The following is a 102,106-nucleotide window of genomic DNA, read 5'->3' as shown; positions in this document are numbered from 1 at the left end:
CTCCCCCTCCAACCCCACCCTAACCCTCACCCTTCACCCTACACCCTACCCCTACCCTACACACCTACCCTAACCCTAACCCCCCTAACCCTCACCCTCACCCCCCCACACCCTAACCCTAACCCTAACCCTAACCCACCCCTAACCCTAACCCTAACCCTAACCCTAACCCCTACCCCTAACCCTAACCCTAACCCTAACCCTAACCCTAACCCTAACCCTAACCCTAACCCTAAACCCTAACCCTAACCCTAACCCTAACCCCTAACCCTAACCCTAACCCTAACCCTAACCCTAACCTAACCCTAACCCTAACCCTAACCCTAACCCTAACTACCCTAACCTACCTAACCCTAACCCTAACCCTAACCCCTAACCCTAACCCCTAACCCTAACCCTAACCCTAACCCTAACCCTAACCCTAACCCTAACCCTAACCCCTAACCCTAACCCTAACCCTAACCCTAACCCTAACCCTAACCCTAACCCTAACCCTAACCCTAACCCTAACCCTAACCCTAACCCTAACCCTAACCCTAACCCTAACCCTAACCCTAACCCTAACCCTAACCCTAACCCTAACCCTAACCCTAACCCTAACCCTAACCCTAACCCTAACCCTAACCCTAACCCTAACCCTAACCCTAACCCTAACCCTAACCCTAACCCTAACCCTAACCCTAACCCCTAACCCTAACCCTAACCCTAACCCTAACCCTAACCCTAACCCTAACCCTAACCCTAACCCCTAACCCTAACCCTAACCAAACCCCTAACCCAACCCCTAACCCTAACCCTAACCCTAACCCTACCCACCCTAACCCTAACCCTAACCCTAACCCTAACCCTAACCCTAACCCTAACCCTAACCAACCCTAACCCTAACCCTAACCCTAACCCTAACCCTTTTAGGAACAGTTAACTTTAAGAAGATATCTCTATTCAAATTCATTCTACATCTGTTTGAAGATTGAAGTCAAAGGCAATTTTCATACTCTGTACTTAGAAATATTTTTAAATAACCCAAACCCAAACACTAACACTAACACTAACCCTAACCTAAACGCTAACCCTAACCCTAACCCTTCTCACGCATGCGCAGTCACAGAAAAGGGCAGACATGCGCAGAAGTGAAAAAGGGCACCTCACAAATCTCGTCAAAGTATACTACCATGTCCCTGACCTTGACCCTTACTCAAAACCTAACCCTAACCCTGACCCAAACCCTAACCCAAACCCTTAATTAGGGTTAACCCTAACCCTAACCCTAACCCTAACCCTAACCCTAACCCAAACCCTAACCCTAACCCAAACCCTAACCCAAACCCTTAAATAGGGTTTAGGTTAGGGTTAGGGTTTAGGTTAGGGTTAGTGTTAGTGTTTGGGTTAGGGTTTGGGTTAGGGTTAGGGTTAGGGTTAGGGTTAGGGTTAGGGTTAACCCTAATTAGGGTTAGGGTTAGGGTTAGGGTTAGTGTTAGGGTTTGGGTTAGTGTTTAGGTTAGGGTTAGGGTTAGGGTTTGGGTTAGGGTTTGGGTTAGTGTTAAGGTTAGGGTTAGTGTTAGTGTTTGGGTTAGGGTTTGGGTTAGTGTTTAGGTTAGGGTTAGTGTTAGGGTTTGGGTTAGTGTTAAGGTTAGGGTTAGGGTTAGTGTTTGGGTTAGGGTTTGGGTCAAACACTTACCCTAACCCAAATCCCAAATGTGTTAAAATTGTTGATTTGGAGGCCTTACTTTATCTCGGAACGGGTAAGTGTAGAAGGATAACCTATTGCAGTTTCGTGTTAAGTTTTTCACGAACTTCTTAAAAGAAAGAGTTGTGTATGGATGGGGGTCCGGTTATGATGTTTGAAAAAAAAAAAAAAAAAATAATCTTTCAATTATCATGCAGTGAGGTCGGAGAGTGCGGCCGTACACTTCAGTGATACCAATACGTTTTCATCCTCTAGATCGCCTTTCCATCTTTTAGGAACAGTTAACTTTAAGAAGATATCTCTATTCAAATTCATTCTACATCTGTTTGAAGATTGAAGTCAAAGGCAATTTTCATACTCTGTACTTAGAAATATTTTTAAATAACCCAAACCCAAACACTAACACTAACACTAACCCTAACCTAAACGCTAACCCTAACCCTAACCCTTCTCACGCATGCGCAGTCACAGAAAAGGGCAGACATGCGCAGAAGTGAAAAAGGGCACCTCACAAATCTCGTCAAAGTATACTACCATGTCCCTGACCTTGACCCTTACTCAAAACCTAACCCTAACCCTGACCCAAACCCTAACCCAAACCCTTAATTAGGGTTAACCCTAACCCTAACCCTAACCCTAACCCTAACCCTAACCCAAACCCTAACCCTAACCCAAACCCTAACCCAAACCCTTAAATAGGGTTTAGGTTAGGGTTAGGGTTTAGGTTAGGGTTAGTGTTAGTGTTTGGGTTAGGGTTTGGGTTAGGGTTAGGGTTAGGGTTAGGGTTAGGGTTAGGGTTAACCCTAATTAGGGTTAGGGTTAGGGTTAGGGTTAGTGTTAGGGTTTGGGTTAGTGTTTAGGTTAGGGTTAGGGTTAGGGTTTGGGTTAGGGTTTGGGTTAGTGTTAAGGTTAGGGTTAGTGTTAGTGTTTGGGTTAGGGTTTGGGTTAGTGTTTAGGTTAGGGTTAGTGTTAGGGTTTGGGTTAGTGTTAAGGTTAGGGTTAGGGTTAGTGTTTGGGTTAGGGTTTGGGTCAAACACTTACCCTAACCCAAATCCCAAATGTGTTAAAATTGTTGATTTGGAGGCCTTACTTTATCTCGGAACGGGTAAGTGTAGAAGGATAACCTATTGCAGTTTCGTGTTAAGTTTTTCACGAACTTCTTAAAAGAAAGAGTTGTGTATGGATGGGGGTCCGGTTATGATGTTTGAAAAAAAAAAAAAAAAAATAATCTTTCAATTATCATGCAGTGAGGTCGGAGAGTGCGGCCGTACACTTCAGTGATACCAATACGTTTTCATCCTCTAGATCGCCTTTCCATCTTTTAGGAACAGTTAACTTTAAGAAGATATCTCTATTCAAATTCATTCTACATCTGTTTGAAGATTGAAGTCAAAGGCAATTTTCATACTCTGTACTTAGAAATATTTTTAAATAACCCAAACCCAAACACTAACACTAACACTAACCCTAACCTAAACGCTAACCCTAACCCTAACCCTTCTCACGCATGCGCAGTCACAGAAAAGGGCAGACATGCGCAGAAGTGAAAAAGGGCACCTCACAAATCTCGTCAAAGTATACTACCATGTCCCTGACCTTGACCCTTACTCAAAACCTAACCCTAACCCTGACCCAAACCCTAACCCAAACCCTTAATTAGGGTTAACCCTAACCCTAACCCTAACCCTAACCCTAACCCTAACCCAAACCCTAACCCTAACCCAAACCCTAACCCAAACCCTTAAATAGGGTTTAGGTTAGGGTTAGGGTTTAGGTTAGGGTTAGTGTTAGTGTTTGGGTTAGGGTTTGGGTTAGGGTTAGGGTTAGGGTTAGGGTTAGGGTTAGGGTTAACCCTAATTAGGGTTAGGGTTAGGGTTAGGGTTAGTGTTAGGGTTTGGGTTAGTGTTTAGGTTAGGGTTAGGGTTAGGGTTTGGGTTAGGGTTTGGGTTAGTGTTAAGGTTAGGGTTAGTGTTAGTGTTTGGGTTAGGGTTTGGGTTAGTGTTTAGGTTAGGGTTAGTGTTAGGGTTTGGGTTAGTGTTAAGGTTAGGGTTAGGGTTAGTGTTTGGGTTAGGGTTTGGGTCAAACACTTACCCTAACCCAAATCCCAAATGTGTTAAAATTGTTGATTTGGAGGCCTTACTTTATCTCGGAACGGGTAAGTGTAGAAGGATAACCTATTGCAGTTTCGTGTTAAGTTTTTCACGAACTTCTTAAAAGAAAGAGTTGTGTATGGATGGGGGTCCGGTTATGATGTTTGAAAAAAAAAAAAAAAAAATAATCTTTCAATTATCATGCAGTGAGGTCGGAGAGTGCGGCCGTACACTTCAGTGATACCAATACGTTTTCATCCTCTAGATCGCCTTTCCATCTTTTAGGAACAGTTAACTTTAAGAAGATATCTCTATTCAAATTCATTCTACATCTGTTTGAAGATTGAAGTCAAAGGCAATTTTCATACTCTGTACTTAGAAATATTTTTAAATAACCCAAACCCAAACACTAACACTAACACTAACCCTAACCTAAACGCTAACCCTAACCCTAACCCTTCTCACGCATGCGCAGTCACAGAAAAGGGCAGACATGCGCAGAAGTGAAAAAGGGCACCTCACAAATCTCGTCAAAGTATACTACCATGTCCCTGACCTTGACCCTTACTCAAAACCTAACCCTAACCCTGACCCAAACCCTAACCCAAACCCTTAATTAGGGTTAACCCTAACCCTAACCCTAACCCTAACCCTAACCCTAACCCAAACCCTAACCCTAACCCAAACCCTAACCCAAACCCTTAAATAGGGTTTAGGTTAGGGTTAGGGTTTAGGTTAGGGTTAGTGTTAGTGTTTGGGTTAGGGTTTGGGTTAGGGTTAGGGTTAGGGTTAGGGTTAGGGTTAGGGTTAACCCTAATTAGGGTTAGGGTTAGGGTTAGGGTTAGTGTTAGGGTTTGGGTTAGTGTTTAGGTTAGGGTTAGGGTTAGGGTTTGGGTTAGGGTTTGGGTTAGTGTTAAGGTTAGGGTTAGTGTTAGTGTTTGGGTTAGGGTTTGGGTTAGTGTTTAGGTTAGGGTTAGTGTTAGGGTTTGGGTTAGTGTTAAGGTTAGGGTTAGGGTTAGTGTTTGGGTTAGGGTTTGGGTCAAACACTTACCCTAACCCAAATCCCAAATGTGTTAAAATTGTTGATTTGGAGGCCTTACTTTATCTCGGAACGGGTAAGTGTAGAAGGATAACCTATTGCAGTTTCGTGTTAAGTTTTTCACGAACTTCTTAAAAGAAAGAGTTGTGTATGGATGGGGGTCCGGTTATGATGTTTGAAAAAAAAAAAAAAAAAATAATCTTTCAATTATCATGCAGTGAGGTCGGAGAGTGCGGCCGTACACTTCAGTGATACCAATACGTTTTCATCCTCTAGATCGCCTTTCCATCTTTTAGGAACAGTTAACTTTAAGAAGATATCTCTATTCAAATTCATTCTACATCTGTTTGAAGATTGAAGTCAAAGGCAATTTTCATACTCTGTACTTAGAAATATTTTTAAATAACCCAAACCCAAACACTAACACTAACACTAACCCTAACCTAAACGCTAACCCTAACCCTAACCCTTCTCACGCATGCGCAGTCACAGAAAAGGGCAGACATGCGCAGAAGTGAAAAAGGGCACCTCACAAATCTCGTCAAAGTATACTACCATGTCCCTGACCTTGACCCTTACTCAAAACCTAACCCTAACCCTGACCCAAACCCTAACCCAAACCCTTAATTAGGGTTAACCCTAACCCTAACCCTAACCCTAACCCTAACCCTAACCCAAACCCTAACCCTAACCCAAACCCTAACCCAAACCCTTAAATAGGGTTTAGGTTAGGGTTAGGGTTTAGGTTAGGGTTAGTGTTAGTGTTTGGGTTAGGGTTTGGGTTAGGGTTAGGGTTAGGGTTAGGGTTAGGGTTAGGGTTAACCCTAATTAGGGTTAGGGTTAGGGTTAGGGTTAGTGTTAGGGTTTGGGTTAGTGTTTAGGTTAGGGTTAGGGTTAGGGTTTGGGTTAGGGTTTGGGTTAGTGTTAAGGTTAGGGTTAGTGTTAGTGTTTGGGTTAGGGTTTGGGTTAGTGTTTAGGTTAGGGTTAGTGTTAGGGTTTGGGTTAGTGTTAAGGTTAGGGTTAGGGTTAGTGTTTGGGTTAGGGTTTGGGTCAAACACTTACCCTAACCCAAATCCCAAATGTGTTAAAATTGTTGATTTGGAGGCCTTACTTTATCTCGGAACGGGTAAGTGTAGAAGGATAACCTATTGCAGTTTCGTGTTAAGTTTTTCACGAACTTCTTAAAAGAAAGAGTTGTGTATGGATGGGGGTCCGGTTATGATGTTTGAAAAAAAAAAAAAAAAAATAATCTTTCAATTATCATGCAGTGAGGTCGGAGAGTGCGGCCGTACACTTCAGTGATACCAATACGTTTTCATCCTCTAGATCGCCTTTCCATCTTTTAGGAACAGTTAACTTTAAGAAGATATCTCTATTCAAATTCATTCTACATCTGTTTGAAGATTGAAGTCAAAGGCAATTTTCATACTCTGTACTTAGAAATATTTTTAAATAACCCAAACCCAAACACTAACACTAACACTAACCCTAACCTAAACGCTAACCCTAACCCTAACCCTTCTCACGCATGCGCAGTCACAGAAAAGGGCAGACATGCGCAGAAGTGAAAAAGGGCACCTCACAAATCTCGTCAAAGTATACTACCATGTCCCTGACCTTGACCCTTACTCAAAACCTAACCCTAACCCTGACCCAAACCCTAACCCAAACCCTTAATTAGGGTTAACCCTAACCCTAACCCTAACCCTAACCCTAACCCTAACCCAAACCCTAACCCTAACCCAAACCCTAACCCAAACCCTTAAATAGGGTTTAGGTTAGGGTTAGGGTTTAGGTTAGGGTTAGTGTTAGTGTTTGGGTTAGGGTTTGGGTTAGGGTTAGGGTTAGGGTTAGGGTTAGGGTTAGGGTTAACCCTAATTAGGGTTAGGGTTAGGGTTAGGGTTAGTGTTAGGGTTTGGGTTAGTGTTTAGGTTAGGGTTAGGGTTAGGGTTTGGGTTAGGGTTTGGGTTAGTGTTAAGGTTAGGGTTAGTGTTAGTGTTTGGGTTAGGGTTTGGGTTAGTGTTTAGGTTAGGGTTAGTGTTAGGGTTTGGGTTAGTGTTAAGGTTAGGGTTAGGGTTAGTGTTTGGGTTAGGGTTTGGGTCAAACACTTACCCTAACCCAAATCCCAAATGTGTTAAAATTGTTGATTTGGAGGCCTTACTTTATCTCGGAACGGGTAAGTGTAGAAGGATAACCTATTGCAGTTTCGTGTTAAGTTTTTCACGAACTTCTTAAAAGAAAGAGTTGTGTATGGATGGGGGTCCGGTTATGATGTTTGAAAAAAAAAAAAAAAAAATAATCTTTCAATTATCATGCAGTGAGGTCGGAGAGTGCGGCCGTACACTTCAGTGATACCAATACGTTTTCATCCTCTAGATCGCCTTTCCATCTTTTAGGAACAGTTAACTTTAAGAAGATATCTCTATTCAAATTCATTCTACATCTGTTTGAAGATTGAAGTCAAAGGCAATTTTCATACTCTGTACTTAGAAATATTTTTAAATAACCCAAACCCAAACACTAACACTAACACTAACCCTAACCTAAACGCTAACCCTAACCCTAACCCTTCTCACGCATGCGCAGTCACAGAAAAGGGCAGACATGCGCAGAAGTGAAAAAGGGCACCTCACAAATCTCGTCAAAGTATACTACCATGTCCCTGACCTTGACCCTTACTCAAAACCTAACCCTAACCCTGACCCAAACCCTAACCCAAACCCTTAATTAGGGTTAACCCTAACCCTAACCCTAACCCTAACCCTAACCCTAACCCAAACCCTAACCCTAACCCAAACCCTAACCCAAACCCTTAAATAGGGTTTAGGTTAGGGTTAGGGTTTAGGTTAGGGTTAGTGTTAGTGTTTGGGTTAGGGTTTGGGTTAGGGTTAGGGTTAGGGTTAGGGTTAGGGTTAGGGTTAGGGTTAACCCTAATTAGGGTTAGGGTTAGGGTTAGGGTTAGTGTTAGGGTTTGGGTTAGTGTTTAGGTTAGGGTTAGGGTTAGGGTTTGGGTTAGGGTTTGGGTTAGTGTTAAGGTTAGGGTTAGTGTTAGTGTTTGGGTTAGGGTTTGGGTTAGTGTTTAGGTTAGGGTTAGTGTTAGGGTTTGGGTTAGTGTTAAGGTTAGGGTTAGGGTTAGTGTTTGGGTTAGGGTTTGGGTCAAACACTTACCCTAACCCAAATCCCAAATGTGTTAAAATTGTTGATTTGGAGGCCTTACTTTATCTCGGAACGGGTAAGTGTAGAAGGATAACCTATTGCAGTTTCGTGTTAAGTTTTTCACGAACTTCTTAAAAGAAAGAGTTGTGTATGGATGGGGGTCCGGTTATGATGTTTGAAAAAAAAAAAAAAAAAATAATCTTTCAATTATCATGCAGTGAGGTCGGAGAGTGCGGCCGTACACTTCAGTGATACCAATACGTTTTCATCCTCTAGATCGCCTTTCCATCTTTTAGGAACAGTTAACTTTAAGAAGATATCTCTATTCAAATTCATTCTACATCTGTTTGAAGATTGAAGTCAAAGGCAATTTTCATACTCTGTACTTAGAAATATTTTTAAATAACCCAAACCCAAACACTAACACTAACACTAACCCTAACCTAAACGCTAACCCTAACCCTAACCCTTCTCACGCATGCGCAGTCACAGAAAAGGGCAGACATGCGCAGAAGTGAAAAAGGGCACCTCACAAATCTCGTCAAAGTATACTACCATGTCCCTGACCTTGACCCTTACTCAAAACCTAACCCTAACCCTGACCCAAACCCTAACCCAAACCCTTAATTAGGGTTAACCCTAACCCTAACCCTAACCCTAACCCTAACCCTAACCCAAACCCTAACCCTAACCCAAACCCTAACCCAAACCCTTAAATAGGGTTTAGGTTAGGGTTAGGGTTTAGGTTAGGGTTATTGTTAGTGTTTGGGTTAGGGTTTGGGTTAGGGTTAGGGTTAGGGTTAGGGTTAGGGTTAGGGTTAACCCTAATTAGGGTTAGGGTTAGGGTTAGGGTTAGTGTTAGGGTTTGGGTTAGTGTTTAGGTTAGGGTTAGGGTTAGGGTTTGGGTTAGGGTTTGGGTTAGTGTTAAGGTTAGGGTTAGTGTTAGTGTTTGGGTTAGGGTTTGGGTTAGTGTTTAGGTTAGGGTTAGTGTTAGGGTTTGGGTTAGTGTTAAGGTTAGGGTTAGGGTTAGTGTTTGGGTTAGGGTTTGGGTCAAACACTTACCCTAACCCAAATCCCAAATGTGTTAAAATTGTTGATTTGGAGGCCTTACTTTATCTCGGAACGGGTAAGTGTAGAAGGATAACCTATTGCAGTTTCGTGTTAAGTTTTTCACGAACTTCTTAAAAGAAAGAGTTGTGTATGGATGGGGGTCCGGTTATGATGTTTGAAAAAAAAAAAAAAAAAATAATCTTTCAATTATCATGCAGTGAGGTCGGAGAGTGCGGCCGTACACTTCAGTGATACCAATACGTTTTCATCCTCTAGATCGCCTTTCCATCTTTTAGGAACAGTTAACTTTAAGAAGATATCTCTATTCAAATTCATTCTACATCTGTTTGAAGATTGAAGTCAAAGGCAATTTTCATACTCTGTACTTAGAAATATTTTTAAATAACCCAAACCCAAACACTAACACTAACACTAACCCTAACCTAAACGCTAACCCTAACCCTAACCCTTCTCACGCATGCGCAGTCACAGAAAAGGGCAGACATGCGCAGAAGTGAAAAAGGGCACCTCACAAATCTCGTCAAAGTATACTACCATGTCCCTGACCTTGACCCTTACTCAAAACCTAACCCTAACCCTGACCCAAACCCTAACCCAAACCCTTAATTAGGGTTAACCCTAACCCTAACCCTAACCCTAACCCTAACCCTAACCCAAACCCTAACCCTAACCCAAACCCTAACCCAAACCCTTAAATAGGGTTTAGGTTAGGGTTAGGGTTTAGGTTAGGGTTAGTGTTAGTGTTTGGGTTAGGGTTTGGGTTAGGGTTAGGGTTAGGGTTAGGGTTAGGGTTAGGGTTAACCCTAATTAGGGTTAGGGTTAGGGTTAGGGTTAGTGTTAGGGTTTGGGTTAGTGTTTAGGTTAGGGTTAGGGTTAGGGTTTGGGTTAGGGTTTGGGTTAGTGTTAAGGTTAGGGTTAGTGTTAGTGTTTGGGTTAGGGTTTGGGTTAGTGTTTAGGTTAGGGTTAGTGTTAGGGTTTGGGTTAGTGTTAAGGTTAGGGTTAGGGTTAGTGTTTGGGTTAGGGTTTGGGTCAAACACTTACCCTAACCCAAATCCCAAATGTGTTAAAATTGTTGATTTGGAGGCCTTACTTTATCTCGGAACGGGTAAGTGTAGAAGGATAACCTATTGCAGTTTCGTGTTAAGTTTTTCACGAACTTCTTAAAAGAAAGAGTTGTGTATGGATGGGGGTCCGGTTATGATGTTTGAAAAAAAAAAAAAAAAAATAATCTTTCAATTATCATGCAGTGAGGTCGGAGAGTGCGGCCGTACACTTCAGTGATACCAATACGTTTTCATCCTCTAGATCGCCTTTCCATCTTTTAGGAACAGTTAACTTTAAGAAGATATCTCTATTCAAATTCATTCTACATCTGTTTGAAGATTGAAGTCAAAGGCAATTTTCATACTCTGTACTTAGAAATATTTTTAAATAACCCAAACCCAAACACTAACACTAACACTAACCCTAACCTAAACGCTAACCCTAACCCTAACCCTTCTCACGCATGCGCAGTCACAGAAAAGGGCAGACATGCGCAGAAGTGAAAAAGGGCACCTCACAAATCTCGTCAAAGTATACTACCATGTCCCTGACCTTGACCCTTACTCAAAACCTAACCCTAACCCTGACCCAAACCCTAACCCAAACCCTTAATTAGGGTTAACCCTAACCCTAACCCTAACCCTAACCCTAACCCTAACCCAAACCCTAACCCTAACCCAAACCCTAACCCAAACCCTTAAATAGGGTTTAGGTTAGGGTTAGGGTTTAGGTTAGGGTTAGTGTTAGTGTTTGGGTTAGGGTTTGGGTTAGGGTTAGGGTTAGGGTTAGGGTTAGGGTTAGGGTTAACCCTAATTAGGGTTAGGGTTAGGGTTAGGGTTAGTGTTAGGGTTTGGGTTAGTGTTTAGGTTAGGGTTAGGGTTAGGGTTTGGGTTAGGGTTTGGGTTAGTGTTAAGGTTAGGGTTAGTGTTAGTGTTTGGGTTAGGGTTTGGGTTAGTGTTTAGGTTAGGGTTAGTGTTAGGGTTTGGGTTAGTGTTAAGGTTAGGGTTAGGGTTAGTGTTTGGGTTAGGGTTTGGGTCAAACACTTACCCTAACCCAAATCCCAAATGTGTTAAAATTGTTGATTTGGAGGCCTTACTTTATCTCGGAACGGGTAAGTGTAGAAGGATAACCTATTGCAGTTTCGTGTTAAGTTTTTCACGAACTTCTTAAAAGAAAGAGTTGTGTATGGATGGGGGTCCGGTTATGATGTTTGAAAAAAAAAAAAAAAAAATAATCTTTCAATTATCATGCAGTGAGGTCGGAGAGTGCGGCCGTACACTTCAGTGATACCAATACGTTTTCATCCTCTAGATCGCCTTTCCATCTTTTAGGAACAGTTAACTTTAAGAAGATATCTCTATTCAAATTCATTCTACATCTGTTTGAAGATTGAAGTCAAAGGCAATTTTCATACTCTGTACTTAGAAATATTTTTAAATAACCCAAACCCAAACACTAACACTAACACTAACCCTAACCTAAACGCTAACCCTAACCCTAACCCTTCTCACGCATGCGCAGTCACAGAAAAGGGCAGACATGCGCAGAAGTGAAAAAGGGCACCTCACAAATCTCGTCAAAGTATACTACCATGTCCCTGACCTTGACCCTTACTCAAAACCTAACCCTAACCCTGACCCAAACCCTAACCCAAACCCTTAATTAGGGTTAACCCTAACCCTAACCCTAACCCTAACCCTAACCCTAACCCAAACCCTAACCCTAACCCAAACCCTAACCCAAACCCTTAAATAGGGTTTAGGTTAGGGTTAGGGTTTAGGTTAGGGTTAGTGTTAGTGTTTGGGTTAGGGTTTGGGTTAGGGTTAGGGTTAGGGTTAGGGTTAGGGTTAGGGTTAACCCTAATTAGGGTTAGGGTTAGGGTTAGGGTTAGTGTTAGGGTTTGGGTTAGTGTTTAGGTTAGGGTTAGGGTTAGGGTTTGGGTTAGGGTTTGGGTTAGTGTTAAGGTTAGGGTTAGTGTTAGTGTTTGGGTTAGGGTTTGGGTTAGTGTTTAGGTTAGGGTTAGTGTTAGGGTTTGGGTTAGTGTTAAGGTTAGGGTTAGGGTTAGTGTTTGGGTTAGGGTTTGGGTCAAACACTTACCCTAACCCAAATCCCAAATGTGTTAAAATTGTTGATTTGGAGGCCTTACTTTATCTCGGAACGGGTAAGTGTAGAAGGATAACCTATTGCAGTTTCGTGTTAAGTTTTTCACGAACTTCTTAAAAGAAAGAGTTGTGTATGGATGGGGGTCCGGTTATGATGTTTGAAAAAAAAAAAAAAAAAATAATCTTTCAATTATCATGCAGTGAGGTCGGAGAGTGCGGCCGTACACTTCAGTGATACCAATACGTTTTCATCCTCTAGATCGCCTTTCCATCTTTTAGGAACAGTTAACTTTAAGAAGATATCTCTATTCAAATTCATTCTACATCTGTTTGAAGATTGAAGTCAAAGGCAATTTTCATACTCTGTACTTAGAAATATTTTTAAATAACCCAAACCCAAACACTAACACTAACACTAACCCTAACCTAAACGCTAACCCTAACCCTAACCCTTCTCACGCATGCGCAGTCACAGAAAAGGGCAGACATGCGCAGAAGTGAAAAAGGGCACCTCACAAATCTCGTCAAAGTATACTACCATGTCCCTGACCTTGACCCTTACTCAAAACCTAACCCTAACCCTGACCCAAACCCTAACCCAAACCCTTAATTAGGGTTAACCCTAACCCTAACCCTAACCCTAACCCTAACCCTAACCCAAACCCTAACCCTAACCCAAACCCTAACCCAAACCCTTAAATAGGGTTTAGGTTAGGGTTAGGGTTTAGGTTAGGGTTAGTGTTAGTGTTTGGGTTAGGGTTTGGGTTAGGGTTAGGGTTAGGGTTAGGGTTAGGGTTAGGGTTAACCCTAATTAGGGTTAGGGTTAGGGTTAGGGTTAGTGTTAGGGTTTGGGTTAGTGTTTAGGTTAGGGTTAGGGTTAGGGTTAGGGTTTGGGTTAGGGTTTGGGTTAGTGTTAAGGTTAGGGTTAGTGTTAGTGTTTGGGTTAGGGTTTGGGTTAGTGTTTAGGTTAGGGTTAGTGTTAGGGTTTGGGTTAGTGTTAAGGTTAGGGTTAGGGTTAGTGTTTGGGTTAGGGTTTGGGTCAAACACTTACCCTAACCCAAATCCCAAATGTGTTAAAATTGTTGATTTGGAGGCCTTACTTTATCTCGGAACGGGTAAGTGTAGAAGGATAACCTATTGCAGTTTCGTGTTAAGTTTTTCACGAACTTCTTAAAAGAAAGAGTTGTGTATGGATGGGGGTCCGGTTATGATGTTTGAAAAAAAAAAAAAAAAAATAATCTTTCAATTATCATGCAGTGAGGTCGGAGAGTGCGGCCGTACACTTCAGTGATACCAATACGTTTTCATCCTCTAGATCGCCTTTCCATCTTTTAGGAACAGTTAACTTTAAGAAGATATCTCTATTCAAATTCATTCTACATCTGTTTGAAGATTGAAGTCAAAGGCAATTTTCATACTCTGTACTTAGAAATATTTTTAAATAACCCAAACCCAAACACTAACACTAACACTAACCCTAACCTAAACGCTAACCCTAACCCTAACCCTTCTCACGCATGCGCAGTCACAGAAAAGGGCAGACATGCGCAGAAGTGAAAAAGGGCACCTCACAAATCTCCTAACCCTAACCCTAACCCTAACCCTAACCCTAACCCTAACCCTAACCCTAACCCTAACCCTAACCCTAACCCTAACCCTAACCCTAACCCTAACCCTAACCCTAACCCTAACCCTAACCCTAACCCTAACCCTAACCCTAACCCTAACCCTAACCCTAACCCTAACCCTAACCCTAACCCTAACCCTAACCCTAACCCTAACCCTAACCCTAACCCTAACCCTAACCCTAACCCTAACCCTAACCCTAACCCTAACCCTAACCCTACTTACAATCCTTCACTGAAATGTCCAACATTCAATCTTGAGAAAAAAAGAGTTCTTAATTACTAAGCCGGTACAAGAAAATTAATCAAAAGAAAGAAATTCTGTCGCCTTTTTTTGTTATCGACACAAATAAAAGTAACCGTACACTTATACAGGTCTCATTTTGTGTCAAATTATCCATCATAAGAAGAAAATGTTCATGCCAGCACAGAAGTATCACTAAAAAGGATAGATTTTGGCACCATTTATAGATACAGCCAACAAATACAGCAACCTCAAACCTTCATTTCTTCACTTTTGTGTCTGAGAATCCATATAAACTCATAAATATTACTTTATTGTCAGAATATCATAAAACATATGAAATGGTGTCGCTTTTAATTGTTTGGCGACATAAATATAAGTAACCGTAGACTTATAAACCTCAAATTATGCATTCTGATAAGGTTATATAAGATATAAGTCCATGTATGTATATAATTGATAATGTAGGTCTGTCAGTTTTTGAGTCTGTGTGTCTGTCTGTATATATTTAATCATTATGTACGGTGTTAGGGTTAGGGTGATAGCTGTCTCGCTGGCAATCATACCACATCTTCTTTTTTATATGTATGTATGTATGTATGCATGTATGTATTTATGTATTTATGTATGCATGTATTTGTCATTTTTTATATTTTTTTTACGTCCAATGACGTCATGTAGCTCACAAATCGTATCGCCATTTTACACTAAAATGTATGCACATGCGCAAATACAACAAAGTCACTTGAATTATTTTTTCTGGGTTCATTTCATATCAGCCAGGTTTGTATTGAAAACAAATTATCTCCCTTAGTGCAACTCAGTTGCAGTCTAGTAAAAATCCCCTAACCCTAACCCTAACCCTAACCCTAACCCTAACCCTACTTACAATCCTTCACTGAAATGTCCAACATTCAATCTTGAGAAACAAAGAGTTCTTAATTACCAAGCCGGTTCAAGAAAATTAATCAAAAGAAAGAAATTCTGTCGCCTTTTTTTGTTATCGACACAAATAAAAGTAACCGTACACTTATACAGGTCTCATTTCGTGACAAATTATCCATCATAAGAAGAAAATGTTCATGCCAGCACAGAAGTATCACTAAAAAGGATAGATTTTGGTACCATTTATAGATACAGCCAACAAATACAGCAACCTCAAACCTTCATTTCTTCACTTTTGTGTCTGAGAATCCATATAAACTCATAAATATTACTTTATTGTCAGAATATCATAAAACATATGAAATGGTGTCGCTTTCAATTGTTTTGCGACATAAATATAAGTAACCGTAGACTTATAAACCTCAAATTATGCATTCTTATAAGGTTATATAAGATATAAGTCCATGTATGTATATAATAGATAATGTAGGTCTGTCAGTTTTTGAGTCTGTGTGTCTGTCTGTATATATTTAATCATTATGTACGGTGACCTATAGTTGTTAATGTCTGTTTCATTTTGGTCTTTTGGTGATAGCTGTCTCGCTGGCAATCATACCACATCTTCTTTTTTATATGTATGTATGTATGTATGCATGTATGTATTTATGTATTTATGTATGCATGTATTTATGTCATTTTTTATATTTTACACTAAAATGTATGCACATGCGCAAATACAACAAAGATACTTGAATTATTTTTTCTGGGTTCATTTCATATCAGCCAGGTTTGTACTTAAAACAAATTATCTCCCTTAGTGCAACTCAGTTGCAGTCTAGTAAAAATCCCCTAATCCTAACCCTAACCCTAACCCTAACCCTAACCCTAACCCTTAACCTTAACCTTAACCTTAACCTTAACCTTAACGTTTAACCGGTTAAACACAAAATTAACCTTAACCTTAACCTTATGCTTAAACTCAATCCTAATCTTCAATAAGAGCCAACATATGCTGAAATAAAGATTATGGTTGAGTAAAAGTCAACCTTAACCTTAACTTTAACCTTAAACTTAAAAAATAGCCTACAAATGCTTAAGAAATAATTAAGGTTAAATGGAAAGTTAACTTTAACCTTAACCTTAACCTTTAACCAGTAACCGGTTAAACGAAAAATTAACCTTATGCTTAACCTCAATCCTTACCCTAACCCTAACCCTAACCCTAACACTTAAATGTATGCACATCCGCAAATACAACAAAGTCAGTTGAATTTTATTTTCTGAGTTCATTTCATATCAGCAAGGTTTGTACTTAAAACAAATTATCTCCCTTAGTGCAACTCAGTTGCAGTCTAGTAAAAACCCCCTAACCCTAACCCTAACCCTTACCCTAACCCTAACCTTAACCCTAACCCTAACCCTAACGAAAAAGTAACCTTAACCTTAACCTTAAGACTAACCTCAATCCTAATCTTCAATAAGAGCCAACATATGCTGAAATAAAGATTAAGGTTGAGTAAAAGTCAACCTTAACCTTAACTTTAACCTAAAACTTACAAAATAGCCTACAAATGCTTAAGAAATGATTACGGTTAAATGGAAAGTTAACCTTAACCTTAACCTTTAACCAGTAACCGGTTAAACGAAAAATTAACCTTAACCTTAACCTTAAGCTTAACCTCAATCCTAATCGTCAATAAGAGCCAACATATGCTGAAATAAAGATTAAGGTTGAGTAAAAGTCAACCTTAACCTTAACTTTAACCTAAAACTTAAAAAATAGCCTACAAATGCTTAAGAAATGATTAAGGTTAAATGGAAAGTTAACCTTAACCTTTAACCAGTAACCGGTTAAACGAAAAATTAACCTTAACCTTAACCTTAAGCTTAACCTCAATCCTAATCTTCAATAAGAGCCAAGATATGCTGAAATAAAGATTAAGGTTGAGTAAAAGTCAACCTTAACCTTAACTTTAACCTAAAACTTAAAAAATAGCCTACAAATACTTAAGAAATGATTAAGGTTAAATGGAAAGTTAACCTTAACCTTTAACCAGTAACCGGTTAAACGAAAAATTAACCTTAACCTTAACCTTAAGCTTAACCTCAATCCTAATCTTCAATAAGAGCCAAGATATGCTGAAATAAAGATTAAGGTTGAGTAAAAGTCAACCTTAACCTTAACTTTAACCTAAAACTTAAAAAATAGCCTACAAATACTTAAGAAATGATTAAGGTTAAATGGAAAGTTAACCTTAACCTTAACCTTTAACCAGTAACCGGTTAAACGAAAAATTAACCTTAACCTTAACCTTAAGCTTAACCTCAATCCTAATCTTCAATAAGAGCCAAGATATGCTGAAATAAAGATTAAGGTTGAGTAAAAGTCAACCTTAACCTTAACTTTAACCTTAAACTTAAAAAATAGCCTACAAATGCTTAAGAAATGATTAAGGTTAAATGGAAAGTAAACCTTAACCTTTACCATAACCTTAACCTTTAACCGGTTAAACGAAAAATTAACCTTAACCTTAACCTTAAGCTTAACCTCAATCATAATCTTCAATAAGAGCCAACATATACTGAAATAAAGAGTATGGGTAATATCAATGCTCATACAATGTTTTGGGTCCATGCTGCACGCCTGTTACCTTAGTTATCGTTTGTTGTACAATGACAAGGCAAACTATTTTTTTTTTTATTCTTCCTACCCGTCTGTCACAAGAAGAACAAAATAAAAAAGAGTTGGTTTCTGGTGCCTGTTGCAAAAAAGAACTAAGCACATACACGATTGCGAAAACGAGTTACTTTACGAAATGTATATTTAAGATGAGCACTAGTTGCAAAGATGTTTTTAGGCCGAACGAAATCATCTTTGTAGAGGAGTGAAACTCAATAACCGGAAGTCAATGTCCTTGCAAATTTTGGTGATATGATCTCCTACGACCTTTCCTGCTTCACAAATGTTCATATTGAAGCCATCGCAACATTAACGCCGATATTCAGTCCGCAAGCTCATGTGCGGTATGAAGGATAAGAGATCACTTTTTTTTAAAGGGATAATTGATTTATAATTACGCATAATATAACTACTAGCATTATGTACAATAAAAACATTAGGCAATGATCATAAGCAAGATAGAGATGACAGTATCAAAATTTTAATTTTGATGACATCATGAGATCAGACTTGATGTTGCGTCTCGCATGGTTTTGACGAATTCCTGACTGTGTGTATGTTTGTGTATATGTTTGTACGTTTGTATGTTTCTTTGTTTGTATGGTTTTTTTTATATGTGTATGCATTTATTTGTAGGTGTGCATTTTACACGCATGTATGTATGTTTATCATATACTTATAGAAAATAATGGTATAAGTGTACCCCATGATAAAACTAATTTGTTCATATATTTATTCATCAAATTTGAAGAATTACCTTACCCGTGTGATATGACTTTTGTTATCAACTGCCTACTGTTTAGATCAATTGCTTCGGCTTATTATCGCATGTGTTGCTGTAACGTATCGCATGACATTTTGATGTCATTCAGTAAATTCCGGAAAATATACCTAAATGGAACATTGGTATGTGTAAAACATAACAAAGTTTAACAAAAAGAAATCATTAGGTATCAAGAAATTATACTATTAAAAAATGCAAAACATATATTACAACAAAAGCATTTGAAGAATAGTCTTTGTTAGTATGTATTCTGTTGACGTTTATGATAAAAAGAACAACATTATATTTTTTCATATCAGACCCTCTATCAGTCCATCCGGCTCTTAGGCTGAAGTCATGACCTAAGGCTGATAAGAGGTCTGATATGAAAAATGCCAAGTTATAATGTATATTTATATGCGTATATGTGAGTTTGTGTGTAGGTTCCAAAACCTTTTTTACGTCGTTCAATGTCATGCAGCTAACAAATTTGGTTTCATTCTGGTTTTCACAGACACATGAACACATCAATAATAAAAGTAAAAAATTCGATCCAATGTTCATACCTGACTCGGATCGTTTAAAGTATATATACACATCATATTAACCAAATGACATGAATGCGCATAAGCAGTGACTCTGAGTAACTCTATCAGTACACAATGTCACTCAGACCTGAAGAATATACAATATGAAAAGATATCATTAACGTTTTCAAAATGGTGACTCTGTTCATCCCATGAGCCGCTGTATGAGCCGCTTGCCTTGCACGTACCACCTGCCCACCTTTTGTCCTCCAGACCTCAGACATGTATAATGTACATACATCTTATAAACCATTGTTTAATGTAGCTCTGCTCTTTGATAACATATGTTTATAACATATATTATGCAAATACCATGAGTGCGCATGATAATCTCCTCTTTATATGCGTGGGTCGCTCTGCTTATGTCGTCTGCAGATATAAGTCCATGTACATATGTCTGTATATAATTGTTAATGTATGTCTGTCAGTTTTTGAGTCTGTGTGTCTGTCTGTATATATGTAATTATTATGTACGGTGACCTATAGTTGTTAATGTCTGTTTCATTTTTGTCTTTTGGTGATAGTTGTCTCGCTGGCAATCATACCACATCTTCTTTTTTATATGTATGTATGTATGTATATATTTATGTATTTATGTATGTATGTATTTATGTTATTTCTTATATTTTTGTTACGTCCTATGACGTCATGTAGCTCACAAATCGTATTGCCATTTACACTTAAATGTATGCACATGCGCAAATACAACAAAGTCACTTGAATTTTATTTTCTGAGTTCATTTCATATCAGCAAGGTTTGTACTTAAAACAAATTATCTCCCTTAGTGCAACTCAGTTGCAGTCTAGTTAAAACCCTCTAACCCTAACACTAACCCTAACCCTAACCCAACTCAGTTGCAGTCTAGTAAAAAAACCCTAACCCTAACCCTAACCCTAACCCTTGACGTGGCTATATACTAATACATCTTGTCATGATATGGTCAACTTTTGTATTCTTGTCTTTCATTTTTGATTATGTTCTTTGGTATATGCCTTTTTGTATTTCTTTTTTACCTCTGCTATGTATGGTGTGGCTCTGTACTTATGCATCCCGTTATTGTCTTATGCTATTTTGTTTCTATAGTGATCAAGATTATCACACAAAGTTCACTGCTGTACCCAAATTTTTGACATTTTTACCTATTGCGTTTGTTTTGATCACACATCGTTTTCAATTTTATTGGAATATTACAAAAATGTATGCGACGACCATACAAGTGAGAACTTTAGCTAGCTATGGAACCAGGGTTTATCCAGCCTTTTCTACATAAGAAAATGCATGTACTAAGTCAGAAATAAGACAGTTGTTAGGCATTATTTTGATGTGTTTGATTTTTAATTTTAGTTTCTTGTGAATATTTCGGAGTTTAGTATGACGTCCATTATCACTGAACTATTAAACAATTTTAATTTGTTTAGGGCAAGCTGAAAATGAAAATAGGGAATGTTTCAAAGACACAACGACGTCCATTATCACTGAACTATTAAACAATTTTGTTTAGGGCAAGCTGAAAATGAAAATAGGGAATGTTTCAAAGAAACAACAACCTGACCAAAGCACAAAACAGCTGACGGATACCAATAGGTCTTCAACAGTGATACAATCCTGCACCCGGAGGCGAGATTCAGCTTGCCCTTGACAAAAATGTATAATAGTTCAGTGAAAATGGTCGTCATACATTACTCCAGGCCTAATAAAGTACGAAATTGAATAGCATTGAGGACTAAAAATTCCTAGAAGTTTTACAAAATACAGCGAAGGTTATCATTCCTGAGGTTGAAAACGCTTAGTATTTCAGAGATTCAAAGTTATTTATCATGACAATATCAATCATAATTCATGTCAATACAGAAGTGCTGACCACTGGGCTTGTGATACCCTCGGGGATTAAAAACTCCACCAGAATAAAACTCATCATAGATACCAGGATTGAAATTGGATATTGACGCCAGACGCGCGTTTCCTCTACAAATTACTCATCAGTGACGCGCGTTTGTTTCGAATAGTTTGTGATATAGTCAACTCTGATTGTATAATTTTCTGTCATGAAATTCAGACAAATTGAAATATACAAATATCACAAGATGGTGACAAGAGAAGGTTAAAATCTAAAATTGGATAAATAACAATAAGAAATGAAATATATATTTGTTACTGACTAGGTATAACCATAGATGCTATCGAATGTTTGATAAAACACAAACTATCACATGCGCAAGATTACATACACTAGGAGCTCAACTCACTAAGGTTTGCGAAGCAATCCAAGGATAAAACAATGTTATTTCAGGGAAAAAATAAACTACCTACCTTTACACGATCATTCTAATTCATAGAATAAGCACATAATGGGTTGAGGAAAGGTTTATAGGAAAATGTTCTGAATCGTTTTCGAAGTATGCACCACTATAAAAATATATCATAAAAATGTAACCGTTTATGTTATGTATGTAGGTATTTTATTTGCAGTATATATACACGTGGAAAAAAGTATTGCAACACCGAATTGAAATTCAAATTAAAAAAACACTCTTTATTTTTTGTGATATAATATGCTGAAATAGTACTAGTTAAACATTATTTAAATCTCACCGGAGTATATTTTTTTCTATTTCTTGTATAACTTTTTGACTTTTTATCCTTTAAAGTAAATAACCAAGCTGTTCCGGTTCATCAGATTTAGAAGATTTAGTTAACAAGGAAGGGTTGAAAAAGATGTATGGGGAAGTGTAGGAATCTTTTTCTAATTAGTTATCAAAGGTACCAGGATAATAATATTATACTCCAGACGCGCGTTTCGTCTACATAAGACTAATCAGTGATGCTCAGATCAAAATAGTTATAGAACCAAAACAAGTACATTGTATAAAGTTGAAGAGCATTGAGGACCCAAATTTCTAAAAAAAAAATTGGCCAAACTGTTTAAACATATTTATTTATAGGCGATTGGGAGACTGCCAATACGGCTTAGGTAATCTATTTCTGGGGGGGGAAAAAATCTAAAGTTTTTCCAAAAAATTAATCTAAGATCGATAGTGTATCTTAATAAAAATTACTTGTTTAAATAGATCTAGGTTTTTTTTGTTTTTGTTTTTTTTACAATAAATGTTTTTCTTCTATCCTCTTTGTACAGGTAGAAACCAATTAACTATGAAACAATAATGTGTCCAAAGTACACGGATGCCCCACTCGCACTATCATTTTCTATGTTTAGTGGACCGTGAAAATGAGGTAAAAATCTAATTTGGCATTTAAATTAGAAAGATCATATCATAGGGAATACGTGTACTAAACTCCGGTTGATTGGACTTCGACTTCATCAAAAACTACCTCGACCAGAAACTTTAACCTGAGTCGGGACAGACGGACGAACGGATGAACAGAAGAACGGACCTACAGACCAGAAAACATAATGATCCTCTACTATCGAAATTGGGGCTTAAAAATCAAAACATAAGAAACTTATCAAGTAGACAACGTTAGTTTCAGATTTAATGGAATAGACGTTTTCATTTTTTATTAGTTTATAAGTTTATACTTATTGCTTTATTCGTGTAAAAAAGTATATAACAAAACTTTCACATTCAAATTGATTCCGATTATTAAGCAACGGTAAAAAGGGCTCTTCGAAAACCGGTTCTAAATCCATTTCTAACCGCATGCACCAACACAAAAATTCCATCTAAAATTAAACTCTAAATGAAACAAATACATATTATAAAATGATTAGTACGAACAAAACATATAAAGTGTATCTTCAAGTGTTACAAAGAAGAACACAAGACTGTTTTTTACATTGTATCAGGTTACAATAACAAATATCACGAAAATTACATTTTGTATAGTAAATAAAGACAACAGTAGTATATTGGTGTTCAAAAGTCAAAAATCGGTTTTGAGAAAAAAACAACAAATCAGGGTTACAAACCAAAACCGACGGAAACACGTCAACTTTGAGAGGATAACCAGGAAACAACAGGCCCATCGAAATGCAAAAAAGACAAAAGACGCCATCACACTTAGAAACGACCTTTTTATAACAAGTGCCATATTTCTCACTTGGTAGAAAGATGTGAAGGACAGGCAAAACCTTTTCAAGGTGTATTTATTCCATTAACAATCTTAGCAGCATTTGTGCACTATACAGGTTACAAGTTCAATATCTAATTATGACTGACATTAGTATTATAATATTGTAGGCTTTAACAATACTCAATCATTTAAGTTTTTACTGCTGTCAGAATGCTACAGGTTGCTAACTTTCAGTGAATGAAATTTCGGGGATATCTTTGTAACGAACAAAATAAAGACATATGATATGCATGCAAATAACATTACAGAGTCCAAATGTATGAGGATTTATGCATCTATATGTCACCATATTGCCTTTAATCGTGATCAAAAGTATAACCATATCGTTACCTCTAAAAGAACTCAATATGACAAAATCTAAAACTGATGTATCAAAAAAATTTGAATTTCTGACGATTCATTTAAAGAAAAACAAATGGACGAAATATGACAACATTTAATTGGTAGATGAACAAGGTTTTACATATTTACATTGCATCCAAACTCTGTACATTTTTAACTGTTTTCCTCTGTTTACTTGTAAACGTCGGTCAATTAAATTCTGTTTTTCTACTAGTCCTGCTTTTTCAAAAATTTGTTTTAATTCATCTGCAATAAATCAAATAATATACTTATTTATCAAAATGAATATGATTTTGTATTTACATAGTGTCATAAATTCGTTCAGTGTATAATCACTTGTATATGTTAAAATGTCTTTTGATTAAGTAAGCAATTTTTAATTGATATTTCAATGTGGCTTTTTATGTTGTGGTGTTACAGTATTGTTTCATGTAATGGTGAAGGTTGGTACATATCAAATAATTAAACCAGCTGCGTTTGTTTGCACCTGTCTTAAGTCAGGCATATGATGATTAGTGGTTGGCGTTTGGTTTATTAATGTTTCTCATTTCTCATTTTTTTTTGTATAGATACTTAAAAATTCCAAAGATCTTTTTTTTAGAGTACATGGTACGGTGACCTATAGTTGTTAATGTCTGTCATCTTGGTCTTTTGTGGATAGTTGTCTCATCAGCAATCATACCACATCTTCTTTTTATATATACAATACCAACTCTTTCATTTTGCAATAGTACTAAAACTTTTGACTTTTCTACACTTTACACAAGTATTCCACATTCCAAACTAAAAGACAAATTGAAAGAGTTGGTATTGCTTTGTTTCATAAAAAAGAATGGCCAATGTAGATACAAGTATCTTGTATTAGGGAGGGATAAATCCTACTTTGTAGGGCATCGCTCTGATTCACACAAAATAATCTCTGAAACTGAAACTATCAAGATGCTTGATTGTTTAATTGACAACATATTTGTTACGTTCGGAGGACATGTTTTTAAACGGACTGTCAGCATTCCAATGGGAACATATTGTGACCCTCTTCTTCCCGACTTATTTCTTTATTATTATGAGGCTGACTTCATACATGAACTTCTTAGGAAGAAAGATAAGAAGTTAGCAATATCCTTTAACACTACTTTCCGCGATACAGATGATGTTTTCACTAAATAATTCAAAATTTTGTGACTATGTTGAACGCATCTATCCCATCCAATGAGAGATCAAGGATACAACAGATACAGTTAAGTCGGCCTCATATCTTGACTTACATCTAGAAATTCACAATGAGGATCGGTTGAAAACAAAACTTTACGACAAAAGAGATGATTTCAGCTTTCCAATTGTGAACTTTCCATTTCTAAGTAGCAACATTCTAGCAGTACCTGCATATGGGGTATATATCTCCCAATAGATAGGATATTCCCGTGCTTGCATTTCCTTTCATGATTTTCTTGATAGAGGATTGCTGCTCACAAGGAAGCTATTAAAACAATAGTTCCAAATGGTGAAAGTGAAATCATCCCTTCAAAATATACGGACGTCATCATGAGTTGGTTGACCGTTATGTATTAACTGTTTCACAAATGATATCGGATATGTTCCTTACGTCGTAACTACAATCCCCTTCCCTTTCATGAATGTGACCTACAGAATTAGACTATTTACCGGATTTGTTATAACATAAGTATCAGGACGGGTGACACATGTGAAGCAGGATCTGCTTACCCCTCTGGAACACCTGAGATCACCCCTAGTTTTAGGTGGAGTTCATGTTGCTTATTCTTAGGTTTTCTATGTTGTGTCATGTGTTCTTTTGTTTGTCTGCTTGTCTTCTTTCGTTTTTAGCCAGGCGTTGTCCGTTTATTTTCGATATATGAGTTTAACTGTCCCGCTGGTATCTTTCGTCCTCCTTTTAGGCCGTTGGTTTTCCAGTTTGAATGGTTTACACTAGTCCTTTTTGATGCTCTTTAAAGCTTGCAGTTGGGTGTGAGCCAAGGCTCTGTGTTGGAGATCATATTTTGACCTATACTGGTTTACGTTTACAAATTGTGACTTGAATTGAGAGTTATTGTCACTCATACTACATCTTTTTATATGAACATAACCTGATAACTTATTAAGAAACTGAATGGGTCCATCAATGCCCATGCTACGTCAATCTTTAAAGACCCAAATGTTGCAAAACACCTATCCGACCTCCATGACAAATATGTTGTTGTCCCCGCAGATAAAGCCCCAAATAACATCGTTTTTGTGTGTAAAAGTCACTACATCAACTGCTTGATAAACGAATTAGGTATTGACAATTCACTTGGAAACTCAACATATACCCTCACGACACTTACCAAAGAGGAAATCCTGGATAATCATAGGTCTGTTCTATGTTCCTTTGGAATTTCAACCAAAGATGAAGAACTGGATCTTCCATCACTGTATTGGATACCTAAACTACATAAGTGTCCTTACAAACAACGGTATATTGCTGGGTCTTCCAAGTGCTCCACGAAACCTCTTTCTAAATTATTAACATCTATTTTATCAGCAATCAAAGACGGGCTTCAACGTTATTGTGAAACTGCCTATTCTAGAGGTGGCGTGAATCAGATGTGGATACTTAAAAATTCAAAAGATCTTTTAGAGTACATACAATCTAACTCTCTTTCATCTTGTAACAGTATTAAAACATTTGACTTTTCTACTCTGTACACAAGTATTCCACATTCCAAACTAAAAGACAAATTGAAAGAGTTGGTATTACTTTGCTTCATAAAAAAGAATGGCCAACGTAGATACAAGTATCTTGTCTTAGGGAGGGATAAATCCTACTTTGTAAAGAATCACTCTGATTCAAACAAAAAATTTTCTGAAACTGATATTATCAAGATGCTTGATTTCTTGATTGACAACATATTTGTTACGTTCGGAGGACGTGTTTTTCAACAGACTGTCGGCATTCCAATGGGAACAAACTGCGCCCCTCTACTCGCCGACTTGTTTCTTTATTATTATGAGGCTGACTTCATACAGGAACTTCTTAGGAAGAAAGATAAGAAGTTAGCAATATCCTTTAACTCTACTTTCCGCTATATAGATGATGTTCTTTCACTAAACAATTCAAAATTTGGTGACTATGTGGAACGCATCTATCCAATCGAACTAGAGATAAAGGATACTACAGATACAGTTAAGTCGGCTTCATATCTTGACTTACATCTAGAAATTGACAATGAGGGTCGGTTGAAAACAAAACTTTACGACAAAAGAGATGATTTCAGCTTTCCAATTGTGAACTTTCCATTTCTAAGTAGCAACATTCCAGCAGCACCTGCATACGGGGTATATATCTCCCAATTGATACGATATTCCCGTGCTTGCATTTCCTATCATGATTTTCTTGATAGAGGTTTGCTGCTCACAAGGAAGCCATTAAACCAAGAGTTATAAATGGTGAAGTTGAAATCATCCCTTCGTAAATTTTACGGACGCCATCACGAGTTGGTTGACCGTTATGGAATAACCGTTTCACAAATGATATCAGTACAACACTGTCGCATTTCAAAATGTGAGACCAAAGGCTGCAAAACTTGTGCTATTTTAATTACAGATACTGAATTCACTAGCAATTTGACCAAGAAGTCATATTTTACCAGAAGTTACGATGATCTGAATTGTAAATCGATAAATGTCGTCTACGGATTAGAGTGCAACCTTTGCGGATTGGTATACGTCGGTGAAACGAAAGGAAGGCTTAACAAACGTATGTGCGGTCATAGATCAGACATTAACCTTAATGCTAACGACATTCTATACCAGCATTTCAATCAGCCCGATCATTCCATCGTTTCTATGACAGTTCGCATTATCGAAAAGATATACCATAGCTCTAATAATCCTAATCTTTCAACGACTCTCCGTAGACAAAAAGATAGCATCCCATTTTGCGTAAAAAAAAATAACTGTATTTTTTTTAATGTCATTTGTCGCGTCGCGTTGATGCTCTATTTCCTTTATATGTTTTAGTTTATATTGTTCAATTCATAACTGAGAATACAATTAAACTATAACAACAAAAACAGTTGTTTCAGTTTATGTTTTCTTTATTTATTTATAGTTACAGAATAATTTTTTTCCTCTTGTGCCAAATAAAAATAAATATGTGCTTTCAGTTACCCAACACATTTAAGTCAAATGAATGAATGGTTCATTATAGTGCAACCTGTATATATACAAAACTAAATATCTATTACACAAAATTAACTATTTTTTATAATATATTAAGTAAAGATAAAGTAGCAAAAAAAATATCAATTTAAAAACTTTTTTTTATCATGTTTATGAAATTCATTGTTTCATGGCACTCAATGAATTAGGCCCTGTTGTTTCTTATCTTTACATCAAAATGATATGTATGTTTAACAAAGTTATCTAACAAATAGTCTATTAATGCATAGTTTTCTCTATTGGTATATTTTTTCTGTCTACTTTCCGTCTGTTGTCATTAAAGTGAAAATGCGGATTTTTGTCATATCTGGTCCGGTTCCGATCCGTAGTACGAAAATGAGTCCGAGAATAAACATTGTTTGACAAGAGATTGTGAATGAATAAGACGCTTTCAATGCATTAAATGCATTAAACATAAACTTAAGCCAATTATGATCACTTTTTAAAGAAGTATAAAACTTATTTTAGCTCAAAACCAAAATTCTCGCTCTCGTATTACCGGAAGAGAAAGAAAGTATTTTTTGGAGAGTTGCACAAATAAACGACCTTTTAAAAAAAAAATCGTTTTAATCTTTGAAATTTCGTAATACAAAACATAGATTTCGAATTGTTTTTGTGATTGCATTTTTCCATGTCGAAATTGGTGATTGCAGACACGTGGTATTAGTCATGTCACGAGTGTCAGCTTGGGATATTCGCATCCAAACAGTTATCACCCTGAGGGCAATTAACACCTGGCTATTTAATCTCTTAATTGCCTTTAGTGTCCGACTTAAAGGGATTACAATTAAAGGTGATATAATTTTTATGATCATAATCGATAATAGATGAAAGTTCAAAATTGAGGACAAGTAAAATAGCATCTTCAAAATAATTATAGCGTCGCGGGAATAATTATAGCGTCGGGGGAATTATTATAGCATCACGGTGAAAAAATATAGCGTCGCGGTACCGCGACGCTAAAACGGCCTGGGGAGAACACTGGTATCATTATACTCTTGGGAAGTAAAATGAAATTCATAGAGGATTCTCAAAATATTCTCCAAGTATACAGCCGGGCATGATAGTATTGGTCAGGTTTTATAATTATGAAACAGGTTGAATGTACAGAAATGAACTCAAAACAGATACAAGGATTTAAATTTGTATTTACTCCAGACGCGCTTTTTGTCTTCAAAAGACTCATCAGTAATGTTCAATTCCAAAAAAGATATGAAGACCAAATAAAGTAATAAGTTGAAGAGCATTGAGGACCAGTGCAAAGTACTTTACATAGTATTATGTTTTTATCAAATTTCATTGATATTAATTATTTCGAATTTCTAAAACAAATCAACCTAGTCTGAAGGAGGAAGATAAAATAAGATTTTCTGAAAATAGTTAAATCATCATTTATTATCAAACTATTTAAACAAGTATATTTGCAGGGTAACATACCTTGAGTAAATAAATAAGCTCTATTAAAACAAGTATATTTGCAGGGTATTACTTGATTTATTTCACTTGACTGGGCGGAGTTTAAGAAGTTAAGCTCATTTAAGACCAGTCCTTCTATAAACAGGAGTTTTGGGATAAGCTCATCAATGAAGTGTCCATTTATTCGCCCAATATCATACACTCCGTTCTTTTGCATATGCTTTATATGCATTATAATGGCAATCATCCTTATCACACACATCTTCAAATAGACTGTTCTTATGTAAATTAAAATATAAGCTTTGCCCGATCAGCTGAAATAACATTGGTAATAACATACATAAGTTAAGAAATAAGCTCTATCAAAACAAGTATATTTGCAGGGTAACATACCTTGAGTAAAGAAATAAGCTCTCGTTCCATCTCCCCTAACATAAAAATTCTCTGACAAACATCTACCTGTACACAAAATATATCAATATATTATATCACATCCAATAGTTAACATATGAACAACTATGATATAACCTGATCATTTAAAAAATGAATTGTCATAATATCACATCAACATAAAAGAATTGAATTACCTTTTATCACTTTTTTTACAAAATTATGGTTATCAATAAAATTAACATTGTCATAGGAAAAATAGAGATATACAGATTATCATTGGTCAACTCAACTCAATTGCTTTTCTCACTATTGCTGTAGCGGCTCAAGCGAGAAAATCAATGACAAATGATCATCTATAAATATTACATCAACATTAAAGAAATGAATCACTGTGATATCACATCAACATGAAAGAAATAACATATTTTGATATCACATTAACATGAAGAAATGAATTACTGTGATATAATATTAACATTAAAAAAATTAGTTACATGTACCATGATATCACATCAATATTTATTGTATGAATTAACCTTCTATCAACATAAAGAAAGGAAATATCACAATCTGATACTAACATGAAGAAATGAATTACTATAATATAATATTAACATTAAATAAATTAGTTACCATGATATCACATCAACATTTATTGTATGAGTTAAATATAACCTGCTATAACATCAACATAAAGCAATGATATATCACAATCTGATACTAACATGACGAAATGAATTACTATGATATCATATCAACATTAAATAAATTAATTACTACGATATCAAATCAACATTTACCGTATGAACATGATGAATAAACCTTCTATCACATCAACGTAAAGCAATGACATAGCTTGATATCCTATTAAATCTAAAAATTCATAGAAAGACAAAATTTAAATAATAGTTGATAGTTGTTGTCTGAATTTCATCTGCTGAAGTATATGATAAAAAGATCATTACATGTCATTTTTCATATCAGACCCTTAATAGACCCTCATTCATGATATCAGCCATCCAGCCTGCGGCTCACGGGCGGATATCATGACCTAGGGCCCATAAAGGGATGAAAAATGTCATGTAATAATCTATAAATATCTATATATCACAATATCAATAAACATTTCAATAATAGAAGTAGCATTTTTAAGTTCTGATCTTAAGATGTTGGGAATTATATATCCAATACATTAATTACCTTTTTTAAACCTTAACTGAGCCAAATCATATCTTCCATAATCCCTGAGGAGAATAGTCCCTCCTGGTTTTAAATATCTAGTTAATCTGTTCACCACATATTGCATTCTGTAAATTAAAAAAAAAAACTTTAAATGCTTTTTAACATAAATTTAGAGGTCAACAATTAAGCTACGACATGTTAAATATACACAATACACAACTAACTGAAATATTTTTTTATGAAAATTTATGTTTGATTTTATTAGAATACAAATCACTTTGGAGTGTAATTTCATTGCCTCATGATCATAAATGATATATTTTCTAGCAGATGAGCCATATATCATGTACATATTTCACTTTCCTAACAAATAAAGTACAAACCTAACAACCCTTAATCTTAGGCACAGTAGCTGTACTTTTTCTATCATGATGAAATTTGTTGCTAGTTCTTTGCATTACTTGATATCATTGGAGCTTATTAATGCAAACATAGAGTGGAAAAGGAGTAAACTCTCTAAATCTACAACAGTAATCTGGGATCAATACTCATCAATTTGCTACCAAAATACAGTGTAAACATAATGAAAAAATACAGTCATGTGAGAAGTTGTTCAAACTGAAAGGATGTAGTAAACATTTTAGGATTGAAGGAATTGAAAGAAATACAATTTTCTGTTGGGTTACAGGGTGGTGCACTGATATACAGATTTCTTTTCCATTTAACAGCTGTCTTTTTGTATTAAATATGTATTGTTAGGTTACTGATCTATGGACAAATTTGATAAAGGAGAATAACAAACATTCTACCTAATTACGAAAATTGAACATTGACCAATGACCATGAAAGAGATGTCCAGATCATATAAGCCATGGCAGACAATCTAAACACTATATAGGTATTCCATAAACTAAATATAGTTGACCTATTGCTTTCAGTCTCTAACCAGACGCTCCGCAGGGCGCAGCTTTATACGACCGGAGAGTTTGAACCCTGAACAGTTGGGGAAAGTATGGACACAACATTCAAGCTTGATATAGCTCTGAATTTGGATTGTGATTAAACAATTGACACAACATAGGTTTCTGACACAGAATGAATGTGGTCTAAGAACTTAAACTTAAAAACTTAAAAATTCTAAATTGGACATTTACCTATTATGGTCCAATATCCAAAATTTAAATACATGGTTAGATTCAGCATATGAAAAAACCCCAAGAATTCGTTTTTTGATGATATCAAATAAAGTTCAATTTTGGACCCTTTAGACCTCAATGTGGACCAATTTGATAACCAGGCCCAAATATCAAAAATCTAAATACATGTACATGGTTAGATTCAGCATATATCAAAGAACCCCAAGGATTCAATTTTTGTTGAAATCAAACAAAGTTTAATTTTGGACCCCGATTTGGACCAACTTGAGAACTGGCCCCATAAACAAAAATCTAAGTACATGTTTAGATTCAGCATATCAAAAAACCCCAAGAATTCATTTTTTGTTAAATCAAACTAAGTTTACTTTTGGACCCTTTGGACCTTAATGTAGACCAATTTGAAAACGGGACCAAAAATTAAGAATCTACATACACAGTTAGAATTGGCATATCAAAGAACCCCAATTATCTAATTTTTGATGAAATCAAACAAAGTTTAATTTTGGACCCTTTGGGCCCCTAATTCCTAAACTCCCAAAATCAATCCAAACCTTCCTTTTTAGGTCATAAACCTTGTGTTTAAATTTCATAGATTTCTATTTAGTTATACTTAAAGTTATGGTGCGAAAACCAAGAAAAATGCTTATTTAGGCCTCTCTTTGGCCCCTTATTCCTAAACTGTTGGGACCAAAACTCCCAAAATCAATCACAACCTTCCTTTTCTGTTCATAAACCTTGTGTATAAATTTCATAGATTTCTATTTACTTAAACTAAAGTTATAGTGCGAAAACCAATGTATCAACAGACGACGACGACGCCAACGTCATACCAATATACACAACCTACCAGTCAATCTTGTATAAATAACAATCACTCAATACACCAAATAAACTTGACTTATTGCTAGATAAAGACTTGGCCATGTGAACTAACCTGGATCAATGATCTGTGAAATGAGGTCCAGGGAAAATGAACCATGTGTGGAGGACATTTAGACCTTGCAAGGAACCATATGTCAAATATAAAAGTTCTATTTCTTATGATATTTAGGAATTTCAGAAGATAAGACAGCTTAAAAATAAAAATTCAGACCAAATATTTACATAAAAGTCATAATATTTAATCACAACTTGTGTATACAAATACTTAGATTATTATCAAATTATTACCAATTTGTATATATTTTTGTCGATCATGCATTTAAAACAACATGATTGCTTCATGCAGAAGCCTTGCTGACCAAAGCTTAGGAAGAAAAAAGGAAAAAACACTTTTTCCAAACAGTAGCTTAACCACCAAAAAGAGGCAATGCCAATGGACATATGACAGACACAAATTTCGTAGCATATGGCATCTGCATACAATATATTAATCATCCAGGGGATGAATTCAGTCCATTGTTTATAGAAAGTGCATCATACACTTTTAATTCATGACATCTGCTCATTATGTTATGGTTTTTACACTCATGGCTATATGAATGATGACATTTTATTTGTTGAAAATGCAAAGAATATATATGGAGAGGATCACATATATAATGATATAATAAATTGCTTCACCGAGCACAGCTGGATACGACCGCAAAGGTCCAATCCTTAACATTTGGGACAATATCCCTAATGCGCCTTGAAATGAGGAATCAAAAGTCACGTGTAAACAAAAAATCTCTGTGTATTGATATTTGACACATTTCTATGATAAACAAATGACTGAGCTGAACCATTTGTGTTAATTTAAAAAGTAAGGGAACACAGAATAAATGTGTTAAAACTATGGAGCTATTAAATGTGTTCAAAGTATTAAATTTTCAAAGAACTTATTGTGGTAAAAATGGGATTTTTTACCATGAGGAGCCACATCGCAAAAGGATACTCGGGGTTTGCTAATTTACGGAAAAATGAATCACACTTCATACCCCGAAAATTTAACCACATATGTAAAAATGTCTCAGCTTCGAAACAAGCCATCATACATATACAAGTTTATGATATGGGCTGAGCAACAGAAATAAACGTTACTATTACCGCCTATGGAGAAACAATTACGCATATTGCCCCATTTTGGACAAAATTGGACACAATATTCAAGCCTGATACAGGTCTGAATTTGGATTGTAATTAAATATTTGACACATAATAGGTTTAGGACACAGAATAACTGTAGTCAAAGAACTTAGAATAGGTTATATGATTTGAATTTATATATTTTTTGCTTTTGTGCAATCCACTATGCTGTTGTTGTCTGGAAACTACAAAAATGCTTATTTGGGCCCCTTTTATGCCCCCTAATTCCTAAACTGTTCGGACAATAACCTCCCCCCTTCCTGTCTTCAGACCATGACGCAGACGCACGACATGATAGTATTATTCGACACAAATTGTTTTTTGTGGTCGTATAAAAACTGGTGAACTCAGTTAATTGAAACTGAAATCGACCACATATTGAGCAAGGCTAGCAATTGCTGTCTATAAACATTTGGGATCACTCTACCACGAGGTGGAGATAGTAGCTATTTGTTTGGTCGAGAAATACATTAGTATAGTTCCTACTTTTCCCCTCTACCATGAGGTGGAGACAGTAGCTATATGTATGGGTGAGAAATGCAACAGTATTTTACTTACTTTTCCACTCTACCATGAGGTGGAGATAGTAGCTATTTGTTTGGTCGAGAAATACATTAGTATAGTTCCTACTTTTCCCCTCTACCATGAGGTGGAGACAGTAGCTATGTGTATGCCTGAGAAATGCAACAGTATTGTACTTACATTTAGACTTTACAATGAAGTGGAAATAGTAGCTATTTGTATGGGTGAGAAATGCTACAGTATTGTACTTACATTTAGACTTTACCATGAGGTGGAGAAAGTAGCTATTTGTTTGGGTGAGAAATGAAAAGGTATTGTACTTACTTTTCTGGTGAAATGGAAGACAAAACAAATATTATAGTGATTATATCCAAAGAATTATCAGAAATTGGAATAGTCGACATCTCATCTGATATATCACATACAAATGCATGACAGCGGTCTTGGTTGTAGTCTGGGTGATTCTAAAATATATTCAATAAAATATTTTACTTACAAATGTATCACAATCATTTAGGTGTCTGGGTAACCCTTGACAATATTGAATTAAAATATTGTCAGTTAAAAATAAATCAAAACAGTGTGGATAACAAAGACATTAATTACTGATGAAATTGATCAAAAGAAGTTCTGGATCAAAAGGACATTGATTACCGATAATATTTATCCAGAGAAAATCTGTGTCCCAAGGACAGTATCTTTTCCAGAGAAAATCTGGGCCCTGAGGACAGTATCCAATGATTTCGTTGATCAATTAAAGTTCTAGGTCACAAGGACATTATTAACCAATGGTATTTATCCAGAGAATATCTAGGCCCCAAGAACATAATCTACTATTTATGTTGATCAACTAACATTCTGGGTCACAAGGACATTATTGAGCAATGGTATTTATCCAGAGAATATGTAGGCCCCAAGAACATAATCTACTATTCACGTTGATCAACTAAAGTTCTGGGTCACAAGGACATTATTAACCAATGTTATTTATCCAGAGAATATCTAGGCCCCAAGAACATAATCTACTATTTACGTTGATCAACTAACGTTCTGGGTCACAAGGACATTATTAAGCAATGGTATTTATCCAGAGAATATCTAGGCCTCAAGAACATAATCTACTATTTACGTTGATCAACTACAGTTCTTGGCCATAAGGACAATTATTAACCAATGGTATTTATACAGAGAATATCTAGGCCCCAAGAACATAATCTACTATTTACATTGATCAGCTAAAGTTCTTGGTCATAAGGACATTTATTAACCAATGGTATTTATCCAGAGAAAATCTAGGCCCCAAGAACATTACCTACTGATTACGTTGATCAACTTAAGTTCTGGGTCACAAGGACATTATTAACCAATGATATTTATCAAGAGTAAATCTAGGCCCCAAGGACATTATCTACTGATTACGTTGATCAACTAAAGTTCTTGGTAACAAGGACATTTTTTGCTGATGACATTGATCATGAGAAGTTCTGAGTAACAAGGACATTATTTACTGATGACATTGATCATGAAAAGTTCTGAGTAACAAGGACATTATTTACTGATGACATTAATCAAGAGAAGTTCTGAGTAACAATGACAGTATTTACTGATGACATTGATCAAGAGAAGTTCTGAGTAACAATGACATTATTTACTGATGACATTGATCATGAGAAGTTCTGAGTAACAAGGACATTATTTACTGATGACATTAATCAAGAGAAGTTCTGAGTAACAATGACATTATTTACTGATGACATTGATCATGAGAAGTTCTGAGTAACAAAGACATTATTTACTGATGACATTGATCAAGAGAAGTTCTGAGTAACAATGACATTATTTACTGATGACATTGATCATGAGAAGTTCTGAGTAGCAAGGACATTATTTACTCATGACATTAATCAAGAGAAGTTCTGAGTAACAAGGACATTATTTACTGTTGACATTGATCAAGAGAAGTTCTGAGTAACAAGGACATTATTTACTGATGACATTGATCAAGAGAAGTTCTGAGTAACAAGGACATTATTTACTGATGACATTGATCAAAAGAAGTTCTGAGTAACAATGACATTATTTACTGATGACATTGATCATGAGAAGTTCTGGGTAACAAGGACATTTTATTTACTGTTGACACTGATCAAGAGAAGATAAGGGTAACAAGGACATTATTTACTGATGACATTGATCAAGAGAAGTTCTGGGTAACAAGGACATTATTTACTGATGACATTGATCAAAAGAAGTTCTGGGTAACAAGATCATTATTTACTGTTGACATTGATCAAGAGAAATTCTGAGTAACAAGGACATTATTTACTGTTGACATTGATCATGAGAAGTTCTGGGTAACAATGCCATTATTTACTGTTGACACTGATCAAGAGAAGATAAGGGTAACAAGGACATTATTTATTGATGACACTGACCAAAAGAAGTTCTGGGTAACAAGGACATTATTTACTGATAACATTGATCAAAAGAAGTTCTGGGTAACAAGGACATTATTTACTGATGACATTGATCAAGAGAAATTCTGAGTAACAAGGACATTAATTACTGATGACATTGATCAAGAGAAGATAAGGGTAACAAGGACATTATTTACTGATGACACTGACCAAAAGAAGTTCTGGGTAACAAGATCATTATTTACTGTTGACATTGATCAAGAGAAGTTCTGAGTAACAAGGACATTATTTACTGATGACATTGATCATGAGAAGTTCTGAGTAACAATGACATTACTTACTGATGACATTGATCAAAAGAAGTTCTGGGTAACAAGATCATTATTTACTGTTGACATTGATCAAGAGAAGTTCTGAGTAACAAGGACATTATTTACTGTTGACATTGATCATGAGAAGTTCTTGGTAACAATGACATTATTTACTGTTGACACTGATCAAGAGAAGTTCTGAGTAACAAATGACATTATTTACTGATGACATTGATCAAGAGAAGTTCTGAGTAACAAGGACATTATTTACTGATGACATTGATCGTGAGAAGTTCTGGGTATCAAGGACATTATTTACTGATGACATTGATCAAGAGAAGTTTAGGGTAACAAGGACATTATTTCCTGATGACATTGATCAAGAGAAGTTTAGGGTAATATTGGCATTTTTTACTGTATCTGTCAGGTACACTATTTTAGAAATTATCAGCAATACACATCAAATCTTGTACGTGTATTTCTTTCTTCTAATTTGACTTTCATAGCATATAAAACTATGAAAAATTTATATCTGTTGGGTCAACAGAATTTTCATTTGGATTACACTGGTAAAACATGTACATCAGAGACAATTTGAATTACCTTAACTATTTCTATAGCTGTAGGTGAAAAATCACAACAGTATATCTTTAGATTTGGATTCCTGAAAATATAATAAAAGATTCTATTTGAAGAAAAAGGTTAATGAATGTGCATTCCTTTGATTTTGGTAAAATGCCAACACATCATTATATGAATTTTGCATAGAGTGAGCCACACAAATATTGGTTAGCATTGTTTCAGTTAACAAATGTACACACACTTCAATATCAGGCTTTATTTATCTTCTGTTTAATTTTTTATGTTGAAATCTTTAAGATAAAAAAATTTATAAAGGAATACATCCTAAAATTAAAACTATCAATAAACTATGAAATTTTAAATTACATTGGTCTGAGTAATAAACGAGACAAGCTCTCATTTAGTTATCTATGGCATGAACTTCATTTTTTTATCAAAATATTTACAGATTGACAATAAATAAACAAAAGGTTGACCTTCCCTATCAATATTTTTTTTATTTTCAACCAGAAAAGCTCAACAGGAAGTGCCATTAAACTCTTTTCTCATTTAATCATTGGGTTAGGATTTGATGGTTTACAAGGCATTTTTATAAGTGTGTTCATTTAAATAATGATTACAAATATAGCTGACTTGATTGAAGATTTGAAACTATTGTGTTCTGCTATTTTAAAACCAAACCTGTTCACTACAGTTCTCCTCAAATTTGAAAAAGGTCTTAGTTTTTTTTATTTTTTGGACAAAAAAAGAAAAGACAGCAATTTGGAAAGATAAAAAGGAAGAAAAGTTTAAAATTAGTATCAACAAAAAAAGAAAACTAGAGGCTCTCAAGAGCCTGTGTCGCTCACCTTGGTCTATGTGCATATTAAACAATAGACACAGATAAATTCATGACATAATTGTGTTTTGGTGATGGTGATGTGTTCTTTACTGAAAATTCTTGTTGCTACAATTATCCTTATCTATAATGAACTTGGCCCAGTAGTTTTAGTGGAAAATGTTAGTAAAAATTTACAAATTTTATGAAAATTGTTAAAAATTGACTATAAAGGACAATAACTCCTTAGCGTTAGGGGGTCAATTGACCATGTTGGTCATGTTAACTTATTTTTAGGTCTTACTTTGCTGTACATTATTGCTGTTTACAGTTTATCTCTAAAGAGCCAGTGTCACTCAATGTCTTATGTCTATGTGCATATTAAACAAAAGAAGCAGATGGATTCATGACAAAATTGTGTTTTAATGATGGTGATGTGTTTGTAGATCTTACTTTACCAAACATTCTTGCTGCTTACAATTATCCTTATCTATAATGAACTTGGCCCAGTAGTTTAAGTGGAAAATGTTAGTAAAAATTTACAAATTTTATGAAAATTGTTAAAAATTGACTATAAAGGACAATAACTCCTTAGCGTTAGGGGGTCAATTGACCATGTTGGTCATGTTAACTTATTTTTAGGTCTTACTTTGCTGTACATTATTGCTGTTTACAGTTTATCTCTAAAGAGCCAGTGTCACTCAATGTCTTATGTCTATGTGCATATTAAACAAAAGAAGCAGATGGATTCATGACAAAATTGTGTTTTAATGATGGTGATGTGTTTGTAGATCTTACTTTACCAAACATTCTTGCTGCTTACAATTATCCTTATCTATAATGAACTTGGCCCAGTAGTTTCAGTGGAAAATGTTAGTAAAAATTTACAAATTTTATGAAAATTGTTAATAAACAGCTGCGCCATGAGCGCATGATACGCCAGACATCTTGTGTGGAAGTTTTATGCAATAATCATAAATAGTTTCTGAGGAAGTTTTAAGCAATAACCATTTATTGTTTTCTAGACACGACGGGACATGTGAAACCCCCCCAACCCTGTTTTTTTTTTACCAGTATCACTTAAATAAAATTTTGAATCAAACCAAAAAAGTATACAGATCTTTAGATTAATATAACAAAGAAGTGTGTAAAGTTTAAAGCAATAATCATAAATCGTTTTTGAGATACGGCACGACATGTAAAAAAACCCTCCCCCTTTTTTACAAAATACTCAATAACTCAAAAATGAAATTTTGAATCATCACCAAAAAGTATACAGATCTTTAGATTAATATAACAAAGAAGTGTGTAAAGTTTTAAGCAATAATCATAAATCGTTTTTGAGATACGGCGCGACATGTAAAAAAAACCCTCCCCCTTTTTTACAAAATACTCAAAAACTCAAAAATGAAATTTTGAATCATCACCAAAAAGTATACAGATATTAAGATTAATATAACTAAGAAGTGTGTAAAGTTTTAAGCAATAATCAAGAAACGTTTTTAGATACGGTGCGACATGTGAAAAAAAAACACCCCTGTTTTAGTTACAAAGTGCCGTAACTCAAAAAGTTTAAATCTTATTTTCACCAAAAAGTATACAGATCATTTGACCATCATAAGAAACAACTATATGAAGTTTCATGAAATTTGGATAAGTCGTTCTCAAGTTACAGTGCGACATGTTTACGCCAGACAGACGGACGGACAGACGGACGGACAGACGGACGGACGGACGGACACCGGACATTTGTATACCATAATACGTCCCGTCAAAATTTTGACGGGCGTATAAAAATTGACTATAAAGGACAATAACTCCTTAGGGGGGTCAATTGACCATTTTGGTAATTTTGACTTACTTTTAGGTCTTACTTTGCTGTATACAGTTTATCTCTATCTATAATAATATTCAAGATAATAACCAAAAACAGCAAAATTTCCTTAAAATTACAAATTCAGGGGCAGCAACCCAACAACAGGTTGTCAGATTCTCTGTCTTTAATAATATTCAAGATAATAACAAACTAGCGGCTCTAAAGAGCCTGTGTCGCTCACCTTGGTCTATGTGAATATTAAACAAAGGAAGCAGATGGATTCATGACAAAATTGTGTTTTGGTGATGGTGATGTGTTTGCACATCTTACTTTACTGAACATTCTTGCTACTTACAATTATCTCTATCTATAATGAACTTGGCCCAGTAGTTTCAGTGGAAAATGTTAGTTAAAATTTACAAATTTTATGAAAATTGTTAAAAATTGACTATAAAAGACAATAACTCCTTAGGGGTCAATTGACCATTTCCATCATGTTGACTTATTTGTAAATCTTACTTTCCTTAACATTATTGATGTTTACAGTTTATCTCTATCTATAATAATATTCAAGATAATAACCAACAAGAGTGCACACACTGAAATGTCTCGCCTTCTTTACTAATCATTGATATTATGTTGATAGTCCTAAGTATAAAGCTTTATTACAGCTGTCACATAAACGTTACATTAACCAAGATAACTAAACAAAGACCAATGAACCAGGAAAATGAGGTCAAGGTCAGATGAACCATGTCAGGCTGACATGTACAGCTAACAATGCTTCCATAAACAAATATAGTTGACCTAATACTTATAGTTTAAGAAAAATAGACCAAAACACAAAAACCTAAGACTGAGCAATGAACGGTGAAAATGAGGTCACGGTCAAATAAAACCTGCGCGACTAATATATAAATCATAAAATATTTCCATACACTAAATATTGTTGACCTATGGCGTATAGTATCAGATAAAAAGACCAAAACTCAAAAAACTTAACTTTGACCACTGAACCATGAAAATGAGGTCAAGGTCAGATGACAATTATTCCATACAACAAATATAGTAGACCTATTGCATAAAGTATGAGAAAAACAGACCAAAACACAAAAACTTAACTATAACCACTGAACCATGAAAATGAGGTCAAGGTAAGATGACACCTGCCAGTTGGACATGTACACCTTACAGTCCTTCCATACACCGAATATACTAGCCCTATTGCTTATAGTATCTGAGATATGGACTTGACCACCAAAACTTAACCTTGTTCACTGATCCATGAAATGAGGTCGAGGTCAAGTGAAAACTGTCTGATGGGCATTAGGACCTTGCAAGGTACGCACATACCAAATATAGTTATCCTATTACTTATAATAAGAGAGAATTCAACATTACAAAAAATCTGAACTTTTTTTTCAAGTGGTCACTGAACCATGAAAATGAGGTCAAGGACATTGGACATGTGACTGACGGAAACTTCGTAACATGAGGCATCTATATACAAAGTATGAAGCATCAAGGTCTTCCATCTTCTAAAATATAAAGCTTTTAAGAAGTGAGCTAACACCGCCGCCGCCGCCGCCGGATCACTATCCCTATGTGGAGCTTTCTGCAACAACAGTTGCAGGCTCGACAAAAACAGCAAAATTTCCTTAAAATTACCAATTCAGGGGCAGCAACCCAACAACAGGTTGTCAGATTCATCTGAAAATTTCAGGGCAGATACATCTTGACCTGATAAACAGTTTAACCCGATGTCAGATTTGCTCTAAATGCTTTGGTTTTTGAGTGATAAGCCAAAAACTGCATTTTACCCCTATGTTCTATTTTAAGCCATGGCAGCCATCTTGGTTGGTTGGCCAGGTCACGGGACACAATTTTAATACTAGATACCCCAATGATGATTGTGGTCAAGTTTGGTTTAATTTGGCCCAGTAGTTTCAGAGAAGATTTTTGTAAAAGATGACTAAGATTTACGAAAAATGGTTAAAAAATGACTATAAAGGGCAATAACTCATACAGGGGTCAACAGACCATTTTGGTCCTGTTGACTTATTTGTAGATCTTACTTTACTGAACATTTTTGCTGTTTACAGTTTATCTCTATCTATGATAATATTCAAGATAATAACCAAAAACAGCAAAATTTCCTTAAAATTACCAATTCAGGGGCAGCAACCTATCAACGGGTTGTCCGATTCATCTGAAAATTTCAGGGCAGATAGATTTTGACCTGATAAACAACTTTACTCCAGATTTGCTCTAAATGCTTTGGTTTTTGAGTTATCAGCCAAAAACTGCATTTTACCCCTATGTTCTATTTTTAGTGGCAGCCATCTTGGTTGGTTGGTCAGGTCGTCAGACACATTTTTTAAACTAGATACCCAAATGATGATTGTGGCCAAGTTAGGTTTAATTTGGCCCAGTAGTTTCAGAGGAGAAGATTTTTGTAGAGGTTAACGACGACGGACGACGACAGATGACGGACGCAAAGTGATGAGAAAAGCTCACCTGGCCCGAAGGCTAAAAACTAGAGAAAGTGATGCCCTCACACTCCACTTTGAAGTTTAGATCGTGGTGAGCATGTTTTGATCATGGTCTAGTCTGACAGGGACATACGAAAATCTCAAAGTCAATGAACCATGGCTGAGGGGCAGTGTCATGTTATCTTCATGGTAATGAGATGTGCAAATCTAATACAACAGCATACCAATATCATTGACCTACCACTAGGGGTTCACCATAAATCGACCTAATCACAAACTAATACATAAAACTAAGCAAACGTTTAAAAGTCAATAGACCATGACTGGGGAAGCAGGGTCCATGGAAATCAGATGTACCAATGCTTATACAACTGCATACTGTAAACAGGGAAATTTTCGCGGTAGTTTTATTTTCGCTATTTTCGCGGTAAGGAGTGAAACGCGAACATAAAACGACCACGAAAATTTCAGGGAAATTCTATTCATAAGATGAATGCCATACATGTACATATATAATAGGATTTGAAGAGGACCACAATCTAATTAAAAACCGATCTCTCATCGCTCCTGTTTCTGATATGTCGCGTGGGAGATCTAACAAAACCCGCTTTGAGGTCACATGTGAGTGACCTCGTAGGTGTGTCTTTTTCGACCAATGAAATTGAGTCTTCCACGATCTTGGAAGTTTAACGTAAGGCAAAGGGATGTAACTCATTTTATTTACGACGAAATCGTCAGTCATAATAATTCATAAACTTTTTTGATTGGCTTATTAATAGGTCGTCAACTCATTTGCATATCTTTATAAATTCATGACTTTTAGTTCACTCACATGTGACCTCAAAGCCGGTTTCGTTAGATCTCCCATGTGACATATCAGAAACAGGAGAGATGAGAGATCGGTTTTTTAATTAGATTTCATTTGTTTAACCCTTAAACAAGGCACTTATTGGATTGTTTTTGGTATTAGAAAACAATACTTTATTAATGCCACATCCCACTTGTTTAACCCTTAAACAAAATACTTACTGGTTTGTTTTAAGAACTGGAAACACTGTATTACCAACACCACAGCCCACCTGAAATTAAGTAAGGCTGTTGTAATAATTTGTTCACAAAACGAACATGAAAAAAGAAACCTCAAAGGTGGAGCTAACAATTGGGAACTTCAGTAAAATACTATTAAAATAATTCCAACCCCCAAACCCCCCCTGGATCCGCCACTGGATCGGAGACCATGTATATTCCATATCAGGTTAGAAGGAAGGCAGGGCTTATTTCAATACATGGTTAGTAGTGGTGTTACATTACTTTATAAAAGAGCAAAGTCAAAATAAATGGTTCCTTGCATATAAAGCAATGTTTATCAGTCATGCTGATCATTTGATTGGATAAATTGATTTCAAATGATGTGGCTCGATGTGAAAAATATATTCCTGCAAAACATTTTTGCAAAATCTCAAGTATTAAAAAAATCATGTTAAAAAAGATGTAAAAATTATCAGGAGTGCAACACTTTTTTGTGACATTTCGAAAAAGTACTTTCTTTTCAAAACACAGCAAATTGTTGTATGGAGGAATATACCTTAAATTCTTATTTGTTTTACAACTTATATATATTGGTGATGAATTCAGCTCAGAATGAAGCTTTTCCATTGAATCGTTTTGGTTCTGTAAAACAAATATGTTCTTTCTAGATAAATAGTTCATTTACATTATTATTGATTGTAAGGGAGAGCTCAAAATACGACAATTTCAGAAGAAACAGAAGGGAAATGTGTGAAAAAGTGTTTAAATTCAATGTATTCATTTCTGTGTCTCCTTCTAATTAATCTCAGTAAGATTTTTTGGGGGGTTTTCCAAACTATCAAAACAAAATAATTGACGAAAGGGCTTGTCACTCCGGCCAACCACAAAAATAACGACTCTCAAACATGTGATCTCTCGCAAAAACCACTGGATCATATGTGTCGTAGATCGGCGGCAATTTCAAACAAGAGTGCACACGCTGAAATATCTCGCCTTATATACTAATCATTGATATTATGTTGATAGTCCTAAGTATAAACCTAAGCTTTATTACAACTGTCATAAACTTAACATTAACCAAGATAACTAAACAAAGACCAATAAACCTTGAAAAAGAGGTCCAGGTCAGATGAACCATGCCAGGCAGACAGGTACAACTAACAATGCTTCTATACAACATATATAGTTGACACATTACTTATAGTTTAAGAAAAATAGACCAAAACACAAAAACTTAACACTGTGCAATGAACCGTGAAAATGAGGTCACGGTTAAATAAAACCTGCTCGACTGACATAAAGATCATAAAATATTTCCATACACCAAATATAGTTGACCTATGGCATATAGCATTAGATAACCAGATGCTCCGCAGGGCGTAGCTTTATACGACCGCAGAGGTTGAACCCTGAACGGTTGGGGCAAGTATGGACACAACATTCAAGCTGGATTCAGCTCTAAATTTGGATTGTGATTAAATAGTTGACACAGCATAGGTTTCTGACACAGAATGAATGTGTTCTAATGAACTTCAAATTTTTGTTTTCTCTTAGAGCAATTCACTATGCTGTTGAATATTAATCCTCTCAAAAAAATGTTTGAAGAAATTTTCTTTTTTATTTATGAAATTTCAAATGAGACCAGGTGCTCCGCAGGGCGCAGCTTTATACGACCGCAGAGGTCGAACCCTGAACAGTTGGGGCAAGTATGGACAAAACATTCTAGCGTGATACAGCTCTGAATTTGGATTGTGATCAAATTTTTGACATTACATGGTTTTTTTTTACACAAAACAAATGTCAAGATTTTACAAATTTTACAATTAAAAATTTCTTCTTCAAACTTTTTAAATCTAAAATTAAATAGTTGACACAGCATAGGTTTCTGACACAGAATGAATGTGGTCTAATGAACTTAAAAGTTTGTTTTTGCCTTTAAGCAATTCACTATGCTGTTGAATATAAAATCCTCTCAAAAAAATGTTTGAAGAAATTTTCTTTTTATTAATGAAATCTGAAATGAGAAAAATTTAACCCCCCCCCCCTTTTTTTCACATCCCCGTTTCCCTTTTTCCAAAACTGATATCAATTCAAATTTCTAATGGAGTTTGCAACAATAACTACTCTTTTAAATACATCATAAAATATTAAAATGTAAAATAAAGTGCTTGTTATCACTGAATGGTAAAGATTGGTTGGTAGTAAAAGTGAATATACATTGTTTATTGTATAAAACAATAAAAAAAAACTTCATCAGCAACATTTTATATTGGCAAATTTCCAATGAAGTTATTAACATAAAGTTATTGGCAAATAAAAATAGAAAATGACATCATAGTCATGCTGGCAAATGTCCAACATACATTATCTAAAAACATTTTAGATAAGATAAGGAAATAAGATGTAAAAAAACTGCTTGTTATCACTGAATGGTAAAGATTATTTTAATTTATCAGTTGGTAGTAAAAAGTGAATATACATTGTATATTGTATATAACAAAGATTTAAGTTGATTCTGGACAAAGAAAGATAACTCCAATTAAAAAAAAATCTTGCTATTGCACAATATTTTGCAATTAGATATTTCTTGCTTACTATTCTGGACAAAGAAAGATAACTCTAATTAAAAAAAAATTTGCTATTTCACAATATTGTGCAATTAGATATTTCTTGCCATTGCGCAATACTGTGCAATTGAAAAGACTTGCTATTGCACAATACTTAATATAATAATTTTAGATCCTGATTTGGACCAACTTGAAAACTGGGCCCATAATAAAAAATCTAAGTACATTTTTGGATTCAGCATATTAAAGAACCCCAAGATTTCAATTTTTGTTAAAATCAGACTAAGTTTAATTTTGGACCCTTTGGACTTTAGTGTAGACCAATTTGAAAACAGGACCAAAAATGAAGAATCTACATACACAGTTAGATTTGGTATATCAAAGAACCCCATTTATTCAATTTTTGATGAAATCAAACAAAGTTTAATTTTGGACCCCGATTTGGACCAACTTGAAAACTGGGCCAATAATCAAGAATCTAAGTACATTTTTAGATTCAGCATATCAAAGAACCTAACTGATTCATTTTTTGTCAAAATCAAACTAAGTTTAATTTTGGACCCTTTGGACCTTAATGTAGACCAATTTGAAAACGGGACCAAAAGTTAAGAATCTACATACACAGTCATGACAGTTAGATTCGGCATATCAAAGAACCCCAATTATTCAATTTTGATGAAATCAAACAAAGTTTAATTTTGGACCCTTTGGGCCCCTTATTCTGTTGGGACCAAAACTCCCAAAATCAACACCAACCTTCCTTTTGTAGTCATTATACGTTAGTGCAAAAACCAAGAAAAATGCTTATTTGGGTCCCTTTTTGGCCCCTAATTCCTAAACTGTTGGGACCTAAACTCCCAAAATCAATACCAACCTTCCTTTTGTAGTCATTAACATTGTGTTTAAATTTCATTGATTTCTATTTACTTAAACTAAAGTTATTGTGCGAAAACCAAGAATAATGCTTATTTGGGCCCTTTTTTGGCACCTAATTCTTAAACTGTTGAAACCAAAACTCCCAAAATCAATCCCAACCGTTCTTTTGTGGTCATAAACCTTGTGTCAAAATTTCATAGATTTCTATTAACTTAAACTAAAGTTATAGTGCCAAAACCAAGAAAATGCTTATTTGGGCCCTTTTTGGCCCTTAATTTCTAAAATGTTGGGACCAAAACTCCTAAAATCAATACCAACCTTCCTTTTGTGGTCATAAACCTTGTGTTAAAATTTCATAGATTTCCATTCACTTTTACTAAAGTTAGAGTGCGAAAACTAAAAGTATTCGGACGACGACGACGACGACGACGCCAACGTGATAGCAATATACGACGAAAAAATTTTCAAATTTTGCGGTCGTATAAAAAATTGAACCCAATTTTTTTAATCACATCCCCCTTTCCCTTATTCCAAAACTAATCTCAATTAAAATATCTAATGGAGTTTGCAACAATAACTACTCATTTAAATACATCATAAAATATTAAGATGTAAAAAAACTGCTTGTTATCACTGAATGGTAAAGATTATTTTAATTTATCAGTTGGTAGTAAAAAGTGAATATACATTGTATATTGTATATAACAAAGATTTAAGTTGATTCTGGACAAAGAAAGATGACTCCAATTAAAAAAAAATCTTGCTATTGCACAATATTTTGCAATTAGATATTTCTGGACAAAGAAAGATAACTCTAATTAAAAAAAAATTTGCTATTTCACAATATTGTGCAATAAGATATTTCTTGCCATTGCGCAATACTGTGCAATTGAAAAGACTTGCTATTGCACAATACTTAATATAATAATTTTAGATTCTGATTTAGACCAACTTGAAAACTGGGCCCATAATAAAAAATCTAAGTACATTTTTGGATTCAGCATATCAAAGAACCCCAAGATTTCAATTTTTGTTAAAATCAGACTAAGTTTAATTTTGGACCCTTTGGACTTTAGTGTAGACCAATTTGAAAACAGGACCAAAAATGAAGAATCTACATACACAGTTAGATTTGGTATATCAAAGAACCCCATTTATTCAATTTTTGATGAAATCAAACAAAGTTTAATTTTGGACCCTGATTTGGACCAACTTGAAAACTGGGCCAATAATCAAGAATCTAAGTACATTTTTAGATTCAGCATATCAAAGAACCTAACTGATTCATTTTTTGTCAAAATCAAACTAAGTTTAATTTTGGACCCTTTGGACCTTAATGTAGACCAATTTGAAAACGGGACCAAAAGCTAAGAATCTACATACACAGTCATGACAGTTAGATTCGGCATATCAAACAACCCAAATTATTCAATTTTGATGAAATCAAATAAAGTTTAATTTTCGACCCTTTGGGCCCCTTATTCTGTTGGGACCAAAACTCCCAAAATCAATACCAACCTTCCTTTTATGGTCATAAACCTTGTGTTTAAATTTCATAGATTTCTATTTACTTATACTAACGTTATGGTGCGAAAACCAAGAAAAATGCTTATTTGGGTCCCTTTTTGGCCCCTAATTCCTAAACTGGTGGGACCTAAACTCCCAAAATCAATACCAACCTTCCTTTTGTAGTCATTAACATTGTGTTTAAATTTCATTGATTTCTATTTACTTAAACTAAAGTTATTGTGCGAAAACCAAGAATAATGCTTATTTGGGCCCTTTTTTGGCCCCTAATTCCTAAACTGTTGAAACCAAAACTCCCAAAATCAATCCCAACCGTTCTTTTGTGGTCATAAACCTTGTGTCAAAATTTCATAGATTTCTATTAACTTAAACTAAAGTTATAGTGCGAAAACCAAGAAAATGCTAATTTGGGCCCTTTTTGGCCCCTAATTCCTAAAATGTTGGGACCAAAACTCCCAAAATCAATACCAACCTTCCTTTTGTGGTCATTAACCTTGTGTTGAAATTTCATAGATTTCCATTCACTTTTACTAAAGTTAGAGTGCGAAAACTAAAAGTATTCGGACGACGACGACAACGACGCAGACGACGACGCCAACGTGATAGCAATATACAACGAAAATTTTTTCAAATTTTGCGGTCGTATAAAAAGACCAAAACTCAAAAACTGAACTTTGACCACTGAACCATGAAAATGAGGTCAAGGTCACATGACATCTGCCCGCTAGACATGTACACTTAACAATCATTCCATACAACAAATATAGTAGACCTATTGCATATGGTATGAGAAAAACAGACCAAAACACAAAAAATTAACTATAACCACTGAACCATGAAAATGAGGTCAAGGTCAGATGACACCTGCCAGTTGGATATGTACACCTTACAGTCCTTCCATACACCGAATATACTAGCCCTATTGCTTATAGTATCTGAGATATAGACTTGACCACCAAAACTTAACCTTGTTCACTGATCCATGAAATGAGGTCGAGGTCAAGTGAAAACTGTCTGACAGACACGAGGACCTTGCAAGGTACGCACATATCAAATATAGTTCTCCTATTACTTATAATAAGAGAGAACTCAACATTACAAAAAATTTGAACTTTTTTTTCAAGTGGTTACTGAACCATGAAAATGAGGTCATGGACATTGGACATGTGACTGACGGAAACTTCGTAACATGAAGCATCTATATACAAAGTATGAAGCATCCAGGTCTTCCACCTTCTAAAATATAAAGCTTTTAAGAAGTGAGCTAACGCTGCCACCGTAGCCGCCGCCGTAGCCACCGCCGCCAGATCACTATCCCTATGTCGAGCTTTCTGCAACAAAAGTTGCAGGCTCGACAAAAAACTACGCAAAACAAAATTTGACTCGTACAGGTCAGAACTTCAAAACACTTTTGACTTGAAGAAGTCATTTTATTCTGACTTGTTTATATCTCCCTAATTTTCTACATTTACAACCCCTCTAATTCTCAAAGTAGAGGCTCTAAAAAGCTTGTGTCTCTCACCTCGGCCTATGTGTATTTTCAACAATATGAACAAAGGACACACTCTAACATTGTAGGCAAGAAAAGAATTCATGACAAATTTGATTTGTTGATCTTGTATTGTTGATCATTAAGCCTACTTATTTTCTCTCTATCTACATGTTTATCTTTAGTTTTTGCTCAAAACACAAAAATAGATAAACATGATAAACACAATTGTCATTTAAATTCATAGAATCACAGTCTATTCAACTATTTTGGCAGAATTTGACTTATTAGCAGATCTTAACTTGCTGATCATTTTTGTGATTGAAAGTGTTTCTTTATCTATCATAATTTTTTAAACATATCTATATATATATATGTAGGAGACTCAAATCTATGGCGGGTTCCAAATCTATGGCGGATTCCTAATCTATGGTAAATATGACGTAATGCCGTCTCAAATCTATGACAGGTTTTGTTTTCTCCAAATCTATGGCAGATTTTAAAATCGCCTATTTTTTTGGGAAAAAGAGTTATTTATAACGTCACAATCAAAAAACGCCATATGACGTCGCTAACGCCGCCGATTTTGAAAATGGCGGAATCCATGAATACCATTCCAGATGAAGGTTTTCAATTAGCAAAGGACAAGAAGAAGCTGGTTTCAAAGGACCCTAATCCAGAAGCGTTTTGGAGGGACTATGGCAAGGTAGTGTCAATTTGCAAATTAAAAGCAGAACATCCGAAATTGGGGTCAGCAAAAATAATTAAGTTTTGCAAGGAACAGTTGAACGACAGAATGGTTAGAAAATATTTGGAAAATTATTTCTATGATTTGACTTCAAATCATTTGTATAAAAAAAGTGTTGACCTGGCTACTCCTCATAGGAAATGTCTTTTAAAGGAGGATTTAATTAACTTAGTTAAAAAGAATCATGCATTAGATCACAGAAAATCTCACAGCATTTATGAATCTATAAGATGATTTGTTTTCCCAGTTGTAAGGGAAAACGTGAAGCTTTTATTCGATCTTTATGTGGATTGTGATCAATGTAAAAGTGCTATATCTTTACCCAAAACAGAAAGAACAAGACGCCCTATACCAGCAACTTATCCAAATTCAAGATGGCAAATTGATCTAAAGAAGATGCCACCTCATAAAGGATTTCAATACATATGTAACATTGTTGATTGTTTTTCAAGATTTGCATTTGGTCAAGCATGTAAAACTTTATATCTTTAAAATTTATGCATTTGATAGAAATCTTTAATCAAAGAGCAGATTGCTCTGAGGGATACGATTGCCATTGTTTTCATTGACACATGTAGCTGGATAATATTATTTTCAAAACTAATTCAACTGCACATGTAAAATGTAATTTACGTAATCTGAATAGTTATATAATAGCCAATCCCTGTTAAAAGTGTATGAACAATGTACTTAGGCCTATTGTGTTTTATTTTTGTACTATCAATTTCAAGTTTACTTTCCACATCAGTCACTGAGACTCAGAGTGAGAGAAGTATTTCACTTCGTATCTTACCACCTATTTTCCTACGTTAGTTCTAGGAGGAACCCCATTCCTAACTCCTTAAATATTTAATTTCCTTTGGGTCAGTGATCATGACTCCTTTCCGTACACATTCCTCAGTTTAAATTGCGATGGTTTTTAATATAATACGACGTTTATCGGCAGAACGAGTTAACTTTTCTCAACGTAATGTCAGAATTCCACGGAAGTGCTTTACGGAAGGGAGACAACTCGAAACGATAATATGGAAGACTCCATTTCGCCTGAAGGGGTGTTGAAAATAAACCTTAACGATGAGGACATTTATTTTCATTTAAATGATGCATATGATTTCAAGTTATGCAACAACAATAACCCTCAATAGCAGACATACATAGAAAGGATCCCATGAGTTATAAATTAATCAATCGAGTGGGGAATCCAGAGCAACCATTTAACCTAGTCATAAAGAGACCACATTAACAACTATAGGTCACGCAGAAAAATCATGAAAAAAAGACCAATATTGTTTTTTAAACAACTATAGGTGATCACCATTTCGCCTTCAACAAAGAACAATGCCCATACTGAAAAGTTAGACTAAACATACAAAAAAGGAAGAAGTGGTATGATTGCCAATGAGACAACTCTCCCCCAGAGACCAACATTACACAGAAATGAGTAGCTATAGGTAACTGTACGGCCTTAAACAATGAGCAAAGCCAATACCGCATAGTCCGCTATTAAAGGCCCAGAAATAACAATGTAAAACAATTTAAACAAAAAAACTCAAGGCCTTGTTTATATAAAAAAAAAGACAAAGAAATATGTAACACATAAACAAACGATAAACACCGAACTACAGGCTCCTAACTTGGGACAGTCACGTACATACATAATGTGGCGGGGTTAAACTTGTTAGCGAGATCCCAACCTTACACTACAGTATGATATAAAAACTAACTATGAAAATAAAGGCTTAACTTATCAGATGGACAAAAATACAAGTACGTTCATTTATACACTCTCTTTTGTGTAATCTATTTACAAGTCATTAGTCGTGTAAAGGTACTGCATTATTTTCCGTTTGCACAACATTTGCAATAGATCTTATATTAACAAAATCCACCATAGATTTGGAATTTACAAAATTTACCATAGATTTGGGATGGCATGACGTCATGATTAGAAAATTTAAAAACAACTTGCCATAGAGTAGGAGTGTAAAATTTCGCCATAGATTTGGGATGGCATTACATCATATTTACCATAGATTAGGAGTCTGCCATAGATTTGAGTCTTACATATATATGACAAAAAGCAAAATAAAAAGATGAAAATCATCAACAAGGAGTCATCTGACATTTCCTCCTTATTGTCTTTATTGTAGATTTTCTTTTGCCTATCATTTTTGCCTAGCTATTAAAGTTTGTATCTGTCTGTTTTAGTTTTAACAAAATAAGGCAAAAAAGCAAAAAAATGGTCAAAATTATAAAAGGGCAATAACTCTATTAATGAGTTGATTTTGACCATGATGACCTATTTGTTGAACTTGTCTTTATGATCATCTTTAAGTTTCTCTGTATCTATTATAATTTCAAGATAGTAGGAAAAAAGAAAAAAATGATTAAAATTTGTCATCTGAGGGAAATAATCCTATAAGTCAGCTGACGGTTTTGAAAATGGAAAATTAGAAGAGCTCAACATCCTAAACTTTTTGCTTTATTCAAAAATTTACGATCAATTTTAAAAATTGTCTATAAAGGGCAATACCTCGTTCAGGGGCCAATTGACAGTTTTGGTCATGTTGACTCATTTGTAGATCTTAGGCCAGGGTTTTTTTTATTTTTGCTTTACAGATCCACCCACCCTATTTTTCCAGATTTGCAAAATAAAAATAAAATTTACATTTGATACTATTTTATTCCTGCCAACCATTACAAATAAGTTATCACTGAAATGTAAATTAAAGTATTATTTTTTAAGAAATTAAATGCAATAAAGATTGAAGGGGCACTACTTGTCAAAATAATGTTCACTCAATGTTTGACTAAAAATCTCATATTTGATTTAAAAGATACATATATCCAAATTATAATAAGTCTTTAAATAATAAACAGTTAAACATTTACTAGCTTATATAGATCATAATATGGTGTGTGTTTTGTTCTAAATGCCATCTTATTAACTATCGAGATGACCTCCAAAAACTATGGCTACAGACAGCCACGATAACACAATATAAATGTAAACAGAAATATAAATAGATAGCTACTTCATACAATTGGATTTTTCTATGTCTGTTTGATTTCATGTTATAGGTTAAAAAAATAAGTTTGTTTTTTTAACCTGTATAAGAATGATTTCTTTGTGATAAAATCAATTAATCAAATGATTTACCTTTGTATCACATTGGGCCAGGTGAGCAAAAAATGAATCATAAGGTATCTGTATACAAAGTTAGGGTTAGGTTGTTACAACTTTTTGCCATTTAAAATTTATTTAGGCCTAAAACTCATCTACTTGTAAAACCATTTCCATCTTTATCATGATATTTTGCTAAGACCAATTTTGAAAGTTGTTGGTCTTTAAAAACTTGTTAAGTGGTTCAATTTGAAAGAGAAATCTTAAAATAAATAAATGTTTAGTTATCTAGCACTATTTCATTTTCCAATTTTAAGATTTTGATTTAACATAAACTATACCTCTAATAAGTTAAAACTGGAACCATTAACAGCACTGTCACAAGTCTCTTCAGGTTTATTGCCACCAGCCTCATCAGAAGGGGGCAACAACTCAGGGAATTCAGTAAACAACCAATTTCTATCTTTAAAGAATCTGTTCTGGTGAATTCCATAGAATGTATCCCAGTGTGAACCTGCCTCATCTTCATATTCATCTATAAACAAATTATCACAATTTATAATACATTTATAACATGCAATATTAAGTGGTTCACCTGCTCATTTAATAATTTGCAAAGAAAGAAGTAGTGAACAGACCTTTTCCTGATAATATTCCTACGTATACTCAACTTGTTCCAATGACGTATGAAAAATATATACAAATTACTTTAAACACATTTCATATTTATTTCATTATTGATTCTTTTATTTTTCTGTTATATAAAATACATAATTTCAGAATGATAACATTCTTTCTTACCATTTAAAAATGACAAAATGATATCACGTGAAATCTGTAGCCTTTTCATTCATGTCAGTAATTACATATCTTAAGCCACTAGATGAATTAGTTTTTATCAAATGTAATGATACTTCAACATGTTAAAGCTTTGTTTGCATTGATCATGAGTGTAATTACTTCTTAATTTGAATTAAAATCATATCCTGTCATTGGTTATAAATAGTACTTTTTAGACATCAGTTTATACGTCATTGGTTATAAATATAGTACTTTTTGGACATCAGTTTACATGTCATTGGTTTTAAATAGTACTTTTTAGACATCAGTTTATATGTCATTGGTTATAAATAGTACTTTTTGGACATCAGTGTATATGTCATTGGTTATAAATAGTACTTTTTAGACATCAGTTTATATGTCATTGGTTATAAATAGTACTTTTTAGACATCAGTTTATATCTCATTGGTTATAAATAGTACTTTTTAGACAACAGTTTATATGTCATTGGTTATAAATAGTACTTTTTAGACATCAGTTTATATGTCATTGGTTATAAATAGTACTTTTTGGACATCAGTTTATACGTCATTGGTTATAAATAGTACTTTTTGGACATCAGTTTATACGTCATTGGTTATAAATAGTACTTTTTAGACATCAGTTTATACGTCATTGGCTATAAATAGTACTTTTTGGACATCAGTTTATATGTCATTGGTTATAAATAGTACTTTTTAGACATCAGTTTATATGTCATTGGTTATAAATAGTACTTTTTAGACATCAGTTTATATGTCATTGGTTATAAATAGTACTTTTTGGACATCAGTTTTTACGTCATTGGTTATAAATAGTACTTTTTGGACATCAGTTTATACGTCATTGGTTATAAATAGTACTTTTTAGACATCAGTTTATATGTCATTGGTTATAAATAGTACTTTTTAGACATCAGTTTATACGTCATTGGTTATAAATAGTACTTTTTGGACATCAGTTTATACGTCATTGGTTATAAATAGTACTTTTTGGACATCAGTTTATATGTCATTGGTTATAAATAGTACTTTTTGGACATCAGTTTATATGTCATTGGTTATAAATAGTACTTTTTGGACATCAGTTTATATGTCATTGGTTATAAATAGTATTTTTTGGACATTAGTTTATATGAGTTTTTCATCAAAAATTTAAATATTCTTATATATTAAACATGTATATAACCTATTTTCTCCTGAGAGAGTTTTGACTTCCACTGATTTTCTGTTATTTCTTTAGCAGATCGTTCTTGTTCAGCATCCCATTCCACATTGTCCCTGAATTAAACAAACATTATTTAACAGAAAATTCAACATCATTTATCAATATCTTTACCAAAGCATATGTGTCATATGAAATGCATTTCCTAGTTTTATTGTGCTTTATAAGTAATAACATTGGCATACCCATGTTTATTCAAAACTTAACATATACATTGATAGACTTGCTAATAAATACTTATAGTAATCATCAATCCAGGCATGAGACCACAATTATTTCGTAGTGCATTTCCTTTGGACAATAAATGAAAATTAAAAAAATCCCATTGTGCTTTCTGAATAATGTTTTTACAGTGTGTTGTTATATCAAAATTATAGAAAACTTCATCAGCTCTAACTCAAATATGGACAATTTTATTTTAAGGGGGTCTAGAAATCTTTTGACAGCTTCCCAAATGCTGTAGATGTTTATCATGTTTATCGTAGTATGTCATTGTTAGATAGGTCTGTAGATGTTTATTGTAGTATGTCATTGTTAGATAGGTCTGTGGATGTTTATCGTAGTATGTCATTGTTAGATAGGTCTGTAGATGTTTATTGTAGTATGTCATCGTTAGATAGGTCTGTAGATGTTTATTGTAGTATGTCATTGTTAGATAGGTCTGTGGATGTTTATTGTAGTATGTCATTGTTAGATAGGTCTGTAGATGTTTATTGTAGTATGTCATCGTTAGATAGGTCTGTGGATGTTTATTGTGGTATGTCATTGTTAGATAGGTCTGTAGATGTTTATTGTAGTATGTCATTGTTAGATAGGTCTGTAGATGTTTATTGTAGTAAGTCATTGTTAGATAGGTCTGTAGATGTTTATTGTAGTATGTCATTGTTAGATAGGTCTGTAGATGTTTATTGTAGTATGTCATTGTTAGATAGGTCTGTAGATGTTTATCGTAGTAGGTCATCGTTAGATAGGTCTGTAGATGTTTATTGTGGTAGGTCATTGTTAGATAGGTCTGTAGATGTTTATTGTAGTATGTCATTGTTAGATAGGTCTGTAGATGTTTATTGTAGTATGTCATTGTTAGATAGATCTGTGGATGTTTATTGTAGTATGTCATTGTTAGATAGGTCTGTAGATGTTTATTGTAGTATGTCATTGTGAGATAGATCTGTAGATGTTTATTGTAGTATGTCATTGTTAGATAGATCTGTAGATGTTTATTGTAGTTTGTCATTGTGAGATAGGTCTGTAGATGTTTATTGTAGTATGTCATTGTTAGATAGGTCTGTAGATGTTTATTGTAGTATGTCATTGTTAGATAGGTCTGTAGATGTTTATTGTAGTATGTCATTGTTAGATAGGTCTGTAGATGTTTATTGTAGTATGTCATTGTTAGATAGATCTGTGGATGTTTATTGTAGTATGTCATTGTGAGATAGGTCTGTAGATGTTTATTGTAGTATGTCATTGTAAGATAGATCTGTAGATGTTTATTGTAGTATGTCATTGTGAGATAGATCTGTAGATGTTTATTGTAGTTTGTCATTGTGAGATAGGTCTGTAGATGTTTATTGTAGTATGTCATTGTTAGATAGGTCTGTAGATGTTTATTGTAGTATGTCATTGTTAGATAGATCTGTAGATGTTTATTGTAGTATGTCATTGTTAGATAGATTTGTAGATGTTTATTGTAGTATGTCATTGTTAGATAGATCTGCACATGTTTATTGTAGTATGTCATTGTTAGATAGATTTGTAGATGTTTATTGTAGTATGTCATTGTTAGATAGGTTTGTAGTATGTCATTGTTAGATAGGTCTGTGGATGTTTATTGTAGTATGCCATTGTTAGATAGGTCTGTAGATGTTTATTGTAGTATGTCATCGTTAGATAGGTCTGTAGATGTTTATTGTAGTATGTCATTGTTAGATAGGTCTGTATATGTTTATTGTAGTATGTCATTGTTAGATAGGTCTGTAGATGTTTATTGTGGTATGTCATTGTTAGATAGATCTGTAGATGTTTATTGTAGTATGTCATTGTTAGATAGGTCTGTATATGTTTATTGTAGTATGTCATTGTTAGATAGGTCTGTAGATGTTTATTGTGGTATGTCATTGTTAGATAGATCTGTGGATGTTTATTGTAGTATGTCATTGTTAGATAGGTCTGTAGATGTTTATTGTAGTATGTCATTGTGAGATAGATCTGTAGATGTTTATTGTAGTATGTCATTGTTAGATAGATCTGTAGATGTTTATTGTAGTATGTCATTGTTAGATAGATTTGTAGATGTTTATTGTAGTATGTCATTGTTAGATAGGTTTGTAGTATGTCATTGTTAGATAGGTCTGTGGATGTTTATTGTAGTATGCCATTGTTAGATAGGTCTGTAGATGTTTATTGTAGTATGTCATTGTTAGATAGGTCTGTAGATGTTTATTGCAGTATGCCATTGTTAGATAGGTCTGTAGATGTTTATTGTAGTATGCCATTGTTAGATAGGTCTGTAGATGTGTATTGTAGTATGTCATTGTTAGATAGGTCTGTAGATGTTTATTGTACTATGTCATTGTTAGATAGGTCTGTGGACGTTTATTGAAGTATGCCATTGTTAGATAGGTCTGTAGATGTTTATTGCAGTATGTCATTGTTAGATAGATCTGTAGATGTTTATTGCAGTATGTCATTGTTAGATAGGTCTGTAGATGTTTATTGTAGTATGTCATTGTTAGATAGGTCTGTGGATGTTTATTGTAGTATGTCATTGTTAGATAGGTCTGTAGATGTTTATTGTGGTATGTCATTGTTAGATAGGTCTGTAGATGTTTATTGCAGTATGTCATTGTTAGATAGGTCTGTGGATGTTTATTGTAGTATGTCATTGTTAGATAGATCTGTAGATGTTTATTGCAGTATGTCATTGTTAGATAGATCTGTAGATGTTTATTGCAGTATGTCATTGTTAGATAGGTCTGTAGATGTTTATTGTAGTATGTCATTGTTAGATAGGTCTGTGGATGTTTATTGTAGTATGTCATTGTTAGATAGGTCTGTGGATGTTTATTGTGGTATGTCATTTTTAAATAGGTCTGTAGATGTTTATTGTGGTATGTCATTGTTGGATAGGTCTGTAGATGTTTATTGTAGTATGTCATTGTTGGATAGGTCTGTAGATGTTTATTGTAGTATGTCATTGTTAGATAGGTCTGTAGATGTTTATTGTAGTATGTCATTGTTAGATAGATCTGTAGATGTTTATTGTAGTTTGTCATTGTGAGATAGGTCTGTGGATGTTTATTGTGGTAGGTCATTGTTGGATAGGTCTGTAGATGTTTATTGTAGTATGTCATTGTTAGATAGGTCTGTAGATGTTTATTGTAGTATGTCATTGTTAGATAGGTCTGTAGATGTTTATTGTAGTATGTCATTATTAGATAGGTCTGTAGATGTTTATTGTAGTATGTCATTGTTAGATAGATCTGTGGATGTTTATTGTAGTATGTCATTGTTAGATAGGTCTGTAGATGTTTATTGTAGTATGCCATTATTAGATAGGTCTGTAGATGTTTATTGTAGTATGTCATCGTTAGATAGGTCTGTAGATGTTTATTGTAGTATGTCATTGTTAGATAGGTCTGTATATGTTTATTGTAGTATGTCATTGTTAGATAGGTCTGTAGATGTTTATTGTGGTATGTCATTGTTAGATAGATCTGTAGATGTTTATTGTAGTATGTCATTGTTAGATAGGTCTGTATATGTTTATTGTAGTATGTCATTGTTAGATAGGTCTGTAGATGTTTATTGTGGTATGTCATTGTTAGATAGATTTGTAGATGTTTATTGTGGTATGTCATTGTTGGATAGGTCTGTAGATGTTTATTGTTGTATGTCATTGTTAGATAGGTCTGTAGATGTTTATTGTTGTATGTCATTGTTAGATAGGTCTGTGGATGTTTATTGTAGTATGTCATTGTTAGATAGGTCTGTAGATGTTTATTGTAGTATGTCATTGTGAGATAGATCTGTAGATGTTTATTGTAGTATGTCATTGTTAGATAGATCTGTAGATGTTTATTGTAGTTTGTCATTGTGAGATAGGTCTGTAGATGTTTATTGTAGTATGTCATTGTTAGATAGGTCTGTAGATGTTTATTGTAGTATGTCATTGTTAGATAGATCTGTAGATGTTTATTGTAGTATGTCATTGTTAGATAGATTTGTAGATGTTTATTGTAGTATGTCATTGTTAGATAGGTTTGTAGTATGTCATTGTTAGATAGGTCTGTGGATGTTTATTGTAGTATGCCATTGTTAGATAGGTCTGTAGATGTTTATTGTAGTATGTCATTGTTAGATAGGTCTGTAGATGTTTATTGCAGTATGCCATTGTTAGATAGGTCTGTAGATGTTTATTGTAGTATGCCATTGTTAGATAGGTCTGTAGATGTGTATTGTAGTATGTCATTGTTAGATAGGTCTGTAGATGTTTATTGTACTATGTCATTATTAGATAGGTCTGTGGACGTTTATTGAAGTATGCCATTGTTAGATAGGTCTGTAGATGTTTATTGCAGTATGTCATTGTTAGATAGATCTGTAGATGTTTATTGCAGTATGTCATTGTTAGATAGGTCTGTAGATGTTTATTGTAGTATGTCATTGTTAGATAGGTCTGTGGATGTTTATTGTGGTATGTCATTGTTAGATAGGTCTGTAGATGTTTATTGTAGTATGTCATTGTTAGATAGGTCTGTAGATGTTTATTGTGGGATGTCATTGTTAGATAGGTCTGTAGATGTTTATTGCAGTATGTCATTGTTAGATAGGTCTGTGGATGTTTATTGTAGTATGTCATTGTTAGATAGATCTGTAGATGTTTATTGCAGTATGTCATTGTTAGATAGATCTGTAGATGTTTATTGCAGTATGTCATTGTTAGATAGGTCTGTGGATGTTTATTGTAGTATGTCATTGTTAGATAGGTCTGTAGATGTTTATTGTAGTATGTCATTGTTAGATAGGTCTGTGGATGTTTATTGTAGTATGTCATTGTTAGATAGGTCTGTGGATGTTTATTGTGGTATGTCATTTTTAAATAGGTCTGTAGATGTTTATTGTGGTATGTCATTGTTGGATAGGTCTGTAGATGTTTATTGTAGTATGTCATTGTTGGATAGGTCTGTAGATGTTTATTGTAGTATGTCATTGTTGGATAGGTCTGTAGATGTTTATTGTAGTATGTCATTATTAGATAGGTCTGTAGATGTTTATTGTAGTATGTCATTGTTAGATAGATCTGTGGATGTTTATTGTAGTATGTCATTGTTAGATAGGTCTGTAGATGTTTATTGTAGTATGTCATTGTTAGATAGATTTGTATATGTTTATTGTGGTAGGTCATTGTTAGATAGATCTGTAGATGTGTATTGTAGTATGTCATTTTTAAATAGGTCTGTAGATGTTTATTGTGGTAGGTCATTGTTAGATAGGTCTGTAGATGTTTATTGTAGTATGTCATTGTTAGATAGGTCTGTAGATGTTTATTGTAGTATGTCATTGTTTGATAGGTCTGTAGATGTTTATTGTAGTATGTCATTGTTAGATAGGTCTGTATATGTTTATTGTAGTATGTCATTGTTAGATAGGTCTGTATATGTTTATTGTAGTATGTCATTGTTAGATAGGTCTGTGGATGTTTATTATGGTATGTCATTTTTCGATAGGTCTGTAGATGTTTATTGTGGTATGTCATTGTTGGATAGGTCTGTAGATGTTTATTGTAGTATGTCATTGTTGGATAGGTCTGTAGATGTTTATTGTAGTATGTCATTGTTGGATAGGTCTGTAGATGTTTATTATAGTATGTCATTGTTAGATAAGTCTGTAGATGTTTATTGTAGTATGTCATTGTTAGATAGGTCTGTAGATGTTTATTGTAGTATGTCATTGTTAGATAGGTCTGTAGATGTTTATTGTAGTATGTCATTGTTAGATATGTCTGTAGATGTTTATTGTAGTATGTCATTGTTAGATAGGTCTGTAGATGTTTATTGTATTATGTCATTGTTAGATAGGTCTGTAGATGTTTATTGTGATATGTCATTGTTAGATAGATCTGTAGATGTTTATTGTAGTATGTCATTGTTAGATAGGTCTGTAGATGTTTATTGTAGTATGTCATTGTTAGATAGATCTGTAGATGTTTATTGTAGTATTGTAAATTCAGAAATTATTGCGAGGTTTTTATTATTGTGAATAATGCCACAGAGTTGTAAACACAATCATTAAATCTCGCATTTTGTATTATTTTAACTGAATTAAGCATGGCTTTTCTCAACATTGTAAAAATCAAAATCACATTTAATTTTAAAATGACAAAATCGCAAAATTAAATGCACGCAATAATTTGTGAATTTACAGTATGTCATTGTTAGATAGTCAGGGGTACTACTTATGTTAGATAGTCAAGGGTACTACTTATGTTAGATAGTCAGGGGTACTACTTATGTTAGATAGTCAGGGGTACTCCTTATGTTAGATAGTCAGGGGTACTACTTATGTTAGATCGTCAGGGGTACTACTTATGTTAGATAGTCAGGGGTACTCCTTATGTTAGATAGTCAGGGGTACTCCTTATGTTAGATAGTCAGGGGTACTACTTATCTTAGATAGTCAGGGGTACTCCTTATGTTAGATAGTCAGGGGTACTACTTATGTTAGATAGTCAGGGGTACTACTTATGTTAGATAGTCAGGGGTACTACTTATGTTAGATAGTCAGGGGTACTACTTATGTTAGATAGTCAGGGGTACTCCTTATCTTAGATACATGAGATAGTCAGGGGTACTCCTTATGTTAGATAGTCAGGGGTACTCCTTATCTTAGATAGTCAGGGGTACTACTTATGTTAGATAGTCAGGGGTACTACTCATGTTAGATAGTCGGGGGTACTACTCATGTTAGATAGTCAGGGGTACTACTTATGTTAGATAGTCAGGGGTACTACTCATGTTAGATAGTCAGGGGTACTACTTATGTTAGATAGTCAGGGGTACTACTTATGTTAGATAGTCAGGGGTACTACTCATGTTAGATAGTCAGGGGTACTACTCATGTTAGATAGTCAGGGGTACTACTTATGTTAGATAGTCAGGGGTACTACTCATGTTAGATAGTCAGGGGTACTACTCATGTTAGATAGTCAGGGGTACTACTCATGTTAGATAGTCAGGGGTACTACTTATGTTAGATAGTCAGGGGTACTACTCATGTTAGATAGTCAGGGGTACTCCTTATCTTAGATAGTCAGGGGTACTACTTATGTTAGATAGTCAGGGGTACTCCTTATGTTAGATAGTCAGGGGTACTCCTTATGTTAGATAGTCAGGGGTACTCTTTATGTTAGATAGTCAGGGGTACTCCTTATGTTAGATAGTCAGGGGTACTACTTATGTTAGATAGTCAGGGGTACTACTTATGTTAGATAGTCAGGGGTACTACTTATGTTAGATAGTCAGGGGTACTACTTATGTTAGATAGTCAGGGGTACTCCTTATCTTAGATAGTCAGGGGTACTCCTTATGTTAGATAGTCAGGGGTACTCCTTATCTTAGATAGTCAGGGGTACTACTTATGTTAGATAGTCAGGGGTACTACTCATGTTAGATAGTCGGGGGTACTACTTATGTTAGATAGTCAGGGGTACTCCTTATGTTAGATAGTCAGGGGTACTACTTATGTTAGATAGTCAGGGGTACTACTTATGTTAGATAGTCAGGGGTACTACTTATGTTAGATAGTCTGGGGTACTACTTATGTTAGATAGTCAGGGGTACTACTTATGTTAGATAGTCAGGGGTACTACTTATGTTAGATAGTCAGGGGTACTACTTATGTTAGATAGTCGGGGGTACTACTCATGTTAGATAGTCGGGGGTACTACTCATGTTAGATAGTCGGGGGTACTACTCATGTTAGATAGTCGGGGGTAGGGGTACTACTCATGTTAGATAGTCAGGGGTACTACTTATGTTAGATAGTCAGGGGTACTACTTATGTTAGATAGTCAGGGGTACTACTTATGTTAGATAGTCAGGGGTACTACTCATGTTAGATAGTCAGGGGTACTACTCATGTTAGAAAGTCAGGGGTACTACTCATGTTAGATAGTCAGGGGTACTCCTCATGTTAGATAGTCAGGGGTACTACTCATGTTAGATAGTCAGGGGTACTACTCATGTTAGATAGTCAGGGGTACTACTTATGTTAGATAGTCAGGGGTACTACTTATGTTAGATAGTCAGGGGTACTACTTATGTTAGATAGTCAGGGGTACTACTTATGTTAGATAGTCAGGTGTACTACTCATGTTAGATAGTCAGGGGTACTACTCATGTTAGATAGTCAGGGGTACTACTCATGTTAGATAGTCAGGGGTACTACTCATGTTAGAAAGTCAGGGGTACTACTTATGTTAGATAGTCAGGGGTACTACTTATGTTAGATAGTCAGGGGTACTACTTATGTTAGATAGTCAGGGGTACAACTTATGTTAGATAGTCAGGGGTACTACTTATGTTAGATAGTCAGGGGTACTCCTTATGTTAGATAGTCAGGGGTACTCCTTATGTTAGATAGTCAGGGGTACTACTTATGTTAGATAGTCAGGGGTACTACTTATGTTAGATAGTCAGGGGTACTACTTATGTTAGATAGTCAGGGGTACTACTTATGTTAGATAGTCAGGGGTACTACTTATGTTAGATAGTCAGGGGTACAACTTATGTTAGATAGTCAGGGGTACAACTTATGTTAGATAGTCTGGGGTACTACTTATGTTAGATAGTCAGGGGTACTACTTATGTTAGATAGTCAGGGGTACTACTTATGTTAGATAGTCAGGGGTACTACTTATGTTAGATAGTTAGGGGTACTACTTATGTTAGATAGTCAGGGGTACTACTCATGTTAGATAGTCAGGGGTACTACTCATGTTAGATAGTCAGGGGTACTACTCATGTTAGATAGTCAGGGGTACAACTTATGTTAGATAGTCAGGGGTACAGGTACTCCTTATGTTAGATAGTCAGGGGTACTCCTTATGTTAGATAGTCAGGGGTACTACTTATGTTAGATAGTCAGGGATACAACTTATGTTAGATAGTCAGGGGTACTACTTATGTTAGATAGTCAGGGGTACAACTTATGTTAGATAGTCAGGGGTACAACTTATGTTAGATAGTCTGGGGTACTACTTATGTTAGATAGTCGGGGGTACTACTTATGTTAGATAGTCAGGGGTACTCCTTATGTTAGATAGTCAGGGGTACTACTTATGTTAGATAGTCAGGGGTACAACTTATGTTAGATAGTCAGGGGTACTACTTATGTTAGATAGTCAGGGGTACTACTTATGTTAGATAGTCGGGGGTACTACTTATGTTAGATAGTCGGGGGTACTACTTATGTTAGATAGTCGGGGGTACTACTTATGTTAGATAGTCGGGGGTACTACTTATGTTAGATAGTCGGGGGTACTACTTATGTTAGATAGTCGGGGGTACTACTTATGTTAGATAGTCGGGGGTACTACTCATGTTAGATAGTCAGGGATACTACTCATGTTAGATAGTCAGGGGTACTACTCATGTTAGATAGTCAGGGGTACTACTTATGTTAGATAGTCAGGGGTACTACTTATGTTAGATAGTCAGGGGTACTACTTATGTTAGATAGTCAGGGGTACTACTTATGTTAGATAGTCAGGGGTACTACTCATGTTAGATAGTCAGGGGTACTACTCATGTTAGATAGTCAGGGGTACTACTCATGTTAGAAAGTCAGGGGTACTACTTATGTTAGATAGTCAGGGGTACTCCTCATGTTAGATAGTCAGGGGTACTACTTATGTTAGATAGTCAGGGGTACTACTTATGTTAGATAGTCAGGGGTACTACTTATGTTAGATAGTCAGGGGTACTACTTATGTTAGATAGTCAGGGGTACTACTTATGTTAGATAGTCAGGGGTACTACTCATGTTAGATAGTCAGGGGTACTACTCATGTTAGATAGTCAGGGGTACTACTCATGTTAGATAGTCAGGGGTACTACTTATGTTAGATAGTCAGGGGTACTACTTATGTTAGATAGTCAGGGGTACTACTTATGTTAGATAGTCAGGGGTACTCCTTATGTTAGATAGTCAGGGGTACTCCTTATGTTAGATGGTCAGGGGTACTCCTTATGTTAGATAGTCAGGGGTACTACTTATGTTAGATAGTCAGGGGTACTACGTATGTTAGATAGTCAGGGGTACTACGTATGTTAGATAGTCAGGGGTACTCCTTATGTTAGATAGTCAGGGGTACTACTCATGTTAGATAGTCAGGGGTACTACTTATGTTAGATAGTCAGGGGTACTACTTATGTTAGATAGTCAGGGGTACTACTTAAACAAGTGATTTCATGTTAGATAGTCAGGGGTACTCCTTATGTTAGATAGTCAGGGGTACTACTTATGTTAGATAGTCAGGGGTACTACTTATGTTAGATAGTCAGGGGTACTACTTATGTTAGATAGTCAGGGGTACTACTTAAACAAGTGATTTCATGTTAGATAGTCAGGGGTACTCCTTATGTTAGATAGTCAGGGGTACTACTTATGTTAGATAGTCAGGGGTACTACTTATGTTAGATAGTCAGGGGTACTACTTATGTTAGATAGTCAGGGGTACAACTTATGTTAGATAGTCAGGGGTACTACTTATGTTAGATAGTCAGGGGTACTACTTATGTTAGATAGTCAGGGGTACAACTTATGTTAGATAGTCTGGGGTACTACTTATGTTAGATAGTCAGGGGTACTACTTATGTTAGATAGTCAGGGGTACTACTTATGTTAGATAGTCAGGGGTACTACTTATGTTAGATAGTCAGGGGTACTACGTATGTTAGATAGTCAGGGGTACTCCTTATGTTAGATAGTCAGGGGTACTACTCATGTTAGATAGTCAGGGGTACTACTTATGTTAGATAGTCAGGGGTACTACTTATGTTAGATAGTCAGGGGTACTACTTAAACAAGTGATTTCATGTTAGATAGTCAGGGGTACTCCTTATGTTAGATAGTCAGGGGTACTACTTATGTTAGATAGTCAGGGGTACTACTTATGTTAGATAGTCAGGGGTACTACTTATGTTAGATAGTCAGGGGTACTACTTAAACAAGTGATTTCATGTTAGATAGTCAGGGGTACTCCTTATGTTAGATAGTCAGGGGTACTACTTATGTTAGATAGTCAGGGGTACTACTTATGTTAGATAGTCAGGGGTACTACTTATGTTAGATAGTCAGGGGTACAACTTATGTTAGATAGTCAGGGGTACTACTTATGTTAGATAGTCAGGGGTACTACTTATGTTAGATAGTCAGGGGTACAACTTATGTTAGATAGTCTGGGGTACTACTTATGTTAGATAGTCAGGGGTACTACTTATGTTAGATAGTCAGGGGTACTACTTATGTTAGATAGTCAGGGGTACTACTTAAACAAGTGATTTCATGTTAGATAGTCAGGGGTACTCCTTATGTTAGATAGTCAGGGGTACTACTTATGTTAGATAGTCAGGGGTACTACTTATGTTAGATAGTCAGGGGTACAACTTATGTTAGATAGTCAGGGGTACTACTTATGTTAGATAGTCAGGGGTACTACTTATGTTAGATAGTCAGGGGTACAACTTATGTTAGATAGTCTGGGGTACTACTTATGTTAGATAGTCAGGGGTACTACTTATGTTAGATAGTCAGGGGTACTACTTATGTTAGATAGTCAGGGGTACTACTTATGTTAGATAGTCAGGGGTACTACTTATGTTAGATAGTCAGGGGTACTACTCATGTTAGATAGTCAGGGGTACAACTTATGTTAGATAGTCAGGGGTACTACTCATGTTAGATAGTCAGGGGTACAACTTATGTTAGATAGTCAGGGGTACTACTTATGTTAGATAGTCAGGGGTACTACTTATGTTAGATAGTCAGGGGTACTACTTATGTTAGATAGTCAGGGGTACTACTTATGTTAGATAGTCAGGGGTACAACTTATGTTAGATAGTCAGGGGTACTACTTATGTTAGATAGTCAGGGGTACTACTTATGTTAGATAGTCAGGGGTACTACTTATGTTAGATAGTCAGGGGTACAACTTATGTTAGATAGTCTGGGGTACTACTTATGTTAGATAGTCAGGGGTACTCCTTATGTTAGATAGTCAGGGGTACTCCTTATGTTAGATAGTCAGGGGTACTCCTTATGTTAGATAGTCAGGGGTACTACTTATGTTAGATAGTCAGGGGTACAACTTATGTTAGATAGTCAGGGGTACTACTTATGTTAGATAGTCAGGGGTACAACTTATGTTAGATAGTCAGGGGTACAACTTATGTTAGATAGTCTGGGGTACTACTTATGTTAGATAGTCGGGGGTACTACTTATGTTAGATAGTCAGGGGTACTCCTTATGTTAGATAGTCAGGGGTACTCCTTATGTTAGATAGTCAGGGGTACAACTTATGTTAGATAGTCAGGGGTACAACTTATGTTAGATAGTCAGTGGTACTCCTTATGTTAGATAGTCAGGGGTAGATAGTCAGGGGTACTACTTATGTTAGATAGTCAGGGGTACTCCTTATGTTAGATAGTCAGTGGTACTCCTTATGTTAGATAGTCAGGGGTACTACTTATGTTAGATAGTCAGGGGTACTACTTATGTTAGATAGTCTGGGGTACTTATGTTAGATAGTCTGGGGTACTACTTATGTTAGATAGTCAGGGGTACTACTTATGTTAGATAGTCAGGGGTACAACTTATGTTAGATAGTCAGGGGTACTACTTATGTTAGATAGTCAGGGGTACTACTTATGTTAGATAGTCAGGGGTACTACTTAAACAAGTGATTTCATGTTAGATAGTCAGGGGTACTACTTAAACAAGTGATTTCATGTTAGATAGTCAGGGGTACTACTTAAACAGGTGATTTCATGTAAGATAGTCAGTGATACTACTTAAACAAGTGATTTCATGTTAGATAGTCAGGGGTACTACTTATGTTAGATAGTCAGGGGTACTACTTATGTTAGATAGTCTGGGGTACTACTTATGTTAGAAAGTCAGGGGTACTACTTAAACAAGTGATTTCATGTTAGATAGTCAGGGGTACTACTTATGTTAGATAGTCAGGGGTACTACTTATGTTAGATAGTCAGGGGTACAACTTATGTTAGAAAGTCAGGGGTACTACTTATGTTAGATAGTCAGGGGTACTACTTATGTTAGATAGTCAGGGGTACTACTTAAACAAGTGATTTCATGTTAGATAGTCAGGGGTACTACTTATGTTAGATAGTCAGGGGTACTTCTTAAACAAGTGCTTTCATGTTAGATAGTCAGGGGTACTACTTATGTTAGATAGTCAGGGGTACTTCTTAAACAAGTGATTTCATGTTAGATAGTCAGGGGTACTACTTAAACAAGTGATTTCATGTTAGATAGTCAGGGGTACTACTTATGTTAGATAGTCAGGTGTACTACTTATGTTAGATAGTCAGGGGTACTACTGATGTTAGATAGTCAGGGGTACTACTTATGTTAGATAGTCAGGGTACTTCTTAAACAAGTGATTTCATGTTAGATAGTCAGGGGTACTACTTATGTTAGATAGTCAGGGGTACTTCTTAAACAAGTGATTTCATGTTAGATAGTCAGGGGTACTACTTAAACAAGTGATTTCATGTTAAATAGTCAGGGGTACTTCTTAAACAAGTGATTTCATGTTAGATAGTCAGGGGTACTACTTAAACAAGTGATTTCATGTTAGATAGTCAGGGGTACTACTTAAACAAGTGATTTCATGTTAGATAGTCAGGGGTACTACTTAAACAAGTGATTTCATGTTAGATAGTCAGGGGTACTACTTAAACAAGTGATTTCATGTTAGATAGTCAGGGGTACTACTTATGTTAGATAGTCAGGGGTACTACTTATGTTAGATAGTCAGGGGTACTACTTAAACAAGTGATTTCATGTTAGATAGTCAGGGGTACTACTTAAACAAGTGATTTCATGTTAGATAGTCAGGGGTACTACTTAAACAAGTGTGTCATTGTTAGATAGTCAGGGGTACTACTTATGTTAGATAGTCAGGGGTACTACTTATGTTAGATAGTCAGGGGTACTACTTAAACAAGTGATTTCATGTTAGATAGTCAGGGGTACTACGTATATACTTAAACAAGTGATTTCATGTTAGATAGTCAGGGGTACTACTTAAACAAGTGATTTCATGTTAGATAGTCAGGGGTACTACTTAAACAAGTGATTTCATGTAAGATAGCTATATATAGTCAGGGGTACTACTTTTAAAAACAAGTGATTTCATGTTAGATAGTCAGGGGTACTACTTAAACAAGTGATTTCATGTAAGATAGTCAGTGGTACTACTTATGTAAGATAGTCAGGGGTACTACTTAAACAAGTGATTTCAAAATCACTTCCTTGAGTGATTTTAAAATCACTTCCTTGAGTGATTTTGGCTGTGAAATATTTTAAATTTCCACACACACTTTTCAAAATTACTGAAACAAGTAATTTTAGAAGCTAAAATGTTATCACTACAATAAGTGTTTATAACATTTTTTAGATATTTTTCCCACAAGCTTGACTTTTTTAAAGGGAAACTTTGCAAAAAAATCAAAAATTGATATTATGTCCATTCTGTAAAAAAATGCTCAAATTTATAGATATTAAAGTTTTATTCCGCTAGATAAGAGATCACCATCGATTTTAAATTTTGAGTATCAATTCTCTGCGTTCCGCCATCTTGTCATCTTTTCCGATTAAAAATCACAATATGTCTATAAACCACAAAGGACCAAAACTACAGTAACCGATGTAGTCGTAATTGCGTGTCGATATCTTGTCAATCGTACAGCTGTTTTATCGGACTAACTAACTTGATACGGAAAATGTTCTTATTTTTTTTAAATAACCATAGTCTGTTATTTTTAAACTGTTAATATTGGAACTAGTTAAAAAGTCAAAGTTCAAATCATAAATAAATGTTCCGTGAAAATTGTTTTTCGAAAATCTAATTCGTTCATAATTCTTTAAAGTAATAAACGTTATTCAAATAAATTCGGACCTTTCCTCATCTGATCACCAGCATGGCTAAAGATATTACTCCCAAAGGTATTGTGAGGGGTGTGAGGTGACACGTCCAGGTATTCAAGCGATTTCCTGTCGGGCTTGCAAGTTCATGCATCGTTTCACTTCTGTAGGTATTGATTAGTGTACATGACCGATAACTTATAACTTTCCATTTTGAAGTATCAGGTGTATAATATACATCTCTGCCTTGCATGTCCGAAAGTGATATAATATACTAGTCATTACTAAACTCATACGCTTGTTTATAAACATGATAAATAACGTTTCTAGTGAAAAGAATATTATTTATAAAAATATAAATAATACCCCCAAAAAAAAATATTTGATGAAATAAAAATCTATTCACATATTTTTTCCAAGGGTTAATTTGGGGAAATGCAATATATACTCGTTGTCAATAGTAAAGGACAGATTGGAACATATCAGAAATATTGATTTAAAAAAATGTACGTACTTATCGATGATTCGTTTATACGCCTGGATAGAAAGTAACGGAACTATAGCGCAATTTAAAATATATACATGTATACATTGAACATAAGAAAGAAACATACATTTTGTGTAAATTGGGGTAAAAGTTTTGTAAATAGACTAGTCCACGTATGCCAACAGTATGTAGTCATAGAATTCGATAGACTATCACATACCAAAAGAAGAAGAGAACTAATTTGATTTAAATACAGGTCGATATATAACTTCCTGTAATTGGTTCATCAATCATTAGATTGTTCTCTAATAAAGGAAGAAATTCGTCATCATCACAATTGTTCCGACATTCATGTAATATATATGCAACTGGACGTACACTTAATAATCCCCAAGGGATGTGAATATTTGCTAGGAAAACTATTGAATATTAAAGTTACAAAACATAAAGAGACACATTTGGACAAAATATTTGGATTAACATTATGGGGATGTTATGCATCTATACTATAAAAACGAGAAGACCTCATTTTGTGTGTCGCTTCTCTTCCTTCCACAACAAATTAATCATCATATATCTGTGTTCTAACGGTAACATGCATAGTGTCCTTCAGCCGGCCCCTAGACAAATATATATGCTAGTTCAGTGATAATGGATGTCATACTAAGGCAGCAACCATTTGATTTTCTGGGGGGGGCTATGGTTTTTTTTGGAAAAAAAAGTTTGTTTCCAGTTTTTGGAGAAAAAAATAATTTGTCTTTGATTCTGAGAAAAAAAATTGTTTGTTTCACCCTCAGCTGCCACTATATGTAATGCTAAAATTGAAAGAAAAAAATTGTTTTCGACTTGTCGCGAAAAAAATAGATTGTTTTTCGCCACAGGCGAAAAAAAAAGTTTGTACAGGAAAAAAAAAACATAGCCCCCCCCCAGAAAATCAAATGGTTGCTGCCTAAAGATGATCTCTCAAACTGCATCATAGGTGTTCTATTCTGTGACGGTTAAAAGCTCATTAGAGCTTATGTTTGTCTCTTTTTGTATACCTTGCGGACTCTAAACAAAGCTTATTTATTATTATTTATTACAGAAAGATCACGGTAATCCGTCAGCGTGGAGGAAAAGTGCTCGTCCGTGCCTGATAATTCTTATTATATTTTTTTTCTGTGAAAGAGGGGGTGTGATTGCACCCGACGCACCTCCCCTTCCGACGGCCTTGATATTTCAGCAAATACTTTTCAACACATCTTAAATTTTTTAGAGGATTAAATATTCAGCGTACAATGCTGAAGTCAGGTTAAAAAGCTGTACATGACATAAGACCGTACATTGGTTTTAGCTCGTCATTAAATTTACATTTTTGGCACTGAGATACAGTATCAAGTATTGTATTGGAATTATGCTATAATAATGTTATAGTAGTCTCAATAAAATTTTAAAAGTTTGGAAATACTTATTGTGGAGGAATTATAAACTGAGATTTATCTCTTTTGAAAAAGTTTTTTTAAATGCTTTTTTCAAAAGCATATTTTTAGTTTATTTTAGGTTTTTACCTAACTTGACCAACGTTCAAAAACTTGTTTTCTTGTCATCAGCATATGGCTTAATACAATGTAATACCCATACCGGTAATTACCGGGTTTTGGAAAAGTGACATATTCGGGTATTCTAACGGTCGACTTCCTGGCAGGCTTGTTTAATTTAATACACAATGAACAAGGTCAATGAATCACGTGCGTGATTGCAAGTGAACCAGGTGTGCACAGGTAAAATTGATAAAATATACCATACCATTAGTTAAAACTGTCCGTGCCTGTGTACAGATTTAACACAATTTAAGAGTGGTTATAAGAATAGGTATGTATAGACCTAATCCCCATGTTATCTAATTTCAATTTTACTTTTATTTATCTTTCAGCACCTATTCTTCCGTTTTATATACAATTGCTCATAATTTCAATCCTGCATTGTATCTATGATGAGTTAATCTGACAGCTTAAATTCATTGACAGACTAATTAAGCCTGTTAATTTTATTAGCATAAAAAAAATAAGTTAATGTCACTCTAAATGTAATTGCTCGCTCCAAACCTTAAAATTAGATTATCACCACTCCCTGCAAATTTTTAGGAACTATATTTTTATTAAATTTTGGTGTTTATTGCTCCTAAAACAGAACTTTTGCAAATTTTCCTTTTTCACATCAAACAAATTTATGGTATTTCAGGAACAAATTCTGTAGGTCCGCTCTCTTCAATATTTGTAAAAAAAAACCAACTTAAGTATTCAATTAGAAATGACCTAAACTCAAATGCATTTTCCCGCGCACAACATTAGAATGGTTCAATATATACGAGATGTAAAGTTAATATAAACCTATATCAGACTGTATTATAACATCAAACGCAAGAATTTTTCAGCGTTCCACGTATGGAATTTCTTGATTTTCTAAATTATTGATGATTTCCCTTTTTATACATCATTTAGATGCTTTCAGGTGAGTTTGATGTCACATTCATGTTTACCGATTTGATTAAAATCCTCATTACACTTAAGCGTATGTCTTAATTAGAAAACGTCTAAACAGTTGACAGCGCATGGACTCGATAATATGTATCCTCACTTTGGGTATATTCTTATCTATGCGCTATTTAGTTAACCATCGATATGAAAGCCAAAGAAAATCAGAGATCATATAACCCGATATTAACATTCATATAAAAAATAGATAGCAAGCATGTACACTTGAATTTTCTAGGTTTATGTTTGATTTCAGGTTATAGATTAAAAAAACAGATTAATCGTCATGAGAAAGATTGTATCTGGATCGAATCTGTCAACAAATGGTTTGCCCTTGTTTTGTTGAATTTTGTTCCTTTAATAGATGAATACGCATAGTACATACTTAACAAATCTCGAGCTAAGGGATTAATCGTTGTATCTTGATGTTTTAGCCAAATAAATGTATTTATATTTGGTTTTGAAATTTCAGTTATATACAATTTATTCCAAATCATTGGCAATGTAAAATTCTTTAAATCCAGTAAAGAAAAAAACTTTTAACTTGGAATTAAAATCTTTAAAATAGGCACCATGTGATATTTGTGACCTGTACACCATCTACATGGTTTCCACATTTTAACCTACTTTAGTGGGCTAAAATCAATAAAGTACTTCCTTTCAAGTCATGCATGGAAAAGTTTACTTCTCCTTTGACAAGTTTATTGCGTTTCTTAAAAGTGTTTGCAGAACATGAATAAAAAAAAATAATTAAAAATTGTGACAAAGATACCAACTTTGTACACTCCAAGTGTAACGGTATATCAACATGTATTTTTTATTAAGTTATCTTTATTCACCTAAAAAATTCAGTAATATTTACTGCTGAAGCAAAATCAATCCAACGAGCATCGGCACAATGATAAGAGACTAATGTCGATTGAATTTTCCAAGGACCCTTTACATCGTTATCAGGAAACAAAGTGTGTCATAACGTCTGTCAAATCTGCTTTTTTTGTCAAGTCATTGGGCATTTATTTTCACACAAGATCGTATGTAACATTATGCACATAGGAAAAACAATAGACCCCCCGTGCAATCTCTTTGAAAATTGTATTTTCCTTTTTTAAACAAGACGAAACAAGTCTACAGATTATGTTTGCTAACATCCCGTTGGAAACAATGTTTAGACCTAGTATTTCATACATCCGGCCGTAAGGGCGTGATCACATGTTAGTCACATGTTTCACGTATGACCGGAAATGATTAGAACTTAACGACAAAAACAATTTTAATAAAAAAAAAGGAAATAACTGGACTTCTGTTTCGTTTGAAATGTAACGCATAACGATAACGTCATTTTTTAACTTTATTATTACGAAGAACAAAACTAGAATGTAAATCATCTCTGATTTACCTGTTTGAACATCTCGCGAGAGTTCATATTTGCATATTGTTATAAAGAATTCTATTACAACAAAGCAGATTACATCATCTAAAATTTGCGTTACGAAATTGGAAACCAAAGTAACGCTAGTGTCAGAGGCGGATTTAGAGGGGGGGCCCCAGGGGGCCCGGGCCCCCCCTTTTTGGGAAAAAATTTGGTTGCTTATATAGGGAATCACTGAAGTGTGACTGGAGCGGGCCCCCTCTTAGGTCAGTCAGTGGGCCCCCACTTATGAACATTTCTGGATCCGCCACTGAGTGTTCTTACACCTGCTACAGAAATACTTATAGTTCTCGGCATTTTCTTCTGACTATTCTTATTGGTGGATGTTCTTTATTATTTGAAAGCAAAAGTTACGAATTTGCCGGTGACGATTATCTATAAATCAGTCAGCGTTTTGCACTTCGGAACCGAAAAGTAACGCGAGAAACGACACAAAAATACTGTCGTATAATCTTTGAAATTTGTTAATTTCAATTTTTTTTCTAGGGAAGAGTAGCATACACTTGTATGTTGATAAAAATAAAGGCATATTTAGATGTAGTTACAACTTTTCTTACAGTAATACACATTTTTATCACTTTTCTATCGTTATAGGAAACGAGCCCAATAGCAAATTATGGTCCATATTTGATACATGCTTCTTACCAGTTATTACATTTGAAAATATCATCTTGATTAACTAAAGGCCTCCCTTCACCCACAGGTCGTTGGATCTTTTTACTATGGAATGACCTCTGACTGTTAGACCAGTAAACATTAGGATATCTTAAAACTAGTGTCCAATGATAGGGTGATAACTGAAGAACATCAACACATCTTACAAATGATCTTCTCAAGAACCACTGTAGAATTTTATTATCAACACACTTCTTAATGTTGTTTACTGAAAACACAAATTATATATATATCAGTCAAGGGTCTAACTTAAATAAGTTATTAGAAAAAAATAACATACATGTTGTTATTGTGGGCTAAAATATCAAAAAACTGTGATAATATATGTATGTTACATGTTTCAAAGGGAAAAAATACAACCTTTATTTTGTTAAATAGTTCTCAAGTTCCATTGATATTATAATTTTCTTTTATACTAATCTTTGCCAAGATATAACAGCTCATATAGTTTACAAATCATGCATAGTATTAGAGATTAACGGAAAGTCTCGGTTCCGACTGTTGACTCCAACTCTGACAGGAAAAAATACAGGGGTTGTCTCAAAAATTAATTTAGAGGTACACTAGATTCATAAGTTGTCCATAAGCGGAGCATACTATTGCTCAACAGAAAATAAGAATCTAAGAATCAAAATTTGAATCGAGAGTTTCTTAACAGCACATTTCAATCGGGTATGTCTTCTAGCTCATACACATTAAGCCTGGTACGTTATTTTGATTGAATGCTGAGATAAAATTATTATGGCAAAGATATTTTAAAATGTTTGCTTTGTTTAATTCACCACAAAAAAAACTTGTTATCAGTCTTCTACGTTGACAACTTGTATGCCGATAACACGTGGAATCAAAGTTAATTTTAATTTAACGGAAAATGGTGCGCTCGATTGTCGCCCCCCTCTCCAAAAAAAAATCAGCTCGCATGTTCAATATTTTAAAGGCTAAGTACTTAGATATTTTTTGTAAATAATAACTAGAAAAGTTCAAAGCAAAAAAAAAGAAGCTCAATTTGATTTACAAATACAAATTTACGGAAAAAAGTGGCAGAAGCAGAAAAGTAGACCAGTGATCTTGGTCCCTGTTAACGGTTACGAAAATTTAAAAAAAGAATATGGTCCGGTCCCTTTTACAAGAAACAAGTGTAGCCGGCACTCTTTTTCAAATGTATGGATCCGCATCGGGGGGAAAGGAGGGGGAGGTTCAGAATTTTGCTTTAAATGACATGTACAAAAATGTACATAGGCATGCTCACTTAGCTATTCGAAAGTTAATTTCTAAAATTAAGTTTCTTCAGATTTTTCCTGTTTTAAATCTTTACCCTCCTGATTTAACGGAGTTTCTAAAAAAATGATTCAGATCATTCTTTTATGGATAACATTTATACAAATCAGCATTCATTCACAATTTTATCCTGTAATTACACCATTTATGCGACAGCAAATCAACAGAAAACATAATCACCAGAAATGCAAGGGTCAAAATTAAATAGAATCATTGCCGAATATTGAATTCTTGTCGAATATCAGTAACTCTTTGTGGAGGACACCCAAGAGAAAAATTCAGACAAATTGTGGAGACTGTTGCAGGATTTGTTAACAGAAGACAAACAAAATCGTAATGTAAAATCTCGTTTAACTAAATTTTACATCGAAATGCTAATTAATTAGTACCTTTTATTTTTTGAGACGACCCCCTTCATTTTACCTGTCAGAGTCGGTGTCAACAGTCGGTACCGAGACTTTCCGTAAATGTCTATTAGTACACCTATGTTATCATGGTTATTACAGAAAATATATTCCTGCAATAACAAAAGGGTGTTATTACAGCTTCTCTATATCTCTTTAAAGGCTTTGCTCTGACTTGCATAACAATGTATTTCAATTCATTGTAAGAAATGATGATCAGAGCTTCTAATGAGGCACTGCGCAAGATTCCTGGTGTCTCATTTACTCTCATATAGTAAGTTTCATGCTTGTAATAACTAAGCCATGTTACCACAGCTTAGTTTGCGATTTAAAGCCTTGTCTCATTGATTTACCATGGTTGATCAAAATTGTATTAATGGAATTAGAAAATTAGTTATCAAGGTAATATATTAAGTTACTGCGCAAAGTTTTGAAAATTCCCAAGTGCTCATTAAAGATAAAATATTTATGATATATTTAACTGATAGCAAACATATGTTATTACAGACTAAGGGGGAAAAAGGTAGACAACTCATGAAAGTGTCTGTAATAACACATGCATGTTATTTTTCTCTGATAACTTATTTAAGTTAGACCCTTGACTGTATATATATGTCATACATGTCATATGATGAGTTTATTTACGTCAATATTGCATGTCCAATGTATTAAAAGCATGTTTAATCACAATAACAGCAAATACTTTCCTTTATTCTAAGTGTTATGCCACCAAAACATAGTATATCACATGCGGTTGCATACACAAAAGGGTTGAAAAAAAATATTCCCTTCAATTTACAATTGTAGGAAACTAATCCTCATTTCATTGCAGAAAACAATTTTTTGACAGGTCATGTAAGGTGATGACCTTGTACTGAATCTAGGATAATGACATACAAATCGCTTGTTTAAATGTCAAAAAGCAAAAGAATGAACAGTGCAATAAGGCATCAAACATGTCAAAGCAAAAAAATAAAATTGTCTTTCAAAATTTCTTAATCAGCTTCAGCTAAATAAATGTGTGCCCACCTCAAATGGAATCGTTTCTTATTTTATCATTTCTTTTGGATATTTCTGGAAATATTTTGCATCAATAAGCACAAAAAAAGTAGGACTTTCAAGTGCGTTACTACATGTACTACATGTATGTAAAATTCAAAAGATTTGTATGTTTTTGAGTTCAAGAAAAAAAACCACTTCACTTATTCATGTTTTGTTGTTCCTGAAATACTTCAAGCATTGTCAAGTATTTACAAATACCATTGATGCATTTAACTTTTGTAAATTTCATGCCATAAAATAAAATAGAAAAAAAAGACCCTGTTCACTGTTTATTTTTAACACCAGAAAACTGTGTTCCCTGAAAACAGGGAATACCCCACTGTTCCTGAATTGTGCCCAATGCAGCCTGACAATTATTTGCACTAGACTACCAGAGTCCTATTTAGGTGAGGCACAGGGGGTGTATGATCTATGATAGATGTTTTGGGCGGAATGTATGCTAGCTAGTCAACTGGTATGTGTTATACATTGTGAGAAGGTCATGAATACACCTTATTGCTATTCGTCCGACCGCCATTGTTGTATGTATCATGTATGTTTGTAAATAGATCCCTCAGTTTATGGAGCACCCCTAAAGAGCTGTGAGGGTACAGTGGAATCTGTGTACATTCCTATCGAGATTAATGAAGATGTGCCACCAACATATTTACAGTTTATAATATTTACAAGGACAATACCCACCCCAACACGAGGGAGTGTTAGGCCTAAAAAAAATAATCTGTGTTTCCAGTAACATCACATCAAAACATGTAGTCAATTGACATATTATATTTCCACCTCAAAACATTTATCATAAGTTCCCCTATGGATGGGGAGGGAGCCTGCAGGGTCTCCGCTATTTGTGGAAAAATTTAGTTGATTATGTACTGGATCAAGGGATCAGTCACCTCTTTAGGCAGTCTACAGGGGTTTGTTATAACTGCCGGGGTTTACTTTCCATACAAAACCCTAAACTAAAGGCTCTCAAGAGCCTGTGTCGCTCACCTTTGTGCATATGAAACAATGGACACAGATAAATTCATCATGTTCATGACAAAATTGTGTTTTGGTGATGGTGATGTGTTTGTAGATCTATACTGAACATTCTTGTTGCTACAATTATTTCTATCTATAATGAACTTGGCCCAGTAATAACAGTTGAGGAATGGTTGAAAATATTTTCTAAAAAAAATTACAAAAATTTACAAAAATTTATGAAAATTGTTTAAAATTGACTATAAAGGGCAATAACTCTGGGGGTAGGGTGACCCTTGGGACTTCCCCTACATTTCATTTTATTTGTTATATTGTCCCATACATGAATATATATGGTTTAGGGGGGATCTCATTGGTCTCTAAGTTCTCAAACAGGAGGGGTAGGGTGACCCCAGGGACTCCCCCTATATTTCATTTAATTAGTTATATTGGCCCATACATGAATATATATTGTTTTGGGGTGGGGATCTCGACCGTTTCCAAGTTCTTAAACAGGAGGGTTGGGGTGACCACAGGGACTTCCCCTATATTTCATTTGAATTGTTATATTGTCCCGTACATGAATATATATGGTTAAGGGTTGGGGATCTCAACGGGTTTCAAATTCTCAAACAGGAGGGGTGGGGTGACCCAAGGGACTCCCTCTATATTTAATCTGATTTGTTATATTGTCCCATACATGAATATATATGGTTTAAGGTTGGGGATCTCGACCATTTTTAAATTCTAAAACAGGAGGGTTTGAGTGAATCCCAGCGACTCTTCCTATATTTCATTTGATTTTTCATATTGTCACAAACATAAATATATATTGTTAAAGGGTATGGATCTCGACCGTTTCCAAGTTCTCAAACAGGAGGGTAGGGTAACTCCATGGACTCCCCCTATATTTCATTTTATTTATTATGTTGTCCTATACTTGAATATATGCAGGGGCGGATTCAGTCGGGGGGGGGGGGAGGGGCGTGCACCCCCCATAAATTTGCAAAGCATGGGTTGTTCTCAGCTTAAAGAATATTCCGATAATTTTACCTCAATATTTTTTTAGCCTCGCTCTGCTCGGAGAAAATTTAAGTTTGCGCCCCTCCTAACCTAAAATCCTGAATCAGCTCCTCATATGGTTTAGGGGTGGGAGCTCGACCGTTTCCAAGTTATTAAACAGGAGGGGGTGGAGTGGCCCAAAGGATGGCACCTATATATCATATGATTTACTTACATTCAGGTATATATAATATAGTTGCATTATTTGTGATCATTTGTGAAAATAAAGAAACTTTCAGCTACTTTAATTGACCCTTCAAAATTGAGATGAAAAAAATAATCCTTCGAAATTGCAGTACTATGTTTACAAAATGGTTTATGTAACAAAAAATATGTTCCGGCGTGACATTTGTTCCGCTGGAACAAATTTCATAGGAAATATGTTCCGCCGGAACTTATATCACAGAAAATATGTTCCAGCACTGTAAAATTTGTTCCGGAACTAATTTTTTGACCAAATATGAAATAAGTTCCGGAACAAATATCATAGCTCCATGAATTTTGTTCCAGTTAATATTAAAAGTTTTAAATAAGTTCCTGTGATATTAGTTTAAGACCAATATGTACATATTTCAAAGAAATCAATGAATAAGTTCTTCTCAAACCTATTTTCACTGAAATAAGTACCTTTGCAACATATTGCATTTTCTTGTTACACTTAAATTATAAAGCAAGCTAAATGCTGCACTGAGTGTGCTGGCATGGGATACATGTGCAATTGTAGGCATGACTGTAAAGTTCTACAGGATAAAGTGATAGTAATTTATCATAATTTGTATCTATGTTTTATGTGGTATTCCTCCTAGGTTCCTGTTAAATGTCATGGCCCTGTTTCTAGTCATACATGTTCTCGTCATTGAACAGTTTCAAAAGAGTGTGTCTTTTGTTTCTTCGTGTCTTTTGGAATCATTAATCAGTTATTTTGTCCTTCTCAAATTTGTTCATATGTTCATGTTCATCTTTGACTTTAATTTTTTCTGAAAGATTTGTTTTCATCCTACTCTTTTCTGGCTCAAAGTGGGACTGTCATTTTGATATTTTTTAAGTTTATAATTAAACATTTGCTACAGTCCACACTGAGATTCTTATTGGATGATTTACATTTTTCATTTATTATATTATCAATATATTATACTTATTTTTATAATGCACTTGAATGATAACTTTAAACTCATTGATGACAAATGTTCAGTATATAAGAAAACCTGTTTAACCAGTGGAACATATTTCACAGACTAGGAACTTATTTTACCAGGTGAGGAACAAATTTCACAAACCCAGAACTTATTTAACCAGGTAAGGAACAAATCTCATAAATCTGGAACCTATTTCACTAGATAGGGAACAAATTTCACCAACCCGGTACTTATTTCACCAGGTAAAGTGTGGAACTTATTTCATAGAGATGGAACAAATTATATTGAAATTATCTATGAAAAAAGTTCTCCCAGAACATATTTCCTGTGATATTAGTTCCACTGGAACTTTTTTCACAGGAACAAATTTTGGCTCACATTTACACTTTAAAAGCCTCTCACATGCATTATCATCATTTATCACTGATAAAGAAAATTTAGACTGTGACCATGAACATGTATATTGTTAGATATATACTGTTCCCAGATGTCACGTTGTATTGGATTTTTAAATTAAAATTTGTCAAAAAGAATTTTGAGTTTCTGCATAAAATATTTTTTTGCTTTTTCTTTCTTTTATATATATCTTTTGGTTTACAATTCTAGTGTTTATATTCATTTACCATGCATAGATGTATTTTTTCCACCTGCGTAATTGATCGCCAAACCCGGAATTACCCTTATCCGCTTCCGGGATCGGATCCGATATTGTAAAATTTTGTCTTCACGGCCGCCATTGTTATGTTTTTACAATGTTGTTTTTGTTAATCATTATACAGTCTGTTGGAGATAACAAATGGAATGATACTTTCATAGGGAACCAGTCCTTAATAATTCAAATAATTATCGACTGCACAAAAGTAGCCAATGAAATGAACTTTAGTCCAGAGACAACTGTGCAAATTGAAAATATTAGCAGAGATCTATGTTATGGACTTCATACAAACAGAATACTGCTACAAAAGAGGATTAAGACTTTATAAAATGGTAATCACCCAATGGACACAAACTCTAATGGTTGTAAATTTTTTTATATAAAATTTTATATTTTAAATTTTATTGAACTTAAGCATTAAAAGTTTAAATCATGTAATATAAGGCTTGATAAGGACCACAGATTAAGGACACTTACATATATCAAGACCAAACCTGTGGAAGCTTTTATTATTATTTATTTTCTTTTTTATCTTTTACAACCATTCGTACCCATTTTTAAGGATATAGCCAATTAAAATAAATCACCTTTAAATTTTATGAGTTACCATATACATGTAAATAATGCAATAATTATTATTTAAACTGATGTAAACATTATCACTGTAAATTCTTGAGCACCAATCGTATTTATTTATTTTAAATCTTTTATCTTATCAACATCCTATTTAAAACTCATTTAACATAGCAAATGTTTTGTTTTTTTAGTGTTTTAAATTTAAAAAAAAAGATAAATAATGGCCTGTAAATATATCCCTTCACCTAATACTCTTTTAACATTAAAATATAAGAACTATTTTTTTTTACTACCGTGTGACACGGGTGCTCCGTTGCGGAGGAATTTACGAAGAAAAGAAAAGAAGATACGATTTTACTCGAATTTATACAATATTTGTCGGCGATTTTCTGTATAAAGCTAGCGATTGAACAAAACGAACATCGCTGTCATGAATAATAATGATAAAAATAAGTTTTTAGCTCGTTTAATTGGAGACTTTGGTGAACATGGCGAAAAGGTAATGGTTTGCAAAGTTAACTCTTTCAAGTGGAAGGTGACTACGTCGGGCGTAGCTAGAAACCAACTATCCTAGGCGAAATTTCGCTTGCAAAAGTGGGAGGTCGCGGATCTCGGACCACTGCTAATTTGCACACCTGCCTCCAAATTGAAAAGACACGAAAATTTCTTTTTCTAATTTGAAATTGCCGCCAACAGCATGAACAGTTGAACTTATTATATAATAGACTACTGACGTAGTTGTACTACGTATTGATGACAAACAATATTCCTACGACTTTTGCCATTTGGGAAATCTAAACTACTTGTCTTAAGATATTTTCGGCGATTAAATATTTCATACAATTGTTATTTGACATCGTGGCCGAAAGTACAAGTCATAATGAACTAGACGAGGGTTCTTAATAAGCACTACTTCCTATGTGTAACTTCAAAACTTTTGGATAAATCGACGATCATTTCAGGTTTTTCTGGTCATATTTTTTGTAATCCAGATTAAAAGGATTAAAAAAGTGTTCAATTAGTTATATATAACATAGTAGCGAGCTAGATAATAACAGTGGCAAGTATTTCAGCATTTATTGGGAAGAACACAAATCTAGGGTGCTCGCATAATGCAGCTTAACTGCATAAAAATGATTAAAAATGGACTATAAAGGGCAATAACTCCTTAAGGGGTCAACTAACAATTTTGGACATTTGACTTATTTGAAGATATTACTTTGCTGAACATTATTGCTGTTTACAGTTTATCTCTATCTATAATAACATTCAAGATTATCATGATTATAACCAAAATCTGCAAAATTTCCTTAAAATTATTAATTTGGGGGCAGCAACCCAACAATGGGTTGTCAGATTTGCCTGAAAATTTCAGGGCAGATAGATCTTGACCTAATAAACAATTTTACTCCCATGTTAGATTTGCTCTAAATGCTTTGGTTTCAGAGTTCTGATGATAAGCCAAAATCTACATTTTACCCCATGTTTTATTTTAGCCAATCCCCCATGTATCTGTATCTAACATGATGTAATATGTTAAACACATTACCTTCTGCTATCTATGTATACTTGTGTAGTTTATATGTTGTATGCCTATAGTTGTTATGACTTTGGTAAATAAAGATATATAATGTATCTGTATGGGTACGTCATAGCTACCAATTCTGGCTTTTATACAACGGGAGTATCTGTATTAGGAAATCCCTCCTTCAACATGTTCAAAGGAGCACTTCATAATGAATATGTTTTCAAGAAGTCTATATAGATATAGGAAGATGTGGTGTGAGTGACAATGAGACAACTCTCCATACAAATAACAATTTAAAAAGTAAACCATTATAGGTTAAAGTACGGCCTTCAACATGTCTATATACATGATCATGATGATATACACTTAGTTTGAAAATATAAAAAATAAAAATATAAATGTATATACATGGCGGCCATCTTGGTTGGTTGGCTGGGTCATAGGTAGTCCGAGTCCGAGATTACTCTGATGTCCAACAGCTGTTTTGCCAGACAAGCTGGGGCCGTGGGACGTCAGAGCTCGTCCCATATCAAAAAGTGGATATTTGCCCACCCAAAATAGATGCGCTGCTTCGTCGCTTCTGATGCCGACTGACGGCCTTGGAATTATATAAATCGGGCATCAATCTGTTCATTTTTCATTTATCTCTTCATTTATGTAAGTTTCACCTACCTGCCAACCTTTATTTTTCCATATTTTAACAGTTTTCACAGTGACCCATCGATTTCGGCATTTTGACTTTCACTTTCAAATGGACGTCAAGTTACGAGAGAGTTCGTGGTCTCGAGACTCAAAATATGCAAATATCGATGTTTAACATTTAGTAGCCAACCACGATTTTTCACCTCCTTTACAGGAGATCGGTATGAAGCATTTAGTTCCGACCACATTACAATCGGAAGCTCTCGGATATTTAGATAACTTGCATCCTAAATGAGGTGTTACATTATGGTCATTTGCATAAATCATCACTGTTTTCTCGTGGTCATGTGATTATCTTTGAACATGAGAGGCAAAATGCCGAAATCGATGGGATATTGATGATATGGGACGAGCTCTGGCCCCAGCTTGTCTGGCAAAACAGCCGTTTGACGTCAGAGTAATCTCGGACTAGGTCATAGAACACATTTTTTAAACTAGATACCCAATGATGATTGTGGCCATAGTTTTAGAGGAGAAGATTTTTGTAAAAGTTTACGGACGACGGACGCCTAGTGATGAGAAACGCTCATTTGACCTTTCAGGTCAGGTGAGCTAAAAAAGGGTTCGTATGGATAGTAAACCCTGCAATTGTAAAATAACCCTGTGGGCAGTCAGTTGGCCAAAACTTCTTAAATTTTCCGGATCCGTCTCTGCTTACCATTGCCTTTTACCATGCTTACCATGCATTGTGTTCAAACACATTATCCTGATTTTCAAGGTTTCTATTTCCGAATTGTGGGCGTTTTTCCGTTTCGTTTTCAGTTGATAAATCCGTTAATTTGTCCACAGTATCATTCATATTTTTGCCTCACGTCGCAACTTTGAATATAAATATTAGTATGGTATCTACCCCATTAATGGAAGTAGAGAGCAAAGGTAAACTGGACAGGGATCCACTTGTGCAATATTAAAAAAAAACAACATATACGGTGTAGATATGAGGAAAATCCGGATTGTAATAGTTTATAATTGTCAGCCTTTAAAAACAGCATATTAATGTGGAGGATATCGTTAGAATACAATATATATATATATAAAATGACTGAATAAATAGTCAACGATTAATCTTACAGGGCGATGGATCATGTAATATGATTCTGTAAACTACAACAGCTGCACTACAAAATATAAACAAGTTAAAAAGGGTACAACATCACCATTAAATAACTATAAAATGAACAAATATTATATATTTCGGATAACAGATATCCTTCTTCAATAATAGCACGATGTCAAATGAATCGTCAATATATTCAAACTGAGAAACTATCTAAATCTTGAAATTTATACAATTTAAGCGAACACCACAGACGCTGGTACAATTTTAAAATTTCCAAACACGGCGCAAAGATTACAAAGATATGCCAAATAAAAATAGTTATTTGCGATGTGAAATGTCACAACTCTTAATTTCCAAAGGTTGTGACAGTTTAGATGTTATAACTGCATGGAGGGCAGTCCTCAAAACAAAAAATCAAAAATGCCCTAACCGATCCAAGTTGGTATATATATATTCAACTCATCTAAACATCAACCCTTCAATGACATGCCTTATGTATCTGAAAATTAGCTTTTTTCGCAAATGTTTTGTTCTTCCCTCGCCGGGATCAAACCCATGCTACTGAGATATCGTGACACCAAATCGCCTGCACTGTAACCGTCCTGCTAGACCACACGACCACTTGGGCTTCATAAAAATGAAGCTTTCGGTGGCCGGGTGTTATCTTTCTACGCCAGTTTTAATCTAGCGTCGTACTACAGTACATGATATATAAGGGATGAAGATGCTATTCTTACAGATCAGCTAAATTGTCTATAGTAAACGGGATCCTACAAATTAATGTAAGATACAGTCACAGAAAATAATTATATTTATAAGTACGTCTGAGCCAGTGACAACTCTACAACAGATATATCCATCAGATCACCAGCAGTGATGGTGATACATGGCTGTGTACATTGTGTATATACAACTCGTCTAAACATCAACCCAACAATGTTAGATCTGTAAATTTGCTTTCGCTAATTTTTTGTTCTTCCCTTATAAATTACATAAATAAAGTCATATATTATAGTAAATCTTATTTATAGTCGGGCATGCCATGTACAAATCAACACAGTAAAAATGAGCTCTGCACATACTACACATGCAAATAAAACACATGCATAATATAATAGCTAAGCAAACATTCATAAATAAAGGGGCCAGTTGAAGGACGCCTCCGGGTGCGGGAATTTCTCGCTACATTGAAGACCTGTTGGTGACCTTCTGCTGTTGTTTTTTTCTATGGTCGAGTTGTTGTCTCTTTGGCACATTCCCCATTTCCATTCTCAATTTTATAAATAAAATCTAGCAAGATAAACAGAAAAGAAAAGCATATTTTGTTTTAACAAGCTTAATTTGCCTTAGACAAAGAAAAAAGCTAAAGCAAATAAATAAACTATAAACAATAAACAGAACACTGATGGCTAGAAGATTTCTGCTGTGTCGGAGCCGACAGCTATGTTATTGTCTACATGAGCTAAACTCCTTTTGTCATACCTTGTAATTATAGGTTGTGATAAATAAAATGTGAGTTGATATGTAAAATTATTTGAGTTAGTTTGAAATTTTATATATTGTGTAAGAACTCTGGATTGGATTTTGTCACAATTTTGTAAGTTTCTAGTGCCAAGCTTTTCATGCGTCCGATTTTAAGTGTTGGTAGTTTAGATTGTTCGAGTAATGGTTCATATGATTTTGTAAAATTGAAAATGGAAATGGGGAATGTGTCAAAGAGACAACAACCCGACAACAGAACAGACAACAGCAGAAGGTCACCAATAGGTCTTCAATGCAGCGAGAAACTCCCGCACCCGGAGTCGTCGTTCAGTGTAGTCATTATAGATGAATCTGAGCGCTCGTACATGCCGTTTATCATTTTTTTTGTGTTGCACTCGCTTCAAAAATGCCATGTAAGTGGATAACTTTAGTAACTTAGGTTTGACATAATGAGAGAATGGTAAATTGTATTTTTTGCCAGTTTGTTCATGTGTAAACCAAATCTTATCAAAACGTTTAAATGCCTGGATACTTTTTTGCATTTTTATTATAGATATGGGCTGGTTAAAGTCGAGCTTTAAATCAAACTCCAAGTAGTTTTACTTTATCATCGCTTTTGATGTTGTTTCCATTTCAGTTAAAGGCTTTGTTGAGTTTATGTGTTTTACTACAAATCACTATGGGTTGACATTTTTCTGGATTAGCCTGCATTTTATTTTGTGAAAACCATGATATTTAGTGAACCACTGTCTTCCTCCAAGGATTTAACAACTAATGCCCAAAAAACCCTGATTTTGAAAGGGTACAAAAGAAACGTAAATAATATTTTACAAAAAGTGGACAATAAAAATGCAAAATAAGAGAGAGAAGAACGATCAGGATCATTTGTATGGTTGAACTGTTCAAATCTGTTCTAGTGTAAAGTTGTCACATACTTAGACGTTCATTATAAAAAAGAAGATATGGTATGATAGCCAATGAGACAACTCTCCACAAGAACCAAAATGACAGAGAAATAAACAACTGTAGGTCACTGTACATCCTTCATCAATTAGCAAAGCTCATACCGCATAGTCATCTATAAAAGGCCCCAAAGTGACAATGTAAAACAATTCAAACGAGAAAACTAACGGCCTAACTTATGTACACAAAATGAACCATTGAACGAAAAACAAATATGTAACACACCAACCACTGAATTACAGGCTCCTGACTTGGAACAGGCACATACATACAGAATGTTGATAAAAATAACATACATCTAACAAACATGTATATATAATGAAATTTGATGTGTGACAGCATGGTCAGTAAAATTATCACTTCTTTGCGTCAAACAGCTGATCTACAAACTACACGGTCTATTTGCCACAATAATCATGTGTAACAACCATAGACTAAGACGACGGGAAAGACATAACTGAACAGAATAAAGCTATATTTTCCTATAACCTATAGTAACTGGACTGACTAAAGCTATATTTTCCTATAACTTATAGTAACATAAGCAGGGGCGTATGTAATTATAGCATGCACTGTTGCCACAATGACACAGAAGCACGGGTGTAAAAATATTTTTCTTTCGTCATTATAGGTCTTTATGCATGGGTTAGAGTTAGGGTTAGGGTTATATTGTTCCATTTTGTAGACTTTCCCTTACTACTGAATCGTTTGTTCCCTCTACAATACGTGAATGAAATAAACGTGATGAAAAATTCGTAGTGTCGACTCTATTTCTTAATTTAAGAAAAAAATAAAAAATTATAGTCTATTATGTAAATTGAAACGTTTTATTTGTAAGGCCCAATGAAATTGAATATTTTCTTAACGCAACTGCGATGCTCCCTACTTAAACAATGACATGTTTAGAGCTAATATTATAAATGATCCTTCTTGTCATCAATTTTGTGGGTCAGATATTGAGGATGTCAACCATTGTTTCTTAGTTTGTCCAAAATACACATCATGGAGAAAAACTTTATTCAATAATCTTAACTGGCTATCCGAAAACTGTGTTTTAGATACAAAACTATCAATTTGCATAATTTTCAAACATGTTCAAAATTTCATAAAAAGGTCAAACAGATTTCTTATGCAAGGGTTATTGTTACTTGCACGGAACATCATCGTCATCATCAACACACACGTCATCATCACTGAATTATCTGACTTTTCAAATTTTCTTTTTTCTCTCTTTTTCTTTCTCTCCTATTTTTACCTATGTAAGGTAGTTTCATATTCTATAAACTGTTTGCTTTATATGCATATCCATTATACTATTATTGTATTTTTATATTGTATTATGGAGAAGACTTATGGAGAATCATCTGCAAATCAAATACCAGTAAAAAAAACTATAATCACATGCACAAATGAATGAAATTAAAATATCAGAAAAGGGCGTCAACAAACTACTTTCCAACATCAATCCAAATAAAGCTACAGGCCCTGATGAACTATGTGGAAAGGTATTAAAGGAAATGAATGACCACCTAGTCCTATCATCACACGAATCTTCCAAAAGTCAATTAACACGCATACAATACCTACAGACTCAGACTAGAACCATGCAAATGTCTGTCCTGCATTAAAAAATGGAGACAAAAACAATGCCATAAACCACAGACCAATTTCACATACATGTATACTCTGCAAAATAATAGAGCACATCATAGCTAGCCAAATAATGGAACATCTCGAAAAAAAACAAACAATATTTCATATGATTTACAACATAGTTTCCGATCAAAACACTCCTGTGAGACACAATTACTATCTTTCATACAGGACCTAACAAAAGACTTCAATAACAACGTAAAAACTGATGTCGTTGTGATAGACTTTGCCAAAGCTTTTGACAAATTCTCTCACAAAAGGTTACTATATAAATTGAAATACTACGGCATAGACAATAATACCTTGGAATGGTTTGGTGATTTTTTTTTACACCAACGTACACACACAGTCATGCTAGATAGAGAACAATCAGAAAAAAATTGGGGTAACATCTTGAGTGCTACAAGGCACCGTCCTTGGCCCAATCTTATTCCTCATTTACATATATGATTTCCCAGAATACCAACAATGTACAACATAGCACCTTAAGGTTGTTTGCCGATGACAGCATCATCTACAGAAACACCAAAAACAAGGGATAATGCATCCAAATTACAACAGATTCAGCGGCACAATGGGAAAAAGATTGGTTAATGGCAAATGATCCATACACAAAAAAAAAACATTCAACCATGGCTACATCCTTTATGGTCACATTCTCCATACTGAAACAGCTCCACAATATTTAGGCATAACCATCCAATCAGATCTTAAATGGAATAAACACATAAATAGCAAATGCAAATCGACAACTTAATTTTCTAAAACGTAACTTTAAAGTATCATTCAAACAAATTAAAGAAAGAGCATCCATGTCATTAGTTAGTTCTAAGCTTGAGTACAGCTCTTGTGTCTGGGACCCTCACCAAAAAAATTAAATCAACCAAATTGAGATGATCAAGCGAAGAGCTGCTCGCTATACCTGTACCAATCCCAGCTTGGTCTCAAATATGCTTGATCACCTATAGTGGCCTACATTACAATTGAGACGAATACAAACAAGATTAGCAGTACTAGTATTCTATAAAGTCATACATCAACACATAGTAATCTACCATAAAGGTCCTCTCGTTTAATCAGACATAAACATACCAACTACTTTAAACAAATTCAAACAAATAAAGACTCTTACAAGTTCTCTTTCTATCCACATATAATAGCAAAACGGAACCTACTACCTACATCAGCAATCCTTTGTACAACAGTCGACGGCTTCAAAGAGCAGATTTCTACATCTGCTCTTTCACAGATATGCTAAAAAACTTCATAACATGTACATAGTTTTACCAAGAAATATACACAAATGACAATTTATGGCATTAAAATTGAAATCTTTTTTAAACTTATCGGTGACCTATATTTTTTATTATTATTTTCAAACAAGCTGTACTTAAACTAAACTTTTGTAAAATTTGAGTGATTTCTGTAATTTTTTTTTTTTTTTTTTTCGATATTACCTTTTTTTCTCCTATTAGTTCAACAGAAAAAGTAACTTTACAAAAATGTATGCTTCTTTCGAAGGCATATTGTGAGCGTAAATGAACGGGGACTCCATCTTTTTATTTTATTTTTTAATGAAGTATAAGATAAAGTTCATTTGTAGAAAAATATAGCGAAATCCTACATTAAATAAAATTTCGATTTAGACCCGCGAGCCTGCCTGAGCTACTTATAATCTGATACGTGACATGCATTGCAGCGTTACGTATAGCAGTAGCACGTCATCATGTAGTAAGCTACTTATAATCTGTATGTGACATGCATTACAGCGTTATGTATAGCAGTAGCACGTCATCATGTACTGAGCTACTTATTATCTGATATGGGACATGCATTGCAGCGTTACGTATAGCAGTAGCACGTTATCATGCACTAAGCTACTTATAATCTGTATGTGACAAGCATTACAGCGTTACGTATAGCAGTAGCACGTCATCATGTACTAAGCTACTTCTAATCTGTATGTGACAACTGTATGTGACATGCATTGCAGCGTTACGTATAGCAGTAACACGTCATCATGTAGTAAGCTACTTATAATCTGACACGTGACATGCATTGCAGCGTTACGTATAGCAGTAGCACGTCATCATGTACTAAGCTACTTATAATCTGACACGTGACATGCATTGCAGCGTTAATTATAGCAGTAGCACGTCATCATGTACTGAGCTACTTATAATCTGACACGTGACATGCATTGCAGCGTTACGTATAGCAGTAGCACGTCATCATGTAGTAAGCTACTTATAATCTGTATGTGACATGCATTACAGCGTTATGTATAGCAGTAGCACGTCATCATGTACTAAGCTACTTATAATCTGTATGTGACCACTGTATGTGACCACTGTATGTGACATGCATTGCAGCGTTACGTATAGCAGTAACACGTCATCATGTAGTAAGCTACTTATAATCTGACACGTGACATGCATTGCAGCGTTACGTATAGCAGTAGCACGTCATCATGTACTAAGCTACTTATAATCTGACACGTGACATGCATTTGCAGCGTTAATTATAGCAGTAGCACGTCATCATGTACTGAGCTACTTATAATCTGACACGTGATATGCATTGCAGCGTTACGTATAGCAGTAGCACGTCATCATGTAGTAAGCTACTTATAATCTGTATGTGACAAGCATTACAGCGTTACGTATAGCAGTAGCACGTCATCATGTACTAAGCTACTTATAATCTGTATGTGACAACTGTATGTGACATGCATTGCAGCGTTACGTATAGCAGTAACACGTCATCATGTAGTAAGCTACTTATAATCTGACACGTGACATGCATTGCAGCGTTACGTATAGCAGTAGCACGTCATCATGTACTAAGCTACTTATAATCTGTATGTGACATGTATTGCAGCGTTACGTATAGCAGTAGCACGTCATCATGTAGTAAGCTACTTATAATCTGTATGTGACAAGCATTACAGCGTTACGTATAGCAGTAGCACGTCATCATGTACTAAGCTACTTATAATCTGACACGTGACATGCATTGCAGCGTTAATTATAGCAGTAGCACGTCATCATGTATTGAACTACTTATAATCTGACACGTGACATGCATTGCAGCGTTACGTATAGCAGTAGCACGTCATCATGTAGTAAGCTACTTATAATCTGTATGTGACATGCATTACAGCGTTACGTATAGCAGTAGCAAGTCATCGTGTACTAAGCTACTTATAATCTGACACGTGACATGCATTACAGCGTAACGTATAGCAGTAGCACGTCATCATGTACCAAGCTACTTATAATATGTATGTGACATGTATTACAGCGTAACGTATAGCAGTAGCACGTCATCATGTACTAAGCTACTTATAATCTGACACGTGACATGTATTACAGCGTAACGTATAGCAGTAGCACGTCATCATGTACCAAGCTACTTATAATATGTATGTGACATGCATTGCAGCGTTACGTATAGCAGTAGCAATCTATTTTTTTTTGCGACAAGTCGAAAACAATTTTTTTCTCTTAATTTTCGCAATACATATAGTGGCAGTTGAGGGTGAAACAAGCAATTTTTTTTTCTCAGGGTCAAAGACAAATTATTTTTTCTTTCCAAAAACTGGAAACAAACTTTTTTTTCCAAAAAAAATCCATAATCCCCTCACCCCCCCCCCCCCCCCCCCCCCACCACCTACCCCTTTGAAAATCAAATAGTTTCTGCCTAAGCTACTTATGATCTGATATAGGACATGCATTACAGCGTTACTTATAGCAGTAGCAGGTCATCATGTACTAAGCTACTTATAATCTGTATGTGACATGCATTGCAGCGTTACGTAGAGCAGTAGCACATCATTGTGTGTCTTTTAAAGTTGATCTATTAAGCCATCTATTCAAATGCTTGGTTTGCTGAATCAGACAACATGAGAATCTCATGAAACTGCCCTTAGCACCAATTGAAGTATTATAATTATTATGTTACTCTCTATCTGAGCCAGGCTTCTCTAATGCCTAATTAATTATAGTTGAATCAGTCTAAAATTTCGTCTGGTAAAATACTTAGAAAAGTGTCCTCTTAATAACACTTTTGACTCAATATTTTGATGGTCGCATCTTTTCATTGTATATTAAAAGCCATTTTAGAAGAGAGAGTTCAGAACCCAGGATAAAAAGGGGGAACCAATCATATGTCCCCATTCCAAAGCATTGATCGTCAAAAAGAGTGTTTCAAATCCTAGGATTTGAGCGCTCGGGATCCCCTTCTTTTTGAATCCGCCACTGATTGTATTACTTGTCAGATATACACCTTTAAAACAGTACAAACAGGTGATCCTCCTCTTTTAATACTTTTCCATTATGAATAATTTACACCTGTGTGTTGGCTAAGTACGTTACAGAACGAAGTGTAATGTTTTAATGTACTAACAATGCCGATTAAAAGTCAGATAAGGTCCATTTCAGATAAAAGTACAAATTAAATATGCTTATCCTTTACTTAATTGAAACTCCTATTATAACCGGATTAAAACGTCACCTTAGTTTGTTAAAGTCTGATCGACAGGTTCAACTTGAGATTTACCTTTATTTTATTTTAACAGTTTTAAAAATATTGGTTTTCACCTGATCATTTGATAGCAGACGATCAATAATGTATCACGTGATTTGTGAAATGGAAGGCCGTGTATTTAACATACCGTTGACTAATTCAAACAGTTTATATTCGGAAACTGTCTATGAAGTGGAGTGAACCTAAGTTGTCAACTGTTATTGAAACTAAGACATACAAACATTTAATGGAAACTAATGTGAAGGGTAAAAGTCGGACAAAAAGTTATCATTTAGACTTTTTACTTATTTTGTAACGAAAAACAGGATATTATACAGTTAGAAATGTCAACAAGTTTATTTAAACAACATAGGACAATAGACTATCTTCAGGTCATCAAATTTTAAGTATGAATGGAAATTGCCTAACTTACATGGCCCGTGACACGGGTCATTTATAAATATCAGTGTGTACATCATGATATGGAAGTTTAATCAAAGTCTGCTAACAATACCTGGTAATCAAGTGTATACAAATATTCCACTGAACAGTAAAATTAAAGGTACGCTCCGTGATACATAGAAAGAAAGTGAAAATTAATTAAACTTTCTTTCTGGTCAACGATATAATTTAATTTATTTTATTTTATTGAAATGCTCCTACAACGTGTGTTTATTTCGATCTAAAGATAAACTTTGATCTTGAGCCAATGTTAATAACGATGAGATCCAGCGAAGCAGTTCCCCAGTCTTTTGTTAGACCAAAGTTAAATCAACGTCAACATATAGTACAGCCATTATGGATGCGAGTTTTAGAGGAAAAATATCAGAAACTACAACTTAAAATTGCACAGAGTACTGCCACAATGAATGGATTATATAATTCTACGATAGGCAGAAATATATATGATACTAAACTTGTACGAGCATCACTGCAAAGAACGAAAGAGCAACGTCGGAGTGGTAAATATGAAATAAAATCCACGAGGATTTCAGCAACAAAAATCTATACCGGTGGCGAGACAAAACACAAGACCACTAATATATACAGTGAAATCAACGAACGTTCAAACAGTGATGACGAATATGTCAACACGTTTGATAAGGGAACGAAAATTAACGATTCTGGGGTAAGAGTTAGTGAAATTTTATGTTTGCGTTACGATAAGAATCAGCCATTTAGAAAGGACCTATCAAAGATTTTGAAACCACAGGAGAATTCACACACTTATAATGGGAACTACAGCAATATTGACAATTCATCAAATAATTTGAAAAATGCAGATATTTCATCTTCTAGCATAAAAACTGCAGAATATTCTCCTAGTCGTCATAGTTTATCTACTCTTAAAACTTCCAAATCATGTCCTGTCAAGTTGATGGATAATTGTGTTCAAACAAAATCTCGCTCAGAAAGTGCAGGTAGAACAAACATTAATAGAAGAAAAATGAAAATGTTTTCACGGATGTCAGCAGAAGCTCAAACAGCATTGACGGAGACTATAAAGGAGAATGAATCCGAAGGAAACTTAGATTCCGAAGACGAGGATAACACGGCAATAGTGGACAACATATTTCGAACGGAGCGTGAACTTTCAATAGAAGATAGAACTAATTGTAATGATTCTGAAATATCAATGCCTTCTAGAGATAGTCGCTCTATTCATACCAAACTACCGGAAATTCCTACAGAAAATCCAGATATTCTGTCCTTACGGCATATCAAATCAAATGATGGAAACGTTGGCAAATATCCATTCCCTTCAAAACGAGAGACAACATTCGAAATAACTCCGCCAGGATTTGACATTCGTTATAGAGATGCACCGATCAGGGAAGAGCGAGAGTCGGAAACACCTCCTCCTGACATAAGGGACAGGGCTATAAGAAAATGTGAAGACTGGTTAACTCGTTATACGCCTAAAACACCGAGACCAAGTCAAACATCTCAATGACATCATGTTATTCCAGGCTAATGTTTTTATTATCTTTGTTTTGTAAACGTACGTCTCTTTCAGTATTATCAGATACTACACAAGTTATAAATCATACATCGAATTCTATTAAGACGAACATAATACTACAAAATCAATCATTGGAAAATTGAAGACATTGATAATCAGTGAGTGTATGACAGGACGGGTAAATTGACATGGTAAGATATATCATTTAAAATGCTTGTGAAACCCGAGAAACCCTTTCATTTACAAAATACTGTGCGATGTTCCAAGAACAAGCATTATCTGGAATCACAATATTTTTCTTATTTTATTTACGTTTTAGCAATTGGAAAGTCTATACGTATTTAGCCATCGACTATGTCATTGGCCAATCATTATATGTGTATGTGTGTGATGGGAATGGATAAGTTTGTCGTTTTTAGTCACCGACCAATCATTTTATGTTTTCTGTCCTTTTTTTATAAATGAATTGTTAGATTCCAATTTTCTTTAAAAAATCCTCCAAGTGCAGGTATAACAAGTATTCTGCAATAGTTTTAATCAGTTCGTTTAATCTAAAGTTGAAAATAAACTAAAACCACATCTTCCTAACTATTAAAAGCAGTAATGATTATAAAAAAAACCTTCCTTTTCTGTGTATATGTAATAATTGACAAAAAGTATGTTTAAATTTTATTTGAGTTTTAAAAAGGAAATCAACTTATGTCACCATTGAAAACAAATGGTTGGTTTCCTCTGAAATAATTAGATAGAGTTTTAAAAGTATTGTCGTTCAATGTGTTCTGTTTCTATCGAAATAAAACACTTAAAATCAAAAAGATATATATATATATAATATATATATATATGTGTGTACATAAATTAATCATGTAAAAAATTCAGGGATTGCAAATATACAGAAAACTGTACATTTTAAAGACTGCACAATCCTCTTTTAGCCAATCCGTCCCCTTGAAACAAAGTATTCTTAACTGTGATATGTATATATTATTTTTTTTAGCATTTATTAAGCATGTAAAGTGCTGGTTTTATTACGCACGTTGTTATTTTTTAATGTTATACTTTAGATTAATTTATTAAAAATAATGAAACTTTTTTGCTTATTTTTATCAATATCTGTACAAATACACGCAGGTTGATGACACATGTTGCTGTTTACCGGACTACATGATAACCCATGTCGTTGATTATTTATACAGTGACACAGGTCGTTGATTATTAGCAGGTTGAGACAGGTCGTTGATTATTTACTGGTTTGGACAGATCGTTGATGATTCACAAGTTGGAGCAGGTAGTTGATTATTCACAGGTTGAGACATGACGTTGATTATTCACAGGTTGAGACATGACGTTGATTATTCACAGGTTAGGGCAGGTAGCTGATTGTTCACAGGTTGAGACAGATAGTTGATTATTCCAAGATTAAGACAACAGCTCGTTGATTATTCACAGGTTGAGACAGATCGTTGATTATTCACGGGTTGAGACAGATCGTTGATTATTCACAAGTTGGGACGGGTCGTTGATTATTCACAGGTTGAGACAGGTCGTTGATTATTCACAGGTTGAAAGAGCATGTGATTATTCACAGGTTGAGACAGATCGTTGATTATTCACAAGTTGGGACGGGTCGTTGATTATTCACAGGTTGAGACAGGTCGTTGATTATTCACAGGTTGAGACATGATGTGGATTATTCACAGATTAAAACAGGTTGTTGTTTATTCACAGGAAGACAAATGGCGTTGATTGTTTACAGGTTGAGATAATTCGTTGATTATTCACAGGTTCTTACGGGTCGTTGATTATTCACAGATTTTAACAGGTCGCTGATTTTTCACAGAATGACACATGACATTAATTATTTACAGAATGACACATGACGTTAATAACCCACAGATTAAGACAGGGTGTTGATTATTGAATGAATGACACAAAACGTTGATTATTCACAGGTTGAAACAGTCGTTGATTTTTCACAGGTTCTTACAGGTCATTGATTATTCACATTATGACACATGGCAAGGATTTTTCACAGGTTAAGACAGCTCGTTGATTATTCACAGAATCTAACGGGATGTTGATTATTCACAGATTCACACAGGTCGTTGATTATTCCCACGATGACACATGACATTAATTATTCACAGGTTGAGACAGCTCGTTGATTATTCAGAGGTTGAGACAGGTCGTTGATAATTCACAGGATGACACATGGTGTTGATAATTCACAGGATGACATATGGCGTTGATTATTCACAGAATGACACATGGCGTTGATTAATCACAGGTTGACACATGGCATTGATTATTCACAGTGACACATGCCGTGTATTATTCAGATATAGACAGGTCGTTGTTTATTCACAGGATGACACATGGCGTTGATTATTCACAGATTTAGACAGGTAGTTGATTATTCACAGGTTAAGACAGGTCGTTGATTATTCACAGGATGACACATGGCGTTGATTATTCATAGGTTGAGACAGCTCGGTGATTATTCACAGGTTGAGACAGATCGTTGATTATTCACAAGTTGTGACGGGTCGTTGATTATTCACAGGTTGAGACAGGTCGTTGATTATTCACGGGTTAAGACAGATCGTTGATTATTTACAAGTTGGGACGGGTCGTTGATTATTCACAGGTTTTTGACTATTCACAGTTTGAGACATATCTTTGATTATTTACAGGTTTGGTAAAGTCTTTGAATATTAGCAGCTTGAGACAGTTCGTTGATTATTAGCAGGTTGAGACAGGTTGTTGATAATTCACAGGATAAAACATGGCATTGAGTATTCACAGGATGACACGTGGCGTTGATTATTCACAGAATGACACATGGCATTTATAATTCACAGGTTGACACTTGGCGTTGATGTTTCACAGGTTGAGACAGGTAATTGATTATTCACATGTTGAACCAGGTCGTTGTTTATTCACAGGTTGACACATGACGTTGATTATTTTACATGTTCAGACAGGTCGTTGATTATTCACAGAATTTTACAAAGTGTTAATTTTTTACAGGTTGACACAGGTGGTTGATTTTTCATAGAAATACACAGGGCTTTTATTAAACTCAGGTTGAGACAGTTCGTTAATTATTCACAGCATGATACAGGGAGTCTATTATTTACATAATGAGAGGATGTTTATCATTCACAGTTTTGCTCAGGTCGGTAATAATTCACAGGTTCAGACAGGGTGTTTATTAAATACAGGTTGACACGAGTGGTTGATTATTCATAGATTGCAGAGGGAGTTTACTAAACACATTTTGAGACAGGTCGTTGAGTATTCTCATCATGATACATGTAGTTTATTTCACACATCGTGAAACAGGTTTTTTTTCTTCACAAAATGACACATGTCGTTATTTAAACACATCATGAGACAGGTGGATGATTTTTCACAGAATGTCACAGAGGGTTTATTAAACATATCGTGAAGCAGGTCGTTGATTTTCACAGAATGACACAGAGAGTTTATTATTAACAGGTTCAAAAAGGTAGTCGATTATTCACAGAATGATATAAATTGTTAATTATTCACAGAACGACACAGGTCATGTAATAAACAAGGTAGTTAGTTGTTTTCATTTACAGGTCCAGACAAGTCGTTGATTATTCACAGGTCTTAGATTATACATGATGGTTACATAGTCTGTTTCACTTCTACCACCCCCCCCCTTTTTACAGCAGTGATGTCCTGTTTTTTTTTCAGAGATTGTCCTAAGTCTGGTTGATTAAAAATAAAAATATACTGTTTGGCATGTGTACCTGTTATTTTTTTTCCAAGTTTGTGATAGCGTTGTACTATGACTGTGTCAAATCATTTACTCTCAAACATATTATACAATTACTGTTCCATTGAACTTATGAATCGTCATATTGTAGTTAAAAGTTAATTTATCTATAACGTTTGGTTCTGAATTTGTAAAAGTAGATATATAAAATGTAATTTTTGTAAGTAGGCAGACCTTTTCTTATATTTGTATTCATAAACCTCCAATGTCTGTTGAACAGTGTAGTTGTTATGCTTTTGAATACCCTATGTGGTTATCTTTTCAGTGCAAGATCATGTATCAAGATTACAGTCCTGTAAACAGTTCATTATACATTCATTTTTATACATACGTACTTCAGAAATGACAGCAAAGGCTTTTGTGTTTACTGTACCTTGATATGTCAAAAAAAGAATATGAAATACAAATCTCGTCATATCTATGCATAACATACACCTATAATTATTTAACATAATACGTTTTATACGTTCTATTAAAGTATCAATGCCCCTTTTACAAGAACAATGCAAGGAACTATGCACATGAAAGGAACTAAACTTTAAAGTCATTGTATATTCATCAATAAATAATAAAATGTAGAATGTATGCATAACTTTAGTCAGGATTATGTACACAAAGAAAATGAAAGGTTTTTTTTATCATGTAGAAATTTCCCAGGAGTTTCAAAGTATAACAGTTGTAACGATAAAACGTTTCTTATTTCACAGCTCTTCATTATCAAAATCCTTACACACATTTCAAAACTGTTTAGCAATCAATCAATATATAAATGCTATTTATATCACAGTGAACGAACAAAACAGGTGATCTA

At 34.8% G+C, this 102,106-nt stretch overlaps 2 protein-coding genes across 3 annotated transcripts; one reads left to right on the top strand and one right to left on the bottom strand.

Moving 5' to 3' along the window:
- Positions 1-23,488: 23,488 nt before the first annotated feature.
- Positions 23,489-86,724, bottom strand: LOC143065526 (tRNA N(3)-cytidine methyltransferase METTL2-like). 2 transcript variants are annotated; one of them, XM_076239154.1, is made up of 10 exons: positions 86,520-86,680; positions 76,453-76,690; positions 56,167-56,258; positions 54,500-54,693; positions 43,828-43,877; positions 37,695-37,755; positions 34,688-34,827; positions 30,636-30,742; positions 29,436-29,501; positions 23,489-23,654 (listed from the first exon to the last, which is right to left on the bottom strand). In XM_076239154.1, the coding sequence occupies exons 1-10, from the start codon at positions 86,539-86,541 to the stop codon at positions 23,503-23,505; spliced, it is 1,122 nt and encodes a 373-aa protein (XP_076095269.1). In that variant the 5' UTR covers positions 86,542-86,680; the 3' UTR covers positions 23,489-23,502. The 2 variants fall into 2 exon arrangements, with proteins under 2 accessions (XP_076095269.1, XP_076095270.1); XM_076239155.1 differs by lacking the exon at positions 76,453-76,690 and having other exon boundaries at positions 86,520-86,724.
- Positions 86,725-95,601: 8,877 nt separating this feature from the next.
- LOC143065525 (uncharacterized) lies at positions 95,602-98,579 on the top strand. The gene has a single exon (XM_076239153.1). It carries the CDS (start codon positions 96,234-96,236, stop codon positions 97,476-97,478), a length of 1,245 nt encoding a protein of 414 aa, XP_076095268.1. The 5' UTR covers positions 95,602-96,233; the 3' UTR covers positions 97,479-98,579.
- The last annotated feature ends 3,527 nt before the right edge of the window (positions 98,580-102,106 follow it).

Source organism: Mytilus galloprovincialis, chromosome 2 (assembly GCF_965363235.1).
Source record: "Mytilus galloprovincialis chromosome 2, xbMytGall1.hap1.1, whole genome shotgun sequence".
Classification (NCBI taxonomy): domain Eukaryota; kingdom Metazoa; phylum Mollusca; class Bivalvia; order Mytilida; family Mytilidae; genus Mytilus; species Mytilus galloprovincialis.
Note: the sequence above shows the minus strand (reverse complement) of the source record. Positions and strands in the feature narration are given on the sequence as shown.

Bases quoted from the DNA above. Each gene is read 5' to 3' on its own strand.
- LOC143065525 (XM_076239153.1), top strand. From the start codon at position 96,234: ATGTTAATAACGATGAGATCCAGCGAAGCAGTTCCCCAGTCTTTTGTT.
- LOC143065526 (XM_076239154.1), bottom strand. From the start codon at position 86,541: ATGTGTTTGAACACAATGCATG. The intron at 37,756-43,827 runs GTAAGTATTTTG...TTATATTTTCAG, and splicing joins CCAGTTCTTAAAACAAACCA to GAATCCAAATCTAAAGATAT. The intron at 34,828-37,694 runs GTAATTCAAATT...AATATATTTTAG, and splicing joins CAGCTATAGAAATAGTTAAG to AATCACCCAGACTACAACCA.